At 37.3% G+C, this 121,896-nt stretch overlaps 1 protein-coding gene across 7 annotated transcripts; it reads left to right on the top strand.

Annotated features, from left to right (window-relative positions):
* Nucleotides 1-5,403: 5,403 nt before the first annotated feature.
* Nucleotides 5,404-98,956, top strand: ZDHHC14 (zDHHC palmitoyltransferase 14). 7 transcript variants are annotated; one of them, XM_021532093.3, is made up of 10 exons: nt 5,404-5,564; nt 6,542-7,074; nt 57,410-57,582; nt 66,807-66,965; nt 77,858-77,995; nt 81,598-81,646; nt 85,159-85,261; nt 86,998-87,107; nt 89,520-89,622; nt 97,721-98,956. In XM_021532093.3, the coding sequence occupies exons 2-10, from the start codon at nt 6,824-6,826 to the stop codon at nt 98,120-98,122; spliced, it is 1,488 nt and encodes a 495-aa protein (XP_021387768.1). In that variant the 5' UTR covers nt 5,404-5,564; nt 6,542-6,823; the 3' UTR covers nt 98,123-98,956. The 7 variants fall into 7 exon arrangements, with proteins under 7 accessions (XP_021387768.1, XP_021387770.1, XP_021387771.1 ...); XM_021532095.3 differs by lacking the exon at nt 5,404-5,564 and having other exon boundaries at nt 6,161-7,074; nt 97,766-98,956; XM_021532096.3 differs by lacking the exon at nt 5,404-5,564 and having other exon boundaries at nt 6,162-7,074; nt 57,410-57,570; nt 97,766-98,956.
* Nucleotides 98,957-121,896: the final 22,940 nt, after the last annotated feature.

Below are 121,896 nucleotides of genomic sequence, written 5' to 3'. Positions count from 1 at the left end.
TCATTGATCAGGGAATCATGGCCAATTCCAAAAACTTCTGGATTTTAATTGCATTTTAAGGAGAATTCTTATTTTATTCTGCTGAAATAAATTAAAATATCCATTGATTCTGATTTCTATCCAAAGCAATGAAGTTGTATGGTAGAAGGCCAAAGTCAGAAGTTGAAAAACTACCAAAATATTCCAGATTTTATATGATTAGGCAATTTCAGATTTTTAACTTGAACTGTTTCGAAACAGGGGAAAAAAAACCCCAAAAAAACCAAAACAAAAACAAAAACACAACAAAACAAAACAAAACAAACAAAAAACCCAAAACAAAACAAAACAAAAAACCCCCACAAACCACCCCAGTCAAGAGATATGGTTTTTCAACATGCAGTGGTTAAATGTAAATACAAAATTGATTCTGGTCTCCAGAACTTGCAATGAAAAAGCTCTCTTACCTCATCTTGCCTTCTAAACTTATGCACTGCAGAGAAGGCTGTACAATAAATGACAGTCTTCTTGGTCTTTCAAAAGCAAGACTTAAGAGACACTTAGCAGCTTCTGGACCTAAAAATCCTTATTTTTAAAATTCTTTAGAGAGATTCTGATGTGCGTCCTCACTCTCTATTCCTGCCAGCTCCTATGAAATGTAATATTTCTAGTTTGCACAAAACATTTTGCAAGGAAATTAAGTATTTTCACAAAATGATTAGTTGGTAAGACTCTAAAATGATGGCAGGGAGAGGTATATTCTGAAAAACAGCAAAGAAAAGGGACAGAAATATTTGGTCAGAAAAACAGGTGTGTTGTAGAAAACTCTTAGGATTATTTGCTCTTAACATTGTAAACCGGCATATACTTAGCATTCAGCAAGTATAGAATGTGAAGACACTGTCAGTGTCTTGCATGGCAATGGTATTATTGCTACTTTGTTTGAATTTTTTTCATTTATTTTTCAAAATTAATTGTGAAAGGTGTCTAAAATGTGCCTAGAAAATGTGTCCACAGCACTGCCTAACTTACTTTCCACCTGTAAGAATAGCAGGACTTTCAGTTAAATATTTGACACTTCAAGTATTTTAGATATTTGTTGATATAAGACTCCTTTTTTGATTGGAAGCAAAAAGCAATTTGGCAGTGTTGGATATATGGTGTACAGGGACCTTATGTCCAAAATGCTGCAGTTTGCTAGTTTGTGTTTATTCAATCACTTCAATACTTTTCCTGATACCGCTTCCAACACATTCAAGCAGATTCTGCCATGAAGCATGGTAACATATATTCTATATATCTAAGGTGACATGTCATCAGAGCAAATTAGCTTCCCTGTTGTTTCAAGACTTGCCCTTGTGACACCTCCACACTGTAGACAGGGTAAGAGACAGGAATTTGCAGCAGCAAAAGCTTTTTCATTAGCATTTGCCTAACAGAAAGATAGTCTGTCTTGGTTTCTTTTAAGCTCGGTAACATCGCTGCATCATATTCATCTTTTGCATGAGATCAACCTGAGTCACAGCTAAGAAATCAGAAGAGTACATACTGCAACACATGAACCTACAAAGTTTTTTGAAAGGAGAATATTTGTCCTATGTATAGTAAGATTTCAACTATTTAGTGCCTCAAACCAATTTTCATTAATGTGAATAAACAATAAATACTTTGAGGGATAATGTTGAATCATGTGAAATATTACTGTATTTAGTGCTTCTTGTAGGGGAGTTTTCAAATTGTTTTGAAAAAAAAACTTCGAAGAGGTATTGATGCAAAATATGATTAACACTTTAAATTCCAATGCAATACTAGTACTGGGACTAAATTTTTAGGGACTAAAACAGGCTATAGTGAAAAGTACAATGTGTAGGACTGGATGATCCTCGTAGAATCAAAATAGATTTACTATTGAAAATAAAAGTCTGCTTGTTCTCTGAGTTTGACTTTTAGAAATATTCTTCCCAGCACTCCTCAAATTCCTCTATGTATTTATCTCAGTTAATATGCCTGAGACAGCAGCTTGAATGAGGTGCTGGTATTGTTTACAAGTGTTTCACTTTTGAAGAGTGTTTCTGAAATTAGCCTGAGTGCTACCTGTGAAGATAAGCCAACAATGACATTTTCCCATAAACCATTAGCTCTATTTGTGAAAATTTAAAATATTCCATAATCTCAGGGGATAACAGTACCATTTGACATGATGCAGCCATTAATATTGTCAAAGCACTGAAGACAGAGCTCCAGTAATATGCTAACAGGAACCCGATGAAGACTAAAAATGCTTGTCAGTGAACCAAAAAAAATCTGTCAGCAGCCTTCTGAATAGACACAGGTGCTGTATTCATTAAGAAAGAAAGGTTATTAGCTGTTTATAAAGACAATTTCAAAGAATAAAAAATGCTGTGATATCTAAGTTATGAGATTGCAGGCAAACTGTTGACAACAGGAACTACAAGAGGAGGATGAGATAGGAAGGAATAATGTAGCAGCATGTATTATATGTGTGGAAAAAGGATGCCAATGCATTTTCATGAGAGATGATAACAGAAACTATTTTTACATCCTGCTGCCAAAGGACTATTTCTTTACACCTTGCAGAGGGAGACACCCTCCCATATTTTTCCCATGTGTCATTCACATTGCCAAAATTATTTCTGTGTATCAATAAAATGGACTGTAGAATCACCAGGAGAGTGTCTACCAGGCTGTTCCGTGTAATTTGGTTATCAAAGTAATTCATTTCCTCCAAGGAAGGGGAAGTTATCCATTGCTGGTCAGTATGTTCCACAGTCCCTTTATCAGGCACTGTTTACGGATAAAGAATTAGCTTATTGTATTAAAGGGATAAATATTCCCTTTCAAAATTCAAAATCAAATTATGAAAACAGAAAACACATTGCCTGAGAACTCAGCTCTATCCTTACATGTTTTTGCTGTCTCTCCTAGGACAACATTCAGCCCTGAGAGATGCAGGTGATTGCAATCAATGTTTTTTTAAAAAGTTTGCTCAGTTAGCTTTTGGTTTTCCTGAACTGTATTGATTCCTATCGCATATCCCAAACTAGTCTGCTCTCTATAGCTTACACAGCTCTGCTAGTAAATTGCAAAACTGTAAAAGATGAATCAAAATGAATCTTTGTTAGCACTGCTTTATGCCTGCTTACCCATTGCAGACCATAAAACTACAGAATAATTTACTTTGGAAAAGACCTTTATGATCATTGAGTCCAACTGTAAACCTGGCACTGCCAAATCCACCATGTCCCAAAGCACCACATCTTCAATCTTTTAAATATGTCCAGGTGTGGTGATTCCATCACTTCCCTGGGCAGCCTGTTCCAATGATTGACTATACTCCTAATGTAGAATTTTTTCCCAATATCCAGTCTAAACCTTCCCTGGCACAACTTAAGTCCATTTCCTTTTGTCCTGTTGCTTGTTACTTAGGAGAAGAGACCAACCCCACCTGGCTACAACCTCCTTTCAGGTAGCTATAGAGAGCAATGAACTCTTCCACTTTTCTCCAGGCTAAACAACCCCTGCTCCTTCAATTGCTCATCATAAGGTGACCTGTCACCATCTTCATAGCCTTTCTTAGGATGCATATGCAGAACACACTAGGCAGAAAAAACAGAAAGTAGCTTTGAGAGTGGTTCTGCCAGGAAAGCTTCCCTGGGCTTTCTGCAGGCACCCCTGCCAGCAGTGCCCATGTGAGAAGGGCTTGCTGCAGGATGGCATTTATAGGAAAGCTTTCCCTTTGTGGCTCATACCTTCTGGCATGTGCAGTACTTTCTGGGATGTGAAGTCAGGACACAGTGAGGGTCTGTACAAACATGTCAGTGTTGGTGGACAGATCTTGTACTTTCAGCAGTGTGCACATGTGGAAAAGAAGACCAATGGCCATGCTGGCCTACATCAGGAATGGTGTGGCCAGCAGGACAGGGAGGTCATTCTTCCCCCGTACTTGGCACTGGTGAGGAAGCACCTTGAGTCCTGTGTCCAGTTCTGTGCCCCTCACTTTAGGAAGGATGCTGAGATCAGGAGCATGTCTGGAGAGGGGCAACAAGGCTGTTTGAAGGTTTGGAACACAAGTCCTAGGAGAAGTGACTGAGGAAACTAGAGTTGTTTAGCCTGGAAAACAGGAGGCTCAGGGAAAAACCTTATGACTCCCTACAAAAACCTGAAACGAGGTTCTAGCCAGATGGAGGTTGGTCTCTTCTCTCAGGCAACCAGCAATAGGACATGAGGGCATGAGTCTTAAGCTGCCCCAAGGGAAGTTTAAGTTGGAAGAAGTTCTTCACAAGAAGGGTAACTGAACATTGGAATGGACTGCCCAGAGAGGTGGTGGAGTCACCATGCCTGGAAGTGTTTTTAAGGTAAGACTGTGTGGTGCTTAGTGCCATAGGTCAGTTGACAAGATGGTGTTACTTCATACTTTGGGCACGATGATCACAAAGGTCTTTTCCAACCTAGCTGGCTCCGTGATTCCAGCAGCAGATGGAGCGTGTGGCTGCCACCGGTGGAGCAGTGAAGCAGTGGCAAGCACGAGGAGCGGGACAGCCGCACGCTGGCCCCGCACCGCTGCACCGGGCACTTGGGCGGGGGGTAGAAGCGGCCACCCAGCACCGGGTGACCCGGAACGCGGGGGGGCGGCGCGGCTCCCGACGGGACGGAATACGGGCTCCAGCGCCGGCCTTCCGGCCTGACTGAGAGACAAACTCGGACGGACAGCTGCCCAGGAAAAGCGGGACCGTGCACGGGGCACGGTTGCCGCGCAGGCTGGGCAGAGTCTCCGCCCGCCGAGAACCGCCGGTACAGCGCAGCTCGGCCCGGCCCTGCCCCGCCCCGCCGGGACGGCTCGCAGGGCATGCTGGGACTTGTAGTCCCGCGCGACGCCGTCCCGCCTCCGGCAGCAGAACTACAACTGAGCGAAACTACAACTCCCGGCGGGCAGAGGGGCGTGTCTCGGGCGCCGTGTCCGAGCCCGCACGGGGCGGGGGCCGCTGCCGCTAGGTCGGGCCGCGCGGGCGGGGCTTCTCCGTGCCCACCGTTCGCTGGCGGGACTCGCCCGCCTCGGCCCGGTAGCGGCAGCGGGGCGGGACGCGGCTGCCGCCCGGGGCTAACGGCACGCACCGCTCGCGGCTCAGCGGAGCGTGGGGCGGCTCGGCTGAGCGGGAGGCGGCGGCGGCAGTGGGAGCGGGGCTCCAGCGCGGACACCGCTGCCCGGCTCGCCGCCCTGCGCTTCCAGCCCGGCCGGCGGGGAGGCTGCCCGCGGGGAGGTGGCGATGGAGAAGAGTTAGTGCAGTCACCGCGCTCCGGTGGCCGGGGAGAGGGCCGGGCCGGGCCGGTTGGCGCGAGGGACGTGCTGCCCTGTGGCCGAGGAGCGTCTGAGTGACCGGCCGGCCGGGAGCGGCGGAGGGTGCGCGCCCGCGTGGTCCCGTCCCCCGCCGGCTCCTCCCGCGGGCGGGCGGGCGGCCGGCGCTGCGGTGGTTACCGCCTCCCCCTGAAAATGAAGAGGTGGTGGCAGCTGCTGCTTCGGGGTCTGGCTGCCGGGGGGAAACCTGGATAGAGGCTCGCAAAGAAGGGTGAAGAGAAAGTCGCCGCTCTCTGGTTGGCGAAGGGGGAAGCCGGGCGTTTTTCTCACCTTGCTGCGGGGCCAGAGCACAGCGAAGCCGGGGACGCCGGCGGGGAGCCGCTCCTGCGCGCCGGGGGAGGGGGCGGGATGCGGGGGGGGCCCCGGCACCGCCGCGGGCCGTGGGCGAGAGCCTGCGGCGGGGCGGGGTGCGAGCGGCCGCGGCGGCGCTGAGCCGGGCGGCGAGGATGGTGCGGGGAGGGAGAAGTCCTGGCAGAGATCTAGCGGCGGAGAAGCCTCCCCGTCCCCTGCCTCCCAACCTCCCTGCCGCGGGGCCGAGGCGCTGGGGAGCATGAGGCGGCGGCGGGGACCTGTTGTGTAGGGGGAAGCGCGGGCAGGGAGGATGAGGAGGACCCGCTCCCGAAGCGCTGGTGTCTGTCGGCGACCGGCCGTGCCCCGGGCTGCCGCGGGCTCGGGAGAATCCCTTCCTGTGGAGTGGTGACAGGGGAGCTCTGCGCCCCTAGGTCTGCGCGGAGCGGCGGCCGCTTCCCGCTGGACTGCGGCTTCAGGAAGAGGAGAGCTTCAAGTGTTCTTCGGAAGCTGGAGTTGCAGCCTGGTTCCTTTCTTGCCTTTTTTTTTTTTTTTTTTTTTTTTTTTTTTTTTTTCTTATTTTTTTTTTCCCCTCCCCCTTAATGATTTGTTTCGCGTGTCTCTCGAGGGAACGTCTTAGGAATGGTCATTTTTAGCAGTGGAATCTGCTGCGCAAAGGAGGATTATAACAAATCTCTATGAATGATAGACTTGATTGCTAAACCTTGCCTTGACCAACCTTCTGACCCTCGGAGAAGACTCTCAGGGTGTGCGTGGGAAGGAAAAAACCTTCCCATTTGAAAATAAACTTGATTTAAAAAGACTTGATTTTTTTTTTTTTGAAAACCTAATTGATTTATAATTACTTTTTTTTTTCTTTTTGTCCTGTTTTGTGATAAGTTGTTTTTAAAAGGATTGTCCTACGTGGCTGTTTTGTAACTGTTGGAGGAAGGAAGGATCCCTCTCAAGCGTTTCTGATGTGACAGCTTTGGTTTCTGAAGAGTTAAATGGTGTTTGCATGATACACCTATTGCTAGTCCAGTAGCAGACTTTTCATCATTTTATTTGCCTTTTTTATTAACTGGGGCTGGTGGAGAGGGCTCTCTTGGTCAGAAGAATATTTGCACATATATATTTGTATATATTTTTGGTGGGGTTCCCCCCACATTTTACTCTTTCTTGATGACTCCTGGAGGTGGAAGTGGGCCCATGAAAGACTGTGAATACAGTCAGATCAGCACACACAGCTCTTCGTCTCCCATGGAGTCTCCCCATAAGAAAAAGAAATCAGTTCCCAAGAGAAAATGGGAGGTTTTTCCTGGAAGAAACAAATTCTTCTGCAATGGGAGGATCATGATGGCTCGACAGACTGGAGTCTTCTACCTGACTCTTGTTCTCATCTTGGTCACCAGTGGACTCTTCTTTGCATTTGAGTAAGTGACTTTAAAGCCTTCATATATTCCTTCTCCTACTCTAGTTTCTGGCTAAAAGCAAAATTAACATTTTTATTTAGGAGAGGATGCTGATTGAATTCCACCGATACTGATTTATATAATTGAAAATACCATCTGATAAGATGCTGAGGGATGCACAATACAGTTTTGGTTATCATACTCTGTGGAAAACGAATGAGATCTGAAGTTGCTTTTATACCACAGGTTTCCAGCTCTTACTGGTGTTGAAAGAGGTGTGTAAAACAGCAGGTTTGGGATGGCCAGGAAATGATGAGGCTCCTCATGTGTCAATTACTCTTAGAATCTAAACTGGCACATGCAAAAATACTGACCTTTGTCACAGAACTGAATGCAAGAAAGGCAGTTCTTCGTTAGTTTAGTAATTTGGCATGATTTTTTTTCTCTTGATATTTTAATAGCTTGTAGATGAGACTTTGAAGTGAAGAGAAAAAAAAGAGCTGTACAATTTTGTATGTACCTAGCTTTCCACCACTAGGTAACAGCATTACTTTCTCTTTGTGATAACTTGTATTAGAGTTTCATCTTAGTTTAAGCTGCATTTGCTTTGGAGGTTTCGACTGTATTTTTTTTTTTAAGTAAGCTTCTGGTGTTCTTCTAGGGCTCTTTTTCTCAGTAGCTCTGGAATCCTTTTCAACTGTATAAAGTGAACACACAGTGACAGCAAATCAAATATACTGATTTTTGCTCTTATGTTGTAGCAGTTACATTAACTACACATGGCAGTAAAGAATTAGGCACTTGATGTGAGCAACATTGTGTAACTTTTATTTACTTTTATTTAGTTTTATTTAGGAACCAAGTACAAAGAAGTTCACACTGCTAAAACATTTCTTATAAGGATAATTGAGTTATCTTAAAGGGTTAGTGCTCCTTTACCTGCTTTCAGTTATTGTGGTTTGACTTGTGGTAGTAAAATATCTTCAAATTACATTTTTTCTGCAATAAGAACTATTATTTATAACTAAGCTTCAATGCTGCCTCCAGCAATTGTTTTGCTAAGCAGTACAGTTGAAGACGAAAGGTCGTTCATTATTTGGTGTCTTCAAGCAAGAAGATTAGGACATTAACAAACCCTAAATTGTACCTGTTAAATGCAGATCATCTTAACAATAGTGGTAGCAGTAAAGAAGGTAAAAATGCTCAGCAGGTAATGAGTGGCTAAATATATGTGTGAGCTCAGCGGATTGTCATTAGTGGGCTCCAGGTAACTTTAGAGGGGTTTATTAAATGTAAATCTTCTGCAGACATTATGAAGTGGCTTGAGTATCATTTGAGTAGTTGAAATAACACAGGCAATGATGGTATCCACATTGCAAGTGTGTTTACTTTCCTGGGTTTAAACGGGTATTAAAGGTGTAACCTCTAATGGTATGCCAGTATTGCATTAGGACTGGGTGCTACTCTGTTCTGTTTGCCATGATTAAGCTTTTGGAAAGCTTTTCTATGTGGGATGAAACTTCTGTCTGTGTGCAGTCTCATCACCTTCAGCACAGCCTCTGAAGCCTGCTGGACTTCCTGCAGATACCAGAATGTAAATGTAGGATTGAAAGCATAACGTTTTATAATCAGGATTGTACAACTAATTTATTTAGCCACCATTTGCTGTTTATTTATATGTTTTAACTCTGATCTTTCAGAGAGAAATTTTCTTTGCAGCTGCATGATTTAGAACTTAAAGCAGGATTAGCTGCTATCCGTTCATCACCTTCTGATTTCATCACTACTGTGAGTTACGTGCTCTACCAGAGTTGAATTCTCCAATTTCCATTGCATATTTGAGAGTACTTGCAGTGTGATTGACAAGACTTTTAGTCAAGGATTTTCATATATAGTTGGTGCTTACCCTTACTGGCAGTCTTAAAGCGGGGAGAAATCTTGGACTTTTTATAATGGAACTGTATATATTCTGTGTGTGTGTACTGGTCTTGAGTCATTTTGTATCACTTGCACGCGTAAGGAAAATCATAGTAGAGGGTGATAATTGTATTTCATTTTTATAATGATAAGGTAGATTTTGGTCTTTAGAAAGCACTTGCATTGAAAAATTATTACTCATCCTCTGAAGGCTAATTAAAACCCAAATCTAAAGGCTGTGGAATGGTTTTCAGTATGTTTGCAATAGTTAAACTGCAGAGGATTGTTAATGTTAAAAAAAGAGGGGAGTCTCTTGTTGAAGAGTGTTACTTTTAAGTGGTTTCTACTTGTGTTTGTTTCTAGGATTGTGAAGTTACTAAAGTGTCACTGCCATTATTAGCTGATTTGATGATGGCGTTCCTCATTAACCAGCTATTTATTGAATATGACAGAAATGTCTTTCAATCCTTTGTGTACCTGTGGAGCAAAGTGGTTTTAAATGAAAATGTGCCATGTGTGTCTGAAACATAAGGTCAAACTGCCATTGAAGAGGAAAGTACCCTGTATGTTCTTGGAAATGTTTGTTCTTTTTTTTTGCTACAGTGAAAATAAATTATTTTGTTCCCTTTGGTTTTGAAATCTTGAAAATGTGTACTCATGGTTCAAGTCATTCCCTGGTTACAGGCTGGGAAGGGAGGAGGTAGGAAAAATTACTTTGACAGCTAATTCCTTGGAAAGCATCATGCTAACATAAACAGTTGTCTTTTATACTTTGGCTTCATTTGTTCCTTCAGTGTGATTTCCCACCCTTCTATTTTACTCTTGACATCCATGCATCCAGGGGTGTATCTCATGTGCTTTGGAATACTCTTCAGGGAAGAAATACATTTCTCAGAGTCAGCAAATCCTATGTCCAAAAGCAAAGGTGTGTCATGCATCTTGACCTGTATAGCTTTTGACATTGAGTCATGCCTTTGTAATCTTTGTTTCTCTATATTTATGCTTTTGTGCTTTTTTTTTTCTCCAGCTCCTGCTTTCAGCTGGTTTTATTCCTTTCTCTCTGTTAACCTTTATCTCTCATACTTGAAGTGCATCACCACTTCTTCCTTTTATCATTTCACTGTTCTTTTTCATTTTCAAAGAGATAAGCCAGAATTTGCTTAAAAGAAAAACAAGAAACCATGTGTTTTCAAGCAGGTAAAATATTTATAAGTCCTGCTTCCCTCCCTTTCCAAAGGAAGAGATTGCACATAACAACCAGTTTTATTTCTGTAACTTGTTTATTAAATGTAACGTGAATGATTGCAAGCACTTTGGGTCCTAAGAGGGATGCTGTGCTGAGTTGTTTTTAAAAACTATGCCTATTTTAAATTGCTCAAGATGAGGCGCCACAAATTACTAAATTTTTCTTTGAAATTTGGGTATTTACTTTACCTTGAAACTTTTTTCCTAACCCTAACCTTGAGTTATTTAGCTGTTTCTTCTTTTTTTCTTGTAAATTTGGCCTTGTGTTGCATTTTGGTTTTTTCCTTTGCTTTGCACCAGTACAGGGAGATGTATATTTTCCCAGACTATTTAGCGCTCATTTATCAAGGTAGCTGCATTTAAAGCTTAGAAAACAAATTCCTCTCCACAGAGCAAAGATAGCATCTGTAACTGAAGGGCAGATCTGTTGATGTGTGTAGCCAGTTCAACCATTGTATTTACATGTGCATGAAGTCCTTTATTTGTGCAGTAGAGGCAGAACTAACATACTTCATACTTACTGCACTTAGCTAGGTATGCATATTCAAAAAAATAGGAATCTATTATACGTATGGTCGTTTGGGTCTTGTTTCTGTAGGTTACAGGAAAGCAAAATGGATTCTGAGTGACATGTTTAACACAGTAGGATTTGTGAAAGAAATGTATTGTTAAAAGGCAAATCTCATGTGGATGCACAAGATCACAAGTTTCAGAGTGGTGGCTGATGACCTCAGCTGTGTTGCCTCTGAGTGCTGCCTTTCCTCTTGGGTCTTACAGGGCAGGTAGCAGGAAGGAACATGTCTGCACCTGAGCTGCTTCAGCTCAAGCAGGCAAATTAAACTTCCCATAAAACATGGGTTTAAGTGAAGGTGCCAACTGAACTGAGTTGACTCTGGCACAGTCATGTTTTCTTCTGTCAACTTATTTGCAGGGTGAGTGGCTCTGGAAGAAGGTTGAAACAGATGGTGGGATGCTGGAAGGGTTGAAGCAGTGCAGCTTTTCTTTCTGTATATGTGAATCAGAGCTCTATCATTTCTGATACCATTTGACGCTTGCACTGATTCAGCAGGCTGGAGGGGTTTTTAGTTTGTTTGTTTTGAGCTAACATTTGATTTTTTAAAAATTTTTTTGTTTTGTTTTTTAGCAAGCATTTGTGTAATTGCATTTTCTTGCAAAAGATGTATGCTGGAAAATTATTTAAACTGAGGCTGTTTATGTGCATACGTGTGTACAAACCATTGATTTCTGTGCTCTCACAGTTGCTGGCAACCTGCTCCATGCCTCCCACTTTGAAAACCGGTGTGACTGGAGGACATTCATGAGTCACACTTTCTGATGCTGTGTGTGGATTGTTCAATATTGAACTTCTGTGGTGGAGTGGTGTGACTTGCTGCTCACTGTGACAAACCTCTGTGTGTAAACACTGATGTCAGTAAGCTGAGCATTTTCATTGTGGTATCAACAACCCTTCTGTTTTCTGCTCTTGCAAAAAGTGGTCTCTTAGCATGACTCTGTATGCCAAGTAGGTGGAATGTTCATCTAATAACTTCCTTTAAGACAAGTAAGTTACTTGTGTCTCCTGATGACCATGTCCTTAAACTATGAGTTCTTAGAAGAAAGTGCTACCAATACGACTTCAACTGTTAAAGGCTGTTCTAAACTTATAGGGCATTTCCAGTTGAAGATGTCAAAAAGGATTTTAAATCAAAAATCATAATATATAAACTACAATTATTATTCAACAAGGGAACCCGCATCCTTTTCTACAAGGAAGGCAGTCACTGCCTAATTGTGCATGGTGACATAGGTGAGTGCAATATTGAGTAGGTGTTCTTTTCTCCCAGTTTTACTTCATTTGGTTTTTTAAACCTGTCATTAAAATTAAACCAGAGGAGTATTTCTGTTCCTTACTTTGTCATATTATGTATCTCTGATAACTTACTGAAAAATACATGGAATGCAGTAAGTCTAATCTTTAGGGTTTACACTTTGTATTGAGCAAATGATTTCTAAGGGACTGTATGCATTCCAAGCAGAATGTTTATTCTTTGCACTTAATTGCCCTGAAAATGTTAACTGTCAGAATCAAATATCTGCCACGTACTAAGTATATCTAATGCTTTTTTCTTGACAAGGGACTTTTCTTCATTACAAAAGTAGGCTCTCCTGAGTTTCTCAGTGATCTGAGTAAGTGTGTCTGCTGAAGTTTCTCCCTGGCCAAAAGAGTAGTTTTATACTACCATATCTCAAAAATAACACATCACTGAGCAGGTATGTCAGTATAAATGTGTAAACCTGTATTGAATGAATTGTATGATATAAATTTAAATAATTCTGTCCAGAAATTAACTAATGGCATTTGATATTAAGTCATGCACTTCTGTTCAAGACTAGGTCTATTTACATGGATATGGGCAATGATTAAGTGCTTTATTTTTCAGAGTAAAATTCTGTGAGGATAACAGAAGGAAAGACAACCTCTCATGTTTTTAGAAGTCACGACTTCCCCTGAAACTGTAGAACCTTTTAATGGTTTTGTAATACTAACCTGCTTTCCAAAACAGCTGTTAAACAGCTTTTTTTTTCTTCTTTTTTATGAGGCTGTTTGGTTTGTTGGTTTGGTTTTGTTTTTGTTTTGGCTGGGGATTTTTTTTATATATTCAGCTTAGTTGATGGCCTTTATCTGCTGTTTAATGGAGAAGTTTTGAACACTTTTTTATTTTTCTACTTATATTTCTATATTTTTTGTGGAGGTGCAAGGAAATGAAAATAGGGACTATAATGGTATAGTGGTATGTCAGCTTCTGGGATGTTGGCTTCTCAGATACTATATTATTTGGGGATCTTGAGGAAATCATTGTGTTGCTTTGAATCATCAATATACATGCATCTTCAGAGTGAAATGTGAACATTAGTGGTCAACTTTGCCTGATGCCACCTTCCCCTTGGGAAACTCAATCACTGCTGGCTGGTGGGTAATTTTTAGGCTCACCATAAGTGTTGTAGATAGGTGTAAATCCTTACCTGGACTATTTTATACTCATTCCAGAGAAGAGGGGAAAGAGGTAATTTTAATAGTTTAGTTCTTATATATATATGTGTGTGTGTGTGTGTGTGTGTGTATGTATGTGTATATGTATCCTCAAATGTTTACAAATGCTGATGGCTTATACTGCTCTACATCTTCAATCTCCAGGATATGAGTTTTGACTTTGAGTTGTTTGATACAATCTATCTTAATTTATCACTGAAAAGTTTGAGGTTTCTATTGTTATGTGCATATTATGCCTGTTTAATTTTGTCCTTCCCTGAGTAGGTGCTATTGTCCCTTTGTCTGAATGAATATGTTTTAAAGGTATAAAATGTATCTTTTGGAGACTAGAGTAGTCATATTAAATAAATTTACAGTATTGAAATCTCTATCTGTTCTTCTTGGAAGACAGGTATTGTCATGTGGCTATCTGGAAACTGCAGAAATTTTAATTTGTGTTTTAAAGGAAAGATGGTCTTTTTCAGGTGTTTTTTCAAGTTAGTTTCTCAGGAATCATATTATATGTTTAGGTTCATGTAAAGTAGTCTTTTAATTAATGTTGAAAATTAGACTAATTATGCAAAAAATACCTTTGTTGCTATATGATTTAATTTCTGTTTTAGCTGTCATGTTGCATTATTATTTTGTAAATGGCATTTCATGCAAAACCGAGTATCTCAGTGAATATGGATGACCAAGAAATTTTCTTCTGAGTGTGGACAGGGGGAGGGTTGGCAAAATACTGTATTGAAAAATATCTGGGTTTTTTTGTAGATCTTAACACTTAAGTTTTACTTTTTAAATAGTTAAAAACCCCAGCAAAATAAAGTTTCTAATGGAAATTTCTATTCTAGTTCAGCATTGAACTGTTGACTGTAGCACTGAAACACAAACTAATTAATGAGAAAGTGAAAATTGCTGCAGAAGAGGAGAAATCTAAGAATATTTTTAACTTTCTAAACTGTATGCTTGTTTTGAAATGGCCCAGTCAAAAAACCCTCTAACACTAACTGTAACATTTTGAAAAATTGCTTAAAAATTTGAACAGCTTTATCTAGGACATTTTTATTATCCAGATAGGTGATTCTTGCAAGTGATGCTGTAGTAGCTGATGATCACTTCAGGTCCAAGCTACCAGTGAAGGTTTTCACATAGCAGTGCAGCTCATCTTCCATGTGACAAAGGTGATGGAGAAAGGGGGAAAATCCCCTGAAGTCAGCTGGAGCTACAAAAGTTTAACTTCATATAATTACAGCTCATTTGTTTTTCAGAACTTAATACAAAACAGAAAAGTGGGTAAATGTTTTACAATTCAAAGAGACAAATTGAGAAATCAAGATGAAACCTATATGTAATAGCTCCAAATAAAATTCTGTTTATGTTTTGCATGTTGCAGAAGTACTAAGTGATACTAACTTAAAACATACTTATGGAAGGATGCTGAAGTTGTTTTTAAGTTTCACTTTTGGGCAACACATGCCCTGTCCCTTGCTGTGTGGTTTCTATTTGTATTTGAGCTCCTGCTCATACGGCAGTGAATAGGCAAAGGGGCTTTCTGCAGTGTGCATCAGTGGAGCTCCTATCCAAATGGATCCTAGAACTTCAACTGCTAAGTTGAGAGTGTGATATGATTATATATGATGATACAATTCTGTGTATGATCACTTCCATTTCATCAATGTCCATAGGGTTTATTCACTTTAATATGGGATTAATGAGGCCTAATGAGGGCTTGCATAATGAGCTTGGCTAATGAGATCACAGCTGGTTTTGTTTTATGTTTTTCCACCCCTGCTGTCCCCTGAAGTTGCTTACTGGAATGAATACTGTCCGTGTGCATTTATTATAGTAAATATACACAGTCAGTTCAGCTGCTTCTATAAATTTTACTCTTATTTAAAAAAATAAATTATTAGACAAATCAAATAGAATACTGAAAAACAAAACCAGAAAACCTGAGCTCATAAGCGGGTATACATAGAATCTGAAGTTTGTGAATTTCATATTGTAGTTTAAGTGCAAAATAACATTTTTACACTGTCTGCATTGAATTAATCTATGAAATTAGATTGAAGGCTTTAGTATATGTTTCTTATACATATGATCAATATATATCAGCTCTTATGAGCAAGGAGTAAATATATTAGAATGCATTAGTATTTTAACATAGATACTTGGCATAAGACTACAAATTATGAATGTAGATTAAAAACATGGTCAGGAATTGGAAGCTTCCTCTTCCCACCACCTTGCAAAATGAATGCCAATACAAAATTTCCTCGATTTTGATGAATTTTGCATCACCTCTTTTTTGAACTGTATAGCACTGTCTGTATATCAGGAGCTTGCAGTCTTGGTCTTGCATGTCCATTGCACTTGTGAGGTACCCCACTGGTTTTGAATGCCATGATTCCAGGCAGAGAAGCAAGTGTCAGATCAGCCTGTGCTTACATTTTGCTGGCATGCTTGTTTGTGCACGTGGTGTAGGTTTTCATGGCACATCTATGCATGTTCCTTAGTAAACACTTTTATTAGTAAAAAGGGTTTTCTAGTGTTCAGTTGGTATATGGAAGAGTTAGAATTGTTCCTTATTTGGAACTGTGTAGAGCAGTTGAAAGTACTGTGAAGCAAAATAAAAGCTGTAATAGCTATGATTTCTCTCTCGTCAGCATTACAACTCATTAATAAACTTGATTCTTGTGAGTGTGGTTTCCTTAGAGCTGAAGCTTATTATGTGGAAGCTCATATGATGAAAGAATACAGTTTTTTAGATATTTTTGTTATTTAACGTGATTTGAACTCTTTCCAGGGCTGAGAGGCACTGGGTGTGGGAACATCAAGTAAACTCTATCATTAGTCAGGGTAGATGGGTTCATGAAGTGTACTGCATGGTGTGATACCAAGGATTGCAGTGCACACTTAAAAGAGCATGTTCACTGCTGATTTGCTTCAGTCATTAGTTTGGAGAAGAGAAAGCTCATGGGGAAATCCTATTTAATAAGTACCTCACTGTGGAGAGGGAATGAAAAAAAAGAGCCATGGACCCCTCTCAGTTGTGTTCAATGACATGACATAAAATAAATTACCTTAAAAACAAAAGAAAGAAGGGTGGAGTTTTTGGGGTTATTTCTTTTTCTTATTTAGTCTGTTTGCCTGTTTTGTTTTGATTTGTGTTTTTTTTGGTTTTTTTTGGTGTGAGGATGATTTGGCATGGGAATAGGTTATCCAGTGAATTTATGGACACGCTGAAAACCAGCCAGATATAGACCTGAGCAATCTCCTCTAGCTGACCCTGCTTTGATCTGGAGAAGTTAGACTAAATTTTCAGAGTTCCTCAGCTGCTCTGTGTTATCTTTGAAAAACAGATAACTTACCATAACACAGCAAAGCAAGATGCTTTTCACCTAGCAAGATAATTTTAATCTTGTTTTGATGACTCATTTATCACCTGCATACTTTGAGAACTTCAGTTTTATCTAGTCGTAAAATATGAACCTAAAGTCTCAGTCTAACAGAAGTGAAATTCATAGCTGTTCTTTCTGACCCTTCTCTTTTCTCACATTTTAATGTGGCTTTCTCAGTTCAAAGTGCATTTTCTAATGGTTTTTGGAGGTTCTTTTCCTGCTTTTTTTGCTTTGTCCTCTACTACTCATCTGGTTTTTGCTGATTTATAATTAGCATTTTCTTTTCTTATAAATAACAGCATTAAGTTTTAATAAATTTCATACAGAAGAATGTCTCTGTATACAGTTGTTCCAGCAGTGATACATGTTCAGCAGGTTGTCTTAGTCTTGCTTTCGTAAACTTTTCTCTCCTTCCATCAATATTCCTAGACACTTGTTCACTTTTAATAGGCTAAGATCACTGTTGCTATAGAAGGGGTGTGAAGGCAGTAAAGTTGAAAGACCTAATTTTTCCCTTTCCATAGTCATAAAAAATGAGCATATCTTTTTTTTTCCCCTGTAATCTGTGTTGTTTGCCTATATCATCATGCAGGTATGTGAAATCATGGGGTCTGTCTCCTAGTGCTTGAGCCAGGTCCAAAAGTCCTTTGGATCCTGCAGGTTCAGCTTCCTTCTTGAGCCTGCTACTTGACAAGATCAGTTTCTGTTCCTTAAATGATAGTGTGTTCCAGCTTCAAAACTCCTAGATATGAATGAAATGACTTGCCTGAAAAGCTGCTAAAGGTGGATTAGTTATCTTTGGGGAATGGAAAACACCCTAGATATGTCAGATTAGTCCAAGATCCCTTTAAAGGGTGATTTGCTTAAAAAAATCAAATGTGTAAATAATTCCAGCACGGCAGCTGCCCAGTTCTGGATTAAAAACTGGAAATAAAATAATAAGAGAAGAAAGCTTAAATGATACAGAGTGTATTTTATTGAAGCAAAATATATATATATGAATTTTTATGTTCCATAGCAGCTGTCAGAATTAAGTTTCTCCAAGGCTGGTGAAAGCCAAGGGGACATCTTCCCATACCACATATCCAAAGCACTGTTTTTTTAGAGTAAACTTCATGTCTGTATACCTGCCTGCTTTCTTTGAGAGGCCAGCAGTTGACATTCTCTCGAGAATTCAAACAACTCTCAAGAGTATTTTATAGGAGCATCCTAGTTTCCTTTCTGTTTACAAGTCTCCATTGCAGGATGATAAATCTGATGGTTGTAGAGTGCTGAAAAGGATGGACCCACCTTTTCCCTTCTCCAGGCCTCTGATGTCAAATGTCACTTCTTTTGTCTTGTTCTGCTGTTTTCCCCACCCAATGGTGAGCCATTTCAGGGAGTTCTCTTCCTGCACAAAGATTGTCCTTCCCTTCTGCCCGCACAAAGAAAAGCTTTCTGCTGCTTTAGATCACTGAGCTGAATCTCTGAAAATTCAGAAAAAGATGTTATTACTAGTGGGAGGCAGGAGGTTGTCAGATCATCTCCACTGTGATTTGGAACTGTATCCCAGCTTTAGGAAACTTGTTGTCTTGGCTCTTTGGCATCTGTGAGGGTGTGAACAGAAAATCTTAGTTGCTTAATGAAAATCTACAGAGTTCAGACTTCTTAATCATTCTTTATTTCTGAAGTAACTGGGTTGTAGTTTGTAGAACTTGAACTGCAGCATCTTTCAAATAGCACCCCTTAGTTGTTCATGTCTTAGAGACTTTTTTTATTTTTAGAAGATATCCAAATTGTAACACAACACAGGGGCAGTAACTGAAGCAGTGTTTCTTCCTGCATCATTTCTTGGGTAGTCTGTGTTCCCTGTTTCCAGACTGCAGAGCCAATGCATTGTATTGCATTTGATAGCAGAGCCTGTGGAAAGCTCCACGAATGCTTCTTGACTGTAGTCTTTATAAAAACAGCTGAGTTAGCTCAAAATATGCTAAACTGAACCGGATGGGAGTATTGTCAATCCTTGCCATTTCTCTGAGGTAGCAAACAACATAGGAAATAGCATGTTTCTTCACAGTCCCATTTATGTTTTGTTGGTTTGTTTACTATTGTAAATGTTGAAACTTTCATTCTAGGAGGTTGAAGGAAGGACAATAAAGCAGTTAATGGAAATCTGAACATGCTGAATACAAGAGACTGTTGGAGTCTATGTCTCTAGTCACAGTGAGATTAAAAAATGGCCTTTAAAATGAATTTGTTAAATAAGACACCTAAAGCTAATTAGAGCAGAAGGAATTGTCTATAGAGCAGAAGACTTGGAAGAAGTTGTGGACTGAACTCTGACAGAGATTAATATCATTCAATATAAGATCTTGAAAGGATAATCATTCTTTTACAAGACCCAAAGCTCAGAAGACTCTCTTCACCTTGAGGTGTGGAGGCTTAGAGTCTTCTCATCACTGATGAGGTCAGTGTTCATCTTTAGAGTAGAATTTGGAATTCTTTTCCTCTACAGACTATTTTAGGATCAAGCTGCACTGTACATTGTTTTTAATACTAGCCTCTGAAAGCTGGAGTCTCTTTTCCCATACTTGAGTATATCACAAGTAGTGTGCTAGAGGGCAGAGGGACATTTCAGAGGAAAGCCTATAAGGACTGAGTGGAGTAAAATAATTTTGGTTTTTTCCTCAGCTCATACTGGAGAAGAGTTTTGGAAACAGGCAATTGACTATGAATGTGAAAATCCAAACAGTCTGATATGTGAAAAACAACTGACATACTTGAGTCCCAGTAAGTGAAACTGTTATGGGCTGATATCCAGCTTGATTGAAAGGTAAACGTGCCCTTCCCAATGCACATACCTTTCTATTATTGCATCCTAGAAAACTTTAACCAACAGTTCAGGTTGCTAAAGGATAGTCTGAAGGTGCATTTACCCAGTTGACTGTTCTTGGTGAGAGTAAGTTTATTTTCTGTTCTGAAACTTTTATAAACAGTTGTTGGCACTAGTTCTTGCTGTTGCAACAAAGAAATGCCTTCTGCAAAAGGAGATCAAAAGTTTGTTGCTTCTTAGTTCAATACAAAAGTGACATTTTATTGAAATAATACTGTCACATACAATAATATTTTAATTTCAGCTTTAGTGCAAGTATTATTTCTGACTGCACAGTAAGGGTCAAATATATAGGGAGCATATAATTTGTTACTGGAGTTGATCCCCACAGATAAGATTTGCATAGTTCTGTTATTCATTCAGAATGAGTGCAACCCTAGGCCAGCTAGACTTGTCCTCATATTTTGATGGAAAATGGACAGTTTTTGAAGTTTGTTCAATACATGCGGATGAGTTAGGAGTTGAGGGGGAACAAGGAGCAGAGAAGAACTGAACTCTATAGTATTTGCTTCTGAAAATAAATTTAATATGCTCAAGGGAAAGCTATTTCATTTTCATATTTAGTTAGTACCTGTAGGTAAGACAGTAATAACTTTGGATACACATGCTGTACTTTTCAGTTGTTACTGCATCCAGTACTGTAGACATAGTTGGACTGTACTCTTAAGTTGCTTATGCATGTTGTGTCCTATCAACATCCCTTTCACTTCAGAGCCTGAAAGTAAGAAATAAACATATGAAAAATAGATGTGAATAGATACAAAATGTTGACAAGACTTGTGATGAAACACTGACAGTGTTCATCAGTCCTGCTTCATCAGTGCAGAGTTAAGAATGCTGGGAATGACAGCATTCATATGACTCCTTTGGAGTTTTATTATTTATATATTTGTTTTAAGAGGAGGTCAGGAAAAAGAACTGTAATAGACACCTGTACTGGTAGTGCTTCAAGGTTTCAAATTATTTTTGGGGTTTTTTTTGGGGTTTTTTGTTTTGTTGTTTTTTTGTTTTGTTTTTCTATCCATAAATACTCTTCCCTTTTCTTACCATTCTTGATTTCTCTTGTGGTAATCTTTCATGATGGGGAAGCTCTGTAGCTCTGATCAGCATTGTTCTTTTTTTGACTTCTAGTGTGATAATGGTGAGAGAAAGACCTGGGAGGCTGGCTTGCAGGTTACATGTAGAAGAGATAGTGGGTTATTCTGACTCTTGGTTATACATAGGCAGGAGTCTGCAAGTGTGGTGGTCTCTCAAAGGTGTGTGTTGTGTTGTCTTCATAAAAGTACAGACATTTGCCAAGAATTTGATTTTTAACAAGTAAAGTCTGATATCTGTGCCTATGCTGAGCATGCCTCTGAGGGCAAGGCAGAACTCCTTCACTGAAGTTACGGTTTTGAGTAATGCCAGCCTAATTGGTAGCACAGCTGGTTTTGGGAATTAAGCTCTGCTCTGTGGGGTACTTTCATCTGTGGCTGTAGGCAGCATAAATGAAGAAACTCTTTAAATTGCTTCATTCACCATTTGCCTTCTAGTTTCTGCAATCTCAAGTTCCGTATAGTGTTATTATGCAGAAATCATCTTTGTGTAAACTCCAGAACTATCCCATGTAAAGGTGTAAGGGAAGCAGATTCTCTGGGGGCATTTGAGGTAGAGGTCTTAAAACTGAAAGGCATATGACAAAAGAAGGGGAGCCTGGCAGAAGAGTATCAAATTTAACTTCTACAGGCATGCTGGCATTTTATATCATTTTGTCAGTCTTGAATGTAGCAATCTTAACAGTTTGTTTTAGAATGGCTTTTCTGTGTGTAATTATTTGACCGGTAAGTGCCCAAACAGGCACTATTTCTGTTCTCCACATACTCCCTCCCAAATCATTATCTTCTCTTCTTTTCTCTTATATGTGCTTGCATGTGCTTGCTCTTTACTGTTACACTCTGTGGATTGGTGCTTCTTCCTCTGGGTCTTTTCAGAGAGCCATAAAAGGGGCAGCACTGCCTCTTCTGCTCAACAGTGTAGTTACTCACTGTAGTTACTGGAAAATCTGGGAGATGTTCTTTGCAGGCAATAGAGTACATTTGTGAATGAATAAAATTGGGTGTTCTGCACAGGAGGTTACTTCTCTGCTGTATAAAACAAGGTGGCTTGATGCATCACCTGTTTTTAATGTGGTACCTAATGCATTTTACAGAATACTTGATCAAGTGTGGCTAAATGCTGCTTGTATAGGAATAAAAATATAAACCCTGCTTTGTAACCCTAAATACTGATACTGCTTTTGAGTCAAAGTTCTAAGCAAATCGCATAAGTGCAGTTGTTTGATTTAACTACACATCAGTAGTGAAACATGTGGTGTACGAAAGTGACTGGTGAAACTGCCTAGGTCTTGATGACATGGAATTCATAGCAAATGTAGGTTAGCAAGGTCCATGACATTATGTTTTTCAGTGTTTACACTTTTCATTTTGTGACTGTTTTATGTGCTTAAGATACTGTTCTTCACAAGGTAATGTAATGCAGATGGTTTGATAATTAGGCACTCCAGGCCTCTATTGATTGATTTTGATTTTCATATTGTAGTGCTTCAGAACCTTCTTGTTTGCTATAATTTTTTGTCATTACTTCCAACACAATTCTTGTGTTCTGATTCTGACAATCGGCTTTCATTTGTGCTTTTTATATATCAGCATTAAATATTATTTTTTTGTTTCGTTTTGAAAGTGCAGAAAACTTACTGCTTCAGCTTTGGTCATATATCATAGTTCTAAATTTATTTTCAGTTTGTAAGATGACTCTACCTTTTGAGTAGACAGCTTGTGTTGACTGAAGTGGACTAAAGTTCATTTACCAGTGGAGGAAAGTGAGGAGATCAGCTTGGTTCTCTGGTGACAGCATTGGTCTAGTATGGATAAAAAAAAAGAATAAATACATCCAAGTAGTGTTTAACTGTAAGTAGTAGTTGTAAGAGGGTCAGGCGTTGATCAGACTACAGACAACTCAGAGGTGTGTGCATGTGTGTGAGAGACATGTAGGATGAAAATGTTTGCCCCAGTACAGATTTTTTTCAACTGTTGGTCAGCAGGCACAAAACCTAGTTAATACTAAACAGCTGTCAGGATGGAGAAGCAAAACTACTTTGCTGATTGTTGTTATTTATTATTCTAGTCTGACTTGGGTTAGATTTTTTTGCAGTAAGATTGGCACTGGCTGCTTCCTCAGCTAGTTATGAGGGCTCCCTGCCATTTTGAGTTTATTTTTCTTGCACAAAGCCTGGGAAAAAAGATGAACCTTGTTCTGAAGGTCACTATGTCCAGCTGTCTTTTTGAGCAAGGGGAGTGCTGTCTTTTTGAGCAAGGGGAGTGAATGCATTTCAGAACTACGGACCTTTCATATATAATATTGTGCCACTGACTGCCCTCATTTAAAGCAAAGACCCACAGGACTCTGAAGGGATTGCAGCAGTGGTGGAAATGAATGAGGAGCATGTATTGTTAAAGTAGCTGGATGCCATGGATTCTTGTATTGGCAGGTTTCTCTGGAGTTCTGGAATTTTAAGAAAAAATTCATCCACAAACAAATCTTTTCCTTTATTTATTTGATGACAGCAGAGTTTTAAAGGAGTTATCTTTTTCTTCTGATAAGACATCAACTAAATTTTACTATTGTTTGTGATTTTTGATACATGAGGCTGTCTGCTAGGTGAGCTTGAGTCCAGTAATATCTATCTGTCTCTCATGGTTGTGGACACAGTTGTGTCATCAGTTTAATAAAGGTATATCTGTAGGGTGGAGTTGGAGTTTGATACATGAAAAGGAGAAAATGGCCACTGACAGATGCAATATTTGATTTGATTTTTTTTTTTCTTTTTGACTGGGGACAAACTACATCCTTTACTGAGAAGTATCTGACATGTAATTGTGTTCTAGAAATGTGGTGTTTAGCACAATTCATGCTACAAATTGAAGGCCCACTCTAAGGTCTTGTTAATTACAACCAGAAATATCTTTTGGGAGGCACAGTATTTTAAGATGGTATCTTCCCAGTTTTTTTTCCTACAGCCTACTTTGTTTTTCATATGCTTATACTTAAAATTGTTCTTCAGAGTCTCTGTTTTCAGTTTGTATTCTGCCAGTAGGACTAACATAGTCAAACCAAACCATTCAGAATAGTACATTTCTCCTTGCAGCATTGCTTGGTTAGATGCAGGATAACAATTCAACAAATTGTGTGCTTTGTGTTGTGCAAAACAACAATGCAAAAATTTGTAAAAATAAACCTATTCTTAATGAGGGACACTGAACTATGACAAACAGGGCTTTAATAATCCATTCAGAAACCAGATTAGATCAGATTATTTTCAGATTAGAATGATGTCTTCACATATTTAGAAGATACCACAGGCAATATTTATGATGTGTACAAAAATTTTAAATCCTGCTAGTGTCAGTGTAGACTGTTACTGTAGATCAGAAGAGGCATGTATTTCATTACTTGAGCATGTTGCTTTTACTTGAGAACTCACTCTCCTTCCTAATAGTCCTGATGGACCATGGCATTGTAATATACAGGCCTATATATATTATAATGCCTATAGGCATTATTATAATGCCTATAATAATCAGCCAATATAATGGAAGATACTGTATTTCCTTGGGTATTGCTTTCCTAACAATGGGTAGGTTAGGTTGTTAAATTGAGAAATGTTTTGAATATTTTTGTTTCAATTTCCTAAACACCTTTGCTTTTATTTGTCTCAAAAATTGAGAACCCATCACTAGAACTGGCAGTTTTCTTAATCACAAGAATTTCTTCCTTCTCTTCTCCTTCCCTCTCATGACCTCAGGTAACTTAAAAAAGGCTGGGGTTTATTTTAGTCAGAGAGGATGATGGTGAGAAAGTTACATTTATTCCTTTGGTTATGTAGAAGTATGATAAAAAAATAGTTCTCCACATTGTTTAGGATGTGACAGGACATTGTGACTTTTAAGTTGCAGGAGGAAGAATTCAGGTTAAAGCTTAGTAGACTTTAGGAAAAAAGAACCTTTTCCAAGAACAAGTATGGATGAGAACTGAAATAAATTTCCTAGGAAGATTGTGGAATTGTCATCACTAGAAGTTGTTTGCAAGGCATGATAAATTTGAAGTGATTTGTGATCTTTTCTTGAAGAAAAGTAACTTCCAAAGATGGTTCCACTGCCATTATTTATGAATATATCTATGAAATACTAGAAGGATTTTATCTGGAACTGTTGTTTTTCATGTCTTTATTAATAATGCAGCACAGCTGGGGATTGAGAGGAGTGTGCTGTATATTGAGTAGAATATAATTATGTCAGTTATGTAATACATTCCAACTATTACTACATAGAGGTGATATTAGAAAGTGAACTTTGAAAAACAGAGATGCTGTTGTAACTCATGTAAAAATTTTTAAAGGAACCTACAATCTAGAGTTTAGAGTAGTCATAGTTGACTATTTATGCGTGAAGAAATCAATATAAATATTCACTGCTGTCTTAGGAAAAGTAATTAATGAAGTATGATATCAAAAATTTCATAGGTTGCCAAATTGATTGGATAGTATTTTCCGGTCTTAATACATTAAAAAAAATCATTTTCTTACAAAGCATAATCTACTTGTCTGTTCATATTAATCATCTAGTTGTAAATGTATTTTATTGTTAGTAGGAAAAATCACGCCCCTCCTAGTGAACATACAGTTTGCTTGTTTGCCCACTAAGGTAATTCATTAGTCTATTTCTTGCAGAGCCTATGGGGTTTTTGAAACAGATGGTATTGTAGTCCTGGGCATATTTTTTTCAGATGTCACCTGTGACATGTATTTTGTTGTAAGACAGAAGAGTTGGGCCCCTTTATTCCCCCTGGAAGAATAATGACAGATGAGAAGAGCTTGGTGATGCCCACAGCTTCTTTGATGGCTAGAGGTAGGCTGGATCAAGTAATTAGGAGTGGTGTTTAGCTCTTGCCTGCCTGATTCCTTGAAAAGTGTGTGCATAGTTTCTGGGAAGCCCTGGAGCTGTATATGTACACTTATCAGCTGTCTTGACATGTGGCATGGAAAGGGCAAGTACCTACAGCCATATTCTGCTGCTGGGGAAGCTTGTAAAGTTACCTTATTAAAGACTGTGTGATCCGGTATCCTAAATTTATTGAACTAAGATCAAAGGTAGGGTGAAACTTGCAAAACTTCCAAAGGCCTTCCATGTGAGTTACTGAGCTCTAAATAGGTGAATTTCTAAATTATAGTATGTGTAATGACCTTCCAGTGAGTTTCAGTAGCACTGACAAGAGATATATTAAAAATCAGTAGTGTGTGAAAATGTTTGATATGGACTACTAAAGTAAATGCTTATGGAATCTGTTCACCTAAATTTTAATGAACTAGTACTTAGAATTATCTTAGCAGGTTTACCTGTCCTGTGTTAGCTTTGGAATCTGAATGAGTAATGAAAACCTCAATTTAGCCAGGTAACTTAGAGATAGACAAAGACAGGCAAGGAAAGCATAGGCAAACAAACTGCAGAACCAATCTTGAGTTGACTGGCAGGACAACAGACTGACCTACAATGGCATGTGGAGGGTGGCTTGTTTCTCTTTCACTGGTGAAGTACATTTGGGACAAGACTTTGTGGAAATAATCTTTTAAATACATGTGAAACCAATTTGACAGTGAGAAAACACCTGGGTCTTGCAGCATGGCTGTAATTACTATGCTTTATTTGAATGTTCAAATAAGTAATTTGAATAGGTGACAGCCACCTCTGAGCCGGTTGTTTTGCAGACCTTTGGCATCTTGTTTGTGTGCTGTAGATAGTTCCCACTCACTGCTGCTGATAGTCTCTAACAGTATTCAACAAGCAAAGACCAGCTGACCTGGTCTGTTGGTTACAGGTCACTTGTAACTTGTTTCCTAAGGTGTGGAATCCTGCCCTCTTGCTACTCTCTATCTGACCAGGCCTGTGATGCTGCATTAAAAAGGAGAGAGAAGAGCTCTGTGTTATGTGTGGATGCCAAACTGTTTTACTTCATGTGTGCTTCTATTTTGTGGCTGTAATGTTTTATGTTACAAAAAAAAAAAAAAATACTCAATGTTTATATGGTAACAGTAAAGTTTTCACAGTTGAATGTTAAAAATTTGTGGGATAGGAATGGATCATAACTGCCTGGTATCATATTAATTGTGCACCTGTCTGAGGAGGGAAAAAGGCTACCTGTAGATTGTAAGTTCAAGTATATTCCTCCCCTCCCCACCTCATGCCTGTTAAAAAATACTGCTTTTGAGGCATCCTCTTCACTGTATGAAAATTTTAAATGAGTTTCTTTGTAGGCCTGCCCTGTTTCCTGACAGTGGGATTTTGCAACTAATTTCACCTTTGTCCTGTTTTGTTGGGTTTTCTTCCCTTTTTTTTTTTTTTTTCCTAAAGTCTGATATACTGTGGAAATGACAAATTTAAGGTAAGTAGTGTTACCTATTTTTCAGATATGGTAGTTTAATTGATTGTAGACTTTATTGAGGTAGTGTGTAGAAATAGGAACATATTGCTATGGGTGATGCTAGACAAATCGATTAGGGCTTGGTGTTGCCCTTACCCATTTCAGTTGGTCCTTCCAAGGAGTTCATAATGTTTTCTGAGAAATGGAATTAAAATTGGTACTGGAATTGTTACTCGGATATGTTTGAGAATTAGCCAGTGGAAGGGATGGGTCGATAGTTCTCCTACCATCTTTCTTCTGCTTCCATTGACTGATAAATATACATTTTTAAAATCATTAATATTAGCTGACATGATTTGTATCTCAGAGATTAGAAGATAATGTATCATGCAGAATAAAGATACGATACTTGCAATGGTTTGGTTCTAAATTCATAGCTATGCTTCCATAAAGTTTGTGTGTGTTTATCAATAACATAATGTTCTATTTTTTCTGTTAACTACTTGAATATATTTTATTGTGTTTAATATTTGACAGAAAGCACTTCAATTTTCTGTGAATCTAGGAATATTTAGTCATACATCAAAAGATTTATCTACTTGTAAATATTAGGAATACTTGGAAAAATTACCTACTTAGTAGATACTTCATTGTGATCGACCCAAAGTCATGTAGTAGTCTTTATTCCCAGTTGGTATTTTCAGGTGTATAACTTCAGATTTGATGAAAACTTTGTGTTAAAGAGACCTAGGTGTCTCAGTGCCTTTAAGCCAGCAGGGAGTTTCTTCATGTATTTTGCCTTTTTTTTTTTGTAATGCACTATGTAAATAGTCATCATAGCTTGGACTGGCATGTGACTTAGAGCACTTTCTTTGATGTACACTTCAAGACTGCTTTATTTACTTTGTTGAGGTTTTTTGACAATAACTTAGGTTAGATTTAGGCCTCATTTTGTAGTGCATACTATTGGTAAAATTAATTGGGAAGTCTGCTTCTTATATGTCATTTCATAATGATAGCATTATGTCCTTGTTATTTTAGATCAAAAATATAGTCACCAGGGTACTTCTCTTCCTGCTTTGGCAGCTGTTAGCATACTTGGTTTTCATCTGCAAGCTTTAACAACGTCACAGATTTTGATTCTGGAAAGTGAGTGGACTAGATTGTTTTGTGTTTCCAAAAGCATTGATTTAAAAAATTCTTACAATTCTTGGGAAAGAGAAAATAGGTCATCACTTGAATAATAGCTAGTTTCATTGCCATTGAAAGATACTAATATTTCTGTGAGTACTATCAATTGCAGAATTCTGCAAAGAGACAATGACTAACTCCTTTGATATAAGACAAAAGGTCACAAAATCAATTATATGTGGGACTTGTGGGGGTTGTTTGTTTGGTTTGTTTTTAATCTACCATTGCAACTTTTAAGGTTTTCATTTTTCATTAGGTTTACACTGAGTAATTGCTGGCATAGTTAAGGCAGAAACAAAAACTTTTTGATGGGCAAGTTCATTATTTATCACATGCTGCCGGTTCTTGTGTTTTTTTTAAATCCCATGTGTATCTTTTCTAATTTTAAATATTTTGCTTAATTCTACACTTCTGTATGTTATAAAAGATTTTTTTAATGCAAAATATTTTCTGAAGTACAGTCTTCTCTCGAGATCTGAAAAGTGCAAATTGAAATTACCTTCCGATCATTTTCCTAACTTAATAAAAATCTGCTACAGAGGCCTTGAATTTTCTTTCACTGATTTTCCTAAGTTAAGGAATGCAAGTGCAAAGTAAACATTTCTTCCAGGTTTTTCTTTGGAGTTTGTTGTCTACTAATTTGTTGCTGATTTAATGCAGCAACATGCCAGATACTTCAATTAATTTCTTTTGTATGCCTCTCTTTTCTTTTATTCATTTAAGAGTGATCTGAAAGACTTTGAAATTAATCAGAATGGGTATCTGCAGGGTATTCTGGAAATCCAAATCAAGTTTGCTTTGGGTATCTTTTGGAATATGGATTGTTTATATGTCTTGTATGTGCTGTAGTTGGGGTCTGAATAGATCCTGTACTTTGGCTAGCTGATCCAAGATTATGCTGTATGGAATTTGTTTAAATAGATCTGGGTCTTCATTTCTAGCAGATAATGAAGATTATATTAAATCAGCTGTAAAATCTCCTTTGCAAATGAGCCAGTCTGACGTTCTTCTCAGTGGAAAAATAGCATAACTTCTCAGGGTGATTTTTTGATACAGACTATTTACAATATAAGCAGTATGCATGGAAATACTATTTCATTTTTGCCATGTCTCTCTTAAAAACGTTTCTGGAAAGAGCCCAGGTGTTTTCAGTATTTGTTTATGGATGAGATTATCCAAAGATAAGGGCAGGGAGAGATGGGACTATAAGGACAGTTCATTTATAAACCTCAAAAAAAAGATCAATGTGCCTTAGTGAGTTGGAGCTGACTAGGAGCAAATATAATTGCGGAAGACACAGAATAGCATAAAACCTATTGCTATCTTTGTATTGGCAACTCAGATACATCTGACTGTGCAGGTCTTGATCTCTCAGCCTCTTTCAGTGATATCTTACTGCAAGTATCTGGCAACTCAGGTTTAGAAAGACTAAAACAAAACAGCCTCCTCTTTCCACATCTTTGAATAGTAGCAGTAAATGTACTTCCTGTAGATTTTTAGCTTGTTAGCATTGAGTGATGGCCACTGGACATGGAATGACACAAATGGATTTCCCTGACTTGCCTTTTCTCATCTGTGATGGCAATAACTGCAGTAGATTTTGGTCTTGTGTGTAGGCAATGGGAAATAATCTATTACTTGAGTGTTTTGTATGTGTAGCCCCCAGCTCCCTTGCTACTTGTGCAGTGGTTAATTTTTGGTGTCCTGCCAGGTGTTTGCTGGGATTTAGACATTTACAGGGGAAGAGAGATTTGTAAAATGTCCACTGTAAACTCACAGAAAGGTATATAGGAAATACAGTTATAGATGACATGCTTTATATTTGTAGAAATGTTTATAGAGGATGCTGTGGTTTTCCGAATTTTGCTGAAAGGGTGTAAAGGCTACCTTTGAACATGAAGGAAAACTAATTTGGGATTATTTTATTTAATGGCTGTCTGTAGACCCTGACATCTTTTTGTGGAGTCCTGTCCTGAATTAATCAGTAATATCTATGGTCAGGAGACTAAAGATATTAAAGCAAGTCTACTTAAAGATGAGGAAGTAGTTTGAGCAATTTTGTGGACCAGTTGTAGTTTTTATTAACTGAGCATGTTTTAGTGCTCCTTTTCAGAGAGCAGGAGTCCAGATCCAGGGATTCTTCTGAATACTGTAATTACTAAAAATATGCTCTTGCATAGTTGCTTACAGGAGAAAGCAAATGTTTTTCTTTATTATAGTCAGCAGAAATATGAGTAACTCCTATCAAAGGAAGAATTACTCCAAATTATTATTTTGGATGTGTCAGTCATTCTACAGGGTAAGTAAAGAGTAGCTTGTTTTGGCACAGTTTCTTACTTCATAAATTTAGCCTTGTTATCAAAATTGGTTTCCTCCTTCCATTCAGGCAAGGAATTACATTACATCATACTTGACAGAAATGCAGCAGAAAATACAATCTTATTTACCCAGTTTCACAATAACCACCATTATTTTTCCCTTACATATTTAATAAACTCTTTTAACTTGTCAACCTGTGTTTTCATTTCTCCTAACATATATACTCTGAAAAAGACATTTCTGTTTAAAAGTGTATTTTTATAAGAAAAAAGTAGTGAGGCTCCTTTTTTAGTCTTCTGTAAAATCCTTCTAAGATAACTGCATCTCCTCTCTGGGAAAATGCCATAGAAAACCCTCAGATACAATCTCTGTCCCCAGGACCCTTTTACCCTTCTCCCATAGTATCTCCAATATAAAAGATATTTAGTGGAGTACAAACTCCTTTGTCACCTCTACATTTTGATTTTAATTAGAAAAACCATGTTGTTAGACACTGTTTAGTTCTTTGTACTTTCTCAAAATTTTGTGAAGAGTTTGTCCCAGTCTTTTGGATGTTACGGAAAAAAAGCTGGAAAAGAGAGAGTAGATGGACAGCATGATTGTATGCACTCTGGTCCTTAGAATGTCTAAGATGACAATAAAATGGAACTTCATTTTAGTTCTTCACCTTCCTTGTGTGGTGGAATGGCCAGCAGAGAATTTTGAGTGGTTTTTTGGTTTTTTTTGAGTGCATTGAGTGCAGTGGACACACTGCACATGGTGTTTTAAAGTGGGGTGAAAATACTGGAATGATATTTAATGTCAAATGTAATTAATGTATGTTTCCCTTACTTTCTCTCTCTTGAATTCTTCTAATCAGAAGTAGATAAATAGTTGACACTTAAAAATGTTCATGAAAACTGGAAGCTGAGATGGCATACTCCCTCAAATTATGCCTGTGATCACTGCCTGAGTGGAAGCAGAATGTGCACAAAATCCTAGAAGTGCAGATCATGCACATTGAAATGTAATACAAGTGAAAGAGTGATACTGTCTTGGATATACTCTAGTTTTCTCTTATGAAAACAACATGCCAAATGCAACAGTTTGGGGTTTTCATCATGTCTTTTCCCAAAATCATGTCCCTTTTTTTTTTTTTTTTTTTTTTTTTTTTTTTTTTTTTTTGTCACTGAGATGCTTTAAGGCTATTGGTTACAATCTCAACAGTAAGCCGTATAATAGTTTATATTTGTCTCTTTCTTGAAAATATCTATGTTTGCCTTTGGATGTTCTTTTGTATATACCCCAAATTATTAGCAAATACATGAGCGAGTTCTGTAATTGTTCTGCTTGGCCAAGGGGTTCTGCAAGGCATTTGCAAAGGCTGGATCTGCAACTGGAGAGAGTAACTATTGCAGGTGATTGGCACAGAATGTTTCTGTGGAATTGATACTGTTACCTGTCTTTTCCATGCATAGGTGTTCAGAGACAGGCAATTGTTTGGCTGCACTGTGTGCTTTCGTGTGTGTCTGACTGAGACAGATGCCTCTCAGCTGCCACATTTTTAGTTTGAGAACCCTCTGAACTTGCATGCAATAATATGTAGTTAAAATTTGATTTAAATGTTAGCTAAGCCATACAGATTCTTCTGCTTGTTTTTCACTGCTGCTTAGGTTTAATAGTATTGAGCTCTGTAGAGGACAGAGGAATTGGCAAGTTTGTTTTCAGCAAACACATGTCATCCATTTGGCCTAAACAGGATGCTTGTATATATTTTTAGCATAGTGGACTGTCTTTCTGGTAACTTTGGATATGTAAACTCCTCGTTGTGATGTATTATTGAAGGGTTTTTATTTTAAATAAATGGTCTCTTAAATCATGCTACTATATATTTTATATAACAGCAAAAATAAACTGTTAGGACTTTCTCATAATAAAGTTGATCTCCATGGGATTATTGTAAAAGTGGACTTGGGTGCACAGAGATGTTCAGATACCTGGATTCCTGATGAAATCAGTAGAAATTCAGAGAGACACCTTAAGTACATTTTGGAACCTGGCCTCAGGTAGTTTTAATGCTTTTTAGTCCTAATGATAGCTATTTAAGTGATCACTAGGTGAACTCTTCTTTAAAGTGATTACTTTATTGTTTGGAACTGTAAGGTTCTCTTGTGAGAGGTATTGATATGATAACTATATATCACAGCAAGAATAACTATATTTCAAAAATTTTATGTAGATCTATATATAGAAGCAAAGTTGTTTTTTTTTTCTCGCTGCCAAAGTGCTGTACAGTTCTGTCCTTTAAGGGTAACTTGACTTTGCTTAGGAGCTGTGAGAGACAGTTACTGCTTTGGTAAATAACCATGGTTTGAATATTATATTAAGCTGCCTGCTGACAGAAATTATTTTAATTGAGAATGTAATTAAAAAGAAAAAACTAAACAAGACAACAACAACAACCCAAAACTGCTCTCCTAATTTATTTAACCTTCCTTAAAAAAGAACATCAGTGTTCGTGAGGGAGACGAAGAGTATGGAGATGGAGGAGTAAATAGGATCAAGTACATAGCAAATTCAATTTGAATTTAAGGAAAGAGGATGTGTAGCATCCCAAGGATGCTATTCTACCTTGTGGATAACACCTCCCAAGGAGATTTTTACTTCTGGCAAAGAGGATAGTGATGGACTTCTAGGGTAGTGAGTGTGGGCTTGATTAAATTGGTTGTAATAATGTATTTATTTCATGGTTTTATTTGGAAGAATTCTTTGTGGAGTTTGTGGCTAGAAGGGACCATTAAATTGCAAAGTCTGGCATCCTTTACATACAACAAGTCTTTATCTTTCATTCAGGTCTCCTAATAATGAACCTTTTGACTTAACTGACCAAAATGCAGTTTCAGTTTGTGCTTAGCAAAAATACATTTGCCAGAAGTATATCCATCCTTCATTTAAAGATGTCTAGGGAGTGAGAAGACACCACTTTTTGTGCTAGTTTTGCTCTCATGATTGCTTCATTTCCTTGTTTGTTGGAAAAAAATGTACTTCTGCATTATGGCAGTGATTTGAAATTGATCCTGACTTTTCAGGTTGGTAACATGTTTAATAGCTGTATCTGTAGAGTAGGAATGCTTATATGCATACAATACATGCATAGGTCCGTGCGCTCTGTCTTAATTCCTTTTAATAAATTTTTTGGTTTGGAAATTCTGCTATATCCTTTGTCTTTTATATATGATTTATGAATATAGTGCAAAAATGACAAATTGATTTGAACACAAATGTTTTTATTGTAGTTTTATTTAGTACAAATATTTTAATACAATTCTGTAAATTAATTAATAGTAACCTAATTATTTCAGCTTTTTATTAATTATCTTTGCTGTGAATTTGTGGTACAGAGCTTTCATTAAACAGCATTATCAGAAAAGGATTGCACAAATATCTGCCATAGATTTTAATAACTTCTCATATTTATTTTTGAGCAGGTGCTAGTTGGATCTATAATTCTTCTATAATTCTCCTATAATTATTTTTTTCACAATATTCTATTGCCATAAGTTATATTTTTATATTTAAGTTGTATTTTCATATTTATTTTTTTGTGTCAGGTGTTCATGTCCCTAGTATTCATCAATTCCCACACTGTCAGGGGACTATAAAAAGCATTTTGGCAATGGACAAAATACCTAATGGCTTTGCAGACTTCTATGAGAGGGTTCTTTTCAGCCAGGTATTGGGATATTAGTGTCTGACCCACATAGTATTAATAGACCTTCAAATATGGTGTTATTTTCCATTCCCTTCATTATGTTTCTGTCTGGCATGCTGCTGCATTAAAGTGCAAAATTGCTTTCAGTATGTATATTTTGGTAGATATTAGCATAGTTTTCTGTCTTGTATGGTTTGCTTTTGGTCATCTTGTGTGTCCTCTCTCTTCCCTGTAACAAAGTTTCAGCCTTTCATAGCTAATCCTCTTATTTTTAGTATGGTGACCTAAATTTTTCAGCCAAGCATATGTATTTGAGAAGCTTGGGACTACTAGCCATATTGTTGACTTTATTTTAGAATTTAGTTATAGAGTAGAGGTCAGTATTGTGTTGAGATCTGGGCAGTATTCCTACATTTCCCAGGGTTCTTTTGGTAATTCTGTATAAAATAAAACCAGAATTTCTGTAGTCGCTACTTGTGGTATTTTTTTTTGGTTTGACTTGAGAATCTAGAATTTAACTAAGAAAAATGCTCAAATTCTCATGTGCAGTTGAATTAATGGTAATTTTATGTTAAGTAAATACAAAGTTCTACTTTTATATATAATAAAAATACTGTGCAAGTACACCTAGTTTGGCTATAGTCTATACCTATGCTGCTGAATGCTTCAGTTTAATACCAAAACCTTGAAAGTTTTTTGCCTTTCTGTGCCTGAATTCTTCAATCTCAATTTTTGAAGTAATGTTTTATAGGTTTTAGGGATTTTTAGGACAGTGTTTGGTAAGATATTTAGTTGATTCAGTTATGGGCCTTATTGAATACCCCACCAGGAAACTAAGGAGTCCACCTTTTTGCAAAAACTTGAGTACTGCTCAGTAGAGAAGGTCTCAATCTGTATTTAAAATGCTGAGAAGAAAACAAAAGTACTGAGTAGTTGCTCAGTAAATGGGTGTTGATCCTTCTTTTTAACTGAATCAGGGAGCAGCCTTGTGGGCGGTGGTAGGATGTAATTCTATAAATAAAAACTCTCCATAATGCATGCACACAGGGCAAGGGCAGATCAAGGCTCCCAGGCATCCTGCCCATTGCTTCTGGCAACGACTTTGACATTTGCTGACTTTGGAGTGCTTGATTTTGCAGTTTGATTTGTCTCTAGGCACGGTGTCTGTTCCTAGCTGTATAACTAGGAATAGCCTGCAGAACCTATGACACGGGTGAAATATGGAAATGGAACAGCTTTTAAAAGTTGATTTTGACAAAGGCCATTGTAAGGTTGAAAAGAAAAATGTCATGCCAGAAAAAAGGTCAGGCGTTTTGGGGTTAAGAACAAATGACTGATTTGCCAGTGTATTTGTAAACTGTGTTTAATCATTGCTGTGGACAATCCATAATTTATCTGCTACTAAGGAAAAGGAACATGAAATTTTCTTCTCAGAATGAGCAATCTAGTGTGGGAGCTATTCATCAAAGTTTGAATGTCAGAAAGGTCATGGGAAGAGATTTGTAAAATTTTCATAATTCCAGAAATAACCCCTTCGGCATCCAAAAAGAAACTTGAGTATTTAGGAAAGAGCCTAGTGTATCTGATACCATCCTGCAGCAGGGTGGGTCAGCTCTGTGTGATGGATGTTCTGTTCAGCAGGGCTGTATGTTTTCTCATACCTCTCCCTTCTGCCCTCTGGGAAGGAAGGGGAAGATAACACATACATTTTGTGAGGCAAACAGAATTCATGCCCTTTGCTGCTTATGTCTGTCTTGTTTTGGTTTTGCTATTCTCAATGAAAACCAACAGTATACTTTAGAGACCCTATATTAAACTTGCTGTTAATTAAGTTCTTCAGATAAAAATCTCCCAGCAGGAGATTTTTGAGTTGGGAGGATTTAAACTGGAGCTCTTTTACAGGGCCTCCTGCTGTAACATGCTGTGCTCGCTGTGAAGGCTCTACATAACAAAAATATCACAATATGCAATGTATTTATCAGCCTGTTTGTTAATATTTTTTTCTATTCAAATGTTTTATACCTATCTTCAGTTTTGTCATGTCTCTTTCCTGTCCCTATGTTTAAACACATTCTATCTCACAATGGTTTTCCTAGTATGTTTTTTTTTCAAGTTCCAAATCTTAAACTTGTTAACATCTTGTGATTGCACATAGGAAAAGGAAATGTATTTCAGAGATTTTTTTCCCTGGATTAGGTATGTCAAGATGCAAAATATTTGGTTGCACATTGTAAATGTCTGTGAAGTACTCTTGGAAAATTCTATTTCCAAAGATACTAATATGAAGACTCAATATTATTCCTTTTTTGCTCAGTTTTTTTCTCCACTTCCCCAAGAGTTTAATAATCTCTGATCAGCATTGATGCAGGTAGTAGCAGAGAATATATTTTTTTCAAAGCAAAAGTGACAAGAATAACTTTATTTTCTTTAAAAGCAAAGTATGTGGCTTTTAATACACAAAAAGGTCACAAAATGATTTAATTGTTTGGACTGGAAGAGAGCTTAGAGGTAATTGATTCCCAGCCCTCTTCCACTAGAGCAGGTTGCTCAAAGCTCCATGCAGCCTGGCCAGGAACACTTTAGGGATGGAGCATCAACCATGGAGTCATAAGTGTGCATTGTCATGTAAAGGAATACTTGCTACATAATTGGTAGGCTAATATAAATCTTACAGGGAAGTATTTGATAGCAACAGACAATATTGCCATGAATAATAATAATAAAAAAAAATCCTCTAAACGAAATTTCCTCTAAAATAATCCAGGCAGAGAGCAGAGGCTATTCAGGAGCATCTTAGCTTCCTCCCTTACTGTTTTCACTCTTTGAGTAGAACCAGCATGTAACAAGGTTTTTGAAAAGTTCTCTCATCCATGATCTAAGGCTATTGATACAGTTTATGCAAAAATGTGAAACTTTCACAAAAGAGTGTGGTTTTAACAGTGAAAAATTTAGTTTCAAGCATTTTGAGGACAAAGATCACAATTAACAAAAATTTCATTTTTCTGTAGAGATTAAAGTGTGGCTTCTGTTTGGTTTTTCAATAATGCCTTGTGTGTTGCATTGATGTTTTGAATTTTGCCTGTTTTGTCAACCATTTACTCCGTCTGCATCCACTTTCATCTTCTGTGTGATCTTCTGTGTCATTTTTTCCTTTCTGTTTTTCATAATCTAGAGTGCAGCCTGGCAATTTTGTTCTTCCTGTATACTGCTGATACTTGTAGTAAAAGATTGGCACAAATTTAGCAAAGCCTTTTCTTGAAAATTGCTTTACAAACGAGTTGTGAATTTACAGTCACATGCTACTGCTGTATACGGGTATGTAGAGAACAGGTTTGATTGTAATGGTGTTTTGAAGTGCCTTGACCCTACTGAAAGTGGCTCCAGAAGGGATGAAAACTGCTGTTCTTTGTCTGAAAGGAATTAGCAGAACTCAGAAAGTGCTGTGTAATGGTTTTCTTGATGATTCATAGCACTTTTTTTAGCCAAGAAAAAAAAAAAGTTACTTCACAACCTGGCGTTGTTTTGAAAAATGGTCAAAGAAAGCAAGGATGTTTGTTCTGGAATGCATCACTCTTGTTGCAAGGTTAAAATGGGTTTAAGTGCACTAATCAGAACTTATTTTTCTATATTTGGGGTTTTTTTAAATAATTCAATCCTAAATTTAATTTTATTATTTTTTGAAGATGGACTTACTTTATGATAGAACATTTTCTTTGTGATGGATTTTTTTAGGCCGAAGAATAATGTGACTGTTACAATTTAGAGTTGCACTGTCTTATGTCCTCTTTCTTACATGTTGCTCTGCAACAGACTTGCTGGTTTTAAACCAATTGCTGAATTGGAATAGTTAGTTCTGAAGAGAGAAAACAATGTCAGAAATATTTCTTCTGAACTTGCTTTATCAGATTAATGGGAGAGAAAAGAATTTCCAACTTTGTTCAGGCCAAATATATTTTTTATTCCTTTGAGTACCATATACATTATGATTAGTAGTACCATAGTGTGAAGATCCAGCCGTAAATCTTTCTTGTCAGAATGGGCTCTCACTGATGTTCAGACTTGAAGCTAGCTAATGTTAGAAGTGGCAAGATTCTTTATGTTGACTTTTAATATATTATTTTTTCAGTGTATTGTCAAATTCCCCCTTTGTAGAGGTTTAGGTCAGCTTTTTACAGTTGGTTTAAAAAAAAGTATGACTCTGGCACTGCTAGTGCTAAGCCTTTGCTTTGAACCTTTTTTCATTTTCCTTCCTCAGATTTCTCAAATTCCCCTGCACTAGCTAATGTCTGTGTCACCTGTCTTTGTTCTTCAGAGATAAAACTTCAAATTAGATTTTGGGTTGCTCCATAGCCAGATACAGTTACACTGGAAGCATTTCAAAGCTCCCTGGGACCATGAGGGTCAGAAGACGTGTGTGTATGTGTGTGTGCACTCAGATGTACAAGGATGTATGCATGTGTATCTGTCCACACTTGTGTATGATATTAGATTCTTATTTTTGTTCAGGACATGTGATGACAAAGAAGTCTAGCAGATTCTTAGGGGCTTGTGAGATTTATACATACAGCTATTTCAGAAGACTTTAAAGATTGTATAAATTCTATGACTCTGCATGAGGGGATGGATTTTAGTGCAAAACATCTTTAATTTCCTATTTTGCCCTGTTTTGCAAGGAAGCTTCCTATTATGGTGAGCATCAAGCTTCTTATAATTTCATATACACAATTCAGGTATCTAATCTCAGTTGGAAGTCCTGTAAACTTGGCCATCACCTTTGGAAGCTTTAATAGAAGACTATTTTTAAGTTTCTGTGGCTAAAATCTCTTCAGGTTTGGATGATATTTAACATGATGTGTTGTGGAGTATTTGATGTATCCTGTTACTGTATCTGGTATGTGACCGCCAGCTTTTCTGATTACTTTGGTAACAGCATGATGTAATGTTGTGCTGAGAGTGAAATTAGTGTTATTTATAATGAACATTTTTTCTAAGCTTTTAGTAGTTGTATTTAGCAATATTGTGAGTAAAAATAACATTTTGAAGTGGTTTTGAGGAAGCAAAATGAAATATTGAGGCAAAATGATGACTTAATGGCTTACTGCTTTACAATAGTGGCTGCTATTACAGTAGGATTTTTTCAAGTAGGAGTGAGACAGCAAATGTTGTACTAGAATAAAAGACTTTAAATGCTGTTTGTGTTGGCTGTCTACTGGGGATGAATTTCATGCTCAGCCAGAGAATATCAAAATGAGTCTCTGTAAAAACCCTTGCAAAGCCTTGGTAAAGGTTGAATATGAAAATAGATATTGAAAAAATAGCAAACTTCAGAAGTTTTGGGGAAATACAAGTGTTTGTTTCAAGGAGTGAGGCAGCAGTTTCTTCAGCTGAGACAATCCAATGTCAGGTTACTGTTAGCAGAAGAGAGCCGTGATCTTTCTCACCCACTCCCTCTGCTGTGGGAATGGCACTTTCCTCTCCCGTGTTCCAGTTCCCAAGCTCCGTGGACCAGGCTGTAATTTCCTGCAGTAGCTGCTGCAGCTGGAAGCGCCCTTGCCCCAGCCCTTGCCCCAGCCCTTGCCCCAGCCCTTGCCCCAGCCCTTGCCCCAGCCCTTGCCCCAGCCCTTCTGCTGCAGAGGGAGCTGGGCCGGCTCCTGGCACAGGTTGGGCAGTAGGACTGGGCAGCACAGGGGGTGTGGGCAAAGCAGGACTAATGGACTCCTTCTGTCACGTGGAGTCCTACCTCTGTCTGTAATCTCTCTGCATTTCATGCTATAGAGGAGTCATTTTCCAAATACACCCTACATTAAAGTTCTAATTTTGCACATTTTGGAACCATATTGCTGGTCTGTCCTACCAAAGCTGCTCTGCAAGGCATCAGAATTCCTTGATCTCTGCCTCATGGGATTTTTTTTAGGACTTGCAGATTTTAGACCTCACCTTTTAATAATATCTTTTCCCACTTGTACATTACATTGACTTAAAATTCTTTTTACTGAAGTTGGACTATTTAGCCTTCGTATTTTGCATAATATCTTACCAATATGCCTATTGTAACTTATAAATACTCTGAATGAGTTTCTTACAAACTGCACTAATCCTTTCTTGTGAAGCTTTTAGTACAAAATGTTAACATAATTTTCTGCCTCAGGTCCTGGTTGATCTTTTTTTTTTTATTTCCGTGCCTCTCTTCATCTAAGGATTAGTATTAGTTTCCTATAAATTAAACAATTTAGATGAGGATAATTCTTTTGGCTAAAAGTCTTTAAATGTGCAGCTTTAACATTGTTATTAAAAGTTTCTTACAGATAGAATTTTACTATTTTTATACAAGTTAATCATTATTAAGAAGATTATTATTTAATATAACTGAGCTTTTCCCAGGTTGTCAGGAGTTAATCAAGAATTTATTTTTAGCTCTTAGCAAAAAAGTGTAATTTTGAATAACTGTAATCAAGCCTAGACTTTTCCTAAATCACTTTATTTGCTATAGATCAAAGATACAGACTTTTACAGTTGTTTGCTTGGGGGTAGTGAGAGAGTCATTCAGGTTCAGTTCTTTCATCACCTTGCCTGTAGTGACTACATTTCCCATCCATATTGGTTCCTCTGGTGTCCTTGTAGCTGGAGAATTCTTTAACCCTATGCTGTGTCTGCGTATCCAGCTTTCACATGGATGTGGAAACCAAAACTCCATTATTTCTCTTTGGGACTTCAAGATCCAAAATCCGGGTACTGACTTCATGAGAAAATAAGTTAAAGCTTGTGCACGCAGGGAGTTTCTGTATTTCCTTCCTAAGGCCTCTGTTAGACATTTTTGCTTTGGTGAGTAGAATTTCATAAATTAATCTAAAGTGGATTGGGTGATTTACCTATAAAGTATAAAGCTGCTTCAACTTACAGTCCTGTCTTAAATAAAGATGATGCTACTCTGAGTGTGAATGAGACATGACTAAATTGAAAGTGCAATTGATGGTGCCCTTCCATTCTGCTTTGTTCGACCAAGTGAAAAAAAAAAGTGCCAAAAGAAGTGGTGCTGGTAAAAATAATGCACAAATCTAGTCTTAAGTGTCACCTGTATAACACATGAAAGTCTGACTAGATGAGGATTTTTATGAAGTGTATTTTTGTATTTTATCAACAAGGTGTCACTGGCTGGTCATTGTCATTGTGTTGACCCAATTTACTCAATATCATGTCCCTTAGCAAAACAGTAATGGTGGTGTGCAGGTAGTTAGTATGACTACTTAAAGAAAACCAACCTTGTTAACTAAGGATTGTCTGTCTTTTGAATGTTTGTATTTCTTCAGGGATCTTTCTTTTCTTTTCTGAAGCTCCAGGCCATACAAGGACATATATTTTTGTATGGCATTCATCATTCACTGCGCTGTTGGGTTTTGGTGGGTTTCTTTTTTCCCATTTCAGACTTTGCCATTGATTGCACAGTCAGAGTGAGCTGCAGGGCAGAGAGGGAAATGTACTTTCCTGTCACTCAAAATTTGCTTTTGTTGGAAAGGAAGCAGTGCTGAAAGGAACAAAAATGAAGCTATTCAGTCAGTGCTGCATTGAAAATGCCTTTCCCCCCAAAATTATTCTTTTCTCTTTTATTATAGGTTTATAGCACTGGAATATAGCTCTTTCCTGTCAGTTTGAGATAATTGAAACCACTGAGTCACAACATCCTTCTGTATAAAGAGGCTCTCAGGTGTAGTCTCTGTAGCTGTTTTACTGCTGAGCAGAGGGAACGGTCCTCTGTCTGGAGTCTGCAGTGCTGGAGCTCTGAAGTATTTGTCAGGTGCTGAGACAGTCTTATTACCTAAGTAGGAATAAAAAAATTGGTTGCATTTTTATTTATAAGAACTGTTTATCAGGATTCATCCCTGGATAGCCATCTTTTAAAAGTTTAATTTCACTGTGAACACAAGGTGCTGTTTTATGGCTGCTATCCGTGTCTCATGGCTAATGTGCATGGTGGGTGGAAGGACAACCAACACTCAGGACTCTTCAATACTGACCACAGGGATTCATCTGTTCACAGGAAAGGGCTGTGAACTATGGAAAGCTATTAGTTTTGAAGGATGGTGTTTTGGTGCTTCACAGCTCAAATGGTCAGTAAGCATCACTACTGAGTCCATTTATAGTCCCACTCCAGTGTTAATCCTTTCCCAATTTAGAGGTGTTTGTGTCATCTTAGAGATGGCACTGAGCATTTGGCTTTTGGATTAGGCTTATGTGATTCATTCTGTGTTTGCTGGAGTTGATTTAATCAACTCATACAGGCATTAGGAACAAATACAGACTTGCCCAGTTTCTTAAGCAGAGATTTCTAACAGTAAATGCTGGAGAGACTGATGTGGAGATGTGCTTTTCTTGGAAGCAGAAGGTGCAAAATGCCTGATGTCTGTATTCAGGATTTAAAGAAGGAAAGAGGAAAATAAGGGAAGTTTGACAATGTAGGTTTTTTACCCAAGGAATCATAGGATTATTTTATAATTTACTTAAGCCTAGAAATCCTATAGTTATTGAAGTATTAGCAGTAATTGTATGTTGTAGTGTGGAGAATATATATCAACACTAAAAATTTAATTGTTGTGCTATCCCAAGAAGATTCCAGTTCTACTAAGTAAAATCATACAGCTAATATTTTTCTTGACACAAGAGGAAGTTGCAAATCAAACAAATCTTATATCAAGTAGTAGCAACTCTCTTATAATATCAACACTTTTTTGGTTATCTAGTATTCACAGAACTGCTATATAACAAAATTAGCTACAAGAGAAAGGAACAAAGTCAAACTTCCCTTATGATGGTAATGATAGAATTTGCTTTGTAAATATAAGATGATGACCTATTTTAACTTAGGTAAGTGTTTTGAAGAGGCTGAGTGGAATTGGCATTTCTGTTTCAAAAAAGTTTTGTCTGTAAAATTCTGTGGAGTTCAAGAGCAAAATGTTGAAAGGGCTAGGGATTTTTATGTGCTTCGGCTTATTTCTTTGTTCAGTCATCTCAATTATAATGGGCTGCAAGTATTGCTTAAAATCACTTATTCATATTATCTGTGAATGTCTGTTGCTATCTTTTAAAGTTCAGTGTTACTACATGTTCTTACTTTGCTGGAGTCAATCCTATGCTGTGCCTCAAATTAAATGAAGGTGTCTGATTTTCCCCTGAAAATATTTCAAAGCTTTTCTCTCTTGTAGCGGTGTTTACAGTTTAACTGAATATTATTGCACAACTTTGAAAGTTGGTGATCATCTATTTATTAACAATCAAGAATAAGTCACAGACAACTCTAAACAATGAAAATCAGCAATTTTAGAAACAAGCAACCAACCATCTCAATTCTCATTCTAGCACTTACTGTCTGGAACATTGTCAGCACAAGGCAGGAGTGAAAATTACTAACCTGGCTGAGAGGAAGAGGAGTTTCATTTGGACTCTCAACAAAAAGTTACTCTCAGCATGTTGGTGATGGAAGAAATTACTTTGGTCTGTATGGACTACTGTTACTCCTCACAGTAGCAAATAGATAATATCTAATTGCTTCAAGCTCAGATCCTGAAATTCAGAAAGTCTAAGGTTTTTTTTGGATGAAATTACTTTCTTGGAACATGCTTTTTTTTCTCAAAATCATTCACTCCACAGGAAAAAAAAAATCAGATATCTCTAGAAACTTTTTACCCTCCAAAACTTTGAAGTAATTTCCTTAGAGTTATTGTCTAAAATATTGACAAAGATGTGCTGCCTGTACTTGGAAAGAAACTTCCTAATGTGTCTGTCAGTATCAGGTTCCTACTGAATATATTTGAAAGCCAGTAAAGTTCTTGTTTGAAGCTGAATTGTATAATTTTATAAAGCAAGATTAAAACCTATAAAGGACAAGCATCTTGTCTCTTTAGGAGAAGCTGGAACACTTTTGGATTGATAAATTTTCTTAATTTTTTTGTAACCATAGCGATTTTTTTAATGAGTCAACTAATAATCAGCTTAGTAACATACGGAGTTTCTATTTTAAGTCCTCCTCCTTTTTCTTTCCCTATTGTATTGTGTAAGCCAAGCAGTGTTTCCTGTTAGTAATTATTTGTATTTCAGTATTACCTAGAAATTCCAGCTGATTTGCTTGCTGCTTGGGCAATGTTTTTGTACAGTAGTGTCCAACACCATCATCACATCATCAGGGTTCACTGGCAGCAAAAAAATCCCCCAATAAAAATAAATACCCAGGGGAATTTTTATAGCCGTATAGGATTTGGCACATAATTTTGTCTTGAATGTGTTCTGGAGAGGTATATGCTCCAAAAAAGGAGAGGGATCATAGTGTAATGAATTGCCTTTGCACAAGGTCATGCAACAGAATGCTGGCTGATCCAGGAAGCCAGCTTTACTGATTCCTGGTCTCCTGCCCCATCCACTGAACTGTTTCTGACCTCTATTGTAATGAACCTCTCTTAGGTTGATCTGTCTCCTCTTTGAAAGACAATAAAATATTATTTCATCAACTAAAAATGAAATCCAGTGCACACGTTCAGTGTCCTTCAAAAGAAACAAAAGAAGCAAAGATGGATTTTGCATTTAGCAACAGTTGGAGGATACAGTATTGTTTGTGCAATACTCATTAGGTCTCCAGAGATGGTTTCCTAAGGATAGAAAGGCTGAGGAAGTAAAGGCATTGGCATGGTGTCGAAGCAGCTGCAGAGAGTTGGCTAAGTTACAAGCATCTGACTGAAGAGTAGTTCAAAAAATAAGGAATGCTTCTCTGTTGTTTTGAAATGCATGTATTGTTTTAGCTAATTTTAGTATGAATATTATAACATCATATACAAAATAGAGATGTAGGGTTGTAATGTAGCATATTAACAACTGGGGGGTTTACACCATATATTTCAAAAATATTTTCAGTACTTCTTTTGTAATTTAGATACTTCCTTATACCAGTTTGACTCTTAATAGACTACTTCTGGCCAGTAATTCTGCCAGGGTCTTTGTTTTCCCTTTGCTTACTTTTCCTGATTACCTTGGCATAGAGATTTAATAATATAATTTAGTTCTTCAATACTGTATGAGAAAGACCTTGAGAGGTTTTTGTCAAGGGCAGTGTGCCTACAGATGTTTTAATTATTTTTGTCAGTTGTATGTATGTTTCCATGAACAAGAGAGAAGGGGTTAATAAAGTATGAATGAATAAAACTCTCTCAAAGATTGGATTCATACTGGCACTAGGTTCTGTTACAGTCAGTGCTAATAGTGTTCCTAAATGCTGTCCTTTTCCTGGAACCTTATCCTGGGGTAGAACAGACTTTCAGAACAAGTGTTTACTTTTTTTTTACATTACAGAACAAAATACAGCTGAAGATGCTATGAATAATTATCACTGCTGTCGAGAAGCAGCAGAATGTGTTCGTGTTCTAAGAGGGAGATTTGTGCTGTCCTGAGGATGCTCACAGTGAGATGATCGTACCCTTTGCGTAGTACATGAGCCTGGAACACAAGCCTGGCAGTGGTTCTGGGTTGGCAGATGTGGACTGTTACATTTTAATGGCTCTTTATTATTCTGACAGACTGAAAAATTGCAGAGAGCTCTTATCTTAGTATTTCTCAGTGTTGGTGCAGATTCAGACACCAGTAATAGGGCTCATATGAATTTGTGGCTATGAATTTTAATTCAAGAGTAGTTGCATTAAAAATCTTTAGGGAGAATGAATACAACTGTACCGGTGACTTGGTATATGCCATGCTGCTTGCGTTTTTTAAGGTTGGTAGCTTTTCTGAATAGAATAATTGCACTTGTAGCTCTTGCATGTTCACTTCTATTTTCCTCCAGCCCTAGTATTTTCTGCATGTTTTAAGCAAGGTTGTTAGTATGTATTTGGGACATCGAGGTTATTAATGTTGCATTGCAGTTCAGGACAAAAATGTAACGTTTAGCATTTTCATTACATAAATTTAAATAGAAGTTTCTCTCTAGGTTACAGTGTGGTTTAGGATAATGTCTTGTTTTCATAAGATGTGTAGTCTTCGGTCCTTTTTTCATCCATTCAGCAAAATCTCATTATAATCTTCTGTATCCTTGTAAGCTTTGGCTTCATGGACAGAATACAAATGTATCTGACAAACTGTCAAATATGAGAAAAGAATATAAGTGGTCTAGGAAAAAGGGGTTTTGTATACCTGTGAAGAAACAGAAGCTTGTGCTCCTGGTCTGTCCTTTATTTGCAAATAGAAATTGCTTATTCTGCTGCAGTATTGGAGGTACATTTTGCTCTGTCATTTATTCACTGTGAACTTTAGTGTGATTTTTAGAACTAGGAGATAGATGCACCAAGGTTGCTTCTTTCTGAACACTTGCAGACAGAAAATGCTATAAATCTGCAGTATGTTGCACCTTTTCATAGAAAAACTATTCAGAAATTGGGCACAAACCTGAAAACTCCTGAACTTTGTTGTCACGTAAGCGACACAGAAAGGAAGGAAGAACAACACATTGGGCATTTATCCTTTCATTTAGTGTAGCTATTTGAAGTGATATAATCAGCATGCTTCTTAGTTCCATGTAGCTTATGTCTTTGGCTGTAGTATGTTCTGCCAACCTGAAAGGCAAGTTTTGCCATGGAGAAGAGATGCAATCAGAAGACAGGTTAGAAGAAGCTGTAGAAGGTTACCAAACTCTGGATTTTCCTCCTGATTATGGTCTGTTTGTGTTGCTGTGTATGAAGCCACTGATTCACCCAGGGTAGCAGCTTCTCTTTAAATTCAGTTGCGAATATCCCCAGATAAACTGAGACAATAGTGGAGTGTTGTAAAATCTGCAGCTCCCCTCTGGTGCATGAGGAATATGTGCATTTAGATTTGGTAAAAGGGCTCGGGCAGCTTCTCAGCCAGAAGAGAGTCTGAGGGACTGGCTAGAGCTGCAAAATTTGTTAAAAGACAGAAGACACTGGGGTGAAAGGTAGAACTCATGATATCAATGTGAAATAAGTTGCACATTACTGATGTACGTTGAGAGATGGTGCACTACAGAGATATAGGCTGTAATGTGATGTCATTTTGTACAGACAATTGCAATATTTGTTTCTTTTTAGCTTCTGTGCAGTTGTTTTAGGTATTCAAAAGATTTCAATTTCTATTTAGCTTCTTGCTCCGCTGGTTTCCTGTTTATGTAAAAGTGTCAAAGTGAAGAGCAAGACTTGGTGTGGTATTTGAATGGTTGAGAGTGACTGTGGGAATGGTTTTTATGTCAGCATCTGAAACTGGAAGGTGGACAGCAGAACATGTTTGACAGTGGAAAGATGGAGAATAAATCTTGTGTTGCAATTCCAGAGAGTATATTCTGGGAACAATGAAGTAACTGAGCTTTTCTCTGATTTTCATGGCTGATTTGCCTTAAGGAGAAAGTTCACATCATTCCATTTGCAAAGCTGTCTGCTGATGTCTGTATAAATCCTAGCAAAAAAAGTATTCTTTCAGTGGGGATCTTGTGAGATACAGGTGCTAACAAGTTGCATAATTGAAATGTTAGAAGAAAAGAATTTGAAATTTATAGTCACAGTGGATGTAACAAAGACCTTTTCTTTGCTTCACCTTGTGACAATTTTTAGGAGTTTTGGCAGTCTGACAAAAATAGACAAATGTTAAATTGAAGAACTAAATTACACTGTCAAAGAAGGATAGCAGTAACAACCTCTGTTAATCTCCCCTACTTGAAATCCTATTTTGGTTAACATTAAAATTAGGGGTTGTGATAATTACTGGACAAAATAGCGTATTAGTTGGGAAAAGGCTTGAAAAGCTCAATGAAACAGTAGTAAAGGAAATTTGCATATGACAAAAAAATTAAAACTGAGTGGGAATTTTGAATAAAATATTTTAAAGAAACTGTAAAAACTGGGCATTTCTTTGTTTGCTTCACACTCAGACCTGCTTTATGCATTAGCAGTCAAAATATTTGGTTATTGTATGTCATGTAACTGTAAAGTAACTGTAGTTCTTAAGTGACATTTGTGTAAAGAGCATAATTATTTTGAATGTGGAATTTTTTTTGTTGTTGCACTTGCTACGGAATCTTCTGTGATGCCCTGAACTTTGAACCATTCACAGGGATGATTTTCAGCCTTAGTTTTTAATTTTTGAATTAACATTTCTGTGATAACTTCATTTTACTTTTCTGTGTTCTGTATTTCTTGATGTTGCTGGCTTAAGAGAAAATATGCTGGAATATGTTTTTTCTTATTTAAATGGGTGATTTAATCACCTTTATTTAATACAGATTTATTAATTATTAATCACCTAATTTAATACAGCACTGATGTATGGTAGAAATAACTTTTGGTGAATTATAGAAGTGTTCAGGAAGAGAATATGAAGTTAATCATTTCAGTCAATGGCCTTTCCCAAGAGGAAAGTGCCCCTTGGTGATGTGTTTGTGGAAGTACAGAGAAAAGTATAATATGATAAAGCCACTGATTTTCAATTTGAACATGCTTATCTAGGTTTGCTAAGTATTTAACATAGAACTCTAGAAAGAGCATTTAAATGTCTTAAAAAAAAAAAAGGAAATACTCAGGCAGAGGTGTTACATTACTCAAACACTGCAGTCTTTTCTGCACACATCCCTGAAGGTAATTAAATGCTATGACATTGCTAAACTCTGGTGGTTCAAAAGCAATCTTTGTTGCAAATGAAAGCAGAAGCAATGTATTTCTTAAACTTTTCATGCCTGGACTTCTGTCACTTGCACCCAAATCTCAGTTTTTAAGGCAAAACAGTAAAAGGCTATTCCTAGTTGTTTCAATTATACTGCTAATCCAAATATTTCTAGTGGTGATGCTCTCTGTGTAGATGAAGCACTGTGTGCTTTATTTTTTCTATGAAATAAATGATTTGCCTCAAGCTGGTCTATGCAATCTGATATATTTAAACTGACCCATTTTTAGATATGGAGATCTGGCACTGCTTTGGAATCATGAGTGCAAATTAGTAGTTGGGTTTTTTTTTTTTAGTCTGAAGTAGCCTGCAGTATGCCAGTCTGCCTCTCCAATGAGTGCTTAGCGTGGGACAAAAGATTCACATGAGACTGTGAGGAGGCAGCAGGAGAAAGCAAAGGATGCCATTTCAGGTAAAACTCCTTCGGCACTTTGTGGAGACCCATGGCAGTGAAGTTACTACAAACAAGCCCCTTGAGTCTTTCTGTGATCAGGTTGCTGAATTGCTCAATTCTGCTGCTTTTGAGGAAGAGGATGTTAAACTTGCTTGGTTTTATTCTCCTTCTCGCTTTATGTTTCCAGTTGCTCTATTTATAACAATGTGATATATACTTTTGATATGTAGGCTGGGTAGCATTATCAGTTCTCCATTTTTATAATAAGGAGCCCTAGGAAGTGCTGTATCTGCTTTTCAATGAATATTCAAAGGCTTTTATTATAATGGCTTTCACTGAGAAGTTAAACGTAAATATTTTTTCCTGTATTTTAGATGAAGGTTCATTTGTGTGTTCTATACAAAAGAATTGTGATACAGAGAACTGCAGAGAAGAGAAGAGTAAAAAAAATAATAATCCAGGGTAAATGAGCAACTGTGTGGAGTGTAGATGTCTGCCAGGTGAAATCAGGGCAGTAAGACATAGGATCCACTATTCCTAAGATTATGATTATGGGTGGGATTTCCACATAGTAGCTGAGTGGATCTAGAAATCACAGTTGAACTTCATCCTGCCTTCTGTGTGTTCCTACCTATTCTCTGGCACTCATTAATTGCACAGTGGATTAAATTGTTTAGGAAATTGATCAAACAGAAAATGAATATTTTGAGGAGTTTTTTGAGTTTGGTGGATTTGGTTTTTTTTTGGGAAAAGAGAACAGATAAAGAACAAGTCTTTGTTTTAACTCAGTGTTAGCCAGCTCATTTGTGCTATACAGGGTAAATGACAGTGGAGTGCGGCCAGAGGTAGGGATTGCATTGACAGGCCTTTGCCCTTTAAGAGCTAGGCTTTACATCTAGCCTGTAGATTATAGACTGGGAAGGGTGAAAACAAACTATGGCTCATTGAAAGCTCAGAGTCCAATAACTGGCAGTAGCTTATTTGTGTGTGCTTCAGTTTCCAGGGGATCCTGTGAAAAGTCATCTCAAAGCTCACACTCCTTTAGGGACTTAGTTGTGGCGTAAGGCATTTCCGCTTGTTTTGTCCCAGTTTTCAGTTCAGTTCATTAGTACTTGGGATTAATCTGATGGTTTCGTTATAAAATCACATAACAGGAAATAGTAAGAAGTAATAAGGAAGCAATAAGAGCACAACAGGAAAGAAAGTGTTCTATATGGGCTGTTTAAAAGAAATCATAACTTTATGTATTTAGTGGAATTCATTGTTTGGTGGTCTTAGACTATGAAAACCAAACCTTGCACTGTATGCAAAACTGGAAGATTTAAGTCCAAATATATTTTTAGTTTTTTAAGTAAGTAGTCAGGGAACAGATATATCAATAAAGCAAGACTTCAGTTTGCTGCATATTTGGAAGTTTTCTAAGTTCATCTTTTGAGGACATGTTATACTTGCATTGACTTCTCGTAAGTCAGACATTCACTGTATCTACCAGTTTGGTAGACATTTCCCATTTTCTTACTACCCTGCTTGGAAATTTCTGGCCAACAGTTGATGGAATCAAAGTTTTTAAAATAGTATTCTGTAAAACAAAGATGTTGTTTACCTCTAGAACAAAGTGAGCTATAATTGCCCTTGCAGGAACTTCAGTAATCACATCTGTTTTGCAGACAGGTTCATTTTGCATTATGCATTTTATTTATTCCAGCTTTGAAGTTTGACAGCAGATCATTAGAATTAATTCATGTAGCAATAAAAATTGTGAGGTTAGGTAAGGCTGTTACTTTGATTGTTGTATATCTGCTACATTAGAGATCTTGAGATCTTTACTTGTAGGAGAGAGTTTGTCTTCTACAATGTCCTAATCAACAGTGCTTGCTTTGCTTCATCTGAGCTCCTACATCCAAAACCAGTGTCAATCTTATTTCAATGGTAATGCATTACAATTTAATGGAGTCGGTGCTGTAAGGAGTTCCATTGAATGCTTGCAGATTTGAGCCAGAGGAGAGGTCCTTGAAGTCTCTCATTTTTAGTAACTGCTCATGATTTAAAGACCAAACTGCATCCAGTTTCTACATCAAACTTTGAAGACCAATTGTTGAGCTTTTGCTGTTCAGGGTAATGTTAAGCTAAATTTTTTACTAGATTGGAGCAAACCTATAAAGCACTTGCCTTATTAGGTTTAAGGATCATGCTGGTTCAGTAATGTGTGGGATTTCATCATATTAATCTTCTTTGTTTTAAGTAATCGTTTCTATGTGTTGGTAGAGACTAGGCTACTTAGTTACACACTAGAATCACTATTAGTTTATATGTGTTTCCACTTCAAAACTATTTTCAATTAGAATTAATTTTAAATGGAATCAGAAATATAGCAGTTATCAAAAAAAATAAGGTGTATCTAATACTGTAAAATAGAGAATAAACTGACAATGGCTCTCATCTGAATCCATTCAATAAATATGCCTTTCTGATTAAGACATAATATTTTAGATTACTAAGATGATGTGGAGGTAGTATTCTGGCTATTGCTTCTGTTCCTGTTGTCATTCTGCCTTTTGTTTGACAACTATTCTGTTTTCCATAGTCTTCACATGCTTGCAACATTCCAGATTTCCTCAATTTAAAATGAAGCAAATTGTCAGAAGAGTGATTTTTGTCTTGTATTTTATGAAGTAAGTTTTTGAAACTGCTTTGCCATTGTAAAATGAAAGAGTGTATGATTTAGAAAGCTCAAAACAAGTAATAATGAGATAAATTAACTTTGTAAAAGTATATTTCAAATCCTATTGAAATTAGTCTGTGTGTTCCTTAATATCCCTTAAAACAATTCAATAGGGATTTTAAAAGCTGTTCAAAAGAATGAAGCAGATGTAGGAAACTAATGCAAAACTTCCTTAGCTAATCTTATTAGGAATTTACATTACTTGAACTAATCTGTACTCAAATAATGCCACATTTTTTGTGTGCCAGCAGCCTGCTTCTGAAAAAAAACAAGTAAAAAGAAGGAATCCTCCAAACCCCATGATAGCGAAAGTATTTCACCCTGATCATTCTCTTTGTCCTGTTTATCTTTATAAATTCTTCACCAGGCAGCAGCCTCCAAGGTTTTTGCTGTGCCCTCAAGTTTTGCCCATCTTTACATCTTCCTCTACCTCTGTTGCTCTTCATGCCTGTCCTTGACTGCACTGCCAACTTAGCATTAGAAAAATAATTTATAAACTATTTTTGTTCTTCTAGCCTAGAGTCTTGCTTTGCTTTAATCTGTCTATATATGGGTATTCTGTTACCATCTCTAAATTGGAAGAGGTCAAGGTTAGAACATGGTTTCACTAGAGGCTGTGGTCTGAATGAAAACCTTACTGACAGCTGCTGAAACTTGGTCTCCTCCCACGTCCAAATTTCCCTCTCCCTGTAGTTTCATGTTGCTTCCTTCTCCTTTGCTTTGTGCCAGTATCCCTTTCAAGTGCATGTTTGTTTTGTTAGAGTGATAGAAAGAAAGTAAAAAAAAAAATAGTGTCATTTTCACACATTTTAGTAAACTGACTTCGCTCACAAAGGAACCTGATGAAGATTCATGTTGGCATAAGGGCAGAAGTTTGGGACAGTGGCTTGGAGCAATGATGCAGTGGAGTTGAAAGGAAGGGTAAGCTGAGAAGAGCCATAAATGAGAGTGGAAGGAGAAACAACAAACCCCTTGGGCTAGTTTACAGAAAGCAGCCCAGTCTCATTTAGATGTTAACTTGTAACACGTGGAGCTGAACTCAGGGTGCGCAGTGCCATCCTTCTGTTGGACATCACCTGCATGCCAGTAGCCATTGGTGTATTGAACAGGCACTGTGTAAAACCAGAAATGAAGCTGATGATGTAGGAAAGGGGATGATAATTTTTTCTTTGTTACATTGCTCAGCTATATTTTTCCTAGAGTATATATATTTTGTGTCTGCTACGAAGAGTTTTACATTGATGAACAGCTTGACATAGAGTATCCTCTTAGCAGTCTTACAAGCCAAGGGTAGGCTTGTAGGGTTGTTTTTTTTTAATTAGTGTAATTAAGTCTGATAGCTATTTCATCTTTGCATTAAATTTGTACTTGTATTGTTTTCTGCATGCCATCTGAGCAAATATTAATTTAAAATTTCAATGTATAAAATCCTTTAAAAAAAAAAAAATACAGCCTCAGCATCTCTCCAGATACCCATACTGGATAGATTTGTCATTTACTGAGTCTCCCCATCAGTGAATAATTGTCAGTGAACCTTTCAGGAAAGCGGACATCTTTCCAGCAAAGGCCTTCAGGAGACTTCTTTTCTTTCCTCTCATTTTCTAATGACAATGCTTGAAAGTTGTAGGATTCTGACTGTGTTCCTCAGCACAGTTTCTGTATGTATTTTTCTGCTGATCTCGGTAGCCACAGAGAGTGTGGTTACACAGCTATGAGGGCTGCTGGGTGGTAAGAGTTGCTTTTGTACTTCCCCTGCATCCTTTGTTCACAGGGGTGATGCTTGATAATTATCTCTTCTGTGCTAGGGTGTTTTTATTTTTATCAAACTGTGACAGACTAGTCTTCCACCAGATTTTATTTCCCTCCTACACTCATGCAGACTTTCACATGATACTTCAAAAAAGCAGCTGAGAAGCCAAGCAAAAAAGCAGGGCTAAAAGTTAATTCAAAACTTCAATTTATGTTGCAGTTTGCTGTATGCAGATCCAAACATTTTTGTCTGAAAAAGCTGTTTTCACAGTAACAGTTTCTATTGGGGTCTGTGGTCTAGTAATATTTTCTAAAAATGTGTTTTCTGGGATAGACCTAGTCAGTACTTGCTGTCCTTACAGATGCTGATTAAAAACAACTGTTTTACCCAGTTTAAGATGTAAACTGAGGATGCCAGTTCACATCTAGTCATTACCAAGTGCCAGTTGGAAAAGGTTTGTCACTGCTTGCTCTGCAGTGGGACAGGCACCTGTCCTGGAGCTCTCTGCTGTTTATCAAAGTGTTTCTGGCAGTGGGCAGGTCTCTGCACAGGGAGTCCCTCTGCAGGGAAAATGCTGAAATTTGCTGTCAGGAAATACCCACTAATGTTTGCTGTAAAAACTCACTGAATATACTCTCCAAAAAAAGATACTTCTTGTAATATCTGAGGAAAGCTGCTGCCTGAAGGGATACATCCTCAATTAAATTAATTAAGGAATCTGAGCAAACATGAGGGATAATATTTTTCTGTGTTCAGTATTTGACAATTTTAAAAGTAGTAACACTAGGAGTGCTTAAAATAATATTGACTTAATATAGTCCAATACATTTGTTATGTAAGCACGCAAATATAAAATATATAAATATGCAAGTGTGTTTATACAGATTTTTTCACAATTTTGAGTTAGGATCCATGTTTTTAACTTGACGGCACATTTAATAGATTTTTTAATAACTCAGGAGAAGTAAGAGAAGTACTTTAAACAAATGTAAAGAAAAAAGGTCTAATGGTATCTGCTGGTTTTTGTTTGGTTTGGTTTTTTTAGATGTATCTCACAAGAATTTCAAAAATTAATTGAATGTTTTTAAAGGAGAGATGTTATTGAGGTCTCTGTGAGCCCATGTAATATTATATGGTCTGTACATAAATCAGACTGTATTAAATGGTCCTGCCCAGACTTACTGTCTGAATAGATTCAGACTAAGGAGTAAGAAACTGGTTTCTCAGCTTGAAATAATTTTTTAATTGGTGGAATATTACTTGGTTATTATTTCCAAAGAAGCAATCTTCAGTCCTTTCTGCATTATTACTGAATTAATTTCAAGTCAAAGGTGGTAAAAAACATGTTGTTAAACCTTAAAAGCAACTTTAGTCAAAGCAGATTACCTCACACTTTCTTATTATGAAGATTATACAGGACTTTGAGGGTGGGGATTTTTTCACTGCAGGTGGACTTGGTTCAGCAGGGCAGAGACAGATTTTTCCATGCTTTTTTACTCTACTGAAAACATCACTTTTCAGCAATATTGGTCTTTCTTAGTATTTCAGCACATCAGTTTTTTCTTTCTACCAATTTCATATGGAATTACTGTTAAAAGGAAATTTTAGAGTCATGATGGCCCTTAGTTTCCATTCTGTATGTAATGTCCTTGCTGGTTTTGCGTTGGCAAGTGTCGAAATTGTACTGTGCCTACTGCACTACCCTGAGATTATCTCATGCTACCTTTCACACACATACAGCTCTTGTTTGGTCAACACACTTCAGCACAGTTGCAATTTCTTGGGTATATGTAATGAATAATGCAACAGAAGAGTGAGAGAACTGTGCTATATTTAGTGTTCATTAAGGTACACATTCCCTCTAATCCTTTTAAAAATATATTCTTGCAGCCTATTTGTACTCTTCTCTGAGCACATTACAGTGGTTTTGATTTCAGTAGTCCTTTGTGGTGAGAAATAAATTGAGCAGTAGGACATTCATGGAATATGAAAGCTTCTCTTTGGCTGTTCATTCTGACTGGCTTCTCCTGACATGAGAGAAGCAAGGCTTATAGCTATCAAGGCTTACATCATGCTGCTGCTTGCTTTTGCTGGAACTGATTTCATAAATCTGAGTTTTTGAAGATTTTCCTGAAAGCATACATTTGAAGGATGTTTCCTACTATTTCAATTTGTTATGTGAAACCCCAGTATCTCTTGGTCCTCGCCTTTTTCTAATACCCAGTTATCTTTTTAATATTTTGTAACTTGTTGCACTTGTAGTATTGCATCAGTGTAGGGAGAGATGATTTCCACTTGTTATGGTGTGGACCGTGTAATGCATATGGACTCACTGCATCCATGAAACCCCTAGGTTTGGTGAAGCAGCCAAGTATTTTTAATAGGGTTATGCAGGGAGATAAATGTTTTGTACATGGCAGCTGGTATGAAAAGTGTTTCCATTTTTTCCCCATCCTGTTGCAGAAGTGATGGACAATGGAACTGACATTGTCATCACTTCCTTAGAGTCAACATTCCACTGAGGTTATCTGACTTGCAGTGCAAAAGCTTGCACTTCTGAATCATCATTTAAGGCAGTCAGCAGAACTAGGGAAGATAATGTTAATTAAACTTGATCGATACTTAGAAACTTTACATGAAGCCCTAAGGCCTAGAACTTGTTGATTTTTGACATGTGTTTTTAGGCTTACTTTATGACTTCTTATGCAGACATCAGTACATAAAGCCATCTTGATATTCTACTCACACCTACTTAATATAAGAGCTATAAAGAGAGTCTTCAACCTGTTTATTTTCTAAGATGGTGCTGCAGTGTTTCTGTAATGTCCAAGTGTTCATATCCCTTCTTTCTGCAGAGCTGTAAAGAGATATTTGTGTATTGGTTGGATTCCAGTGTTCCTGTCCATTTTGATTTAATCATATGTGAAGCACAGGGAAAAATTTGCTTAAATTGTAATCCAGTCTTAAACCCTGCATGTACATTGTAAATCTGGTAAACACAGATCCATTTTTACCCTGGTCAAGGGCTGTTGATGTTGCTATAGACATTCCCTTGGATTGTTTGCTCCCAGGTGTGGTGAACTGTCATTTGCATTCTTCTTACTCTGTAAATGAGTAAACAAATTTACTAAGTTACAAGAAATGAGTTAAAAAAGAAAAACAGTAGAGATGTTACAATACTGATATACACCAAGACTGTTAAAAGAATGTGTTGCATATTCTTGAGCACTATCTTTCTGGTGGATGATAAATCCATTTTATAGACAATCATGTCTTTCAGTGTGGCTTATTTCTTTATGTTATGGCTTCTTCAGGTTATTTCCCCTTTCCTCTCTCTGCCCAATTTACTTCTATGTAATTGGGCAGCAGGTGAAGAAACATATAAGCTTATTATGCTGTGATAAAAATATTTTATCTTCTTATGTAAATGAGTATTGCATATAGTGAGGTCATTATTATGCTACTTGTGCCTTTATTATATCGAACATGTTATGAAAAATTGCAGAAGTGTCATAAACACATAACTAGAAATTTCAGCTTCAATAAACATTCCATCATTAATGTTTCAAGAGAAGAAAGTGAATTCTTCATGTGCATTTATAGAGATAAACAGTTTTTGAGAGCAAGTTACGTTATGTGTTGTTGACTGTTGACTCTCTTTCTTTTTCCAGTTGCCCATATTTGTCAGAGAAGATTACGCCTGCGATACCTGCAATTGGTGGGATTCTTTTCTTTTTCGTGATGGGGACCCTGCTGCGCACTAGTTTCAGTGATCCTGGTGTCCTCCCCCGCGCAACACCAGATGAGGCAGCAGATCTAGAGAGACAAATAGGTAACACCGAAGGTCTGTTGTCTCTTCGCTTTCCTCCCGAGGGTGCGTGTGCTGTGTGCTGCTCTGCTCGGGGGAGGAGTTACTCCTACCTTGCCACAGGGATTGTTTTGGAGCTGTAATGTCTGGTGACGTGGCAGTGATTCCTGTGGAAAGATGATTGATCAGCTCTTCACCAAGAAAGTAAACAAAACCCTGGCCTTTTACAGGGACAGTTATTACTGCACATACTTCTCAGCAAGCCTGGTAGAAATCTCTCTGTAGTACATAAGAGTATAATTTTTGAAGTGTTTTTGACAAGAAAGCTGATACTGCTTTCTTGAGATCTACAAAGTTCTACAAAAAGATATACAATTGTGTATTTTTAAAACTGTGTATTTTCAGAATTTAACTGAATTTAATTATATTATTTATATTGCAAAAGAGTCAGAAAAGTCTCTGTGCTAATTTACAGTAAAAAGGTTATTTTTTTTGAGTAAAGTCAGCATAATTAAATTAGAGAGCTAGATTTGAACAATTCTCACTTAGCAAGAGCACTGTTAACTAAATTCTGTAAGTGGGACTTCTACAGGTACAAATATGCTGAATAGCTGAAATGCGCCACCTGAATAAGAAAACAGGATGAGTTTGCAGAGCTGCTTCATAAATAGTGGGTTTGTTAGTAAGCTACTCAACCCTACTAAATGCTACTATATCTGCTTTGATGTGATAGCCAGTGGAAGTCCCATTTTTCTGAAGCAGTTTCAGAGAAATGCTCACTCATATAATTGAAAAGACAGGTAACAGGTCTGTGCAAGCACAAGAGAAATACTTGCAACATCCTTGATTTAATACCATAGTGTAGTCCTAGGCTTTTTATGATAGAAGCATTAAAACATTTGCTATTCATCTGAATTTTGGAAGTGCATAAAAATACGGGAAAATATAACGAAGAAATCATTCAGCACCAATGTTATGGTTTACTTTGATTGCTCTCCTTCGAGGAATTCTTTACTTAGAATAAAGTACCTCCTTTAGTCAAAACACAGGTACATGTTCCTGTTCAAGGAATTGCTTATTTGCCCCATGTTCACAGAAACATTGATCTACATCGGGAAGTAAATTATTTCAAATAAGCAGCTTATGACAATAATTTTATATTGTCATCTGTCAGAATTTTAGTGAAATGCAAAACTAAAATTACGAATTGAATGTACTAGAGGGAACAGTCAAAATGTTCCTCTGTGCAACAATTTCAGAACTTGTGTTTACAAATTATAATTCTTTTTAAATGGTATTGCATACTTGTTCACAGGTTGAGGCTGCTGAGCTGATCAAAGCCATTGTCTTTTCTTCAGCAGTAGCAAAGACAGTACTCTTCCAAGAAGGGCCAGTGGAGTATTGAAGCGAGGAATTTCAGTGCCAGTAAATGTGGAGTTCCCAAGCATGAGGGCTTATGAGACTTGAAGGCAAGTCTAATAGAGGAACAAGCTAGGCAGCTATAAGAAATCATTCTGCCCTAAAATTGTGCTTCTGGATTCAACAATGGAAATTGAAAGAAACATTTTTGTACTGTTACAGTATGGCTTTTTATGTGCCTGTAAAAGGTATGTCCTAGTGGAGTGGTATCTGTGCAGCAGGAAAAGCTGAATGGCTCCTGCAGTGGAAAAGAAGACTAGATTTTCCAAAACTATCATTCTGGCTGGATTGCCTTGTAACTTGCTGTACCTTTCAACTTGAGGTGCAAGGTTAACAGGAATTTTAGACAAGGAAGTTCTTCAGATAACTCACCTAAAAATAATGCCTTTACCAAAAAGTTTCTTTTCTAAAATGTGTGTATGTAACCTGTCCTATCTGTGGCTTTTACTCTATTCAAATCATTCTGAGGTACTTGAGTCTTACCCTGCCCTACTAGTCTCTTTGGGAAGCAGCCTACCAGAAATTATTACAGTTACACTGAGAAACAGTTGTGTCCCAAGATAAGGAATTGTGATATAAGAATGCTATTTTGAAGTTCTCTTGAAACGTATCAAACTTTATTTTTTTACATTAGAAAGTATAGAATAGGATGAACTGATTAGGAAGAATGATTCTCAAAATAAGACCTTCTGAAGAAGCTGACAGTACTTTGTCTTTTCAGACACCTTTCTGGGAACAGGGTGGTCATATTAAGAGTGAAAAATGTTTCTACCTAGGCTATCAGCCTAGGTAGAAATATCATTCTTCAGGTGAAGAATGGGGGACTAACAGAGTTGTGATGCTGCTATTTCTACCCCCTGCAGAAATGGAAAGAAGTTATTTCTTGAGAATTTGCTGTCTTCATAGGTAAACAAAAAACCAAAAGTGAAAAGAACTGGGAAAAAAAAAAAAAGTTGTCCAAGAAACAAAAGGAAATTCTGTTATTCAAAACTACTGTATTTAATGCAGATCATCAAGCTATCCTCATACAGAGGAAAGTTGGGAAATGTAATAAGAGGCCATTTTGACTGTATTTGATTGTAGTCAAAAATATACTAGTGCCAGAAGTGGAGATAGTTCCTTAAAGGTCAGTATGAAAGGATGGCACAAGCATATTGAGAAAGGCAGAAGGAGAATAAAGTCAGTTACAATCAGCAAGCAGCAGTAGAGGACAACAGGACAGGTTCTGTTAGAGGTCAGAGGAAGAAAGAAAAGTTGAAGGCATGCTGTGTAATTGGGAAATGAGAAATAGCAGAGGACAATCTGTAGGATTCAACACTGCTTTGATCTCAGAAGATAATTTGTATGCTTCTTGATAGCTGATAGAAAGAGCAGGTCAGAAGAAAGAGAGTAGTTGTAGTTTAAAAGTCTGTTAATCTACTATACTGTATATTGGTTTATCTAGTGTTCTGCTTTAATAAAAATCTGTCATTTCTATCACTAGAAACTGCTCTCTGTCTGGAAAGACGTGTTACATGATCAAATTACAAGAATTGGGACTGTCAAAGGGTTAGGGCATGTGGCTATTCAAGTCTCAAAACAAGCAACAAAGAATTTCAAGAGTAAATCAAGTGTAACCAACTGGTATCCTTCATTGAAAGAGTAACTGTCTTGGTGGGAAAGCAGAAGATGTGCTTCATTTTTCACTCTAATTAGCCTCTTGGTGCTGTCCTGCATAGGATTTTTTCTATATAAGTTTTGGAAATAAGTTCTAGATGAAATTGTCACAAAGTCAGTAAGTACCTTTCCAAAAAGACACACTAGCAGCAAATGCTAAGTGCTCAAATAGGACCTTTCAGAGACTCATTGTGGGCTCGTGAGGAGTATGCTTAACTCTGAGATGGAGAAATTTGCAATCGCTGGGTTTGATTTTTTTAATATATTTTAAGTAGTTTGAGCAATGTTAGGGAAAAACCATAAAATGCATGAATATAAGTGGAAATCAAATACTAATGGAAAGGGTCTAAGTGATGAATGGTGCAGGAAGAGGAGACTTGAGTGTTATTTCCAAACAGATTGAGTTAGCACTGTGGTATGACAAAAAAGGGAAATCCTTTTTTGTGGTATGTTAGAAGAGTGGTTCCATGAACCAGAAGTGACATTCTGGGATACCCAGTGGTGACGAGGGCTCAGTGCACTGTCTGGTTTTCCACAACATAAGTAGAAACTCAGGAGGAAGGCAGCTAAACGGAGAAGTCTGGAAAACAGGGTCTGTAAGAATATCTAATACATACGTGCATTTGGCCTAAGAGAGAGGAGAAGCAAAAGTCTTAAAATCCTCTAGTTTGCTGAGGTTTTCATATAACGTAATAGAACAAAAGCAACTAGACGTATGAGGTTTATAAAATGTAAAAATCACTGAGGGTAACTTTATTTGCTAAAAAGGTGCTAAGATTTCACTGAAATGCAGCAGGATTTTTTCTTTCTTTAAATGCAACATCTGAAACACCTACCCCCTGCAGCCCCCCCAGGTTACCAGGCTAGCCCAGATCTGTGAGGCCTTGGAGGGAAGTGTTTCAGGAGCTGGGAAAAGATTCCAAAAGAGGCTCCAACCCCCGATGTGGTCCAAGATGTTTATCTCATAGGAGGAAGAGGGGAAAAGAGAGAACAAGGAAGGGACAGAGCCTTATCTAGGCTCAGCACAGGAGGGACTACTTGGCTCCCAGCCAACTGAGTCAGGAAAGGAAGGAAGGGTTAAACTAACAGATCACATCTACAGGGGTCTCTGGGGAGGGAAAACCCATTCCCCAGAGCAATACAACAAACATCAAACGTACTGATGTAGTATTTCTAGTTCAGTTATAACTTTCAATAAAATTGAAAAGTAATTTTTCCAGGGGTGTCCTAGTTATTGTCATGATGCATATAAGCATGGCTTCTGCGATCACACAAAATATTATATTGAGAGGAGCTTTTTCTTCTATAGAAACACAATACTAAGAGCAGTCTTATTTTGTAACCTCTTTGCAGTTACATATCTCTCTTGTGGTTAGGTAAGTGTTAAATCACTTCAAGTGGAAAAATTGTAAACTTTTGGATATGAAGGCTTAGAAAGATAACCCAGTTGTGGAGAATGGGTTTTGTAGGTAGGAAAGCATTTGTTCAATTGATGTATACAAGTTTAACAATTCTTCCACAATATCAATCTTGTTTGCATCAGGTAGGTGATGCAAATAAATGAAAAGATGGTCATGGTAATTTGTCCTTCCAGCCTTAAAATGCTTTGGTTTTTCTTTAGGCTGTCTTTAGTTATGTGTCTCTTCCTCATTTAATCCATACAAGTAGCTCAGGCCAGTTCATAGGACCGCTTCTGCTTGCTTACTTTTGGGTTTTCCAAGCCCTGAACTCAGTGTATGAGCTACACCAGCACACTATCTCTGCAAATTGTTTATTTGAAAGCTCTTCAAAATTCCTTGCTTGTCTTTCATTTGGTTTGAAATGCACAATTTGATTTCATTATAGCCTTATAAAATTAAATCAGTGCCAAAGCACTGGCATTAGGCATTTCATAGAACTGGCAATGGCCTGAACAAATACATACCATTTGTGATTATCATGTTTTGCTTTCTTTACAAAAGTGGGATACCAGCTTCCTAGGCTTATAGTTGTACCTGATACTGCACTCTTGAACAACATTCTTAAAATAAGTATAGTAACATTACTCTATAGTGTGTCAGGTAAGTCTTGGAAAACTCTTCCTCTCAATGCTTCTTTTCCTCAGCAAATCACTGAAGATTCAATTTCTTTCTGGGAATGAGCAAACCATTCACATGAGGTTTTAGGCTTCAAGAAGATCTTGAAACTACTTTTAAGAAAATAATACATAATTTCAGAAAAATCTAAGGCAGCAAGTCCTTAAAGTCAGGAGCAATATGTGGTCAGTCAGTATCACTTGATGGCTATCAGGTGAAGAACTATGTGAAGAATTAAGTTAGCAGCTGCTTGTTTCAGTCCAAACCAGGTTCCCAGTGATGTTGGTCCCTGAGATTACTTTCTGGAAACAAGAACATTTTATTGAAGTTCTCTTCCCTCCAAGAAATAAATTACTTTTTTATCCTGTAGCCAGCTGTTGTTAAACAGGTACCTTAAATGGTTAAACACAGAGGAAGACATTTCTTAGAGATCTGCATTGTTGGCAGGCTTTGTTTTGGTTGGGATTTTTTTCTATTGTTTTTCAGATGTGATGGGTTATACATAAAGATTTTTTTCATTACCTTTTCATTTAATCCTCAGGAAACATTAGAATTGTTTCAGTTTACTGACTTCTCAAATAATATTGTTTGAAGATTGAAATTGTGCCTTTTTAAAGTTGTCAACAAACATTGCATGATATGGTTATGAAGCTTGTATAAAGACAATATAGGGTTGCCTTCTAGAGGCTGTTTGTTTCAAGTTCTTAGGGACATGGACCAAAAAAATCCAACTCTTGATTGAGCAGGAGAGTCCTAGTGATATGTATACAAACTTTCAGCTTCTGTCTTTCATCAGCACTGCTCATTTGTTTGTAGCATAATAAATTGAGAAATCTAAGTGGAGTTTGTTGCCCCGTTAGAAGGTTGCTAGGTTGTGCTATATCCTCATTAAATACTTGGAGTATCTTTCTTGGAGCAGTTCAGGTCTCTCAGTCCTGCAAGGAATTGTGTTCATAGGGTTTTTGTAATTATGGTAATAAAAATGCTGGAGCTCCAGTAGTGCATGAACAGTTAACCCTGCTAGGGAAGTTACAAAATGTGTCAGAACAGAGAGGATAGATGCCAATCCCATTAGTGGGTAAATTTTAGCCTTTTTGTCAAAGAACTTGCATTACTACATCTGTGATAGGTTGGATTAGTGGAATATAGTAGTGGTAAAACACAATTTATTTGGGGAAGGTGATTCCATAAAGGTTAATCTTTCTGTTCCTCAAAGAGATCTCATATATTGAAGATTTAAGTGTGTTAGACCCCAAGTATGAGCAGTTGAGTAGAAGGCAAATTACAGTCTGAAAATTCACTGTGAGACCAAGGCATGTTTAGCACTTTTAGGTTAGATAAATCATATTAAATCCAAGCACATTTGACCTTACTCTGCAGCTTGTTTCCAGGAAAAAGATGTTAGTAAACAGAAAGACTGGAACATTCAGGTTTGATTATGTAATTTAAGATTTTGAGAAAAAAATCTCAGTCCTTGGAAAGTCAGCAAGACTGTTTACACTGATTTAATTTGCATGAGCTTTCACCCTTGGATTTCAAGATTAATTCACCTTGAAGAGCTAGGATTTGCTGTCTCTGAACTTCCCTACAAATATTTGGGAGAAAATCCTCTTAGAAGACTGGTATTGTAAATAAAATGGGCTGGACAGTTGTCTCACTTCTCCACCAGAGAAGGCAGAAGTTGCCTTTGAGATTCTGCCAGAGCCCATCTGAAATAATTGCGGTGCACTTTAAGAGCTTCTCGAAAGGAAAGGAAATAATTGGGTTTAGTCAGTGTGCCTTTTACAAAATAAATGTTTATCTAGGAAAAAGAGCATTTTTCCTCTAAACAATTTCCCTTGACTGGTTTAAGTAATTTTCTTTCAATGATTATGTACATACTCAGGAATAATAAGATTTTGTAAAAGAAAAAAATCTGAAATATTACTGATATGTTAGGAAATTCAATGCATCAGTATTTCTAGTATACAAAGCTACACCTAGATGATATTCAGGCTTTAGTAGTAATTTTTATAATTATGCACCTAAATTTGAGTATCAAATGAAAATCTTTGCTTTATTAATGAACATGCCATGCCAGCATGTGTTAAATGCTTTATTCAAGAAAAAAAAAAGTAGGGCTAATGACCTATATATATGTTCACATTTTGTCTTGACCAAAATATGGTCAGAAATGGGTCTAACATTGTGGTTTGTAATGCCCAAAGATCTCTATAAGGACTGTGACTATTACAAGCTGATTGGTTATAATGTCACCAGAAGCTTTCTTAATGTAATGTGAATTAGAAGAAATTCTTCCCTGCCTTCTGGATTTAGGTAACATCCATGTCTCTCTAAAGCTTTAAATAGTATAAGCACAGTTGTGCTGTGTCTTCCAAAGAACATATTTTCAATTTATATGCTGAAATACCCTGGTAGCATTACTTAATCAGAAATATCTGTCAAGTAGCATTGGCCTTGAGGTCAAAATCAGTATAACTGTTAGTTATGGGAACCACACAATAATCCATGCTTCCACATGCAGATTGTAGGACCTGGCCAAGCATCATAAGCACATTGCAGGAGTTGCTTTATATCCAACACAAATTAATGTCTTTACCTCATCAGGCTGTAGGAGGCTGGTTCTAAGCTGCTGGTTTTTTCAGTATTCATCACTTCATTCTCATAAAGGATGTTTAGCAGCTTTATACCCAGATTCCATCTATCTCAGCTATTGCTCCCTAAATTTTATCCCCTTTTCCATTAGAGTTTTCTGAAGTCTGGTTGTTTTAATGGTCATGCTTACAGTGGTGTGCCACAACAACTTTTATTTATTGATGCATATTTATGGAAAATATTTATGGGTGAGCACTTTACAGATGAGAACTGCTTAAGTTGGATTTGCTACCAAATCAGAACATTGTACAATTGCACCTTTGCTAGCACAGCTGTGCTGTTGCCAGTTTGAATGCCTTGCTAGGTGGGAGACTTTCTTATTGCCCTTTTGTAAAATACATAATTTGTAGGCATATAATTGGCAGAAATAGAAATTCTGCATGCTATTTCTAGCACTTCGAGCTCAAATACAAATCATAGATCATATAGATCTTTTAATAACAAGCCCCCATGGAAGTGGGACAACTTAAAACGCAGTTGTTCAAGTGACTTGAGTGTGATCTTGAAATGTATTTTCATTCATATATTGGAAAATATTTTATTTTACTTCCCTATTGTCTTAGCTAATCTCTTATCCAAGTGTAATAAATTTAGGGGTTTCTTTTTCACTTCTCTGTTTTGATTTATGATTACATAAGAACAGATAAACCTAGAAAAAGGCACCACTTTTACATGTTGAAGTTTCAGAGTAAAGCTCAGCTTGAGCAAAATCACACTTTATTAGTCTAATCAATCCTTTAGATGCTGGAAAAATGATTGGTAATATCCTAAAATAAAACAAAAGGAAGCTTAGAAACAAAACTTTACCACTTGTATCAAGCAAGGTAGTTGGAAACTGGCTTTGTGTAACAAAGTTCAAGGAGCGTAGAGGTAACACTGGAAGTTGGGTGTTCAAACTTCTAAACAGCCAAAGCTGTAAAATAATTTTGTGAATGTGCTCTGTTGTATCACAGCATGCAAGAGATCTCGATATTCACCAGATTCAGATGACAGAGCTGCTGTTGCTTAAGTAAATGTGCAGATTCCCTTTTAGGCTGTAGAATTTCTGCAGCACTTCTAGGAAAATTTTTTATTATTACAGAAATTCTGAAAAAAATTAACCCACTTCTAAAGGTAACTTCCAAGTTTTGCTGTCCTACACCAGTAGTTATAGTTGTCCTTAATATGTTATCTAAGAATCATTAGGGGTTTAAGAATTTTGGGATTAAGGTCATTGTCAGCATTTGAGAATTGGGTTTGGATGGTTTCTTTGATTCAGATTGATTGGCTTTGGATGCTATTTGCAATGAAATATCTCTTTGCTGTTTATTACTTGAGAAATAGAAGGGGGAAAATTGTTTCTTTTAAATGTGTATTTACAAATTTGAAATTTGCTATAGATTGCCATCAAGGACAGTTTTGTGCATACATCGTAGTTCATGTGCAACATTTCATGTCTTGTATTTTCATGCTTAGATATAGCAAATGGCTGCAGTTCAGGAGGCTATCGCCCCCCTCCCAGAACAAAAGAAGTGATCATCAATGGACAGACAGTGAAACTAAAATATTGTTTTACTTGCAAGATTTTCCGCCCACCTCGTGCCTCACATTGCAGCCTTTGTGATAACTGCGTAGGTGAGTAAAAAAAAGATACGGCATATGTTCAATTTAGTAGCTTATATCTTGTTATGAATACTTTTCATAGGAGACATTAAAAAAACAGTTAGTGACAAGATTAGTCATGAGGTGACTTGCTCTGTTCATCTTCCTTTCCTGCAAGAACTAATAAATGTTAGGAATTTTAGAGGAGGCAGAAAAGGAGACTTGACCTAGCAATGTTGCTACTCTAAGATGGGAGAGTCTTTTCTGATGTATACAACTTTCCTAACCTGCCCTAATGACAAAGAGCACACCCAGCTCAATTAGGGCCACATATATTGTGCAATGATCTTTCCAAGCTTTTTGGGAGTCTCAGAATTGTTTTTTTCACCAAACTAAATTGAGGGCAAGGATCTATTTCTCCAGTCCATCAGTAACTAACTGTAAGGCACAGTTCAAATGGTTAGGGCTGTGTGACCAAAATACACACTGTAGGTGATTCCTACCTTTGAGCAGTTTTATGACTAGATGTACTTATGTCAAAATCCGTAAGAAATTACTGGGCAAACATGCTATTTTTAAAGTAAGTACATGTTGTCAGGACCTAAGCATATTTTATAATTATGGGGTTGGTTTTTTTCTCTCTGAATATCTTGTCCTTTTTCATTACCATTTTCTGCGGAGGTCAGACAAGGTGATTAAGATATGCTTGGATTTAAAAGCAAACCAAAAAACCCCTACCAATCAGATCTGAGTGGTTTCCAGTTAATTAGATCACATTTGCAGTTTAGTGCAGTTGATTAGCACACTGTTGAGTCTGGATCTTACGCATTCAAAAAAATAACGTAGAAAGATGTCTCCAGCTGAGAAATGTAATTGCAGCATTCAGCAGTGATATTTTTAGATATAAAGCAGTCGTTGGAAGAATTGGAGTTTTATGTTTAGATGATACTCATTTTGGGAGTGCACTTACATCAGACTGAGAAGCTTATTAGCCTTTTCACCCTATAGAATTGATTGGTATCTGTAGATGGTTCCTTCTGTAAATAAATTTTTCTGATGTGTTAAAATTTTGTAAGTGTTGCAAAAGCTATTGAGCATGTTTTTATTGTGCAAGTAGGAATGCTTATGAATTGTAGTCGGTACATTTTTCAGAAAAATATTTTAGCAAATGTGTCTCTCTAACATTACAGTGTTATGATATTGCTCAGCAAATTGGATAATATGTAAATACAGTTGCTGACCAGTGTGATAAATAAAAGTTGAAAAGCTGTTGTCTTTATCAAGAGAGCAAAGATAAGAGCAAATTCCTCTGTACAACCTGAAGCTTATTTTAAATTATGTTCTGGTTTTTAAATCCAGTGGTATGAAGGATTTTCCAATAGGCTTTTCTGTAATCTGTGTCTTTTTCGTACCACATCTGAAAAACCTATTCTGTAAAACATAAAATTAGTGATGGCCGGGAAACAACTTATACAGTTTTATGATCATATCTGTGATGAAAAAACAGATATTAAATATTATTAATATTTATCAGAAAAGAGTGAGCAAATTACTTATAAAACTGAGATATCTTTTCTGCTTATAAGATAGGTATGATCATTGTCATTTCCTCTTGCACATTTTTAAATTTGGAGTTGTTTTAAAGTAATTGAATGAATTTGCTGTGGTTTTTCTCCTCGGTGTTTATATTGAGAATTAGAATAAATTGACTTTTTCAGGGTGCACTGTATAGTAGTTTTGTTTCCTGATTACATGCAGTCATATAAGTATTCATCATATTGTCATATTAGGTTTTGGGTGTACTGAATGCAAAAAGTGAAATCTATGAGTACCTGCAACTAATTTTTTATTAAAAATTCGTGTCAAGAAAATTGGATGTCTCATGCACCTGAGGAAATGTAACAATGCAAGAGAGTATACACTTAATCAGTGTGTTATGCAGTTTGCCACCACTTATAAGTTAGTCTTGTCTATATGATAATGATTTTATTTCATTTCTGAATAAATCTTTTAATAGTAATGAGTGTTGTTGTGCCACTGTTTCTTAGTTTGTTACTGATTTAACTAAACCTACTTGACATGCATGTGGATATTTAAGTAACTTATGCTATTTAAACATAATATGTGATATTTAAGCAGTTCACTGCCAGTATGACCATGCATTCCTTTTTACCACATAGTTTCCAAAGAGTTTGTTACAGTTACAAACCAGCTACAGAGACTCTGTGGTACAGGAATGGAGTCTGTCCTCAAACCAGTACTGACTGCTCAGAAAAACAGTGTGCTACTTTTACCTAAAGGTGTTTTATGATACTTGGCAAATGAATGCAGTGTGAAAGAGGTTCTTTCATTCTGTGTTTTCTGTTCATGTTTTTTATTCTGTAAGGAATCTATTGCAGCATTTTATATATGTAAGTACATATACAAAAACTTACTCTTTATTTCTGTCTAATTGTTTAGTAAGCATATCTGTTACTTGACCTTGTCTGATTTTTGTTTCACCACTGTTTTTAGAAATGTCTATGTGATATTTGTAGATAACAAAATAGATTTAAAATAACAGCAAATAGATTAAAATAAGAAAAAAAGAGGAAACGAGTTAATTTGAGTTGTAGCCATGGCAATATTTCAGACTCCTTTAGCTCTACAATATTTTCCTAATAGTGTCCAGAAAAATCTCTATTTCCATACAAATGTAGTTTGTTCCATTTATGTCATACCTTAAAAAATTTGGTTAAATAAGTGTTCCCTGAAGCACATACCTTGGGTTTATTCCTGATTTGCTTTCTTTACTGCCTCTGTGAATGTCAGTTGGAAATTAGCCCCTCAAGGGTTTTGTGTACCATTGTGTTTCTTAAGAATTACAAACTAGTTAAGCATAATATGCATCTGAAAACAAGAGATAAAGACTTCAGAATAAAAGTAACCAAACCAGACATAAATTCTGAGCTCAAGGTAGTTATTGCTGTGTCTTGACGGTACTATGTCATGCTAGAAAGAAGGCAGTAGTTGGACTTGCTTCTGAAATGATCTAATGGTGGTTTTTAAAATTTCTTTTTGGTCATTGCAACATCGACTATGTAATCTCCTTTTGTTTTGTTTGGTTTTAATAAATAATTTTTTGTTTAATCAGATTTCTATAATGAAAGCTGAACAAGAAGCAGGTGGCTATATCTAAACAGTATGGGGAATTAATTTCCAAAGCACACATAACACAGACAGTGTAAGACAGTGAGAATTGCCAGTGTGTTCTGGGGACAAGCTTTTCCCAGTAGCTACTCCAGATATCACCATCTTCCTGGCTGAAGAATACCAATTACTTCAAAAGCAGGATGAGAGGTGGCATTGTAACAGTTTGGCTTTTCTAACACAGACAGTGTTTCTGGCAAAAATTTTCTCAGGACTTTGTAGTCCTTTATAATCAATGTGAATGTCAGGACATTGGTTTACTTGGTTTTAATTATATTCTGTAGAATTAAACTCTATTCTGTAGAATTGAACTCTTTCTTCACTACCTTATTATTTCCTTTCTTGCCTTCACTTCCTATTCATGGCCTTTGCTTATTTCCTTCCTTACATTTCCTGCAGTGAATAGAGTACAATCTTCGGTTCATTTTGAACCTGTTAAAACTTAGCACGAGTTGTCTTGAAATTACGCTTTTGCTGAACAGTTGAAAGCACAAATTTGGCTGCTGTGACCATTCTTTTTTCTTTCTTTTCTTATGTATTTTTCCCAGTTTTACAGGTGAGACATGGCTTGGACTCTTTTTGTTTGGGTGCCCCAAAAAGGTAGAACAAGAAGCTGTCAAATGGCGTACACACGAACACTCTCAGAAGTGATGTATTATTTATGATTGTGCCACTTATAAAATTAGATGTACTTTGGAAATTCAGGGAGTATGGCGTGTGTGTCAGGGTTTCTAAATCCTAGGCCAGCAGACTGCAAAATATATCAGTCTCTTTAAGAAATAAAATTACATTATAGGTTATTTAAGAGAGGTCGTGGATTATGCATTGGTCTGCACATGAAAAATGCAAAGATGATCAGAACATCTGACTGTGTAAATGATGTTCTAAATATCAAGGTGTCAGAGTAAAAATTAAAGAGAGAAATTATCAGTTAGAAAAATTAGGAACCTAAGAAAATAAACACATATTTACATTCAATGCAGTAACAATTTGCAGAATGGTTAAAAAACTCAAATTCTGGTAAAAGACAGCAAAGGAAGTGTGTAAAAAAAATGTGCCTTCCTGTAGAAAAGAGAGAAACTAATTCATAAACTTTGTGGATGCTGTTACTTGGTAAGGATACTATGCTTCTTCTAGAGACAAATTTGGGGTTTTAAAATCTCTTCCTCCACAGCTGGGTGTGTGTCAGGCACTTGCCTGGGTATGGCAGGGTGTACGTACTCGAATGGGTACATAAAGAGAAATTGTTAAGCAGTGGGGTCCTTCATGGTGCACTCTTTGTACCTCTCAAAGAGCAGCCATTCCAAACTGCTGCTGCTGCCTTTGAAAATGTCACCATTAATGCACATGCAGTCAAAGGAGTTTGTTAATTAGTCAATATTTATTATTGGAGGGTGCAGTGAAGTGATCTATGTGACAATACAGTTTAATTACTATGAGCTATCCTAGGGCAGTGGCTGGATGTTTTCCTAATGAATCAATTGCTATTTTTATTTTGAAAATTAAGCATGTTTATTTTCTTTTTGTGAATAGCAATAGTCTACAAATATTGAAGTTGATTAGCATGCAAAACGTTGTCATGGCAACTTATTTTCTTGAAACCCCACCCAAATAGCATAGCTATCTGGAACAGGTTAAACAGTCATGAAAGTAAAATACACCTTAAGTAGCCCTTGTTTGGTTTTCTGATTGAGTTTTTGTTATAGATACCCATGCACATTATTAACTTATTTCATTTATAGAGTCCCATCTTTCCTGGTGTTACATTACTGTTTCAGTTTACATCACCTTGTAGAGATTAGTGACCAGAATGTAATTTGAAGTAAACTTTTGGTGACTATTTCCCAGATGTTAACATGAGGCTAGAAGATGCTTTCTTTCTGTTTGGTTTTCATAGGGTGTTTTGATTTGGAATCATTGTATGAAAGTGCTGAAGCTTGGTGATTTAGAGGATCCATTGTGCATTGTCCATAACAGATGTTCTAAAATAACATCATTATGCCTATAAATGTAATTTGCAATTGATCTTTTGTTACTCACTGCTTTTTTCATTTAAATTTCTACTCAGATTTCATTCCACAAAAGTAACAGCAAAGCTATTGTCAGCAGAATGACTGTCAGGCAGGTGAATGGTGTGTAACTTAAATTGATCCAAGTATTTGATTGCTGTTGCCAGCTGATGGCAAATCCTATCAGTGGGGGTGGTTTTTTAAATATTATTTAAAAAATAATTTTCATAGGAGTGATGATTTCAGTCGGTGAAACTGAACATTGGAGCTAAGGATGGTTTTTATGAATATGCTATGATTATTTGATATAAATTTTTTGTTATGTTAAATTATCAGGTATTTTGAACTGACTGTAAAGAACTTAATGTAATGTTATATTTGTTTTTGTGCTTGTGTGCATCAGTCAGCAGTTGGGATTGGACTGCTGTATCTTAGAAAAAAATAAATACTCTTTGTAATAAAACATATTTCTTATATGGACTTCTAAAAACCTCATTTGTTTTCTTCACTGTTTCAAGAGCAATCAAATTCTGAAAGTAGTATTTGTTGTATGAAATGTGAAGTCAAGAAGCCTGAATAGATGTGATCATATCATGACATCATAGTCCTTCCAAAAGCTTTTATTGTCACCATTTTAAGTACATGCAGATGTGTCAGTCTCTCTACGTAATTCCTCAGTGTGAGTCCTTGACAATGGGCATTGTAGTCCTATGTTGTGCTCCTGCTACTATCAAAAGTAATTTTGAGTAATCCTGGCCCAGTTGGTTGAGCTGTAATGTGACTTTCTACTGATGTAGGATTTGCATAGTGGGCTCTTGACTCTTTCCAGTCATGGGATACATGTCTGCATGTTATAAGTAAAGATGGTAGCATTCAGAGAATGCCTTAGGTTTGTTCCTTTGTCCTACAATGCTTTACTTGCACAGGGTGGAAAAATTACCAAGTGAATTCTAGCTCTTGCTCACTGGAATCTCCTAGTAACGTGACCTAGATATTTTTGCACCTGTCGACTTCTTGTCTTTGAGTCCTACCTTCACACTGAGCTTTAGAAAATGTGAGCTGGTGTGCAGTGAGCCAGTTGAACAAAGAAAAGAGGAAACAGTTAATAAATACTGCAAACTGAAGGGCCAAGCTGGCCTACAAATGTTCCATTTAAAAATGCTTTTGTGTTCCTTGTAAATTATTAGGCTTTCATTAAATGTTTTGAAAAGGGAAGGAAAGCATTTGGGTCATTTTGTGCTTGGTTTCCTGGAGTGTAGTGATTGAAGAATGGAAGCAGAACATTTAAGTATTTAGGAGTCTACATGCTGTGCTGTGGAAAAGTAGAGATTTGACTTTTTGGTTCTGAGCAGCAAGGAACATGCTTTGGTGTGGCTTCTGAAGGAAAAGCTGCATGTGTAAGACCATTGCTTAGTAAAATGGGAAATGTTCTCAGTTTTGTTTTTATCTGAGATATCCACTAGTTAATTTTTTAATGCAAGTTTTAAATATAAATGTTCAGAGTAGGTAAAAAATGGGGAATGTGTATTGTTTTTCTGTCATCCAGTTAGCATAGATTATGAGGTGAGTGTTAATCAGACCACTTGAGTGAGTGTTAATGAGACCACTCAGTCTGAGTGCTAATGAGGCCACTCAGCTACAGCTTGCTGCATCCAAAGGGATTTGAATGTCCTCCTCTTCAATATTTATTCTTTTCCTTATTTCCATGATTCTCCTGTTTGTGCCTGTTCACAGACCATTTGGTAACACAGCCATTGGTAAGTCAGTTTTTCCCACTCATCAATTAGCAAAATAATTTTTTTCCTTTCCTGCCAGTCCAAGGAACTGACCTGATTCATTATCAGCTTACACAATGAAAGAAGGAAGTGGGATGAAGTGGCAGGAAAGGCAGCATTTTATCATCTCTTTCACTGCTACTAAAGTTTTGGATTGGCTCAATTATCTTGTGAAGCCTCATCCTTTGGATTTACTTAAGGGGGTGCTGGCTATCCTCAGAAGTTATTATTTAAATTCAAAGATACTGATCACTTGGGAAAGAGTAGTGAAATAGTCTTTGTTATTGTTACTGACAGTTTCTGCTATCCAAACCTCTTTGGTTTTCTGTGACTTGTACAGCAGCATTTATAGTCTCCATTTACTCATCTCCTCTTTTTATTGATGCTGTACCTTGTAAACTCTTCACACATTTTTTCAGGCCTTTTTTATTTGCTTCAGGTTTTGATCTCAGATCCTGAAAAATTAATCAAAACTGTATTTCTCCTGCAGTTGTGATAGCTGCTTACCTCTAGTAAGGTTGGTGTCACATCTGGGCTGAATTAGCGCTTAGTTGCTTCTGAAGGCGTTATTTTATCCCTTCTCTGGCAGTGTGTTCTCAGTGCTTCACTTGGGCCAACTTTGGTGATATGAGGAGATAGGCAAAAGAAAGCCATAGTTTTAGGTTCATCTGGCTCTGTCAACCTAAAATGAGATTGACAGAGGTCAATCTCTGGGTAAAACCTCTTTGCTGGGTAAAATGAGTGCTAGGCTTGGCCTACAAATTGAGAGCCATGAACACACAGGCAAAAGACTTCACAGACCCACTGAAATGGTAGAAACTGGGCCATCTGTTCTATCAGTAGTTCTTGATTAGGTAGATACAAGATACAGCTGTAACATCAAGAAGGCAAATATCTTGCTGCTTTTGTTTGAACTTGAGTGTAGGAGGATGATATACCACAATGTTGCTATCCATGGAGTGCTTCAGCTTTCTTCTTCCCTCATTATGAGTTCTAATACACTTATATTAACAAGATTTTATGTTACCAATGTTTTGTATTTGTTTCATGTTTTTACATTAACCTTGCCACAAATGTTTGTTTAAATACAGTAGTATGTTAACTATCCAGAACTGCAGTCATGACCTCTTAACAGTCTGTTCTTCACAAGAAGTTGCATTTCTATTTGCTTTGCATTTTAAGTTCATGAGGCCTGGAATTCCAATTTTTCTCAGCATCAGTAGTTTTTCATTTCTCAATTAAGTTGTCTTAATTTTGCTGACAACATTGTCCAAGTGGAGATGTCAGATAGAGCTTCCTTTACAAAATCATTGGTTGTTCAGTTGTTAGGCATCTGGAATGTTGAAGGTGAACCTTAAGACGCTGTGTTACTTCTTCATTAATACTTATTAGGTCATGTGTTTTTCTAATGAAGAAGAAACACCTCTAGATTTAATAGATTTAATATATTCTTAACAACATTAGAAGTTTCTGCTTAGCATTTGTCTCTTGATTTTGCCAGGGTTGGCAGTTTTCTCTTCCATGAATAACTAAGCAGAGCAGCTCACAAGCTGTAAGGCTGTTATCTTTAAATTGCATTTGCATATTTGTATTCTGCTGAGTAGAATAATATCTTGCCTTTTAATATACTGTTTTGTGGCACGTCACATGCCTTTCTATTTTCTGACTGAGAAAAAAAGAGATTAAATGTATTTATCATAAGATTCATGTAAACTATGCCTCTTTTTCATTATGCCTCTGATTCAAGTTTAATACTGTAGGAGTGGTTTTTTTATCCAGCCTTTGTGGCCCATTCCTCCTTTGTAAATATCTTAGGTAGTTACTTAACTTCACAATAAGTAGTAAGGTACTTATTGAGAAAGCAGAGCTTTTCAGTTCACCTGGAAAGTTTGAAGATGGAAATTGAAGAGGACTGAAAAATAGGTTAAAAACAGCATGTCAGTCATCAGTAAGGAGCGTGTGGATGTATAGGAACATGAGTTTATAGATGGAGGGGTTGTGTCTATGTATGTGCGTAGTTTTTTCCTGCATTTATCCGAATCCATCAAATAGATGTCTGCATATATCTAAATGTTGTTTCATGGCTAGAAACAGCCTGAAGTCTGTCTCTATTCTATAATTCATTTCCTACTGTGTCAGCATAGAGGAGAATGAATCTGTGTATATGGAATTCATCTTCCAAGACACGTAATGTATTTTTTTAGCAGTAGGGTACAAAAATACCCAAGGATTATAGTAAAATATGGCTTTGTAGCTATGTTTCTTTGTGGTGTTGTTTGCTTATGAGTTGTATATATGAAAGAATTTAAATTGAGTGTTTATCAGAATATGAGGGCTCATTCAGAAGCACAGATTTAAAGACAAACACTTTTAAAATGCAGCATCAATTTATTTTGGGAATACAACTATAGTGCACTGAGAAAAGGTAGTATCACCTACCCAGAGTGTTTAGTTCTTGGTATTCTTAGCAGTACTCCCTCAATCACAATATTATGAACCCTTATCCTAAGAAAGTTCAGTAACTTCACCTTGAATAGCCCTGCTGGAATTTGGAACAGATTTATGACAGAAACATGTGGTCCAAACAGCTGTCATGCAAAACCATTTTTTAAAAAGCCCCTGAAAGTCTGGTAGACTCAAAAATCTGTTGCGCTTGTTGTTTTGACTTTTTTTAAATGAAGATAATACTAAATACATTCTTCAAGAAAAAACTTTAATACAGGCCTTTAACATAAATCCACAACTAAAATAAGCTGGTATACTTGGTCAGATGTGCCTTTCTAACACAGGGCTTAAAGGACTTTGGATTTATAGCACGCCTTTCCTGTAGAATTACGAATAGTTTGATAGTACGTCAGTGGAGGCATAAAAATCACAGAAGGCAAGCCAGGATTTGGACAAGGATCAGAGAGTGAAAGAAAGAGTCAGCATGAATGCATCTGTCTTATGGTCTTGGATTTGATTAAAAAACCCTTAAAATTCTGTCAGTGCAATCTCTCCAAAATAAAGTTAGGAAATGCAAGTTTGTTTCCTGGCAATACCTCTGTTTCATTCCCAGCATACTGGGAAGTGGAGGGTGCATCCAGGCTGCCTAGGGAGAAGCAGAGTAAGCCATTCCCTCTGCTGCTTTCCAGCACTGAGGCATTATCCCATGTTGGGGACACTCTGTGATCCACCCTGGCCTTTTCCTGTCTCATGAACGAGTTCTCTCAGGGACGTAAAGAGAAAGGCTTTCACTTAGTAAAAAGGAGACACAGACTATAGTGCAAAGGGTGACAGCATGCAGATTACCAGGTTTTATATTATGTATTTTAATTTTAACATTTGAAAAATGTTTGATGTGAATGGTTCTGCTATTTTTAATGATCTTACATGACACCATCAACTCCCAAGTGGAAAAATAGGTGGTCTAGAATGAAGAATATCTTGAACGAAGCAATAAAAGGAAGTGGGAAGGTGTAAATATTTCATGCTCCAGATGGATGGATGATATGATAGTAGGCATAAGTCAGAGGTGTGATCATGACAGATGTAAAGGAAAGAACCTCAGAAATTCCAATCGGTAGTAGAAGATTCACTGAAGGGAAAAAAGCCACCTTGTTTTGAAAAAATCAAATACAACTGAGGTGCTAATGCTCCATGTGACAATGGATAAATACATGCTTGCTGGTCTGACTGCACAATTTGTCACAATAAGGCTGTTAGTCTATTAGTTTAACAGGAACTCACCTCAGCCATGCTTTGATTTCTTTAAAAACTGTAAGGTTTCTTTCAAGTACTTTTTTTTTCTTTTCTATTTTTTGTTCCTTTCTAAATAAGAACTTCTCTGTGGCTACTTTGCAAATGCCAGATTAATCATGAGTTTTAATATAGTATTCAGAGAGCATTTTTTTGAATAAACAGCATTTTATTAATTGTTTTCCATTTTTTTTTCTTCTGCCTCTCATTTCAGAACGGTTTGATCACCACTGTCCCTGGGTAGGCAACTGTGTGGGGAAAAGAAACTACAGATTTTTTTATATGTTTATTTTATCTCTGTCCTTTCTGACAGTCTTTATATTTGCATTCGTTATCACCCACGTCATCCTTCGTAAGTATGCTGGTGAAATCAGATTACGTATGTAGCCATTTGCTTGAGTTTTTTAAGTTAATATTTTGATCATTCAGGGTTTATTTATTTATTTGTTTGTTTGTTTATTTGCCTTTTCTCTGAAGCTTCACAATCCCCAGTGAGTCCCATTCTATAGTAGGCACAGCTCATAGTAGTCATTGGCCTGGCACTGGCTTTACCTTAATGCAGTCTTAATTTTTTTTTTTTTTTTTTTTGTCCTTTTATGGATGATTAATTGGAAAAGCATCATACATACTGTATGTTCAAGTATACAGGTAGTATCATTTACTTAAAGAACTTCCATGTGCTTTTTCACTGTTAGCATGGATCACTTGCCATCCAGACAAAGAGGTAAATTACTAGAAAATAGATTGGAGCTATACTTTTTCTAGGTTGCTGTTTAACTTTACACCATTCTCAGCCCTATTCTTAGCACTTTTTTTTTCATTTGCATAGGCATTCTGAGAATAACTAATTCATAGTAGAGTCATATGAATCAGAAATATTAATGAGTTTGAGACTAATTTTTATTTGTATTCTGGGTTGTGTTTGAGGTCAAAACTCTTCTGGGTACTGTCTTGTTTCCATACCCCTAACTAATTTTGCTGCTCCTATATGATGGTGACAGGCTACATGACTTGTCTTTAAACACCTTTTGTAAGTTGGGTTTTTTAACCCATCATCGCTAGAAGACTCTTCTATACTTTTCATTTATTATATAGGATATTGCCTTAACCAGTTTGAAAATGTGATCTGTCTATTCCTTTGTAATCTGTATTGCAACAGAAACCTGATAGAAATAATAATTTCAGTATATGACACATTTATAAAACTAACTTCATAATTATAGTATTCAGAGAATGTTTTACTGGAAAAATATGTCAGATTGTGCTCAATTTCTGAAGTTGTTTACAACATGCAGGGAAAAGTTGTGTTTTAAAGAGCAGAATTCTTGCTCTTGTTCTTTGCAAAACTATGATGCAAGCACTGAGAGGCCCTCCTATAGCTCAGAAGTCTAGTTCATAGGCTAGAACTGGGATATGTAATTCTGAGGTAGTCTCAATGAACAACTTGTTTCCACTACCAGATACAGCATTTCCAATACCAGTTGAAAAAAGCAGAGATAAGATTTATATATTGTTTAAGAAAGGAAAATTATTGGAAAAAGAACACTTGCCATTAATAAAGTGCTTGTTACTTATCTGGACATACATGAGCATATACATGCACACCTTTTACATTTAAGAAGAAAGACACATGGGGGTTTTTCTGCAATCTTTACTAGTGTTCAGTAGTTGAAAACATTCCTAGTCTGACAACATAAGGCTATTTTTGACACTAACCTACCTTTGTTTCACAAGGACTTCAGTGCTTTTTGTTTAGTTTTCAGTATATGAGTTATCAGTATAATGTCAGTATTTCATTTCATGTATGTTAATTAGATTTATCTAGTGGGTTTTAAATTTACAGTGTCCAAACCTAACTCTTGAGTATGATTTAGACAAAGAGTGGAGTAATTAGTTGTGCCTCTGTGTAGTTGAGAAGCACTTGAGCATTGTGTAGGTGTTACAGATTATGTATAGTAAATGTTAAATGCTGAATTGCCTGTCAACTGTAAAATATTCTCGCCATGGAGGTTCATCTACCTAGAATGAGATAAGAAGAAACATCCTTAAGCTTTAAAGATTGGTCAGTCCTCAAAGGCAATGGGAGCAGGTATGAAATGTGATTAGTTTCTTGATGATCAATTGATATACTTCAAGCCAAGCTTTCAAATTTGTCTGCTGTAGTCTTGACAGTGTCCAAAACAGAGTTCTTTACAAATAAGGTTTTCTTGTCATTCCACTGTCTTTATGCCTACCATACCTCTAGAAGTTGTCCTGTCTGTCTTTCTAATAGTTATCACTCAACAATTTGTGTTCTGGTTTCTAGCTCTTCAGTTCTTTAGCTGATGCTAACCATTAAGCAGGATTCTCAGTTACTGAATCTGAACCTTTGTTCCTGGCATAGATTGCTTTTTGTTAGCATGCCTGAAGAAAGTCCTGGCTTTTACACCTCAGACTATGACCTTCCTTCCTTCCTCAGACTATGACAATATTTCAAAGTCATACATAAGTCTTGGAAAAATTATTTTAGCACCTCTTGATTTAGACAAATTTTTAAAGTTTGTATATTTTTTATAATGCATCTTGCAAGTTGGCATTTTACAGATTTTGGTGGGCCTAAGAGGTGATGAGATATAAGATACATCTTTTTGTTTTCTGTGGCCTTCTGAGGCATATATTGGAAATTTGTTCTTTCTAGGTTTAAGAAAATGTGCACATAACATCACTGAAGATAATAAAATTAATTTGTAAATCAGTTACTAGAGGTACTGTCTTGCAATATTTTCTTCCCTCTCCCCAAGTTGAACGCATTTCCAGTAGTAGTATCTGTCTTTACAGTTGCTCATCTCTGTTTGAGGCATCAGTATTTCACCTGTTTGTTGCAGTGAACAGCCTTCCCCTTCTCATGTTTTGGGCACTGCTTGGAAGACTGTGACCAGCAGCAAGGTGTAGAAATAACACCTACCTGCTGCCATTGCCATTAAGGATGCTAAAAATAGTAAGAAAGCAGGAAAAGTTCTATTAGTCTTGAACCTTGAGACTAAGAACCTGAAAGAGTCTGAAAAGGCTCAAGAAATACAAGGTAAGTAACTTCCCACTTGAAACAATAAACAGTAAAATTGACCAGTTAGGTCTAGAGAATTATACATATATTTCTTTATTCTTGTCAAGACAAGGTTCTTCTCTCCATACAGATCTTCAGATTAATTTAGCTAAGTGGAAAATTTTTGCTCTGAGGAAAACTTTCAGCCTGATGCATTTAAATAATTTATGTTATACAGTAAAGTTCAAACTGTGTGCTTGTAGCTATGTCACGTTAAATCAGTTTCTACAACAAATTCACTTGTTGCAATCAGCAAATTGTGAAATCACCCTAATTGATTAATATCTCATGGTTATGGAACCCAAGTGCTTTTTCACTTTGCATGCTTCTACATTTCTAGTTGATGGGCTCATGCTTCTTTTGAGCTGTTTTCAGCAACTAGATTGTATTTTATTTGCCCAGAGACAATAGTAACCTATTAGAAAAATCTTCTGTGTAGGTGCAGTAGGAGCAGAATTATAAATAAGACAGCTTTGCGTCCAAAACAAAGGATGGAAAGTTGGGAATCCAAGTTTATAGAATACATTTTTCAAGTAAAAAAGTTACTTTGAAAAATGATATTTCAAAACTAAACAGGAGGTTATAATTTTTGTTTCCATATTAGGTCTGAAAATAATCAGAAATCTTGTTCATGGGAAAGTATGTGTGCATCAATTTGGTATGACTGAGAAAATATCCTGCAGATGCTAAACCTGATAAGTTGCTCAAGGGCTTTTTTGATGTTGTTGCTGCTGAGCAACATATTCTCAGATTCATATTAATAAATCTATGATTATTTGCTTATCTTCAAATGTAGTTATTTTAACTATAGTAAAAACAGCCCATGGTCCAGTTTCTTACTTGGCTGGTAATTCTGGGTTCTATTTCTACAGGTTCTCAACAAACAGGGTTCCTCAATGCTCTGAAGGACAGTCCTGCAAGATATCCTTTCACTGAAACATATTGTAGATGTTGCAAAATAACATCTGAGATGGTTTTGCTTGTTTCCTTGCTATTGTTGAATGTGTGCTTTAACTGACCTTATCTGTTAATGACTTCATCACTTTCTACACAATAGGATTTCTTGCCACATGTTGGAGATAGGAAAGAGACTATAGCTTGGAATGGTTTTTATTCTTCATGTTTTGCAGAGCAGTACTCTTGACAAAGATCTGTAGTTTCCAAGTCCATTAAATATGCTTCATGTTTTGTGGTGGAATTCTTAAATATATTTGCACTATATACATGCTGTGGTTTCACTAAAAAGATTCAAGAATTGTTCTGCTTTTATGACTGAAGGTATCCAAAATGGCTGGTTGTTTTTGGTGTAGAAAAAGTAGATTTTGGAACAACGGAAACAACATGCTTTCCTTGAAGAACTCAATGTCTGAAACTACTCTTTATGTTTTTAGAGAAGTCATTTTCAAATAGCAACTTGCATTAAGTGACATAGCAGTATGTAAATTGCATACACAGGGAGTACAATTGTTGTTCAGCCTTCAAAAGACAAGGCTCTGGGGAGATCTCATTGTGGTCTGTCAGTATATAAAGAAGTCTCATAAGAAAAACAAAGAGATTTCTTAGCAAAGCCTGTAGTGACAGAACAAGGTTTTAAGCTGAAATAGAGCAGGTATAGATTTGCCATAACAAAGTGTCTGCAATGAGAATGGTGAGACATGTGAACAGGTTACCCAGAGATTTGGCTGATGACCCATCTCTAGAAATTTTCACAGCCAGGTTTGAGGTGGCTCTGAGCAAGCTGGTCTAGTGGAAGATGTCCCTACCCAGGCACAGGGGTTGGAACTGTATTACCTTTAAGGTCCCTTCCAACACAAGCCACTCTGTAGTTCTATTCTGAAACGCTCCATTACTTTTTATCACTTCATGGTAGCCTTCTGTATATTTTCTACTCGGTGAGAATGGAGCCAGAAAGCAGCTAACATAATAAAAAAATGGGAAACTGATGAAACCACCGCTTAATTTCTGTACAGTCAGCTTCCCATTGGTTATGTATATGTTTTGAATGGTTCCTGTCTGAATAAACAGTTTTCACCTCTCACAAAGACATTGTAAAAAGATTATTTCCCATTTGTGCATTGTGCCTCACACAATTTGCTTTTCCACACAAAGGTAGGAAGAAAAAACTGTCATTCATAGTTGTACATAGAGACCTCTTTCCAGGTAATTTTCCCAAGTGTCAAATTCTGCAGGTACTTTTTTTGGGTGCTTGTCTTCATCAGGTGGAATCACTGAGCTGTAAACTCCCTTTTTAAAGACATGTTCAAATTTCTCCGTACAAATAATTTTAAAAAGCACAAACAGTTCTAAATACCACTACAGTAGCTTCCAGTTAAAACAATTACAGTAAATTCTTACAAAAGATAATTCTTTCAAACTATTTTCAAACTGAGAATAGCTTTCTGTTTTCTTTAAATCAAAAGAGAATCACTTATGCATTTGAGGATTTTTGTACAGGAGCAGTGGCCTGGAATTCATTTTTGTTCAGAGATGTGCTGCTTTAAAAAGCTTAGTAGCACACCTTGCAGAAATGCCTAACTTGATAGTGATATGTTGGGCAATTTAAACGCTTGGTTACAATTAATAAAGTAAAAAATTACATTGTCCAAATAGTATTGGGAATACTACTTTGGAGCCAGTTGTTTCAGGCACAGAGAACATGGACATTTAAATCTTGCTAACAACCCTGTGTGAGATACTAAGGGAAAATTATACTGTATGATGCTAGTAAGATACTATACCATAACACATTGCAAGGTTATACTTTGAGAATACATTGGTTTTTTAGATTTGTTTTACAGTTAGTGGACTTAGGTTGAATTAGTGGATTCTGGTTAATTTGATGTAAGCTACCCCTGCTGTTCTCAAGTTGGTTTTGGATCATTGTGTGGGGAACTGAAAAATATCCCTTGCTATGAGGAACTAAAAGAAATCTTGAAGTGAACCAGCCTTTTGATCATGAACTGTGATGAGGAACCTGTTGGTGATATATCAGGTTGCAGGGAGCTCTTTTCCCTCTAAGGTTCTTCTTTTCTGACCTGGTGAGTCTTCCTTCTGGTGTGTAGATTCTGCAGCCTTCCTTACTATTTCCACTCTTTGGGTGGTTTTCTTCTTTTACATGTTTTGGAACCCTCTGCCAAGAGTCTTTTCCTTACCGGTTATCCCTCGTACTCCTTGCTGTAGCTGTGGCAGAGAGTCAGAGTTCCTGTCTTGTGTTGGTTTGACTTCACCCAGCCTGAGGAGGAAATGAGAGTAGTGAACCTGCTGCTCAGCAGTGCCCTTTGGTCATCCTGCTGCTTTTGGAGCAGATCTGCTCAGAGTGCAAGTGGCTCTTTTCTGGCTTTGAACCACTCTGATTGAAATATGTCCTAGGGAAGATTATACAGACTCTTCAAGTATTTCCCAGTTCATTAGGGATAAGCAGCCTTGCAATACAAAACTTCTCACTTTTAACTAACGTTAGTATTTTTTATTGCAAGTATTTATGTCCATCCATGCAATTTCCAGGCCATGTCTCTGTGTAATGGTGAGGAGCTGTCATATTTTTCTTCTATTGATAGGTTCTGTGATAAGGGTGTATTTTCTGTGTTCTAAGGCCGTGTCCTTGTTCTGGAAAATTTTGAGTTGACGTTGTCTTGGAAACTGACTTCACTAAAGGTTGATATGTTTAATATACAGATTATTTTTATCCTATTCTTTTCTCATAATTTTGTTCCTAGTGATGAATTTTATGTGCTTTTCTAGGAACCAAAGCCCTGTGTTGAATCGTGTTCCCTTAATATAAATCCCAAAAATACTGAAGTATTATAGAAAATAGCATTCTCAAAGCAGATGCATTCTGAGTTCATGGCTGTTTTGTGTAAATAAACAAATAAAAGCCATAGAAGAAAGTCTTCTACAGAAAATTTGGAACGTTCCTCTTTATGCTTGATTCTATAAAGTTTAGAAGCAACTTTATTGTCTTACTTATGAGATAATGACTCCTTTAGAGTTAAAATAATTATATAAACTGTAGTAAATATGCAATGTTGAGCACTGACTGTTTTTCCTAGTATACCAATCCATGCATGTGCACACCTTTGCTGCTCCTTTGGAGGTGAGGATGCTTGTGCTGAACGTGTCCCTGTGCTGTTCCCTGTAAGTCACACATGAGAGCGCCCCACGAGCTCCCACCCGTGTCCCTGGGCTGTGCAGCCCTGGACACTGCACCTCACACCAGCAGTCTGCTGGCTGGACACACGCTGCTGCTCCAGTGTTTGGCAGGGGTGGTGCTGTGTCTGGGCTAAGCAGATGCCTTGAGTTTATTTTTTTGCTGACCCCTCTGAAGTACTCAGGGATCTCAAAGGACTTGTGGACTACCCTGTATTTTGTGATTGTTAACTACTTGTTGTTGGATTCTTTTCCCATTTGCATATATTTCCTTGACTTTTAATTACTGTGCTGGAAGCTGTGGTGTGTTTTTTCTCAGTATGGTCCATTGTTGGCCTCTCAGGTTTTCATACATATTTGATCAGCTCCAATCAAACAACAAATGAAGATGTAAGTTTATAGTATGTTTCTACATATGTATTTCTTAATAATAATGAGGAGGTTTTTCTTAAGTCAGACATGTCTGCATCATTTTGTGAATACCTCAGTAGGAAAGAAGGAAAGTAATATGCTCATGCTTGATTCAAAAGATCAGATTAAATCTTTTTGATTGTATTTCTTATGGTTTGAAGATGTGCTCATTATATATGTAATATGTCCATTGTGGTTTACACATATAGGATTCTATCTTGAAATAGGAAAATACAGGAGGGAGGAGACAAATAAATATATTTTATACAGTTGGAAATTAGTAAGTACTTTTCAGTATCTCCTTTTCACTGGGAGTGGTAAATATTCTTTAATTCAAAAATTGCTTACTGTGAAACTTGAAAAGTGCGTTGAATTCTCTAAACAAAAATTTCATCCTTTATTTTATCTTACCTCTGAAACTTTTTTTGTCATTCTGAGGTTCAAAACCTCTGGCAAAGAGTGTATCATTAATTTAAAGATCAACTTTCTCATTTCTACAGCTGTCTATTTTGCATATAGGATTCCTTTGTTTTGGTGTTGAATTATGCTTTATTCTGTGTGGAAGTCTTCATGTGTCCTTCCCTAACTAAAGGGAGAAATGTGTAATGAATGAAAGGAATATGTAAAATTAACTTGAGAGCTGATGGTATAGAAAGCTTTTGGAAAATTCATAAGTGATCTAACAAAGCACTGCAAGCTTTAAGTTATTTTAACGTATTGTACCTTTTGTACCTATTGTACCTTTTTCATAGGTATCTGGTAGATACAAAAATAGCATCTGTAGTATTGTCAAATATGTTTTGTTATTGTTTAAGGTCACAGTTAAAATTATAAATTTTACAGTAAATATCAATCAACCAGAAAAACACTTCCCAAGCAGGGTCAAAATGAATTGTGCTTCAGCATCAAGTGTCAGAGCAAGTAGCCTGATGTGGAAGAAATCTACCTTGTTAATAAGACAGATGAGATACTCGGTTATTCCTTGGTCATTAGGTTTACACCAAGGTTTTCTCTCTAGATGGACTTAGTGTGCTTCTACCCTCTTCCCTCAAATAAAAGTCTCTTCTGGATTGTTGAAAGATAGATAGCAGGGAACTGCAGCAGTGGAACATGTCTGAATATCAAGTGAACTGTTCAGTAATTTAATTTAAAACATAAATTCCCAGTTGAATACAGCAAGACATTCTACTCAGGCTCTCTAATATCCCACAAACAGAAAAGCAAACTAGCCAAGAGAAAATGTAATATGCAGTAAGAGGTAGCAATGGCTGCATTTGCATTATGATATTTTAGAAGCTTTTGTGAACTTTAGGGAAGATAATGTTGTGTGATATTGCGCAGCTTGAAAACTTACCCATGAGTATGGAAAAGAAGTGCTCAATTGCTGGTTTTAGTGATATTTTGCAATTGAGCCTCTTCTGCAAAACATGCTATAATATTTGTAAAATTGAACTTGGACCATTATGTTTAGATGCTGAAATTCCTGTTTGAAGTATATTGATCTCTTGAGGTTGTGGGTTGTCTACATTATGGAGTTAAAGCATGTGCTTGTAGAATCCAGCCTTCATAACAACCCAAAACTCTTAAATTGTTTGGAAAGTGTCATTATGGATTTTCTGTGGTCTCTTCTGCAAATAGCATGTTGCAACCTTAATTTCTCACAGCTATTTTCTGTATTGTATTACATGTGATGCATATTGTTCATATCTCTTCAGATTAAAGGATCATGGTCAAATAAAAGAGGTAAAGAAAACTATAATCCCTACAGTTATGGCAACATCTTTACTAACTGCTGTGCTGCTCTCTGTGGGCCCCTCTCTCCAAGGTAAGAGTATCAAAAGTATTGTTAGCATAAATGAAGCCATGTAATTATTAATCAAAAAATATTCTTTTTGACTATTTGAGTTTACTCAACAAAGTGAAAGTTTTGGATTAGTGTCTGTTAGAAGCTTTACGTTTTTCTTGAGTGATAAAGAAATAAGTTGGTAAATTGTGTTTAAACTAAGTGATCAAATCTTGTAAAATTACATCTTAAATGGAAATAAGCTTGTTTGTTATTTGAACTTTCACTACTGCAGTTAATAGCATATAGCAAGAAAAAGTTTCTAGTAGTTAGCTGTGGCATGAAGGTCATCCTGGAAGTTTATTGAACCTTTACATACCTAACAAATGTAACATGACTTGAGGAGAGCCTTAAATCTACAACTAGCTTGATAACTGTTGAATTTTGTCTTTTAACTCTGAAATGTTATATTTAAATTGACAGTTGTTTTTTTTTTTTAATACTGTTAACATATATACATTACAATTATTTTGATGGTCTTGCACCAAAGCAATTCCAAAAACACATAATGGATTATGTTTTGCTGAATACATTTTCACCTTTGGAAGTCTGAAATATTTATATTTTTGAGGATGGAGATGTTTTTTCAGCTTGAAGAAAATGTACAGAGCTGAGACTAGAGAAAAAAACTGGAAGCCAGAAAAACTTAATTCTTTTCTTATTTCAGTTCTCAGTGATTAGGCAGTTCATGTGGCACATACACAATAGAAGCCAGTTTCAGTGTAGAGAGGGGCAGAAAAAATTGTAGATAATTCGTGGCCTGCTCCTTGGTTGGTATGTTTTGCTTTGGCTAGAATCGTAAAGTTATGAATCTGAAGAAGAAAGTAGATGACTTTATAGTCCAGTGCCTCAGGTGTTTAATTGGAGTGAGATTTCTGGCTTTGCTGTCAGGAATGTCAGAGGTGGTTCTTCTAGGAGCAGTCAGAGTTTAACAGGGGAGACTGACATATTTTCCCAAAGAGGAAACAACATAATAGAGATTTCTACATACAAGGTTACCCCTGGTGAGAGTGAATAGCTTCATCTCTGCTTCTTGCCTGTAGAGATGTTGCCTGAAGCCAACCTTTTAATTCTGAAATTTTGCTTTTGATAAAAGTATGTGACATAAAAGCTCAATGCCACGCTTCAAATTCTTTTGACTCCAAATGGAAATCTTTATTAAAACTACATCATGTTTCTCAGCATATGAAATAGTATATTAGGCTGATAAAAGTAGCAACAGACAATTGGACCAGACTGGCATTGGCTCGTGTGTTTTCGGAGAGTTTGTGTATTTTTTCCTAAATGTCATGTAGGAATATTACTTATTCAGACTTTGGCATGTATATATAGAGGTTCTTCAGGGAGGTATTTTGTGACACAGGGAAAAATTTACTGACTGCAACATGTAAGTTATAAGCTTGCTTCTTTTACTTTTAATCTCAGCTATGTCCCAAGTCACTAAATATTAAGTTTTTTCCTTGAATTCTGGAAAAGTGGCTTACCAGTAATTTCAGCTCAAAATTCAAATTGTTCAAATGCCTTTGAGCATGGAATGCAGGTGAAGAGAGGATTTGCAAATAATCAAAACTTTTCTCACTTCTTTTAAAGATAATTTATAATTTTTAAACCTATGCTAGCAAATTCATAATGTATGTTACATGTCTTCAACAGTTGCTTTCAAATCTTAATTTAATCCTTGCCTGTCAGCACAGGTCTAACCACTATTCTGGTGCAACAAATTACATAACTTCTTTAGGCATCTTTAATCTCTAATTTGGTTGGATTATTTCATTCTGCATAATTAGTTTATAATCTTACACAGATTTTTTTGCTTACATTTAGTAATTTCTCCACAGAGCATTTTCTTAGAAATAAGAAATTTTATGAGCGCATCACTTTGGTAAACACAGAGGAACACTATAAGCAGTGTTAAGTAGCTGTCATGAAACACCTGATAAGTTGTCTGTCAGAAATAAAGGTGAAATTTTCTTCATTCTTGCTAAATTTTATTATTAATTAGTTTCAATTTAGATGTGGAAGCTGGTAAAAAAAAAAAAACCTTTAAAAGAGATACTGAATCAAAGTGCCTTAAGTGAGTTTTGTCATTTGTTTTTTCACCTGTAGTTTAAAATTTGGTTTTGTGGTATCTGCTGGTGAGTTTCTCAGTCTGTGTGATAAAAATAAAAAAAAAACAGTAGTGCATGTGACAGACAGTATCACAAAGAAAACCTTATTGATGAGTAGAAAATGAAATCTAGTACTTCATTTGACAAAAAGAAGACATTGGAAAGTATCGGTGAGTTGTTAAAGTCTGTTGTATGAGAGAAAGTTTTTATTTCTTTTTATTGAGAGGAGATAGTTATTCATCAGCAATGTCTCTAATACTTTTCCTTTATTGTGATTATTCTGTAGCTTAATTGACAGAAGAGGATTTATACAGCCAGATACACCACAGTTAGCAGGACCATCCAACGGCATTACCATGTACGGGGCCACACAATCTCAGAGCAACATGGTAGGAATCATCCCATAGTGTTGTTCATCAGGATTCCTGTGAATGTTTTTCTTCTCCACTTTCATGTGAACTAATCAAGTAATAACTAACTGGATACAGCTGACACACTGGGTGGAATGAGTTGTTTAATAACAGTAAAGAAAAAAACAAAATTCAAGGCTCTTTTTAATTGTGCATTTCACACAGTGTAATAGTTACTGCTCATGGATTCTAAAAAAAAAAAAGAGTCTTTTCTACGCTGTTAATTTATTGAATATACTGGCATTTTGACTTTTGCTGTGACACCTGCTTTGTTTTGAACTGGAATATTCAAGTATCATGGACTTACTCTGGTTCATCATTTTCCAGCTAATTGTTATTTTGTGTGTCACTTTCTTCATACTCTTATTTCCTTCTTTGCTTGTGCGCTGCAGTTTTTTATAGACTAATGTATTTTCAAAAGCAAAGATGAACAAAGAGGAGTTTCTAGGGGAGAAATATTTTTAAGAAAGAGCAGGAGAACACTGAACTTGAACAAAAAATGGCAAATGAATTATTGCAACAAAAGTTCTTTAAATATCTTTGAAACTGTGCCAGTAGTATTTACTTTGGTTTTTTGCTGGTAGCATTGGCTATCATAATAGAAGATAGAATTTCCAGTGCCAAGAAGAAGAGAGTAATTGGAAGAGATCTTTTTCTGAAGGCAACCATCTTGCATATGTGCCTATTTCTGAATTGTTGTTCATATATCTTCACAGCATGTGGGTTCTAATACTTTGTCAAGGAAGTCGTGAGTTATGGATACCCTACTTCTGCCAAAAAAGAGGAAGCCACAAGGCCTTCTGACATAGCTCAGCCTTTCTTTGGAACAAAAGGAGAAAAGATGCACTCTTCTCAGACAGATCAGTTTTAGTGTCACTAATAGACTCATGCAAAATTTTTACTGTAGTTCCTAAGCTGGTTTTACTTAATGTTTTAAGAATTAAATAAATTTGTTAGTCTCCTTAATAAGAAAATGTATTAAGGACATGGTATTAAGTCTGAGTCTTCTGAGGTACAGTTGAGCAGAACAAGGTAAACCTCTATGTAAATTTTGCTCAAAATATTATAACTCTGAAGAGAGAAAAAGGAGTTAAAAAAAAGAAAAGGTAAAGCAAACATTAGAAATTAGAAATTAGAAACGGGCTGAGGTCTTTCAGGGATTACCCAAACTTTCTGATGGTGTCAAGACTTTTTACTTTGGAGGATGATAAACCCAGAATGTGTACAAGGCATTAAATTGTCTTTATCATTGTAAGAATTTAGATACTGTAATTATTACTAGATAATAATGAGAAAATCTTTGCCAGTTTGATAGAAAATTGACTAAGTTTGTCTCCAGAAATGGAGAAATCTGTTATGGTATTACTTCAAGTCAAACAGGTAGCTGTTACAATTTTAGAGTGTAATACCTCTAATTCCACAAATTCTTCAAAGATTTCTTCTTATAGCCTAGAATGAGCTGGGAAATGAGCTTCTATCCACATGAGGTGGGAAAAGCCTGGGTTCTTTACCAGTTATCAGAGTTGCTCAGAAATGTGCAGATTTCACTCCTGAAAATGACCTCTTAGAAAAAGCTTGAAAAATGTATTATGTCTTTTTTGGTTTGAAGGAATATTTTGAAATACTGTAATGCCATTTTTCCCAGGGCATCTTTTCTCTTGATCTGCATCCAAGACCAATTGAATTCTAATGACTGCTGGCTATCAGTATTAAAATTTCACCCTTGAGTTTTTTGTAAACCGTTAAAGACTGGCTGAGTTTCCCATCTCTCCAACACTATTTTCTCTTCCCTGTTGAGGGGATATATCTGGTACTGGAGCTGGTATTATTATGATTTCAGATAAAGACAGTCAAAGTAAAATTCCTTGATTTAAAGGAGCATGTGTAGATCATAGCTGTAGACCATAGTACTTTTCAAATCACAGAAGTTTGGTCATTCATACATTGTCAGAGATATTTATACTACTTTAGCAAGTTCAATGCTTTTGATTACCAGAAATAAATTACTAGAAGTCTGAACTGTGTTTTAGAACACCTTTGTGGTGTCTCTTGATATTCTTGCAGAATGTATTACATCAGGTCTTCATGTCTAGATGTTACCCCGCTTAATCCACAATGTGCTAAAATATCTCTCCTCATCACTGATGAAAAAATAAAGATTTAAATGAGCATATTCTCTCACTTGTCTTCTCTTATTCCTTCCCTCTTTCACTTCCCTTTCTTCCCTCGAATCTTTTACAGAATCAGCTAAGTTTGGAAAAGACCTTTGAAATCGAGTCCAGCCTATGACCAAACACCACCTTGTCAACTAGACCATGGCACTCAGTGCCACATCCAGTCTTTCCTTAAACACCTCCAGGGATGGTGACTCCACCTCCCTCGGTAGCCTGTTCCAATGTGTAATCACCCCATCTGTGAAGAACTCCTTCCAGATGTCCAACCTAAACCTTCCCTGGTGCAGCTTAAGATAAATGTCCTCCTGTCCTGTCACTAGTTGCCTGGGAGAAGAGCCCAACCCTTACCTGGCGAAAACCTCCTTTCAGAGTTGTAGAGAGCACTGAGGTCTCCTCTGAGCCTCATCTTCAGGCTAAACAACGCCAGCTCCCTCAGCAGCTCTTTATAGGAGTCAGTGACTTGTGACTTTCTAGATAGAATTCTTGTGTTGCACCCAATGAGTCTCTTGTCCCTTATTAAGTCTCTGTGGGTTACTTAGTATAATACTCTCTATTTATTTTAATTAGTCTTTTAGCATAGCCTCATTTTTGCAGTTAAGTTCAAAATAAATATCAGGCTAAATGTAAAGTTGCCAGACGCTGGTTTTCAGTGCAATATATTATCTCTTTTTCAGGATACCATTTGTGGGGCGCTCTTTCTGTATTCAATAGCTTTTGTGGTAGTTTTGCCTCTGAGACTTTGAATATTTAGTACAGGATCTCCCCTACTCGTGGTAGTGACCCAGTTTATCACAATCTCAGAAAGTGAGAGTCATAGCTATAATCAGTGCTTGATTACACTGTGATTTTGTTTTTTTTCTAGATCTTCCAGAAGAGGTTTTTCTCATGTTCTCTCCATAAAAAGAGAAAACTGTTTTAGTAAAAGCTGAATCTATATTTACTTCCATGAAGGCTGGAAGCACATACATTTTCCTGGTTCATTCCCAATATTTTTAATTTCATTTTCAATATAATTTGAAATTAGTCTAGTAAATTCATTAGCCAACTTATTAATATCCTTATCCACATGAAAAGCATAGTAACTCATAACTTCCAAAGTATTTCCCTGTTGCATTTTATTGCTGATTATTTTTATGAGCTCATCATTAGCTTGATTACCCAAGTATTTTCCTTATTCTGAATAATTTTTTTTGTATGAAGCACAGTATCTCACCCATTATGAAATAATAATTTTCTCTGCAATTTATTCTTTTATTTTAAAGCTTATTTTCTTTGTATTCTGAAAAAAGTTCTTATTTACCCATAAGCCCATTAATTACCACTCCTTGGGTCTGGACCACTGTAGTACTTAATTTTTTCTTAAAGCTGCAGTTGATTCTTGGGGTTTGATATAGAGTATTTTATTCTTTAGTAATCCATTAGGGGAAAACACAGAATCTGTCTCACTCCTTAATGTTTTTTGGAGGAATTAGTTTGGTTTATGTTTACTATGATATCTCTAGGAGTTCTCTAATGCCTTATAAAATGATAGACTTTGCTTTGGTTTGACTCCATGTCAGGACAGGTTTATTTCCTTGTTTTTAAGAAATTTCCTTATATTCCTGCATTCCTAGGTGTTTCTTCTTCTTCAGTGTATAGGAAGTTTCATGTGTACCAAATTCCCTTGTTTTTAATTCTCCATTTCCTTTCCTGGATGCAAATACTTTGAAGTGTTTTTTCACTTATATGTACTGCTGAAAATTGTAGGAACTGTAGTGCATGCACAACATTTATTACCAGTGATGAGTGCAGGAAAGTCCTCTCCCACATAAGTATTTCTGTTACTGATCTGGAAACAGATCCAGCTGACACAGGGAGCATTAACTCTGACCTTCCTCGTGTACTTCTTCCTTTGCTTTTTATATTTGCATTATTAGGAGTTAGTATTTCTATCATGACAAGAACAGAATGGGCACAGACCACAACCCCGTATTTCTGGGAGTTTTGCGAGTGTGTTTCCTTCTGTATTTACTGATGTACTTCCCAGATGCCCAAAACAGAACTTGAGGCTCTTACCAAGTCAACATTTCCACATTCACAGTTGATAGAGGTTTTTCCTTAATGCATTTTACTTCACAAGTAAAATGGGTTATGGGCACATGCAAGTAAATCAATTTCAGCATTTGCTTTGGGTTGAGATATGTTTTAGGAGCAATTCTTTTGATAGTGCATGTTTACTGTGTTTTTATTCACATCTCAGAGCAGTGTTGGAACACATGAACTAGATTTATTTTAGAAGATACGCCCCTGGAATGCACCCAAGTTGCTGTAAGCATTCCCAGACTTTTCAGTCCATAAGAACAAACAGTCTCCAATCTGAAGTAAAGTCTCTGGGCCAAGAGTAGCTTCCTGTTTGGCTTCAGAAGTGTTTTCCTTCATAGATCTACTCATCATGAATCTCTATCTACTCATCTGCTATCACTGTACCTGCTTGATAGTGGAGCCATTGACTTGGTGGGGCTTGTGGCTCAGCTGTTGCACAATATCCACAACACACTGATTTTGATTGTGAAATGCTACACCTGCTGGGAACAGTCACACAGCTCTGTCCCTCCACTCTTTACCCATTTGCTATATCCAGAATATGGTATTTCAGCATTCTTCCTGTAACTTCATGCCACTGTAAGCCTCCTCTGAACTCTGTTGTTTGTACTTTATTCAGAGATTGTGAGATATCTGACCTGCTTTTTTCCATCTTCTGAGAACTGTAACAATTCTTGAATGTTACTAGCATTTAGGAAATTTTAAACTAAGTTTATTTAATATTTAAAGTAAATAATTCTGATTATTTCAAAAGAATCACATTTAGAAATGTGAAAAATATATTGCCATGTACAACATTATATTTCTGTGTAGCTTAGAAAAAACAGATTTTCTTCAGAAAAATATTTTTCCTTAGTAGTTTGTATTTATTATTTGTGAAATAAACACAGAATTCTAGGTTTTGTCTGATTTGCTTCAATTTGTGCCTTTTTATGTGGAAATAAATAGATATGTAAAAATTTCTTTGCATATATTTAGTTGGACTTCTGTACTTGCAGAACTTATTAAACTTGTTCTACTTTCAGAATCTGCTGTTTCTCTGAAACACAGGAAATTGTAAATGAAAAATAAAGTCAGCTTATCTGAAATAAGAAGACGCTGGTGAAATAATTTTTGCAGTAGATTTTTAGTTATTTAGTTTTTAATGCTTAGCTTCCTTTTTCTTACAGTCATAGGCTTTTTTGTTTAATTTGAAATTCTGGTGTTGGATAATTCATGTGATTAGTAGCAGCTAAGACTTCTTGCCCTAAATATCATTCAGTCAAGAGTGAAATAATGAAATCAACAGAAAAACCAGCATGCCAACCCTATAACAAATATGATTTCCCTGTTCTAGTTTTGTGTTGGCTGTTTAGACTCAAGAATAGTCTATGTATATATTATGTGCTGTTTTTATCAGATATTTTCAAGAGCCTCATAGAACACACATACCTTTTCTGGCTTTTAGACCCTGCAGTAGTTCCCTTTAGAAAGCTCTTTACAGCCTGTATTTTCCTAAGGATTTTGTGCTGATCAGTGTGGAACAGACAAGAAAAAGAAAACCTGAAATTTATCTAAATGAAAGGAGAGGCTTTAGGGAAGTGACAAGTGCATGGAAAATGAAGAGATATTTAGCACCTGAAGTTATAACACTATTAATGGAGCTTTATGAGGCTACTTTATCTTTTCGATATTCATTTAACTGAAGTGCAGTAGTGTTCCATAAGGAGAGAATGAATTCAAACTATACAATGAGTTCAAGTAAATTATCTTCAGCTAATAAAAAGCTGTGTATTTGTATTGCTTGGAACACATTAATGATTTCCTTTTGAAGATCAGAGCTGAAGGTTCACTAAAGCAAGAAGTCAATTGCTAACATTATTTATTTTCACTGTACCCCAGTGGTTATAAGCATTCCTTTGTTATTTAACTTGTTCTTTGGCTACTGCCTTTCAGAGAAAATAGGTTTTGTTGGTCTTTTTGAAGTTCCAAAATTCAGTTAACATATTTTTAAGGTCTGCATAGTAAGGCTGGTTGAAGTTTTAATTTAAATAAGCAGGCGTGAATAACAGGATATTAAGCAAGAATGAGTTATTCACACTGAATCACTAATTGAAAGCTTGATTTTAAAGGATGCTGACAGTTTTCTTCTTAGTAAGGTACTTAAGCAAGGTTATGGCTTTAAGCCTGTGAGTAATCCCTCTGAAATGATAGGGAACTACTTTAGTTGTTTGGCTGGGGCTGTTCATCATTTTGTGGGGGGAAGATTGCTTGTAATTTATATAAATTCAATTTATGTAACGGGAGGTCAGTCCATTTATCTTTCTGAAAGCAGGAGTCTTGGAAATGCATACCTGAGTAAGGATTGAGCTTCTGCCTGTCTAAAGTAATTGGTCTGGGAGTCCTAAACCACTTAGATGTGTTTAAACACTACCTATCTCTTATGGCTGAGCAGTCTGCTTGCACACTTGCTGGATGTTAGGTGTGTGCATCCATCATTAAGCTATTCAGTGGTGAAACTGGAGAACCTGAAAATAACACAGGAAGCATTGTTAATCATGGTTTTCATAATACAATAAAAGAGGCAAAAGTCTTCCCATAAGTTTTCAGAAAGTGTGGTACAGTGGCTTCTTAAACTCAAATGGGCATTTTGCAGAGGTTCTGTAATGTTAGTAACAATGGTTAGGATCAGGAATATCTGGATAGATGATGGATCTGTAATATGTAGTATTTTGATAAAAATCTAAGAAGTCAGTCGTAGAGCAGAACATATTGCTTTAACAGAATACTTGAAGTAACAGTGAATAGGATGTCTTACCTCTGGATATGTCTTTTATTCTGCTTGCTTGCCTCCAATTATCTTTCATTGCATTTGTAGTTGTAGTCACTGATTGTAGTGTTTTTCTTATCCAGCAGATCAGTACATTGGCAAATGAATCTAACAAGATTTAGAAAAACTGTAATGTTAGAACTGATCAGGCAATGAATTAAATATTTTTTCCTTAGGAGCACTCAAAAATCATGTCAATTCATGTTAAAGAAACTTAATTTGGCAGTAGATATACTACCCACTTAGCTAGATGGACAGTATTGAAATGCATACCTGTCTTTTCATCTCAAGGAATGAGGGGTAATTTTGTATAAATTGTTTTTAGGAGCTGTGTAGAGCCTAAAAAACATTTCTGATAACACTCACTGAGCTTAACTGGATTTATCTAATGCTGAATTTGGCTAATTATTGAGACAGTGCTTGTCAGAAAACTTGTGTTTTGTACCTTGATTCATCACATTGTCAATATTAATCAGGAAACAGCCTAAAAATCATTAAGGTTGATCTCAATGCATCTGCAGTGCTGCCTGGTTTCTACATATCCTCTGGAGTACAGCATAGGACATTCTCTAGAATTTATGTATAATGTATTAACTTGTGAGGGGAAAAAATTTTACTCATAGAGATTTTTTGCTAACTGTGTAAGATATTTCTGTCAAAATAATTCTTATTCTGGAAAACCTCTGTGGTAGGTTAATTCCTACATGTGAAGACCAGTTAAAAGGACAAAATTGCCTAGTGTTTTTTAAAGAACACTTAAATGAACACTGTAAATGTATATCATCATTTTCTTTGATCATAATCCAAAGAATTGGCTCAGTTATGCATGCCTTTCCTTTTTTTTCCTGGGCAGCATGCAGTGGGATGTTTGGGTGGCTAACCATGGAATGATACTAATGGCTTTCTTTTTTTCTCTTCACATCCCATTCTTTTCCGTACCTTTTTATCCATATTCTCCCTTTTTTTTCTCTATTTTGTTTTTATATGATTTTGACACCCTTCCATTCTACAGTGTGACCAAGATCAGTGCATTCAGAGCACTAAATTCGTTTTGCAGGCTGCTGCCACCCCCCTCCTACAGAGTGAGCCAAGCATAACTAGTGAAGAGCTCCCTTTACCAGGAAAGACTTCTATCAGTGGGCCTTGTGCATCTCTGACTCTAGGGCAACCAACACCACCATCTTCTATGCCTAATCTCACATCAGATTCAGGTTTGACAGACATCATACCATTAAAAGAGGAGCACGAAGGCCATCAGTTCCTCACTCCTGAAGAAGCTCCGTCGCCCCCCGGGATGCTGCCGAGTGGAAGTCCCATTGCACACAGCCGCACGATGCACGTGCTGAGTCTGGCCAGTCAGGACTCGCTGCACGAAGACTCGGTGCGTGGCCTCGTAAAGCTTAGCTCAGTTTGAACAGCTTTTCTGAACATCTCACCATTTCCTGGTGTCTATACAACTCTGTGCTTGACAGGAATGACACTGCAGTGCCACTGTAAGGCTTCATAACATGCCTGTAATGGAAACTTTATCATTTAATGGAGTCTACTAAAAGGACAAGGTATTTTTTGCAATGGAGCTATGGCATTTTTTTGACCAGGTTGTTAACAGTTGTGCTTTGATGGATGACTGGCTTTTACTTTTAAATAAAACCAGAAAAGGTCAATGATCTCACTTCCTGAAGTTTGGGTACAGTGAGTTGGAAGTCAGCCTGTAAGAAACACCATGTACAGTACAAAAGAGAGAGATTCTTGGATGTAAGTGTCATGCTCTGTGTTCTATGCTCTTGTAATACACTTGTTACGGCTTACCACACCTGTGGCCAGAATGATCTGCACTTACATGTTATGCTACCAATATTTGAGATAGAAAATTGCCATTCCATTTGTTAATACAAAACAAAAGACTGCAGATGTGGATTTGCATGCCACGCTACAGTATGTGTTACAGTGGTGTTGGTATTAAGAGAAAGTGCTGCTTTTTTATTTGTGACTTTCAAAGTGCTGTTTCATTTAAAGACAGTACAGCAAACAAATTAATGGACTATATTTTTTGAATTTATTAAATTTTATTTTAAATTAATCAGTGGTGCCTAGAAGATGATGAATTACTGATTTGATCATGTTGCATATCATTTAACCTTCTGTTTAGGTGTTTAAGTGAGATATTGTGTTGTGCCATACCACAAGATTCTTCCACTCCCTAATGTGATACAATTACTGTGGACCTCCAATAAAATGACATCCTCTATTTTGTGGACGTGTACAGTTATCCTTACACAGTTTTCATGGGGAAAAGAAGGGGAAATCATGACTTATTGACATAGTTTGTAAAGATTTAACTGGAATATGTGTACATGATAAAACTATGGAGGAATAACTGGTTACAATTAGGATTGCTTCACCATTTTTATGGTTTTCTTTGAACTGTGTATTTGTTCCCATAGGAGCTCTTTATTTGGAACCCACAGAATTAACCTCTGCTTGCACTGTAATTCAGTGTGGCTGAAGGGTGAGGGGCTTAAGATTCAAGACAAAGACAGAGCTTAGTGAAGTAATCTGAAATGAGTAATAGTCTGTAGAGCTTTCCCGGCCATTGTTCCTCATTTGTATTTGTCCTTTGATATTTTAAATAGAAATTTTGGTTTCATGGAATTCTTCTGTGCTTTTTCTTTGCTTCCTTAAGTAAAGCACAACTAAAAGGTTAAAGGGAATTTTATAAGTATTTTTCGTGACAGCTGAAGAGAATATTAGTTAAGCTGAAAAACTGTAATAGCTTTAGTACTGTATTTACCTGCTTTTCAGGGTGTGGAACCTGGATTCTTCTTTTCCTAGGACAAATTATGTACAGAATGGGCTTTATTTAATGTTTCTATTGCATGAAAGCTTTTGCCACTTAAGAAATGTTATTCCAGTTCTGTATTGTTGACCATGTCATTCACTGACTCCAAGCTAAAAAACCTTTTTTCTTTTAATTTTTGTTGTCAAAATTGAGAACAATCAGTCTGCAGAAAATCATTCACCCATGCTATTGAAGATTAAGACAAAATGCTGACAAAATCCATATTCCTGTAAGCTTTCATGAGCAGTCTATTTCTAAAACTGATGATGTTACCTTGGACCTACTTCAGTGTGTGGAACATAGCAGTGCTTTCTGTCTGTAAGTGTCACAATGCGTCCACCAAACAACCTCTGTCCTAGTTATTTGAGCTACTGAAGAAGCTCTGGCAGACAAGTCTGTCCCAGCTATTATAAACCACCTTCCTCGTATTTTCCAGAAGCTGGGACGGTCTGGAGTTCTTTCCATCAGCCAAAGTGTAGTGACAGACATGTCCCAGTTGGCTGATCTCCCAGTAAGCCATGAGTTTCAGCATTTCTGTGTCTGCTGTTGAAGAAATCAGTGGTGCTCATCTTCTTGATTTCACCTTTCCCCAACACAGCTTCTTGGGTATGAAGCCATGAACGTCTGCATTAAAGCAGGCAGTGGATTGAGGGCTGGAGATATTGGTCTGATAGAGCTGGGTAAAGAATCCCAGCTTTGAGTTTGTAGACCAGTACTTGATGAATCATTCTCTTCTCTCATAGGTGTCTGTGGGTAGTTAACTGTGGATGTGGTAGTTAACTGTGGATTACTCACCACTTTGAAGGGCAAGTCAAATATTTTTAATGTGGTATCAAAACTTTCCATTTGTACTAGTCATGATGAGGGTGATTATTTTAAGGAAATTGTTCTTTTTAACTTTCCCTGAAATAGCAGATGGATTTTATGTTTCCAAGAATACCAGCTTCGTGACAACGTTTGTATGTCACTGCCACTAGGGAGTAGTGAAGAAGGCTCTGTGCACCGTAAAATTAGTGTCAGTTTTAACATGGAAGGGAAGGGAGGGGGGCAGGATTAGAGTCTTTATGCTGTTTGCCTTGTGCTTGTGTTTTTCACCATCGTTTTTTGAACCTTCTATTTTGTTTACATGGGAAGTGTAAGAATTATGAAACAGTGGTGGAAACAGATGCTTCAAATGTACTTGTTCAGGTGACTTTCTTTTAGTTTTTAAGATGATACTATTTTTTTTCTAAACGTGCTGCCTATGTTTTTAAATTTGGCTTTTGAGAATATACTGAATACTTTGAATTCGTTTATACATTTTTATTACCCCTATTTTAAGTCTTTTCCTCCCCATCTGTCTGTTTTAAATGGTGACATCTTGAACCTCCCAGCCATGCCTGCCTTGCGAGGACATCTGCTGGAAGGCTTCGGAACTAAGTCCTAACCCGCGTGGATCGGTCATTGCAGCCTTTGACTGACAGCAGTCGGTGGTTCAGCGGCAGGTTGATCAAAAAGGTAACTTTAGCAGGGTTTTTGGATGCTTCCCCTCACCTCCGTCACTGTCTTCAGTTCTGGGCACCCCCTTCGTTGGAACTTGTGTATATCTCTGGAATGAGTCAGCAAAGTAACTATCCATCACCTTCTCTACAGATTTGATTGATATTTTATTTTGAACTATGAGCATGCACACTAAGAATCCAAAATTACAATCCTTGTGAGTACTGCACAGGGTTTTTTCTATTTTTTTCTGTGGCAGTATACTACTATTAAATAGCTCTTTCCGTGTTTGATTTATAAATCTAGAATAAAAATTGATATTTTCAGAAGAGTAGATTTTTTTTTCTTAAAAGCCTAAGATCTTTGAATGTGTAAAAACTGGTTAGTCTATCTGATTTTAAATATTTATTCTGCTTTTGTTTTTAATAATATTTTCCCCTTCTAGTTGTCTATATAGTCTTCTTTGTAGAATGAAATACAGTGCTTAATAAAAATTTTTAAGGCTTTTTATTTTTGTGATTTCTCAAAGATATTTCTATCTTAAAGGAAGTTTTATATTCATAGCAGTTAAACAGTAATGTAATAAATGTCCAGGTGTTACTGCATTTTCATATTATAGTACATCCTTTGGTAATTTGTCATCCCTTTCTGTGAACTCATGATACAGGGAGATGTATTTCTGCATTCCTTAAAAATAATCTGATAATTAGTAATTAATAATCTGATAATAATAGATGGAAGATTAGTTGTTTTGCAGTTGTGTAGATCCCAGAAGAAGCAAACTGATCTCATAAACCCAAAGACATAAGACGTGGGTAAAATAAATTTATGAGACATGTCTTACAAATGTGATGACCAACTTGTGATAATGCAGATTTTTTTCCTCCCCAGTCTATTCAGTGATTGTAACAGTTCACAGTAACTGAATGGTTGCCTAATGTTCAAAATCCTTAACAAAAGGAGTTCACTGGTGGAACAAAATTGAGCTTCTATTTGTCTTTTAGCTCCCAAATTCAATAAATACAGTTTGAAGAACAATTCAGCAACATTGAGAGAGATCCAATCCTCACTTAAGTTATATTCTGGTTTAAATTGTATGTGGGAACTGTCATGTATTTGTGGACTTATTCCTTTTCTCCCTTCCCCTCCTTATCAGCAGTGTTAGTCTGAAGCTGAGCATGGTGTGTTCAACCATGGGCCGTTCTGACTCTTGGTTTTAAAAGTCAGTTTCTGCCCAAATGATCCTGTTTGAGGACTCATGTGGAATGAAGTAGTATCCTTCAGCACAGTTCCAAATAGTCCTAGGCCTGAAATATGAATGAAATGTGTTTTAGGCAGTTGCATGTAGATGTAGCTCACTTAAATCAGAGCTGTCCTAATTTTCAGGATTCATCTGGGTCAGGGCTCCCTGATTTTGGCTGCCTGCCTGCAAAGGTGTTGCAGTTTGACATCTGAGTGCACTGCCTGGGCTACCAAAAGGCTCATGAGATTAAGTGATCTCCTTAAACCTGTGGGTATCTAGATGAATTATGAGTTGTTGCAGCAATTCAGGTCTATCACCAGAAGGCAAATGTCTGCAACATGCAACTATACCATTTAAAAGTTCACCACAAACAAGACAATTTGGGGAGAAAAAGTTTTGGATGTTCTAAGGAGATTAAACAGGAGTTTGTTTCTAAGGTAGGTCAGAGAGGACAGGAATAAGAAGATGAAAGGGAGAAAGAGTGAAAGCAGAACAGAGATTATCAGGTGACATGGAGGAAAAAAAGAATTACCTGTAAGCTGTGGAGGGAAAGGGAGGGGGTATAAACAAAAAAGCCTCATGGGAAAGAAATGAGGACAGCTGTTAATATTGATCAAACAATATTTTTAAAAAACCCAGAACAACTCAAAACCCCAAAATTACTCATTGGTTTGTTTTTGGTGGTTTTTTGTTGTTGTTGAGTTTTTTTGGATTGTTTGTTTGTTTGTTTAGAAATTTCTTAAAAGTCATTCTAGAAAAAAAAATAAGGTCAAACTTTTGAGAGAAAGTGATTGTATGAAGATGGTAAGGAAAATGTAATAAGTTAGTTTGTCCTCAAGCTCTTCTCCCTTAACTTCTTTTTCTATTTCTGTTTTGAAAACATGTCTGTAAATATAAAAAAGGGTAAAGTCTTGACTCCTTAGAAGTTGACAGGAATATGAGGACATTGACTGTGATAAAAATGGCAATTGCTTTAGCATTTTGAATTTCCATACTGTTAATCATTTCAGCATTATGTATTTCCATACCAGAAGTGCTATTGTCTTGGGAAAATGAATTATGTAGTATGGCTAAGTGTTTCTAAATTAAATTACTTAATTAAATTTACCCATCCTTTAGTGGAGTATTTTCCTAAGCAGTAGTTTCACCAATTTAACATGAAGCCTAGAATTCAGTCAGAGTTTCTGTGACTATTGTGCAAATTGGAATTAAGACTACAGGCTAGATAAAGTTTGTAGTTTGAAAACTGGAAAGATCTGTCCCACAAAGATGTATTTACGTTGCAATAGATAATGAAGTCAGTTCCACTGGCAACAAAATGTTGGTGACAGTGTTATCTTGATGTATTTTATGCGCTTTCCAACTTTAGCTACATTGCCACTTCTGAAAACCTGGAAAAACAACCAAATTTAATCCAACTCTAATTTTAATCTCCTCAAACCCAAAGCAGGTAACAGCTGCTGGAACTTAACTGTGTATATTTAGGTGTAGTTACAGAAAGGACATGAAGGGACCACCTTAAAACAACTTGGCTGAATGATCTATGATGTGAGGAGAACTCCTGTAGATTTTCTTTCGTTCCTCTTAAAAGCACCATGTACAACTGAGAAAAGCAGGCTCTGAAGTGTCTCACTTTGTAGTCTGTGCATGGCAATCTGCAGGGATCCAGCTGCCCTGGGCACTGCAGCTCAGAGGTGGGAATGAGCTGGACTCCTTAGAGGCTGGTGGCACTGCAGTTACAGCAGCGTTTGTGGGAAGGCTGGGAGCGATTCCTGTCACTTGCTGTCACTAGGCATGAGGGCTTTGGTGGCAAAGGTGTTAAAAGTCCTGGATTCACACAGGAAAGTTCATTTTTCTATTTCATATTCTTCTTAGTAGCTAGTATGAGGCTACGCTTTGGATTTGTGCTAGAAACAGTTGATAATTCAAGGATTGTCATGGTTTTGCAGGAAAACTACAACTTCATTGCAATAAACAGAAAATTGGTTACAGGATTTCTAATGTGTCTGCCCTGCTACCTGCTTTGTGGTAGTGGAGCAGTTGATGGTGGTTTTTGGCTGGAATGGGAAGGACACAGCTAGACAACCTTCCTTTTTTTACTGAAATGTGACGTTTCCTTCTATGTAGGTCACAGAAAATTAAAAACATGCTTCTGTAATGCTGACCAGCTAACTTTCTAGCTGCAGAAGATACCTAATATTTTTATGTACCTTAGTTTTCTTCCTAAATTGAAAGGAAAAATAAAGTTCAAAAAAGTTCCCATAGGTTCTGGAGACTAAAATAGAAGAACTTTTTGAAACACAAATGGTGTTTGATTTTTAAATAAACAGTAGGTGTTTAGTGTTTATTTTATTACATATATGAAATTGAAATACTAAAAAAATCATCTCAGAGTTCTGCTGTTATTTTTATATTCACAATGTCTTAAAATGGTTTTGAAGGGATGTTAAAGATCATCCAGTCCCAACCCCTCTGCTGTGAGCAGGTACACGTTTTTCCACAGTTAGACATGAAGAAGAAAGCAAAATTAAATGCTTTATTCCATAATTGCACATGTAGCAGCTGTTTCTAAAATTCTTGTCTTTCTCTTGAATATTTTTTTCTCTCATATGAAGGATTTAAAATCTTCCATCTGTAAATGAATGTTCTGTAACACATTGTACCTTGGTTTTTTAATTATTTAATAAACTTCTGATAGGATAAGTCAGGACTACTAAAACCAGTTTTCACAAATCAGGCAAAAAATCAAAATGCTGTTTTTTATTACTTCTGTCACAAGACTTCACAATAGCAATAGATTCATGCAGTTGATATGAGATTATTTGCTCTGTATTCCACATACTGGCCCATACACATAGGAAACCATATTGAAAGAAAACCTAAAAAATTTGCGTTGACAGCCTAAAATATGTTATGGAAAATAATATATTGGTGAGGAGGAGCAAAAAGACTTAAGCAGAATGTTCTAGATATAAATGCTTGTGACTGAGTTTGTTCTGAAATTTGGTTGAGTATGTATCCGCATAAGTATTTTAATGCATTTTGAAATCTGTTTTCTTGTTACCCCTGCTTAGCACTTAAGACTCATTCCATGGAGCAACATTTGAAACAAACTAGGTTTCTTTTAAAAAGAAAATCAACCAGAAGGTAGATTCCAGCAGCATACCTGATGCAATCCAAAAGCTCACAGGACCAGACTGGAGCTGGTCCAGAGTTTCTGTCCTCAAAACAAGTACAGTGTGGACATGAGGTGAACAGCACCAAATGTCTTGCTACAGAAATCTATGTATATTAAACTCACTACTTGTGAAAGTAGATATAACCATAGATTGGTTTTCCAACTGACTTGTATTGTCCCTCTTGTTGAGACTGCTGAAGTTGTGCTCTTTCTTAGCTGAAAAAAAAAAACTAAAAGCAAAACCCCAAGAACCTAGTGTCTGTCAAAATTAACTTTTATGAATTCATAGGTTGTTTTTCTTTAAAATATAAAAAATAATCCTTACATGAGCAGTGTGCCCAAAAATGCTCCTGGAAATTTGTCACATGCAAGACTAACACATGCATTTCAAGGATTAGCTTTCAGTAGCATCATATTCCTGTATAAGCTGCCTATTTGCTCTCACAACCTGTCGTCTAGAAATCTTGTGGTCTCTTTTCTGGTCCATGTCAGTTTGGCTAGTTAATGAACCTTAGCATTAATTATTATAAGGAGATGGCTTCTGCTTTGCTTTAATTTATGCAAGTCTATTTGAAGAGTTTATGTAGTATTTCAACTATTTATGTTGTTGCTGAATTATGGCAAGTTTTTGTCTCTGCTTAATAGGCAGTCGCTGTGATCTTACATTCTCGACATAGTAATTAGTGATCCTGATGCCTAAGGAATGGATTAATGTTTTAAGACTGATGTTTGCATATTTTCTTCCTACATGCTTTTGCTGGCTGTAATGACAGTAGCATCCTACAGAAATTTACTGACACATATGTCAAGGATAATTAAGGAGCACTGATTACATACCTTAAAAGCCTTTAAGATGTGCATTTCTCCCACTGACTGTAAAGAAAGAATATTGAGTTGCATTAGAGAAAACAGAAACATGGTGTAGCATGTTGGCTTTTATCTAGTCTCATTCAAGCAGTATCACATTCACACAAACTTGTATTTGTGGTCACCCTACAATTTGTAGAAAAGCAACGTGCGTGTGAAGAGGGAGCCTTAAAGTCTTTAATTCAGTGTCTTTCCACTGAGGTACACAGCAAGGAGTTGTTAATAGCACAGTTCAATGACAGATGTGTTGCCTTTTCATTAAAGGAAAATGAATGGGGAATGTTGCTTGCAGCCTGGTACGTGATTCACAAGGACTGTGTGCAAATCAAGCACAGATAAAAGCCTGAAATTTTCAACTGGTTAGTACTTGTGTCTTAGCCTAGAGACTAACTCTTGACCCAGCATGCTGTTGATGTTACCTGTGCTTGAACATCTGCATTGAAGCCATTTGTTCATACTGAAAATCCTGTACCAAAGTACACTGTAAGTAATCAGTCTCAAAACACATCAATTTCTTGATTTTTCTTCAAGCTACCTTTTGCTTATTTCTCCAAAAAAAAAAAAAAAAGAGGAAAAAAATTCTTTCTTTTTTTTTTTTTTTAAATAAATGGTACAAATGGTTCCCCAGGGTTATAATTAGGATGTTTTATATAACCAAAATGTTTGAGCTAACATGAATTAAAGGACATGCAGTGTTACGTGATTAGTTATTAAGATTAAATTTACAATTTGTAAGTAATTTAGAAATATAACCACATGCATGTCTTCATGTGAAATCACCGTTTTGGATATTTGTCTTAAGAGTTCTGCTAAGTTTATATAAGTGGAATTTCCAAAATAAAAATACAGTTCAGAGGCCAAAAATCTCTGACTTAGTTCATAATTAAAGGTTTTGTATTTATTTTGGTTTTATCATTTCAGGAGTTGCATAAATGGCAAATACTTTGTTCATGTAACAATATTCTTGACATGCAGACTCTTGTAATTAAATGAGCCATATTTTATGAGCAAGATAGATTAAAAGACCAGTGTACTATTCTTGAGCGTAGAAAGTCTGTTTGATTTTACTTCTTTTTAAACACAGCTTTCCAATACTCTGTTCTATTATATTTGATATCATATAACCTATGTAAAAAATCAAATATCCAGGTTTGTTGTCTCAGTAAGATGTTTAGCTGATTTCACAGAGTCTGGTGTTTTCCCAAGTCATTATGATCATCTAGATCTGAGGTGTTTTTTCTGTCCTCTCAGATTTAGGCAGTATTCTACTCTAGTGCTCAAATTTTTTTTTTCTAATGGATAATGCAATTGCCTACAGTTCTGCACCTATCAAGGAGCAGGAAATCTTTCCAGGCTTTTTTCTGCTACTTGAGTTTCATACTTACCTCTGCAGTTTCTCCTGCACTTCCTTATTCTAGGTTTCTACATGTTCTTCTGTCTTGCTCTGTTTTTTTGATTTGGTTCTAGAACAAGATGTTTTACGAGGAACTTTAATCTAATGAAACATTGAGCTGTGTTTCTCTTTTGATTTCTAGTTGCACCTCTTTCAAGGGGGGATCAGCTGTAAACAGAGCTTCAAATGTTCAGTTCTTAGATTGGAAGCTGGTGAGGTCTGTAGCCTTCCACTGGGCCTCAGGTGTCCTGGGTGTCACATCTTCTGTTTGAGACAGGACTTTATGTCTGGGAGGGGTCCCCACTTGTGTAGGTCTTTTTTAGTTTCCTCAGTGAATATAGGAATTTACAGGTATAACAAAGATGCAGTTATATTTATGATCGAGTGGATAAATTGAAACTTGTTCTGGTGATGTATGATTTGAAAAAAGCTTTCCTCATAGTTGTATGAATTTCAAGGAATAGGGAATAACAAGATTGTATTGGGTTTGTCAATGAAATATGTTTCAAAAGCAAACAAAAAAGCACATCCAATTAACATGGGAAAAGAGCTCCTCTACATTCTGAGATTTTTAAAGGAGGCCTTTTTTCTGGCCACACTCAACCTTTGTTACTTAAGTGTCACTTGTCATCACTACTCATTTTTGTGTTTGCATTTGCTTTCTCAATTTGGAACACACCAATTTTGATTCTGAGCTAGGTGATGGAAGAATATATTGCCTCACTTTTTCCATTTTAAGGGTATTGGTTTCCTGCCTAAGGCTTCTCTTTTCTAGGATTCTCTTGCCACAGCAGCATGACCATCTCCCACAGGCTTGTAATGTTCATGTACTTATAGATAGAGATATATACACACACATTCATGCTCTCTGTATTGCTCCAGGGGTTTGTTGTGCTCTGGCTGCCATGCTCTGTGTTGGCTTTTGCTGAACTGCACAGGGATGCTGCCAGTCCTCTGTCCTGCCTCAGTCTCCCTCAGGCAGCCCTTCCCTCAGCACACTGACAGCAGCCCATCTCCACGCACCACACAGCAGCTTGCTGACATCCTTCTCTGGCAGCTCCAAGGGTTTCAGGAGGATCCACACCCTCAAGATCAGGCTGAGTGCTTGAGTCTCTTTTTCTTTAGAAGACCCTTCTAAAAAGTCTGCTCAGTTTTGCACTGTGCTTTCTTTACAAGCAAGTCCACTGTAGCATGGACTTTTATCCACACACACGTAATGCTGAACCTGATTTTGTTTTCCTGTTCAAAGCAGATAAGCCATAAAGTAGAGCTTTTTTTAATATACTTCTGCAGCTCCCCTGTGTTTCTGAGTTTTATCTTGAGCTTATTTGAAAGTCTGCTGAAAGCTTCAAGATAGCAGATTATTTTGTGTAAGTGGCTTGGTGGATGACTCGACCAGTAAATTATTTAGTACCTGTCTTTCCAGAAGGGCTGAAGCTAGGTTATGTGTTCTATAATTCAGAAAACACTTGACACTTGAGTGAACAGGCACATACAAAAAGGAACATGACTCACCCAGTATTAAAGTAAATCTGTTGCTTTCGGATGTAATTTTTTGTCTTTCATCATTGTTCAATGTTCATAATTCTACATTAAATAAAGTAAGGGATGTAGAATTACGGACCCAGATCTAGTAGGTAACAGGAACAACCCTGTTTAATTGTAGCATTTAAAACCTATTGGATTATAAAAACAGATGTTGTTTGTTCTTTTTTTCTTCCAGAATAACTGCTTGTGTCGGTGCAGTTGGGTTCAATGATGTGCTATTTCAGTCCTCCAGAAAGTTACTGCTTCTTTTCCTGTGAAAATACATATTTGCAGAATGGATCTGTGCTGTAGACAAATGTGTTATCCTATCGTCTTAATATGTATCTCTTCTATTAATTTACTGAAGTATAATTCATAGCTGCTGTTTTCTTAAAAAGGAAAGTGTCCATGCAATAATTGTGCCCACATAAAATAATATGGGAAGATTGTATAATGTATTTTTTTTGTGAAACTGAAGAAAAAACACTGTGAAGTGTGCCTTCGCAAATGGCATCTGTGCAAAATTGTGGTCTCTGTGTCTTTATGTTGTGAGGACCTTGTTCTTGAAATGGGAGTTTAATTGGGAATTAATATATTTATCAATCAAAGAAAAAAAACTCCTTTTTTCAGCATCTGATGTATACAAAATTAGCAAAATGTTATGAATAGGAAAGAGTTTTGTAATAATTCTCATGAGGAAAAAAGGGATCCCACTTCCCCAATTTTGTCTGCAGTCAAGATCATCTAAAAGACTTTTCCTACCTACCTGTAATGCTGCAAAATTGGCTAAGTAATTGATGGTTTTACCCATTGCATGTAACAGGAGTTGGAAGCTAACACGCAAGGTATTATACAAAACCTCATCATCCAGTGGTTTGATCAGCTAACATTTAAATAAGATTAACAAGTAGGAAAAACTCCCTTTTCATTTGATTTCTTTATTGCATTATCTGCCAAGCTTTGAGACACTATTGCCTCAGGTTAATGTTTTATAAAAACAATTAAGTAAAGAAGCTTACATTGATGCAAGGTTCAATTTTTAAATTATAGAATTGGTGGTGCTCTGCAGTGATGCGAGTTACATGCATGTGTGACCTAGCAAACAGATTACATTTTTGCTATCCTCCCTTCTTTGCTGCTTTAATGTTGCCTTCAGTAAATTCTGGGATTTGGAGTTTTTATTTGTCTCTTATAATTTCCAAGAAAGTAAGAAGCTTATGTGTCTTTCAGGAAATTAGCTGGGGATTTTTTTTCTGCTTGAAGCCTCCCAGTCTTAAAATTGGCATCATTTGTTCTAATTTAACCTGTGTTCTAGGCTCTGGGAATGGAAAATTTAGCTCTACAAGGAAGTGAAATATGGTTTTTAAGGGTTTTTGTTGTTCCCTACTCCCATTTTCACGGTGAGGAAACTAGATTAGAGGTGTGTGGCCCAATCAAGTCATTAAACTGCAGTAGGCTATATCTCCCAGAAAACAAAATATATGGGTTGAGTGTTAAACCCCAGATTAAATTCAGGAAATAGTTATTGAGAAGGAGTATTGCTGGAAGGGACCCTGAAAGCTTCTAGTTCATCCTTGTGTCTCAAGACATACCTGTCTCAGTCCTCAGTTCAAGCCTGAACCACTGTATCTGGTTATATCGTGTTTAATGGGGGAGACTCTCCAGGCTCTCACCCTCTGTTGTTTCAGCAGCCTGACTTCATTAGACATGTTTTCTTAGGGTCTCAAATATTAAATTATATTTTCTATGAGTTTTGATGAAATCTCCCACAAGGTGACTGATTCTCATTATCCCTTGTCATGGCTGTTGGGGATGTTGGTCAGGCAGCACTTTTCTTGGCACTGGCACACTTCTCCTTGGGCAAAGGTGCCATTGGTTTGCTCTGGTGAGGCTCCAGCTCTCTGACCATGCTCATTCCCCGTCTCCCACCTCTCACTGGGCCAGCAGCAATCCCATGGAAAGCCAAATCTGAGGCTCTGAGCCCCAGATCTTTACAGAAGAACTGCTACCCAGCCAGCTCTACTTGCTTGAGCCATGTTCTGCACTGTTTCCATAGGAAACTTGGGGCTGCTTTGTAAAAATAAGTTAACTGTAGTTGTTTAGGGAGGCTTTATTAATCCTGCTTGTAAAGGTCTTCAATGGATATATTACTGGATTTGATTTTATTTTGGTTTTTTTTTTCTAAGATGCAGTCAAAGTGATGAAAATCTGAACAAGTACTTAGATCCTATTATCTTACCAAAAGCATGGGGAAGATAATGGAATTTTTTAAAAAAAACTTCATTTCAGTGGATGCATTGTGACAGTCTGTTGATGCCATTTCATCCAAAATTCCTCATACAACTGGTATAATTCTTTTGAAAGAAAACTTGTCTTCATAATACAGTTCTGATAAAATTTAGGTACAACACAGTTCAGAAATGGAGGTCTCTTGGGAGATGGATGGGGAAGGAAGAGGAGAGAAGGAAAGGGATGAATTAAAGAAGAAGCATGTATTTCTACAGGCATGAACTATTACCTGGTTTAAGTCTAAGTAAGAAGGTTATTTGTACGTGGTTCTGCACTTTAGGATGTGTTGTGCTGGAATAATTTGGATACATGGAGTATGTGCTGTGCTTTTACAGGCAAGTTCTGCTTGCTCAGCCCAGAGTAAACAAATTTTATGCTCCAGCAACTGCTTCCTGATTGCTCTGTGGAAAGGATCTTAAAAGCAGCACATCCCCTGCTCTCACCCCAGAGAAAATAGCACAAATAGCAAATACTAACTAAATGAACATAATGTGTAGTTTCAAGCCACCTACCATTTGCAAGGCATTTGTGGATTTGCAGTGTTCCTTTAATCCCTCAGGCTCCCTTCTCAGTCATGGGGAGCACCTGTATTTCCCAGTAATACTGCAGTAAATGCTGAGTCCACTTGTTCTGGTGTAAAATATCCTGGGGCTCAGCTGCCCCAGCAGAAGTCTGAGCATGCAGACTGGTCAGTTCAGGGGTCCTTAGCTCCCTTCTCTCACATACTTGAAATGCAACCTGTTTGTATGGGAGATTTATTGCTGGATTTAATTATTTATGTATTTATTTATTTTTCAGAGGACTTGAACTAAGCAGCATTGCTGATGTTCTCTGATGAGAGGCTGTGTAGGGCCAGGAGGCAGGGCTACTGTTCACTGTCAGATAGCACTGCTGTGGTTCATGCAGTGCTCTAAGGGTATTCAGAAGATGCCTGAACACCTGTTTGAAAGGGAGCTCTAAGGAGCAGGTGAGAGGTGTGTCGGCAAGAAATTTTGGTTACGTGTACCTCCTGCCCTAAACAGGCAGCTATACTTCCAACAGTTCAGTCTTTTCCAAAGCAATTTCAATTATTACTTACAAATGGTTTGATGAGATAGCTGTAGAGGAAGAGAGAAGTATGAAAGACAAGTAGAACCTAGAATGCATGTCAGGTTCTGGTTCAGCTCAGCCCTCAGCAGAAAACTTCTGAAAAGCCTGGGCATCTCAGCAAGCAGAGGTGAAGAACAGTTCTCAGAAATCCTGTAAAAACATCACTGGAAATAGCAGAGTTCTGAACTGGCCACTTTGCTGAAGCTATCACTTACACAGGGAACTGGAAACAAAAAAAAGTAGGAAACACAAAATTGAAGTAGTCATTGCTATGAAAATTTGATGCTTCACAAACACAAACCTCATGATCTTTCTGAGTTGTTTTTTGTTGAGCTGGAAGCCATATTTTGAATACAAGGCAGTAGCACTAAGGGGTTGGGGGTTTTGTAAGATTGGGAATTGTTGAAGGCACGCCTGCACAGTAATCACAGGCTAATTAATCTTGGTGTTCAGTCAGCAGAGGCAGTCATCTGGAGCAAGTCTGCCATGCAGAGCTACGCTTCGTGACTGAGTCGTGGGACTCAGGAAGCTGGATGGCTGACTTGCTTTGTGTGATCTCAAGCAAGTTGTTTATTGTCATCATGTTTGCTGTACCAAATGTTCCACAAACTGGTTGAGTTCATTTTGGGAACTAATGTTGTGTTACAATACAAAGATGCAGTTCCCAGGCAGAAAAGGAATTTCTCATAATCTTCTGTTTCCTCATACGTAAAATGTGGTTTCTTGCTCCCTCCCTCCCCTCCAGAGAGGAATTGTATTTACTTAAATTTGCTCACTTCAATGAAATCACATACCAGTGATTTTGAACTTGAGAATTCTGGAGTTCAAGTTTATCGTGTTCTGCAGTCCCCAGGTGCTCCAGGTTGCTGAAGTAATATGTGCTATGGTGTGATGTGCTTTAAGTGTATGTGATGTGCTTTAAGCACATTATAGACTTGTCAGGGATCAAGTATTTTCACACAGATCTTTACTATATAAATTTTCTACTTGCATATGTACATATGTACCTACACCTAAGCACATTATAATAGCTGTATTTGTGTGTAGATAAACATGTTCTGATATTGATAGTCATGGCAGATTACAGTCAGCAAAGAGGAAAATCACTCCCCTTCCTGAGTTATCATCAGTATTAAACTGCTTCCATTCAGGAATGCTTTGTTCTGCAAGGAGAAAAAATGTGACAGTGCTGCACTTTGAAGTTTACATTATTATTGCATACTTACTTATTAATACTCGATAAATTAAGAAAATACTGTTTACTTATTTAATGTTTTAAAATATTGTTAATAAGTATATCATGCAATGTGGCATTATATTTCTTAAGTGGAACATGTTTCCTATGGTATGCTGCTGAACAAAAGCTTGTGGTAACTTTGACCATGTGTTAGATGCTGTACAGGGATCTAATGATAGCTAAAATAGTTGTTTCTAAAGCCTGTTTCTCAGACTACCTGCAACTTTTGAACTTCTTGTTAGTAGTCCATTAAAAAATGAGCTGTTCTTGTTTGCTGCTGCTGCTGTAGTAGACTTAACAGAAGCTGAAATTTATAATTTGGTTTTTAATTTGTTGCCTTTGTAAGAAAAAAAATGGTTTTTAATGCCATAAAGATGTTATCAGTTGCTAGCAGAAGGAAGAGCAGTCATTTTCAGTCTAGGAACTGAACTGAGAACCTCTGGCTCTGCCAGACTTTTCCAGACAATGTTTCTGCAGTGTCTGCCAAGCCACATAATTCTGTACCGAGCTGAAACCTTTTCCTGCTCTTCCAGAATCTGTGTGGACAGATTGCAGTCCAGGTTCAGAAGATCCTAGTGCAGCTTTGTTTATTTCATTGTAAATCTGTCCTTCGGATTTCCAAGAGTTGCACAGGAGCTCAGACATGCCAGGTTGTTGAAATGCCAAGTCATGTCTTTCCACTCCCAACTGTCTCTCCAAGGCATCACAGAAGCACTTTCCTGAGGCATGTTGCTGCCACCTTCCAGATCCTGCAACAGTTTTTATGGAGTCCTTATTTATGGATCCTACACATTGGTCACAGGCAGGATGGTACAGCTCTGGGGGGAGACTGCACAAAAATTTCTCTCTGTACTGTCCCAAACATTGACAGCTGTGCGCTCTCCTGATGCTCAGAGTAGCAGGTTGGTGTCCTACAAATTGCTGCAGCTCAGGCTTATCTAATAATAATAATAATAAATAATAATAATAATAATAAGAAGATAATATTTGAAGGAATCCAATGCAGCAGAAAAGAGCTAGCAGAGTGCGAGGATCCACACTTCCTCATCCAAGAAGATGCAGTGCAGATGCTGCACAGTCATGGTGCTGCTGGAGATTTGCTCTCCAGTGTGGAGACCTTGCAATGACATCAGCCTCAGAGCCTTTTAATGCTGCCAGGGTACTTCAAAGCAGTGACCATGCAAGCAAAAATCTAAGCCACTCCTAGATTTTTAAGCACATGGAGTTGGAAGAGAGGAGGAAATATTCTGATTTCTTATATTTGAGCTATGGCCTGGATGAGGCTGTCTCATTGGCAGAGATCAAGTGTATCTGACAATGTCTGGCAGACATGTATACTGAGAGACTTGAGAAGCAGGGTTGAAATGGTGTCCAAATTTTAGGACTGTCCTTACTGGATGCAAAATAGGAAAGGGAAGATAAATTCCCACTTCTTTCCCTTGTAGTCTAGCACTACTCCAATGTGGACAGCAAGTTTTCAAGTATCACATTAACTAAGACCCCTTCCTTACCTTTGTGGTTATCCACAGCTGAACATGTGCTTGTGCTGTAGCTACCCTTGTTATTAATTAGCCCTCTCAATCTTTATTATTACTTCCTAGGAATGTGTAAGCCAGTATTTTCTGTGATCTGCATTTTGACACATTGCATGGGTCTGTATCCATAACACAGTCTTATTTCTGCACTTTCTTTTGTCCTGTCAACGCATATTTCAAGATGTTGCAGATATAGTCATATTGGCTAAAATTATACACATTTGAAAGATAGATAGTTGTTATTTTCAGCCTATAATTAAATCATAATGGAATTTGAATGGCTATTTTCCAGGTTGTAGCTGAGGTGGGGTTTTGTTTGTTTGTTTGTTTGTTGGGGTGTGGTTTTTTGGTTGGCTGGGGTTTTCTGATTGTTTGGGTTATTTTGATAAATCAATAGACTACAACAAGAGGAGGGGGTTTGATTTCAGTTAGCCTGCAGTAGACACGAGGGAATGAGGACCAGCTGTATCTGCCTGGTTTGCAACTGTTCTTCCAGTGCCCAAATGAACAAGAAAAGATACCAACAGCTCAGTGAGTTTTAGTTCACTCTGAAGCATTTTCTCTATGGAAATTACCTTACTGAAATGAATAGCTTCTTTCTTATTGAAAAGTCTAGAAAACTGTGAAGAATCTCTATAAGTTAAATTAATCTCAGCAAGCTTTAGGAAAATAATAGTTTTTATTGCCCCTTTTCATTAGCAGTAGTGTAAAAGTAAAAGCTGTTCTGTAGAAAACCTTTGGCTAATATCACAGTTTTGTTCCCTAAAAATCCACTAGTAGATCGAATCTGTTCAACATGAAATTAATTTTGGTATTTATTTCTTTTTATTTAATTCCCTGGGAAGAGAAGGGGTGGCATCTGTAGTGTTCTAATAAATCATTTAGATTAATTCAGTCAGGACTGGTTTCACATGAAAAGGTTCCTGGAGCTGGGTGGTTTCTTTATTTCCTTATTATTCTTTAGAGATGTCTTTGTACAATTAATAAAATAGTAAGTCAGAGCAAGTTTCAGAAGTAGAACTATGTGTTACTTCAAATTGTAAATTTAAAATTTGCCTCTTTTTTAGGCTTAATTACACATATAACATAGAACCAGAACAGCTGGCAGGTCACTGATCTGTTTAGTCCAGTCACATTTGATTGCAATGGCCAGAAGGAAGATGCACTATGTCCTGCCATGAGCAGTGAGGAGATAATCTCTCAGAGGAAGGGCAGGCCCAGGATATGAAATCTGATGACTTTTAGCCATTTTATAACATCCAGGATGGTGGTGTTCTTTTCTTGTTTAAAAAGACAAATATAAAAATCTGGGTTTGTATTGCCCTAGAAATGTCCATTGCTTTTTGTTCCCACTAAGATCTTGGATTTTGTGATGCATATGGTAGTGGCTTGCCCAGCTTAGTCAATACATGTTTCCTTCCCAAAAAATAATTTTTCAAACACTTTGTTTTCTTACTTTTGATCCCATATTAAATATTCTGGTTTTGTTTGGTGTTTTCTCCTTTGCCTTCTGAGGCAGAGCAAACAAGTGCATTGCTTTTCTATGGTACAAAGTCATCAGTGTATTTAGGTTTGCAGTGATTTGCTTGCATGTAGAGACAGATGCGCAGCCAGTTCTGGAGAGCAGCACTCCTTGCAGATCATTCCTCTTCAGAGCAAAGCTCAAGACCCCCTGGTCTGTCTCCAGGAACTGCTTTCTCCAGGACTTGCCTCCAGTTAAACCACTGGAGCTAAGCTGGTGTGCCTCCTCTTGTGCTGCCTGGCAGTACAAGTAACTGTGGGGCTTTGACCACGCAGCCTGCCCATTTAAAGGTGCGCTGTATTTAAATGCAGCAATGTACAAAGCCCTCTTCAACAGAGGCTGAGAGCATATACCTTAATGTCTCCATAGACCACCTTCCAGCTAAACATGGACAGAAGGCTTTCACTTTCACAGTGCCTGCATGGGACAGCTGCAGTGTTAATTAGGGTCTACAAACTGTGCAAATGTCATCTTGACTTCTGGCCCTCTGATATTTGTGCAGTGGTGGCAACAGCTGGTATCCATCACCCAAGGCCTGTGTTCAGCCTCTGATGTGTTATTTGCTCTTGGAGTACACCTCTATACATCCACAAGGATTCTGGTACTGTAGCTGAATTCTAGAGAGCTTTAATTACGCCCATGCTTTTCCTTTCCTCTCCCCTGGTGCCTGCTTTTAACAAAATAAGACCTTGTGATCAGGAGGGCAGGAAAGGCTGACCACCAGTGTTGGGAGGCTCTGGGAGAAATATTCAGGCTTTCCTCCTAGGGTAGCTGGAGACTGGGGCAAGAAGGGTTTGGCTGCCTTGTGGTTGCTTGTGTTGATCTTTCAAAGCAAATTTTAAAAAACAAAGTGATTGCCTGAATCTGTGTTTTCGTAGCCTTTCATAGCCTGCACAACACTTGCCAGCTTTTTTGCATTGCATTTTTTTAAAAAGGGGTGCTGCCTGCTGCACAGATATCCAGCTGGACTAATTCCATCCTGTGAACCAAACAGTTTTGTTTGAACAAGTAATTTTCTTGGTGAATAGAAGCAGAATAAATGAGTGAATAAATGAGTGCTCCCAATGTAGTCTCAGCAGAGGCCAGTGGTTTAGGTTGTGTACAGCACTAACGATGCAATTCAACAATATTTTCCCAAGTTAGGGAATTTGAGGTTCAATCAAGTGTCGGTGCAGGAGGTGTTCCCTCAGCAAAACACACAAACCCATGTGCTCTGAAACAGCTTTACTTTTACCAGGACTGATTTGTGACCTTTTTTCCCTATCATTTTGCCATGTTCAGTAAGGTGTGCCTGAGGAGTTGTTCCAAACTCCCTCTGAGTTCTTATAAAAGACAATAAAAAAGTCATGCTTATTTATCTAATGGTGAAAGTCTTGGATTCCACCTTCTCTAGGTGACAAGCTGTAGATGCTGAAAAGGGTTGCGTCTTCTCAGGGTGTATTTGCAAGAGACAACTTTAAATTAACAAAGTAGGATCGTTAGTATATCCCATTTTTACTTTATTTTTAAACCTGGAGTTTCATTTTCCTGTCTGCCAAACTTTGTGCTGTCATCTCCTGCTGCAGTTCCTGCCTTCCCAAATGTTAAACTCCATTGAGTAACTAGCACTTTAGAGCCAACATGAGTCCTAACAGATTGCAAACCCACTGTGAAGCAGAATGTCCTTCCACATGAGGCTGGACAACATTCATATTGCAGGTTGCAGGTTCTTTCACACAATTATCCATGTACTTGATATGAGTATATGAATTTATGGGGTAGTATACAATATAATTTGACATATAAAATTAATGGTGTTTAATGTACATACCCTATTACTGTGGATGCAGTACTGATTAAATTCTTTAATGCAGTAGAGCTGCTGTGAAGAACAGCTTCCCCAAACCCTCCTTCTGAAACAGTGAGTTTTCATGTGACTTACTAGTCAAAGCAGCACACTTTGGCTTTTCTTCACCAAGGCATGAGATCTGAAATATTACCTGGATCCAAATTGTTCCTTCTGCAAAAAGAGGCCTGGGGGAAGCTGAGGAACAAAATCTCTGTCAGCAGACTGCACAGTCCCTTGCTGGGGCAGGAACTGATGTACCATAGGAGCCTCCCCAAGGGGTGGCAAATCCTGGGCCCTTACAAGACTCAGTACAGGCGTCTACGCTTCTGCAGCACAGAATGCAGGAGCACTCCCTCATGGCAACTCCCTGAGCTGCAGCTGCCTTGGGATATTTATCCATCAGTATGGAGCTGTTACCGGTGCTGCTTCATGGCCTGCGGCTGTCACATCTGAACACTTTGCCATGTCCTGCACTTGCCCAGGATATGTGCTGGCACCTGCTCATAGCACACTGCACCTTAGCCGTGCTCCGCCTGCCGGTGGCCCTGGGCTGAGGTGCAGGTGTGGTTGGGCTCTTCCACAATCTCCCTTCAAGTCCTGGAGATGGACTGCTTGTGCCTTTGATCTACACCAGCACAGTCATACCCAGCTGATAAAGACCAGGTCTGCAAAGGTAGTGGGTACCTGCTACCTGCTTTAGCAGTTTTTGTAGGAGTGCAGGCACTTAAGACTGGTGCTTAAATTATTTTGAAGACTTGCTGTGAAGCATTTGAGTGAGGCTGTGTTGGAGCAGGGAGTTGAAGTGTGCCTTCCAAGGCCAAATGACTTACTCCTTCTGACCTCTTCTGGAGAGTAAAAAGGAAGACAAATCTTCTGTTCCTGGCACACTCCAACTGCATTTCCTCCCAGAGCAAGTCCCCAACACAGTCTTTGCCTGGTGGATGGGAGCTCATCATTCCACCTGCCCACGGATCATGCCCCACAAGAGTGGGATCTGTGGGGTACACACGTGCCCAGGTTCCCCCTTGCTGGGCACTTCAATGCTGCATTCTTGCAAGAGCAGTAGGAATTATAAAGCAGCCATCCAGCTGGTGCCCTGGCAAGTATTCAGGCTTTGCTTAGAGTAGCTACATTGGCCAAAACTGCACAGCTCCCTCTTCTGCCTTCATCCTGGCTGCATAAATGTAGAAAGACACCTCTCAGTTAAAGAACATTCCCTGGTGATTTGAAATATTTCTTATCTCTTTTATCTGTTAGTATTGGCAAGTGCCTCTGTTGGCAGCTTTCCGGCTTTTGTCAGAAGCCATTGGATTGCTCTGTTAAGCTTCAGCTCCTGAAGCCAAATGATAAATAACCTCTAGCCTTGAGGGGTTTTGTATGGCTGAGAAAGAAATGCCACCATATCAGAATTTTAAAATCTAGAAATTAGGGGGGGGAAAAGAGAAGTGACTATTCATTGTTGTTAATAATAATAAAACCACGATGTTACACTGCTAGTCGCACTGTGTGTGAGACGCATAGCAGTGAATAACCCTTACCACAGGTCACAGAAATTTACAATTTTGCTAGGAGGAAATTCTCCAGGCAACAACACACTGACACAAATCTTCATGCTGTATTGGTTCAGCCATTTGGGCAGCACTACTTGCCTCTCATGCTGTAGGTTTGTTGGTGTAATGGCTGGTATCTACAAGGTAGATACCACTTGCTGTTAGCAAGGACATGTGGATACTTTCCAAGGCAGAGCAATTCCCTTCCTTCAAATGCCTGTGTCCAAAGTTTGGCCTATTAATCCAACATTTCTGTGCTCTATTTCCAAGGAGAATGTGGCAGCCAGCCAGCATCTTTGAGGAGAGGGGATCACGCTGTCGGTACGCAGAGGTAAGCCATGATTTCCTTTGTCAGAAGGACGGAGAATAGCTCATTGTACAATAGGTTCTTGCAGCTGCAGGGATCGGCGCTGCCGGAGCTCAGGACCACGGCTCTCAGAGGTTAAAGATTAGCAGCGGCACACCTCGAGTCCCAGGCTGACTGCCCCTTGCACTTTGCTCTGCCCCGGGCTGCGGGCTGCCTGTCCCGGGGAGAGCGCCGATGCCTCTGCTCTCCGAAATAGCCCCGGCTTGTTTCCTGGGGAGAGCCGTCCTGCCCAGGCAAATACAGCTGCCTTGTCCTTTTCCAGGGAGGGAACTAGGGACAGAGATTAAATTGACTAAGCAAGGCCAAACAATGAGTCAATGCCAGCAGCCGAACTGGAGCTCACGAGTCCTTGGCTTGTGCTGCCGTGTTTTCTCTCCTGCTGGAGGAGACGGGAAGCCGAGAGGCGGGCGGCGGGGAGGGAGGCAGCCTGCGGAGGACGGAATAAACACTCGCTTGTGCCCGGCTGAACACAACCTCGTCTGTCTGCTCCTGTGCGCCGAGAAGGAGCCCAGTGTGTGCTCGGGCCATAAACTGGAGAGCCAGATCCTCTCCTGCACTGCAGCTGCTTTGTGCTGCCCGGAGGAGCGTGGCCCCAAGGCTGGCACGGCTGGGCAGGAGGGGACACCTCCGGCTGGGCTTTCCCCGGGGCTGCCGGAGGGCTCCTGCTTGGGACGGAGGACTTGGGCACACCTGCAGATGGCTGGCAGGGTGCTCCTCCAGCCTCCATAATTTGGGGAATTTTGGGGAACCTACAAAACTCCAAAATCCACTTGACATCCCAGTTCTGAGCACTGTCCTTGGCCACCTCTTGTAGCATGACAAGCACAGAGAAATGTGTTACAGTGTTGGCTCATTAGATGAAAATAGCTTTTCTGAAAGCATTGCATACTTTTGATCAATAATATTAATGTTATGAATCCAGATGGCTCGAGTTATTAATCTGGATGATTTTGTGCCAGATTTCAGTCCAGACTGGAACATTCACAAATGAAATCTATCCTCTCCTTCAGGGAGCTGCTCATGGAAAGAAAAATAGACCTTAAAATGCAGTGAATGGCAATATTAGAAATAGTTTCCTTACAGTGTTGTCTAATGTGCATATAAAATTTAAAAACTTAACTGCTTTACAATTTTTATTTAGGCCTTATATAAATCTAGTGAACTTGTCAGAGGATATTATGATGCTTGAATTAAATAAAGCTAGATTTGTTGCATTCCTGGTCCTGCCAATATGAGGTGACTAAA

The sequence above is a fragment of the Lonchura striata genome, chromosome 3 (assembly GCF_046129695.1).
Source record: "Lonchura striata isolate bLonStr1 chromosome 3, bLonStr1.mat, whole genome shotgun sequence".
Taxonomy (NCBI): Eukaryota; Metazoa; Chordata; class Aves; order Passeriformes; family Estrildidae; genus Lonchura; species Lonchura striata.
This window is presented reverse-complemented; position numbering and strand designations above follow the sequence as displayed.

Excerpts from the sequence above, each read along its gene's own strand:
- ZDHHC14 (XM_021532093.3), top strand. The coding sequence starts at position 6,824 with ATGACTCCTGGAGGTGGAAGTGGGCCCATGAAAGACTGTGAATACAGT. Across the intron at positions 77,996-81,597 it reads TATCACCCACGTCATCCTTC|GTTCTCAACAAACAGGGTTC; the intron begins GTAAGTATGCTG and ends CTATTTCTACAG. Across the intron at positions 81,647-85,158 it reads CTGAAGGACAGTCCTGCAAG|TGTGCTGGAAGCTGTGGTGT; the intron begins ATATCCTTTCAC and ends ACTTTTAATTAC.